This window comes from Carassius auratus, chromosome 16 (genome assembly GCF_003368295.1).
Source record: "Carassius auratus strain Wakin chromosome 16, ASM336829v1, whole genome shotgun sequence".
NCBI lineage: Eukaryota > Metazoa > Chordata > Actinopteri > Cypriniformes > Cyprinidae > Carassius > Carassius auratus.
The window spans coordinates 18,170,509-18,276,852 of record NC_039258.1 but is presented as its reverse complement, the minus strand read 5'-3'; the positions used below and the strand labels follow the sequence as shown (position 1 = coordinate 18,276,852).

General features: G+C 37.1%; 4 protein-coding genes and 1 long non-coding RNA gene across 17 annotated transcripts; 4 read left to right on the top strand and 1 right to left on the bottom strand.

Annotated features, from left to right (window-relative positions):
* Nucleotides 1-986: 986 nt before the first annotated feature.
* On the top strand, nucleotides 987-29,232 carry atp1a3b (ATPase Na+/K+ transporting subunit alpha 3b). Of its 2 annotated transcripts, XM_026284573.1 has the most exons (22): nucleotides 987-1,301; nucleotides 1,394-1,458; nucleotides 16,918-17,031; nucleotides 17,107-17,166; nucleotides 21,030-21,233; nucleotides 21,342-21,455; nucleotides 21,530-21,664; nucleotides 21,756-21,873; nucleotides 21,954-22,222; nucleotides 23,063-23,261; nucleotides 23,366-23,610; nucleotides 23,905-24,097; nucleotides 24,646-24,958; nucleotides 25,275-25,425; nucleotides 25,506-25,674; nucleotides 25,760-25,914; nucleotides 26,026-26,149; nucleotides 26,901-27,046; nucleotides 27,143-27,273; nucleotides 27,358-27,459; nucleotides 27,598-27,689; nucleotides 27,898-29,232. In XM_026284573.1, exons 2-22 carry the CDS (start codon nucleotides 1,453-1,455, stop codon nucleotides 27,924-27,926), a joined length of 3,069 nt encoding a protein of 1,022 aa, XP_026140358.1. In that variant the 5' UTR covers nucleotides 987-1,301; nucleotides 1,394-1,452; the 3' UTR covers nucleotides 27,927-29,232. The 2 variants fall into 2 exon arrangements, with proteins under 2 accessions (XP_026140358.1, XP_026140359.1); XM_026284574.1 differs by lacking the exons at nucleotides 987-1,301; nucleotides 1,394-1,458; nucleotides 16,918-17,031; nucleotides 17,107-17,166 and adding an exon at nucleotides 19,374-19,444.
* Nucleotides 29,233-31,451: 2,219 nt separating this feature from the next.
* On the bottom strand, nucleotides 31,452-34,691 carry LOC113116415 (prenylated Rab acceptor protein 1-like). The gene is made up of 6 exons (XM_026284572.1): nucleotides 34,566-34,691; nucleotides 33,555-33,635; nucleotides 33,123-33,335; nucleotides 32,777-32,874; nucleotides 32,542-32,643; nucleotides 31,452-32,439 (listed from the first exon to the last, which is right to left on the bottom strand). The coding sequence occupies exons 2-6, from the start codon at nucleotides 33,623-33,625 to the stop codon at nucleotides 32,351-32,353; spliced, it is 573 nt and encodes a 190-aa protein (XP_026140357.1). The 5' UTR covers nucleotides 33,626-33,635; nucleotides 34,566-34,691; the 3' UTR covers nucleotides 31,452-32,350.
* A 1,149-nt stretch (nucleotides 34,692-35,840) lies between these two features.
* Nucleotides 35,841-48,794, top strand: LOC113116413 (DNA-binding death effector domain-containing protein 2-like). Of its 2 annotated transcripts, XM_026284569.1 has the most exons (7): nucleotides 35,846-36,026; nucleotides 36,490-36,637; nucleotides 36,850-37,304; nucleotides 37,383-37,502; nucleotides 39,610-39,738; nucleotides 46,326-46,716; nucleotides 47,510-48,794. In XM_026284569.1, exons 3-7 carry the CDS (start codon nucleotides 36,854-36,856, stop codon nucleotides 47,514-47,516), a joined length of 1,098 nt encoding a protein of 365 aa, XP_026140354.1. In that variant the 5' UTR covers nucleotides 35,846-36,026; nucleotides 36,490-36,637; nucleotides 36,850-36,853; the 3' UTR covers nucleotides 47,517-48,794. The 2 variants fall into 2 exon arrangements, with proteins under 2 accessions (XP_026140355.1, XP_026140354.1); XM_026284570.1 differs by lacking the exon at nucleotides 36,490-36,637 and having other exon boundaries at nucleotides 35,841-36,026.
* On the top strand, nucleotides 39,745-44,812 carry LOC113116414 (uncharacterized). 2 transcript variants are annotated; one of them, XR_003294012.1, is made up of 3 exons: nucleotides 39,745-40,206; nucleotides 42,592-42,744; nucleotides 43,506-44,812. It is a non-coding gene; the product is annotated as an uncharacterized LOC113116414 (long non-coding RNA). The 2 variants fall into 2 exon arrangements; XR_003294011.1 differs by lacking the exon at nucleotides 39,745-40,206 and having other exon boundaries at nucleotides 40,750-42,744.
* A 209-nt stretch (nucleotides 48,795-49,003) lies between the features above and the next one.
* On the top strand, nucleotides 49,004-105,675 carry LOC113116410 (POU domain, class 2, transcription factor 2-like). Of its 10 annotated transcripts, none has more exons than XM_026284563.1 (17): nucleotides 49,004-49,859; nucleotides 94,941-95,006; nucleotides 95,652-95,686; nucleotides 95,774-95,833; nucleotides 96,076-96,186; nucleotides 96,314-96,556; nucleotides 96,694-96,799; nucleotides 97,288-97,379; nucleotides 98,057-98,194; nucleotides 98,275-98,416; nucleotides 98,880-99,028; nucleotides 99,601-99,792; nucleotides 100,251-100,299; nucleotides 100,413-100,551; nucleotides 100,743-100,805; nucleotides 104,113-104,186; nucleotides 104,413-105,675. In XM_026284563.1, the coding sequence occupies exons 2-17, from the start codon at nucleotides 94,949-94,951 to the stop codon at nucleotides 104,712-104,714; spliced, it is 1,953 nt and encodes a 650-aa protein (XP_026140348.1). In that variant the 5' UTR covers nucleotides 49,004-49,859; nucleotides 94,941-94,948; the 3' UTR covers nucleotides 104,715-105,675. The 10 variants fall into 10 exon arrangements, with proteins under 10 accessions (XP_026140348.1, XP_026140353.1, XP_026140352.1 ...); XM_026284561.1 differs by lacking the exon at nucleotides 49,004-49,859 and adding an exon at nucleotides 68,256-69,834 and having other exon boundaries at nucleotides 100,431-100,551; XM_026284559.1 differs by lacking the exon at nucleotides 49,004-49,859 and adding an exon at nucleotides 68,257-69,834.
* Nucleotides 105,676-106,344: the final 669 nt, after the last annotated feature.

The window sequence follows — 106,344 nt, the reverse complement described above, 5'->3', positions numbered from 1 at the left end:
ACTGTAAATCAGTATGCAGTATGAAACTATTCTTGCAGTTAACATGTTCATTATACAGTATTCAGTATTCTGGATGTTGCTAATAAATATTAGAAAAACTGCCATTCAGATTTGCAAAGGTGGCTGAAGTTAACTATGGTTTCAGTATAGGAGGGTAAAGAAAAGAGAAGGACAGATGGTCATAGAGAGTAATGTACAGAATGAAGTATGTATGAATATGTTATGTTTAAAATTAAGTTTAGCATAAGATGTTTGCCATTAAAGATGCATTAGTCACTTATTATTTAATGAAACAACGACAAAAAATTATTTCAGAGTGAAATAAAAAATTCTGTCTTCACTACATGCACCACAAGTAATGAAGAGACTAAAACTGGTGCACTAAAATCGATCCGATAACTGCAGAATCACAATAACTTATTATAAAGCATTAGAATATATAGCCTATATATATATATATATATATATATATATATATATATATATATATATATATATATATATATATATATATATATTAGGTCTTAGAGTATTAAAGTATTAAAAGACAGTTTTTAACATACTGAACATAGTGTGCTTAAGGCCTACTGCAGTGTTGGCTAGAAATGCAGCCGTGTGCTCATTCTCTGACAAATTTAACATTTAGGCTTAAATACAGAGAAACAACAATAATCAAACACGTTTACAATACATTAATCATGCAATCACACCGATTATGACTTAGCTTATTCTTAGTCCGTTTTATCAAACAAGAGATTTTCTCAGAGCACACGATGATGCCGTGCGACTGTCACCTTTGGAGTTCTGCAGAACCGCAGGAGGAGCTTCAGCCGCTTCCGATTGATGACTTCTACCTGCTGCCTGCGCGTTTATTGGACAGAAGACACGTCGATATTAAGACGTGCGTGCGTCTATAGGCTGAGAGCGTAAATGTGGGCGTTTCTCGTGAGGTACTCGTTAATGAGGTCGGTCAGATGGAGAAGAGCATCTCTCACATCCACCGGTGCTTCTTTCAGGCGGAGTGGTGCGGCGGCTGGCAGTCTCGCGGAGGGACACCAGACCATTAAAAGGGCAGCAGTGAGGCTTCTTAGTTTTGCCGGCTTTATCGCAAGTACCAAGAGCAGCGCACGAGACCGGCGTCCTGCGAAATGCACTGCCTAGTCGTCGAATTTTATTTGAACATTTAGTTTGTTTAATCTCTACAATATTGTTAGGTTCATTAACTTAATGTTGCAACGAATAGCCTAACTTATTTTATTCCTTGACGTTAAACTATACGCGCTTTAGGTCCCTCAGCCGAGGTAAAGCACTGAAACTAAGTTTTTAAACCAAGTATTATTGTTCGTGTTTCTTAAGATCATTTCTGATGACTGTCATTCTCTCTTCGTGAAAGGCTGTCACTCTTTCCATCACTCTCATATTACCTGAAGAGAACGGACTGACCGCGCAACCATGGGGGTAAGACCGACAACTCTGTTTTACTGCATCAACTTAATAAGCAAATGCTGCAAAATGCAGCGTCAAACATGAAGTGACAGAATGACATTGACTTACATGCAGATGTGGAGACTGCGACAAACTGACGGGACAGGACACTCTGGAAACACACTACGCAAATTATATATGTTACAAATATGAAATCGTTATTAAAGGCTATGAATGGTGAGCAGTCAGTCCAAAGGATCTGCTTTTTCAAACTTTTAGATGCTTCCGTCATTCAGCGGAGACACAGATAATGTTACATCTTAATTGAAAGCTTTTCGGTGTTGTCTTAAAGATATGATATCTCTAGACACCGGTTATTTTGGTCACCTTCAATTGCCAATTTAATCGGGTTATGCTAGTTAAAGACTTTCTAAATGACAGTGCGGAGTAACGTCGTCTGCATTTTAAATGTGTGATGTCTCTTTCAACTTATTAATGTTCAAAAGTTGTTTGTAAGTGTTTTTTATTTATTTATTTAACACGTTTTACGACTCTTTCTGTGGGGTCCCCATCCAGCACCCTCTTTACACCCTTCCTTCTGTGCTTAATGACCGCAGCTCGTATCTCCAGATCTGAACACTTCATCTGGATGTACTGAATGTGAATTTAAATCATCTTTGTATTAATGGACACAACCCGGCGATGCTGAATGTGTTTAAGTGACTGGTGTTCACACACACACACACACACACATACACACCTCAGAGCCGGTCCATCGCTGACGTCCATGCGTCATAATGCGGTTACCGGGAATCTGTACTTCAACCGGCTTATTTCCTGCATCTGTGACATAACCTCGCGCGGGTAATCACTGACAGGACAGATTTAATAGATTGACTCTGAATGATGACCCGAAAAGGTCGTATTTGAATTGCGGATAATGTGGAGTTATTAAAGTACAGTGTCTGTGCTGCGCTATTTGCCTCCTCGTGGTTTTACCAAGTTACGATCGGAGAGACGTTTGAATGGCGGGTTGAGTAAGCAGGTGCATCCCGTGGCAGCAGTGAATGCCGGTGTCGAGCAGCTAATCTTGTTCATAGAGACCGGCTAAAGCTAATTAGACAGAAAAGATCCGTTAGAAACATGAAACACCGCAGCAGCTCGTGAATGTCACGGCGCGCTGCAGTGAATGCGTCGACCCTGATGTCTGCGAGCAGTGCTAAAATGATTATGCGGACACTTTTGTCAAGTCATGGAAAAATCCGAGCGCTTGGTGTGAGTTTACTGTTTAAACGGGACGGATATTAACAGACATACTGGTTATTTCTCACAGTTTCCTTCAGGGCCGCGGGAAGTAATTTTGAACAGGGGGTGCTGTGAATTATTTTATTTTTTTTACAAAAAACCTATGAGCCTATAGGCCTATTTAAAATACATTTTAAAAATATATACATTGAGATTTACTACTTTATTGTCATATACACTTCAGTGCACAGCCAGCCAGGGTCTGAAACACACAGACATCAGTTCTCAGACATGCGCAATGCGCTATTAATCTGAAGCAGAAGCAGAAATAATAGTTTAAATAATAGTTTAATAATCGAAAAAAACGAAATAATTACTTTCATTACAATTTCAGATAGACTATACATACATGCAACTCATTTAGATACAACAAATAATATTACAACAAAATATAATATTAATCAAACTTCACAATAACGCTAAAACAATGCAATCGATTTGGTCAGCTGGCTTGAGTCACTGCACGTTTATGTCACACGCAACTCTATTAACTCCAAAATATTAGCGTTAATCTAATTACAAATTTTCTCCACTAGATGTCACCCTCTTATGTGCCTTGTGCGATGTTACCAACGAATCTATCATTCATTCATTCAGTTTAAAGCAGTGGTTCCATCACGAATTCAAATGCGGCTCACCATATGCTGAACACATTTTTGCAATGTGCGTCAGGTCATGCTCCCGTTCGCGTTTTACAGACTGCATCTTAAAGCCTCTTATACTTTCTGCGTCCTCGAGTCCGCTATGGCTTGATGTAAACATCGCCATCGGAGAGTGTGTACCGAGTCTGAGCAGACAACCGCGCGGACAGGTGTGCGTGGTCAGTTGTCTTCAAAAGCACAATTGCACATGTTTAGGCAGTGTGAAGAAGCCCATTGCCAATCGAACAAATCGGGCTCGGGCTTGGGCTTGTGCGGTAAATGAGCGGTCATGTAATGTGTTTCGATTAGCGCGAGAAAGATGCGAAAATGTATGCTGAGTAGTTGAAACGGAGCTTGCTTCTAACGATTACGTTTTGGTAGCACCAGCAACTAAAGCAAAGTCTGAGGTTTGGAAATTCAATCATTTTCCTCCACATAAACACTTAGGCCTTACCTAATCTTCGTGAGTAAATGTTTTTCAAATAATAACTTAATATTACTTGAGTCTTAAATGCATAATGTAGACAGAGTAGGCTATATAAGCTAATGTTGGCATTATTATTTTATTATGTCAGCTGCTATGGCGAAGCAAATCCGGCAGAGCCTTTATCTTAATTCATTTCGTTATTGCCAAATACCCATCTTAAATTTATAATTTATCTTAATTAATTTTTTTAAGAAAGACTTGTTTTTATTGGTTCGTTGGCCTATTTATATGCTAAATGAGCCTATACCTTAGGGCTATTTATAGAGTGCTGAGATGTTACGATGTTACAGAGGACTTATTTTATTTCTTTGTTCAAACTTCCAAGTGGCCTATTACGTTAGTCATGTATAAATTATGTTAAACTATGTATAAATGACTCATTCCTGACAAAAGGCAAAAGAGCTGTGTGATGCGTAGGGTAGAGTGGGGGAAAACGCCCCCCTTAAGGAAAATGTGACATTATAGTGAAACAAAACATAAATGTGACTAGAATTGCCATCCCGGTTTTGAGTGACTATGGCAGGAATTATTCACCAAATATTAAAATTGCTCAGCCTTCATAATTAATTAGTTTTTGACTGAAAATATGTTTTGTACAAAGGGGGCGTTTTGCCCCAGCGGTGGGGTAAAACGCCCCCCAAGGTGGGGTAAAATGCCCCCTTTCTTACCAACCAGTTTGCTTCATAGATCAACAGCAAAATGAACTAGTTTTTAATCTCTAAAAGTAAATCGCTCTGATGGCATTTTGTAGAGCTTGCTCTGTTTAAGCACCACGGTTACTTTTTATTTTATATGTCCGCATCTATATGGAGAGAAAAAATACATATATGAGGTTGAGATTTCAACACTAGGCCTTTAAGGGGATTGATAATTGATGTATTTGTTCACCACTATCACCAAGACAAACAGAAAACCCTAAATAAATAAATAAATTTGTATATTTATGTAGTGAAATACATTCAATAAATGCATTAAAAGACCCTATGTTTTATCATTGGGTCACCTAACCACCTTCCATCAGTGAGCTAACTGTGCTTATCAAGCTAGCCTTATGCACACTCGAGGTATTTTTTTTTCTTTTGTTCAAATATTTTGATTTTACTACCTAGTTATACTGCATTAAGTGTAAAACAAAGGATTTGATAGAAAGAAATATGTTATCATAGTAATTATGATAGAGAGAAACTATGCCCTCTGGGGGGCGTTTTACCCCTCAGCGTAGGGGGCGTTTTACCCCACAACCTATGACTTTTTCAAAAAATGTTTAATTTTTTTAATATAATTATATTCCTTATAAATAACATATCCTCTAAAACTACATAATTCACTATTCATCTATCATACATCACTGTGATATCCTGCAGAACAATATTCTCTTAAACACCATGTAATCCTCTTCTCTTCAAATACGTCGCTGGTGTGAGCTTCTCCAAGGAGATTTGTTTATCCCCGTAGTCAAACGTAGTGCATAGCAACAGTGAAAATGTATCTTGACTCCCTCTAGTGTTTATTTTGGGAAAAACAGGTGGGGGGCGTTTTACCCCATGGGGGCGTTTTCCCCCACTCTACCCTACATTTGAATAATGTCGGGTTGTAAATGGGTTCGGGCTTTTAAAAAGCTGTCAATCAAAATGTACGTGTCGGGCTCGGGACATATCGGGCTTAACATTTAAGGCCCGATTACAGCTCTAATAGAAAATCGAATCGAAAATCGAAATCGAATCGATTTGAGAGCTTGTGAATCGAAATCGAATCGATCTGGAACATCTGAATCGATACCCAGCCCTACTATTTAAACGTTATAACAGTTCTCAACCATCATTACACAAAGAACACACGAACGAAATAATACTCTCCATCTCCATCCCCACCACCTTAAAAAAATACTATAGTACTTACAATTGCTTGGCTAGTCAAAGCTGATCCCACACTTGTTGCCAAAAAAATAAATGTTACAAGCACGTTCCAAATATTTTAATAGGCCTACATTTTTTTTTATCTCCCTCTCGTCACTAGGGGGTGCTGCAGCACCCCCAGCACCCCCACTTCCCGCGGCCATGGTTTCCTTTAAGTTTGACAGCGGTTTGCCATCGCAGTGATGCTCGAGGCAGTGCAGCAGCATCAGCACCACCAGCTGTTTGATTCCCTAAAGTCCGCTTTCTGCGTCAAACACGAGGCGGGGCCACGCGAGTGGAAATTCCCGGGACCGTCCTGTGATAGGCACGAGATGCAGATACGGAAACAGAAGAATTGAAATAGTTAATCGAGTTCATGTATTCGTGGAGTTCAAACGGGCTCTTAAAGGGATAGTTCATACAAAAATACAAAATTGTCATCATATCTTTATTTCTTTTTTGGACGTGGGACATAAAATATGATCCTATAGGCAAAAAACACGAAAAAATATTGAAAGTGGTTGTCAGTCCCTCATATATATTAATTTAATTGTAAAACCTAAAAAATAATTAACTTATTTATTAAATAAAGAAGGGCCTTGTCCTACTAAACATCCGTTTAATAGCCTAAAATTTGTTCATAGTAACCTAAATAAAAAATCTTACATTTATATGCCTATAATGATTATTAATTCAGTGTACATCAATCTTTAGACCCATGATGCACCAGTATGTACATAGTGTGTGGGTGGGTGGGGGGGGGGGCTGCAGCAGGACGGTGTAGCTGGGAGGAGGGGAAGGAGAGGTAGAGGCACAGATCATGTTACATGTAATTAGCCCGGCTGAGCTTGTGTTTCCAGAGTGAGTGCAGGGCTAGGTTTTCCTGGGTACAGATGGTACAGACAACGAGTGCCCAAAGATGAGGGCACAGAGGTGTCTGTAACCTGCAACTAATCAGTATTTAGACTGTAATGAAGTGCATGATTTAATAAAATGTTATAAAAGTTAGACCAGACTTTTATTGGATGGTTTGCTTGTTATAGGAAAGTTATGTTTGGAAGTATTTAAGTTTACTGGTATTGTATTGATGAATTTGGTTTCAGGATGTAGAAACAGTGAATGATTATAATGGAGGGAATGATGAATAGAATTGTGATACGATAGATCTAACTCAGTATGACATGATGACATCATTATCACATGGCACAGCTGATTGGTTCTCTCCTGTATCTGTAGCCAATTAGCTCATTGCTCAACATTTAAATATTCGGGAGTGTTTGACGTTGCAGTAGCAGCAACTTCAGAAACCCTCCACCTTCCCCAGCTCCACCTGTATTAATCTGCTACGGGGTGAACATTTATGCTATGGGGGTTATACATACATGTTGACTGAGACTGAGCAAGTGTCAGTACTTGCTCTGCCGCAGCAGCAGCAGTGTAGCAGATCTATTCCACCAAAGACCAAATACATTAATGTATATATTATATATTATATATTACTACATACACAATACATTGTCATGTATATTATCATGCAAATCACACCGAAAGTTGTCACGACCTAACTTTTAAAGGGGGGGTGAAATGCTCGTTTTCACTCAATATCCTGTTAATCTTGAGTACCTATAGAGTAGTACTGCATCCTTCATAACTCCAAAAAGTCTTTAGTTTTATTATATTCATAAGAGAAAGATAGTCTGTACCGATTTTTCCCGGAAAAACACGACTGGCTGGAGGCGTGACATGTGGGCGGAGCTAAAGAATCACGAGCGCGAGTAGGCTTTTGCGTTGAGAGCGTTTGGAAACTGTGACATTACCATGAGGAAAAAAACATCCAAAACAAACCATGACTAACAGTCAGATTCAGCCGTATATTTATGATCCAGAATCAGATCCAGAGGCTGAAATTTAACAGGAGCAGCATCAGCAACATCGTCTCTATGTGGTATGTACTGAAACTGTATATATTTGCTTAGCGGTTTTGGAAAATGACTAAGTTCCACTTTATGTCGTCTTCGACAATTCGGTCTCTCGGTCTGATCAGAGAATGTCTCTGCTCTGCTCTACGGGAGCGCGCGCTCTTAAGGCAGAAGTGCCCTTATGACCCATATAAGGAAATTCCGCTCCATCTAACGTCACACAGAGCCATACTCGAATTGTGACAAATTGGAACAAAAATACTCCTTCAAACGTACAACTTAATATTTGAAACTTTGTCCATGTTTAGCATGGGAATCCAACTCTTTAACAGTGTAAAAAACTCAGTATGCATGAAATAGCATTTCACCCTCCCTTTAAGTATAATGATTATTAGTATGTAATCTTATATAAATATGTGTGCATAGTAAATAAATATAAAGAACATAGATTGTGTTCTACATTGAATGAATTATTAATATAATTAATGCATGCCCTCTCTGAACATCGCATCCTGAGTTAACCTCCTGTATAACACCCAGGCGGTGTTTCACCTTCAGCTGAGCACATAATCAATAAATAGAGCCTTTTATAGCTGCCTTAATATGACTTTAGTATCGGATTGATATTAAAAAAGCTTTTTAGCTTAATGAGTCTGTTTTATATGGAAACACTTGCACATCATACGCTTCTTATACCTACTTTTTCTCAGTGGATCAATGTTGTTGGACCACATTTAGGGGTATGAAAAATATGTTGTTGCAAGGGGTTATGTGAATTAATGCACTCTGTTTACACATTTAAGTTGACTTAAAAGTGGCCTGTCTCTCCATAACATGACGCATTTCTCTGTAAGTGGGTTGGATTGAATCTGTTAGGTCTCATTATCACATTATGTCCGGACGTCTGTGAATAGAGCGGATACTCAAGGTCAGATTACCCTCTCCTCCTCTTTCCCCAGTGTTGATGTAGCATAACTGCGCCCTCAGGTCCATCTGTGGGGATGCAAGGAGGGCCTGGTTCACATTCCACGTTGCACATCCACACAACACCATCATTTATTAATGCAATCCTTTGTTTGAGGAGCAGAGAAAGAACAGTCCATTCAGACGAAGGGAATTCTGGGGCTCAGCTAACCATCGGCTCTGCTTTTACTAGAGCTGTAATGAACAATCAGTGTCAGGCATCAGAGAGAAGGTGACAAAGGACTAACTAGGGAGAAAAAAGTGATGAAATGGCAAGAGAAACTGCTTTTGAAGTGTGTACAGTATGTCTGTGTGAGAGAGAATAAAGAGAGGAATTCTTGGACAACCCCTTTGAGACGTGAAGAATCTTTGTGCGCTGCTGTGACTGTAGTTTGGGACAGTGATTTATTGTTCCAATCAAGAGCATGCACACAGATGCCCCACACTCTGGCAAAGCTGCTTGGCTCTGCTGGGCTGAGTGGATAAAGTATAGACAGATGGCAGGAAAGAATAATGGATAGACAAGAACAGGAGGGGATATAGAGGTAATACTTTAACAAGAAGGATTACAGATTTTGTTTAAAGTTAATTTTAGAAATCGCCCAACAAAATGAAATTATATTGCAACTTTTTCTTTTCTTTTCTTCTCTTTTCTTTTCTTCAATTATCTGAATGTGTGTGTTGAGCTGTGCTGGGGTTATGTGAGGATTATGGATAAAGAAATTAAATAATCTCATTTTTGTAATTATTTAATCTCTATATTCTTTATTGATAAAGGAGTTTTCCCATTGATTTAAACCAGTGATTATCAAACTAGGATTGTCAATATATTAAAATATATATTTATAAAATGTAAATAAATAAACAATTTATATAAATTCATAATGTTCTTCAGTATTTAGCATTTTATTATCAAGAAATTTAAATGACTAATAGTCATTTGTGAGAGCACAAGTTTTTTAAAATATTTATTTCTTACAAATATCAAATCTTTTTGTGCTTGACATAACTAGAATAAATTGTCTGTAATTATTAAGATTGTATAAATATATAATAAAAATATATATTTAAAAATTATATATATTACATAATCTATTATTTTATTCTAAATTCTTAATAATATATATTATTATTTGCTTGATTATGAGGCCCTCTAGTGGGTCCGGGCCCCTTGTTAGGAACCTCTGTTATAAACAGTACATTTAAATATTCTGACACAAGTTTGTTTGCACATTAAGAAGACATAAAGCCAGCGAATAAAGCGAGTCAGGCTTTTTTGTGACGTAGACGATTCAGGAGGAGCTAATCCCAAAGTGCTGTAATCAGATTATTTATTCTGTACTTTGAGGCCCAGACCTAGTTTGGTCTACATCTCACAGTGTAACAGATGGTACAGGAAGGTCACTTACACACACACTTATTTAATCACATACTGGATGAAGTGTTCAGTCTTATCTGCTCTTGAACAAGTACTTCATGACTCTTAAGATCACTTTTAAAGGTCTCTCATGCCAGATCAAACAGACATTTTTATGGCTGTATCGACATGTGTAAAAGTCATTAACACACTCGTAGTAATATTTCACACACTGAACAGCTCTCTAAGGGCAGTATTGATGTGTATGCTGCCATAACATTCGTTCTGCCTAGAGATATTCATCAGGACAAATAGCTAGACAGAGAAGACAAGATCTGGCAGGGGTTCCCTCTGGTTTTGAACATTTCTAAAGTTTTTTTTTTTTTAGACTGTACTAAATGTCTGTACTAAAGTGGGTTGCAGTCCTCATGCTAAAGAGCGTGAGGCTGATAAAAGAGAACAGAGTGATCTTGCTGCTGGCAGATGTGCTGCTTCATGCTCTGTGAGAATCAAATTAGGCTGCTCAGTTCATTGGTTCTCAAAGGATAGTGCTACATCTTAACATATAAACCAATATACAAACAGTGTATTTAGTTTGATTGACTGATGATAACGTAAAATGTTCTAATGATGCAGTCATTGTAGCAAGTTGCACTGCATTTAAAAATTTGGGGTTGGTAGGATTTTTACATTTTCCTTATGCTCACAGAGACTGCATTCATTTGAACATAAATACAGTAAGAACTGTAATATTGTTTTATAATTTGTGTCACTTGATCCTTCAGGGAAAAAAATGTAATTGGCTGATTTGCTGCTTAAGAAACATTTCTTATGTCTTATTCTTATGAGTATTACTTATGTCTTATTCTTATGAGTATTAATCTTGAAATGTCTTACTCTTATAATTATTAATGTTGAAAACAGTTTCAGTGGAAACTTTCTTTAATAAACAGTAGAAATAGAAATCTTTTGTAACTTAAAATCTTTATTGTCACATTTGATCAATTAAATGGATATTTTCTGAATAAAAGTATTTTAAAAAAAAAGAGAGAGAGAGAAAGAAAAATAGTAAAGACTCCAAGTCGGACTGAAATTTCCATTCAGTTCTTTGCTAAAATCTTGATGTGGATGTGTGTATTAATGAAGATTAGGGCATTTGTGAAAAAGTATATGCGTGCAGTTTTTATGTAAGAATGTAAAATCTGTCCTCTAACACGGAAAGCTTTTAAGGGCAGGATGACACGCACACCCTGGAGAATCAGTGTGCTTTTTACACTTCTGTGAACACAACATTCATGAAGGCAGCAGTGCCCTGGTTCACTCTTTCCTAAGGGAAGGTTTGCTTTGCTTATTCACAGTTATAATCACAAGGACAAACTCAGTAAGGAACAAGTGGTATTTTACACTTCATTGTCAATAATACTGAAATCAATTCTTGTCTTTGGGAATAGGTCTACCAAAAACAAACAGATAGAATCATACAAATATATAAAACTGATCTTCTGAAAATAAAAACAAAGTTGCCTGGAGAGATTGCAAAATTTGTTTTTGTTTTTGTCCAGTGGTACAAAACCGTATTGACTCCAAGACACCCATTGTCCATAACAATGTTTGTTAAAATAAAAAATTGTGAATTGAATCGAATCCTGAAATCAAAATCGTGAATTGAATCATCAGTTGAGTGAATCGTTACATCCCTAACCAGTAGGCTACCTTATATGTCCTGATTTTCCAAAATGTTGAGAACCTTAATTCTTGAAAGAAAAAAAGTTGAAGTAAAATGTATTAATTAATAAAGTGTTGATTTTCATTGTTTTACATTATTTTAATGTTTGTATTATGTTGAGTTATTTAAGTCATTTTTTAGACAGTGTTTATTAGCTTTAAGGCTAACATCTGCATGTTGTTGTGCTTGCAAGTTTGCAAAATGAACTTGAATATGAAAATGAAAAATGAATAGATAAACACATTTAAAATGTACAGGCCTTCTCCTCTGGAGAAATGGACAAAACATATTGATGACTCATCCTGCACTGCAGATTTTGGTCCAGTCATGTTCTCTCTAAAAATGAAAATGTCCCTCACCATAAATTATAAATAGCACCTACAACCACAGAAAATATGACTGGAAAGAAAAATTAGAATTTTGTGTTTTGTCTCTCCTTCGTTCTCTCTCTCTATGTTAGAAAGTCTATCTCAGTCACTGTCCAAACTTATGTAGGACATAAAAGTCCCTGAGCTCAACCGCCACACACTTTTCCTGTCCTTGTGTCTCTTGCTCTGTAGAACGTGAACATACGTGAACATTCACATGCAGACTGAATGTTCCTTCGGTTTCAAGAGCATCAATAATTTGTCACAAGAGTTCAAGGGACAGACCTCAGTCAGTATCAGAGACTGTGTGTGTGTGTGTGTGTGTGTGTGTGTGTGTGTGTGTGTTCTGGCTAGTCAGTAGAAATGTCAGTATACTGGCATGTAATTCCAGCCCATCGTCTCTGGTTCTCTCACAGAGAAGCAGTATGTTTTTCTCAGTCAGTAATGTTACCACAAGAGCACAGTTATATCTCATCTGGAATAGGATAACAACTGTTACCGCTTAATGACACACAACTAAGGCTTCTACTGTAAACCACACTGTAATTTAATACAAATAAATATATCAGTTGAAGTAACTTGTGCATCTTATAACAACATTCATCTCAGGGGAAAATTTACTGTCAGAGGTTATGTAGGATGCCTGAAGTTTTAAATATTCTTCACAATAATTCAGTAAATTTGAGAGAAAATGTATATTTATATAAATTAAATAGACACACACACACATACATACGTTTTGGTAATTCTTTTCAATGGATCTTCCATTGACACGTGTGGCAAAAAGTTTTGGAGCCTGATCTCTTCTGTTTATCTGACAGTGAGTCTCTCCACATGAGCTTTACTCAAAGTTATTAATCGAATATTTCTCTAAATTCGCCTCAGGTTTGTCTGTGAGAGAAGAGAGCACTCTTCTCCTATTTGTGCTCTGTTCTTATGCCGCAGTGCAGGTATCATTGCAGATGTATCTGCGGCAGGTGCCCCCCCCCCCTCCCCCCCGACACACACACATATCCACCTTCACATCACAAAACATGCACCTATCATAAAAGCATTAAAAAATATAGAAACATATTACATAGCATACATTTTTTTCAGTATTTTGCTTTTGAATGTATTTTCCTCTGACCCTGACTCTAGTTTTGGGTTTCCCTCATCTCATTTCTCTCATCGGTCCCTTTGTTCTTTGTCTGTGTGTTCAGCTGGTTTTTAATTTCATAGAGATGAAAGAGGACCTTGGTGTGTTTGCAGTGTTTCCAGGTGTGTCTCACCAGGTGTTTTTTTTTTTTTGCAAGCTTTCACACTTTTAGCCACTACTATAAAAGCTACTAAGATGTTCTTCAGTAGTGACAAGATGTTTCATTTGTAAGATCAATGTGAGCTGATAAGGGTGATCCTCACTTTCTATTCGTTTAATTATTGAGTGGTGTCACCTACCACACACACACTTGCTCTTGTCACAGGATCTGTGGCATTGTCGTGTGTCCCGTGTGTGGGTGTCCAGTTGGTTTGGGGCAGGTGGTGTGATGCTGAGAGTCATCAGGCATTAAATGCAGCCGCTGACGGCGACAAGCTCTCACACTGAGAGAGCAGCAGGTCAATATCTAATTACCCCACAGGAAGTGGCATATATTCCTCTGTCTTCTAATCTCTCTCTCTTTGGATATCTCACTTAGTCTGTCTAGCTCTTCTCTCAGTCTCCATCTCTGCATGCTCTTCTCTCTTTCCATCTGACCCCTCTTTTGTTTCTCCTCTTTATCCATCCATCTTCTTGTCTCACGTTCTCATTCTCTTTTAATAGGCGTCACCTGGGTGTGGGCGTGAGTCTACGTCTTTCATTCTAAAGCAGGCGTGTCAGCTGACCATAAAAATGGCGTTAAAAACCTCAGTCAAATGTTGTGTTATGTGTTTTTTTGCATCACTGCTTGAATTTGCAAATGTACTCAAAAGACATAGGTCTGTTTTGGACTGCTGATAAAAACCTCCTCTTGCACATAAGATCTGATAGTAAGGATAGTTTCTGCTGGCCCCCCTTCTTTTGTACAGTATTTACCTGCTCATATTTTGGCAAAACAAAAATTAAAAAAAATATATTTTAATTAAAAATAAGTGAAATGTTGGATTAAAAGTAACATTTACAAATAGTTTTATTTGAATAATATTAAATACTGTAATTTTATATATTCTATATAATGTAAAAGTAGCTCAAATGTAAAAATGTTATTTATATAAGTATTAAATGTATTATATAATATTAAATATAACAGTTCTTACAAATAAATATATTGATATATTTGTATTAAATATTTTATTTACACAACCAATGCAATAGTTTTTAAACATAACAGCAAACTTATTGAATATTTTATATATTTATAAAAAAATTTGTTTTATTAAACAATACTACAAATTAGTGCTGTCAAAATTAGCGCGTTAACGCATTCGATTAATTTGAAATATTTAACGCGTTAAAAAAAATAACGCAATTAACGCGGTTGCAGTTTTTTTTATTTCCAGTTGTGGCCTATGTGTGTTCAACGTGCAAAGAAATATGGATAAGACCAAGGAAGGACTTTTAGACGGAAAGTTTCAGTATAAAACTCTGCCGGATTACTTTTCAATCTGCCACAAGAAACAGCAACATCAAAATCATGAACTCAAACGTCATTGTTTAAAAAAAAAAAAAAAAAAACAATGACTGTAACAGTGCGTAAATCAGACCTTTCTGTAACGCTAACGTTAATAAGCTTAAACGAAAATAAGGAAATAATTGTGTAGCGGAGTATTTTTTGTACACAGTGCCGCGAACTGTCAATCACTCCTGTGCGCGTGCATCACTGTCCTCCTCAGCTGCAGCAACTTGCGCTCTCTCTCTTCATCAAGCTTTAAAACAAAAAGGGGACAAAAAGATCATATTGTCTTTGTGCATAGGCTATAGATTAATTAGATAAATGAATATCTAAATTTGTGCCTTGCCGTCTACGGGATTTTTTTAGAACTTAGAAAAAAGATGCTGCAGCCAATGAACAGCCAGCGGGGGCTGCAGGACGACTCAACCTCCGCAGACAGTTTTTAATGTTTATCAGACAATACATACTCAAGATTTTGCTTTAGTATAACTCACAACGAGTTTCACACACCTTCTCCGGCCACGTTGAGTTGTTGACACTTAACAGTGGGAAAGCGACACATGCGCTATTCACTTGTATAACTTAAGGGTGAATGGGTAATGTAGTTTCTGCTCTGGGTGGGATGAATTAGGAAGCTTGCATTGTGAAGGGCGCTCTGAAAATCGGCAGTGCAGGTAAAAGATTAAAACCTCTATTAAAACAGATGTCCAGATGAGCGTACCGGTACGCTACAAGCACGTTCTGGGCGCACGGAGAGGTGGCGGTACGCTCAAGAGCTATATTTGGAAGTGGCTGTACCGGTGCATACCGGCCCACTTAAAGCACTGGCAATGACTATACTTTGGAATTTTTTTGCAGTCCACTTAGAATTCAACATGGAAATCATTTTTGTTTTTCATTGGCATTGATTGTTTTGAAATTCAAATGGTACTTACATGACTGTGCTTTTATTTCTGTAATAAATATGGCTTTCAAGCCAACAGTTAATTTGGAGGATATTGATGGTTTATTGCAGGTATGTTGTTTACATGAGAAAATCTGTGTTACAAGTTAAACAAAAATTCCAATAAACAATAATATTTTGAATTTAAATAGTTTCTTTGTCTTGAGTTTACATTAATTATTTACATTTTACATTTACATATCCAAAAAGTTTCAGTCTTTTAATTGCGATTAATCGCGATTAATCGCGATTAATCGCGATTAATTTAAAAAATTGTGCGATTAATTAATTAATTTTTTTTAATCGATTGACAGCACTACTACATATACATTGTGTACTTTTAATCATACTCATAATAATTACCGAATTGGCCTGGTTCTTTCAATACATTGACCAGCAGGGGGCTCTACTCATGTGAGAGTTGCTGTCACACAGGGTCTTTCCTCAGTCATTTCCTAGAAAAAGGATTCACTATTCACATATGGACTGTGCTACAAGAATAGTTGTTTATTCCCTGGATGGAACCTCAGTATTGATCAGTCGTGAGGTCAGATGATACACGGTTTCCTGCTTTAATGATGACTGCTCCACTAAAATAGCACCACCCCAGTCTCACGGGAGCCATCTTGGCTCTGCTGGATTTATTCTGTGCTGCAGTCTTCCGCTATGATAGGATTACACATCCAGCCAATAGAAAGGGAGGATTTATGCAAGGGGATGTACTGCATTATGTTAATACACTGAAAGGTCAAAACTGTCCATGATAGATTAATTAACTCAAGCTCAGGCTATATATTTCTAATCGGATAAAATCATCAGCCTGTTAGAAGAAAACAGAAGTTGAATATTCTCCAGAGTCTGAACTTTGAGCTCTGTCTTCTTTAAGATAAAGAACAAAGTGTGAAAAATTAGATTTAAGATGGTTTGATGCGCATACACTCTCTGAACTCATATTCAACCTAATCAGAGTGTCTTTGATGATCAAGAGTCTTTGTGATGCCACACTCTCAAGTTCTGTATTCTTTCAGCAAATGAAATGAGGTGAAATGACCTCTTTGAGGTGAGAGGATGGACGGTTGTGTTCGGACACTTCCCATGATCCACCATCTGCCAGACCTTCAGATTTCAAACTGAAATCACAGTGAATGTAGAGGAAATTACTTAAAATGTTGTGATTTTGCATTGCAGGTATACTAAACTCTCAGTTTCTGTGATTGATTGTCTAAAGTGTATTAACGGATTATTCTCGGTGTTTTAGTATGGGCGATCGGATAGCTATCGCGTGGCCACCACGCAAGATAAAGATGATAAAGATTCTCCAAAAAAGAAGGGGACGAAGGATCTTGACGATCTGAAGAAAGAAGTTCCCTTGGTAAGAATCACACTGACAAAGCAGCATGGTAGCTCTTTTTCTTTTGTTAATTTTCCTTATTACCTTCCATTTCAGACTGAACACAAGATGTCTGTTGAGGAAGTATGCCGGAAATTTCAGACAGACATTGTTCAGGTAAACTCACAAATGATTTAGTGTTTGCTAAAATCAGGCTTCCATGTTTGCTAAAAAACACCCTTGTCCAATTACACATTTGATGTGGATAGGTGATTTAAAAAATGTTTACATATAATAGAGCAGAAAATACTCACATTTTAGGAAGCGCTTCTCCTTATTGACCACTAGAGAGCTCAATACTCTGTATAATACATTGGTTTAAACTATACTACTAGAATACATACACTAGCTGTAATGATGACAAAGCTGGTTGTTTTTCAGACTTTTCAATGAACAGAAACTAAGAGTTTCAGTAGGTATAGCAGATTTATGGAATATAAAAAATATTATAAATATTAAGAAGATATTTGACTGTGATGTGTTTCTATAACTATATATTATTTAATTAAAACAACAGTTTTTGACGGGAGAAATAAAAATAAGAAATAAAATGCCAAATGATACATTTTAAGGTTTGTTTGTATCACTAAGATTATTTTAAATAAGTGTTTGTTAATTTATTTAACTATTTATTAATATTTTATATATTTTTACACATTTCAGAAAATGCTTAACTTTAGTTCTACATTGTTTTAAAAAATTTTTGGGTATGGCTGTTGTGCTGATCTACTTATTATTGACCACTAGGGAGCACTATACTCTATGTAATACATTTAATGCATTATTTTTGAGAAACAAACAAATAAAAGTGTATTTTAAATAAATTCAAGTCATCTTTTCACCTCGTTGTATGGTTACTGAGGCCCCCTGGATGAGAACCACTAGCATAATAGACCCTTATTAGTACACAGCATACTTGATATGTTCACACAGTAACTTTGAATTTGCATTTGAAAGTAACTTTTTCTTTGTTTCTTTTTTTTTTATTATGCAAGTAAAGAATGGGACAGTGATTACAAGTGCCAAATACAAAATCACTTGGACAAACGAACATATAAACTGATAGCTAACATTTAAAGATACTTCTGATAACTCCTGTATATGTATTCTTGTAAGTGTTTGTGTTTGTGTTTGTGTTTGTGTGTGTGTGTGTGTGTTTGTGTGTGTGTGTGTGTGTGTGTGTGTGTGTGGGTGTGTGTGTGTGTGCGTGTGCGAGTCATTGTATCTAGGTGTGTGGGAGGAAGCACAAATCATTGAGTATCTAACAGATTTATAACAGATTTAAAAAGTATAACTAAAAAATATATATAATAATTAGGGGTTTACTAGTGGAGACAACAAGTATTGTTAGCAATAATGATGACAAAGATAACTGTAGCAATATTAATAATAATAATAATAATAAGGATTTCACTGAGATTGGAAAAGGGTGGAGGACAGTGAAGGCCACAAGTAATAATAATGGATTATTAGGGTTGCCCCCGATGTCTTAGTGGCTACAACATACCATAGCTTAATCCCATGCCCATCTCATGCCATAGTGGGATTGCCTGGGAAATATGATGTGGGACAACAGGGCCCAAAGTACTCCCCACCATCCCTCAAAATACCAGCCAACCCCGGCCACTACCTGCATACCACACTTGTCTTATTTATTTACGTATATGTTCTGAGGTATAGATGTGTCTATGTCTCAGCTAGTTTGTGATGCATTAAAAGTTGAGACTTGTAGTGCAAGCCAGGCTAGGGACCCGGCCCACCCACACGGCCCACTTGCCCTGTGTATGTGTCTCCCCCTTTTTTTTGTTCAATTAGCATACATAAATGTACACACACACACAGACATACACACACACATCATGCATTTTTATAGGTGTGCATGTATTTTAGATATGTGATGCATTAAAAAAGTGAGGCATTTATGTCAGAACCAGCTAAGGTGAGAGATCCTGGAAGAAAGTGCTCAAAGAGACGGCGGGGAGACACAAGCCCCATGCCCCACACCACCTCCACACACCCACCCATATTTCATTTTATTTATTAGTGCTTACTTCTCTTTGTTGTCCTTCACCCTTCCCCAACTATTAAATATATAAAAAGAAAACAAATGTGTGGATTGGTGATGTACATATAAACCATTTTTGGTGGTATTATTATAATTGTAGAAATAAAGCATATAACAATATAACAGTAAATGTGTATATATTTATATATAAACATACAAAAACATATCCACATATATACTGTATATCTGTATATCTACACATATTATATTTATTCCCCTTGTTCCCCTTCTCTTTTTATGTTTGTATAATTGTTGTTAGGAAAGTGCGTGGGTCCGGTACCAGGTTTCTGATGTATATTAAGATAAGTCAAAAATGGATTCCAGATGCCTGTAAATATGAATATATTTTTCTTGTTTGTGTATGTTATTTTCTCTAATGCAATATATTCTATAAGGTTAGTCCAGTAGTTTAAATGTATAATCTGTTTTTGATTTCCAGTTTAGCAGAATCATTTTTTGGGTGATGTTTAGAGAGATGAGGGGTGGATTTTTGTATTTAATAGGAAGATTATCAATTTCTGTAGTATTACCCAGTAAACAAAGTGATGGAGATACTGTTCTCCCCCAAGAACATACTTCTGGACTAGTGTGTTAAATGATATAAATTGGTTATTTTGAAATAAATGATAGAGGTGTGTTATTCCTTTTTGTTGCCATGCTTGAAAATAGATAGGTTTGTTGTATAGTTGAAAGTCAGGGTTGAACCAGATTAAGGTGAATCTACATGGTGATAGTGATGAATTATTAATTTTATTCACTTTCCACCAAGCTATCAGATTTGTCACAATTGTAGTGTTCTGAAAGTAATTAATTTTCTTGATTGAAGTTGGCAAGAAAGCGAGATCTGCGATTGAGATATTTTTGCATTGATTTTGTTCCAGTTCTATCCATGAGTTACTATAGTTGTTTTTGTGATCCATTTAACTAAATATTGTGACTGAGTTGATAAGAAGTAAAATTGAAAGTTTGGGGCTTCTAGACCACCCTGTAATTTTGTCAGTGGTATTTTTGGTGCTTTGTTTTTCCAGTAGAAGTGGGAAGTTAATGAATCAAGTGATTTAAACCATTCATCTGTGAGTGTTATTGGAAGCATTGAGAACAAATAATTGATTTGTGGTAAATGTTTCATTTGAACTGTAGCAATGCGACCCATAAGTGATAGATCATAGTTAGTTAGATAGTTTGAGATCATCTTCAATGTTTTTTAAAAGGTGAGTGTAACTGAGATGAAACAGTTCTGACAGTTTGGGGGAAATATTGATACCCAGATATGTGATGTTACCTGTGCAAAGTGGGAGAGATAAGTTATGAGCTGTAGGATCCCAAGCATCTTTTGAAAGCGGTAGTATAGTTTTTTTTTTTTTTTTTTTTCAGTTTATTGTGTAGTCTGAAATTTTGGGGAAAATACTGGTGATTTTGAAGGTTTCTTTTTGTTGATTAGTTATGAGGATCCTGTAAGAATAATAGTAAGTAATCTGCATAAAGACAGATCTTATGTTGTGTGTTAATATCTTGTATTCCTTGAATTTTATTGATTCGTCATATTGCTATTGCAAAGAGGTTCTATAAAAATGGCAAATAATGATGGTGAAAGTGTGCATCCTTGTCTGGTCCCCAGTTGAAGTGTGAAGCCTTGTGATTACTGTGGCCCTAGGTGAAGTGTTTAATATTTGTATCCAATGGATCAACGTCTCTCCGAAACCATATCTGCGTAGGGTGTTGAATAACTTTTTTTTTTTTTTTTTTTGCCTCTTCAGCATCTAGTGAAACAATAACAGTTTTGGTTAGAAAGTAACATTTGCTAATGATTAATTCAATTACATTTTTTGCATTTTAGCTACTTGTTTGAACCTGAGTGGCACGACATTGATTTAGTCATTTTAAGCAATCGTCTCTCTTTCTCTCTTCACAAAAGGGTTTAACTAATGCAAAGGCTAGGGAGTTTCTGGCAAGAGATGGGCCAAATGCTCTGACCCCACCTCCCACAACTCCCGAGTGGGTTAAATTCTGTCGTCAGCTGTTCGGAGGTTTCTCCATCCTGCTGTGGATAGGAGCCATTCTCTGTTTCCTGGCCTACGCCATTCAGGCTGCTACCGAAGATGAGCCAGCTGGAGATAACGTGCGTATACATTCACACGCTAGCACTGCATACTGCTTCAGTGAATCCACATTGAATATGAATACAGGAATAGGATATTTGAATGTGTCTTCCTTGTTCTCCTCTCAGTTGTACCTGGGTATCGTGCTGTCTGCTGTGGTCATCATCACGGGCTGCTTCTCCTACTTCCAGGAGGCAAAAAGCTCCAAGATCATGGAGTCATTTAAAAACATGGTCCCCCAGGTACTGGAAACAATCCATGCAAACTTAAAATACACAGAAACAGTGAGTAGAAATGACTGTCTTTCTATTCACAGCAAGCATTAGTAATCCGCGAAGGAGAGAAGATGCAGATCAACGCTGAGGAAGTGGTAGCAGGCGACCTGGTAGAGGTCAAAGGTGGAGACCGAATCCCAGCTGACCTTAGAATCGTCTCTTCTCATGGCTGCAAGGTTTGTGGTTTATAAACTCCAGTCCTTTGTAAGGAATCGTATTTGTTTTGCTACCCATTGGGAAACTGTGTGTCTCTGATATCATCCGAAGGTGGATAACTCCTCCCTCACCGGCGAATCAGAACCTCAGACGAGATCACCTGACTGCACTCATGACAATCCTCTGGAAACCCGTAACATCGCTTTCTTCTCCACTAACTGCGTGGAAGGTTCGGGATTTGCTACAGTGAAGTGATGAACTGTGTAAAAGTCAAGTTCAGAGGTGTGAGGTTTTTTGTTTCTCTATCAGGCACTGCTCGTGGTATTGTGGTCTGTACTGGCGATCGCACCGTGATGGGCCGCATTGCCACGCTGACCTCAGGACTGGAGACGGGGAAAACCCCCATCGCTAAGGAGATCGAGCACTTTATTCACATCATCACAGGCGTGGCTGTCTTCCTAGGAGTGTCTTTCTTCATTCTGTCCATCATTTTGGGATACACCTGGCTGGAGGCCGTCATTTTCCTCATCGGAATCATTGTCGCTAATGTGCCTGAGGGTCTGCTGGCTACTGTCACTGTGAGCACGTGCAGTCATCTAAGCATTTGAGCATTACAGTTCAGTAAGGGTAGAGACTAGGGGTTGGTAGTTCTAGTAGACACTGTTAACGGTAGAAATTTGTCAGCCAGTAGAGACTTTGGTCTATTGTCTCTATCGTGGATACAAACTATAAATTGGATCTGTGCAGCTCTTAAAGTGACAGCAGTCTAATATTCCTGCTGTCTGTCTTTCATGTTAATGAAACAACAAAACTATTTTTAGATTTGGGCTAGTATTAGTTTTTTAAAGCAATAAAAAAATGACCACATCAAGATATAAGATACTTACATTGTGATATAATATATTGGTTATATCGTCCACCCCTTCTATGAATTAAGAATCAAAAACATAAAGTTTGAACAGTGAAGTCCATAATATAATTAACCAGGGTAGTCTGATTCCCAACTGAATGACTGAATTCTTTTCAGTGCATCAGAACCTTGACTTCACACCAGTTTTAGAGCATTTATGTATATTTTTAGTGAAGCATTTAGCACAACCAGTGTAGTCCGATTTCTGGGCAACAGACTCTTTATATTGCATCAAAACATAGAGTGAATATAACAGTTAATGTGTTGCATCTAAAAAGTTTTGCAAGAATAAATGTATTTATTATTTAAAATGATCAATTCATAATCATTTTGCAATTAAAATCTTTTTTATTTGTTATTTTATATTTTTTTTATATTCATTCCTCAAAATCACTCAGATATTGAACAATGGATCCATTAAGGAAAATAACAATTTAGACAAATTAGGACAAATGTTTTATCCCTTAATGTAATTGAATTAATCTCTCTAATGGCTCTTTAATCTCAGGTGTGTCTCACTTTGACGGCAAAGCGTATGGCTCGGAAGAATTGCCTGGTTAAGAATCTCGAGGCTGTAGAGACACTAGGATCCACCTCAACCATCTGCTCGGACAAGACTGGAACTCTGACCCAGAATCGAATGACTGTCGCACATATGTGGTTCGACAACCAGATCCATGAAGCTGACACCACTGAAGATCAGTCTGGTTTGTTCTTTTCTTCATTTTAAGATCCGAATGATGATCTAGTCTTACTCACTTTGTGACACCAGTTTTTTCCCTCCAGAGTCTAAGTTGATCTCTTTCTGTAGGTGCATCATTTGATAAGAGCTCAGCAACATGGGTGGCTCTGGCCCGTGTGGCGGCTCTGTGTAACAGGGCTGTGTTCAAGGCACAACAAGACTCTCTACCCATCCTAAAAAGGGACGTTGCGGGTGATGCTTCTGAGTCCGCCCTGCTCAAGTGTATCGAGCTGTCCTGTGGCTCAGTCAAGATGATGAGAGAGAAGAACAAGAAAGTAGCCGAAATCCCATTCAACTCTACCAACAAATACCAGGTTACTGATTTTCAAAATTGAACAGAAAATAGTGATGTTACAATCGCTGAAAAAAAGCTGAGGTTCAACAAACAAACAATAAGACATTGTGTAGTGCAAATATAGTCGTTATTGTGAAAATAGTGGAACTAAATATTGTTTGGTTCTGATAAAAGACTAAATGTATATCTGAAATCATTTTATTTTAGACAGATATGGATAATAAAGTGTCTGGGGCTCCTCTGCAGCATATAAACAGGCTGTAATCACAAACTTAGTTAAGTGTAATAATGCCTCTTTACATATTTTTCCCAGCTATCCGTCCATGAGACAGAAGACCCCAACGATAACCGCTACCTGTTGGTGATGAAGGGGGCTCCAGAGCGCATCCTAGATCGTTGTTCCACCATAATGCTGCAGGGTAAAGAACAGCCCATGGATGAGGAGATGAAGGAGGCCTTCCAGAATGCCTACCTGGAGCTTGGAGGACTTGGGGAGCGAGTGCTGGGTGCGTATATATGGTATTATTACATGGCATTCTGGAACTCAAATCTGATTGGTCAGTCACAGCATTCAAGGTCAGATATTTGTGTATAATGGTCACTAAACTGCATAATTGACCATAGTTCATTATCTACATGTTAATATAGTTGATGTTCATTTTGGGGAGTTTGAGCACCTGTGTAATAAGCAGAGAAGTGTAACATTGTTACAAAATAAACCCCTTTATGATAAATGAATGGTTATAAAACATAACTGCCTTAAAATGTAGTATATTTAAAAATCGATTATATTAAACTTTTTGCATTAAAAGGTTTGATTTGTTGTTTTTTTCCTTCTGTTTTTTTCCCAAATTGAATAAATTGCATTTAAAAAATATATCATAATAAAAAAACATTTATTTCAATTGTAATAATAATTCAGATTATTTAAACATTTTTACAGTTTTTTTTTTTTCATTCAAAAAAACTTCATGGGCATAAGAAATATCTTTAAAAACATTAAAAACTCAATTATATATTATGCAAAACGTGTAAGCTTGCCTTCTTTCCACAGGATTCTGCCACCTTTTACTGCCTGAGGACCAGTACCCTAAAGGCTTTGCCTTTGACACAGAAGATGTGAATTTCCAGACAGACAACCTTTGCTTTGTGGGACTGATGTCAATGATCGACCCGCCCCGTGCTGCCGTGCCTGACGCTGTGGGAAAGTGCCGTTCTGCTGGAATCAAGGTCATCATGGTGACAGGAGATCACCCCATCACTGCCAAGGCCATCGCCAAAGGTGTGGGCATCATCTCAGAGGGCAACGAGACTGTGGAAGACATTGCTGCCCGCCTCAACATCCCCGTCAGTCAGGTCAATCCCAGGTAATGCAATGACCAGCGCTGTAAATCAACATGGCACTTCAACATGCATTAATGGTGCGCTCAGATTAGCAAAATTTTGTGTGAAAAAAAAGATTAATTCTCTGTCAATATTATAGCATTTAATTTATAGCATAGCTCACACAGAAATCATCTCCAAGCCAAGCAGTTTTCTGTTGGCCAGCATGGCCCACTTGAACCTATTGAAATATCTGAATGGCAAAATATTAGATTTTGCCTTAAAATGTGTCCCGGACGAAGTGATTGCAATTTACTACAAACAAGTATTTATCACTATTTAATGTTTCGTGTGTTTTAGGGATGCCAAGGCTTGTGTGATTCATGGAACAGATCTGAAGGACTATTCTCAAGAGCAAATAGACGAAGTTCTGCGGAACCACACTGAGATTGTGTTCGCCAGGACGTCTCCTCAGCAAAAGCTCATTATTGTAGAGGGTTGCCAGCGACAGGTAAACACACATCCTTTGTAGTTTTAATAACGTCTCGATTATAGCTTTCTACATGTCCTGTTTATGTTTCTGTCGCTTAGGGAGCCATTGTGGCTGTGACAGGTGATGGTGTGAACGACTCTCCGGCCCTGAAGAAGGCTGATATCGGGGTCGCTATGGGCATTGCTGGGTCTGATGTGTCTAAACAGGCTGCTGACATGATTCTTCTGGACGACAACTTTGCCTCCATTGTTACTGGAGTAGAAGAAGGTGAGTAAGACAAGAAGAGTCTAGTGAATTGGAGGGCAGGACCAATGATCAAACAACATATGAAAATCCATTTCTCCCCATGCAGGCCGACTTATCTTTGATAATTTGAAGAAGTCCATTGCGTACACCCTGACCAGCAACATCCCTGAGATCACTCCCTTCCTGTTCTTCATTATCGTCAATATCCCTCTGCCCCTGGGCACCATCACCATCCTCTGCATCGACCTGGGAACTGACATGGTAAGCACAAAAAACAGAAAAGGAAACCAGGAGAAATAATGACCTGCTCTCACACTAATATATACACACACAAACATGAACAAAAATGCAACTTTCTCTCTACCTTCACAGGTTCCTGCTATTTCCCTAGCTTATGAAGCTGCGGAGAGTGACATCATGAAGAGGCAGCCCAGGAACCCTCTGAGAGACAAACTTGTGAACGAGCGTCTCATCAGCATTGCTTACGGACAAATTGGTTAGTCACAAACAACTTTAGAACTGTCAGCTGTGCTACAAGCCACTGATATTTGGGTGGTAATCTGGAAATAAAAAAATCAATTGTGAGCTAAAGGCCTGAACAATTTCTTATCTAATTAAAGGAAAAGTTTTTCAAAAATGAACTTAAAAAATTTAAAAGAGAATACTTAATGTATATTAAAATCTAAATGATTCATGTAAAAAGCAGAATTTTTCAGCAGCCATTACTCTAGGTCTCAGTCTTCTGTGTCACATGATCATTCTAATATACTAAATTGCTGCTCAAAAATATTTGTTATTATGGCAAAAACTGTTTTGCTGGTTAATATTTTTGTGGAAGCCGGTATTTACAATTCTTTAATGAGTAGAACCAACATAGATTGTTTGAAATATAAATATTTAGAAACATTCAAATGTTTTCAATGTCATTTTGATTACTTTAATGCATCCTTGCTGAAGAAAAGTATTCTTTTATTTTAATCACCGATCCATTCAAAACAATAGAATATTTATCATTTAGACATTGGAACATTTAACATAAAGCATTTGAACAAATCAGCTCAACTTCACATTTGCTCAAAAAAAAAAAACAGAAAAAAAAAAAAAAAAAAAACTAGAATATATGACAAACTTGTTTGAAAACAAAGAAACCAGTGTTAAACTGTTATATCTTTTTATAAATTGGAAAAACTAATAGATATTAAAATACAAACAAAATTAAAATTAATCATGTGCTTGTGTGTGTGTAGGTATGATCCAGGCTTTGGGTGGTTTCTTCAGCTACTTTGTGATTTTGGCTGAGAATGGCTTCCTGCCTTCACTGCTGGTGGGTATCAGACTCAACTGGGATGATCGTTCGCAGAACGACCTGGAGGACAGTTACGGACAGCAGTGGGTGAGTGTTTTCACGTGTTGTGGAAGTGTTTAGATCTCATACATGTCTCATGAGAGGTCCAGAGATGTTGTAAGGTGTTGTGTTCATGTTCCCCAGACGTACGAGCAGAGGAAGATCGTCGAGTTCACATGCCACACAGCGTTCTTTGTCAGTATTGTGGTTGTACAGTGGGCTGATGTCATCATTTGCAAGACCAGACGCAACTCAGTATTCCAGCAGGGCATGAAGTGAGTTCAGGACGTGTGTGCGTTTTCATCTATGTGTTTGTGTTCACAAGAACAATTGATGTAATTGTGTTTCTCCTTTCACAGGAATAAGATTCTGATTTTTGGGCTGTTTGAAGAAACCGCTCTTGCTGCGTTCCTCTCATACTGCCCGGGCATGGATGTGGCCCTCAGGATGTACCCGCTCAAGTGAGTTTAACACTGTTAGATCGGGTCTCCACACCAGATAAAAATTAGGATCCAGCCACAAATGTTCACAAACATCTCATAATCTGTTTCATGAAGTATATGGTACTCTCTTCTCATTTGTCTCTCTCGTGTCTCCAGGCCGAGCTGGTGGTTCTGTGCGTTCCCATACAGTTTCTTAATCTTTGTGTATGATGAGGTTCGAAAGTTGCTCATTCGCCGTAACCCCGGTGGTACGTGTTCCTTCATATGGTCTCATAGATGCATGCACAAAATCACACACTTCTTATGAGAATGTCTTACATTAAGATCCCAAATTGGTTTATTAAAGTTCTTTCTTTATATCAGGGATACAATACAACTGTGTGTTCAGTATAGAATTATAAATGATATTTCATCAGTGTGCAAATGATGAATCCTGCTGTTTATCTTTTTTTGCAGGATGGGTGGAAAAGGAGACATACTATTGATCAACAAATCATCTTTACTCACATTCCATCTTCCATTTTGTTCTACTACTTCTCTTCCCAACCGAGACGCACAACCACCCTCTCCCGCCCTCAACGAGACAGCAGCTTTAAGCCAATAACACGTCTCTCTCCCCAAAGACATCCAAACTCTCAAATGTCCACATCATGCCCCCCATTTCCTATAATAATCTTTGCATGTATTTTCACACGACTGTGTACATGAAGTCTACTATATATCTAAAACTGGCAGCTGCATAATCATTAAGTAGATTCGAAAGGAGCTTTTGACACTGAAAAGGGAGTATGTACGCGCACCTATTAAAAAAGGCCGTCCCTCCATCGATTCTTTACATCTAGGCCTTTTCCCTCAGCCTACACTCCAGTCACACACAGAAACACCAATCACACCAAACCTGTTGTTGGACCCCAATGGACACACTAGACTAGGTTAACATATTTCTCTCATGTTTTAATAATTGTGCTTGTTAGATGATTTGAATTTCTTTAATCACTAATGGAGGTGGTTTGGTGGCTTTGTTTATATTATTTTCTACTTGTATTGATTGATTGACATCAGCATCTTCTCTCACTTGTGCGTTCTTTGTTTGTGTGCTTGTTTGTTTATTAACCTCAAATCCTTCAATACACTCTCAGTCTCTGTGTTGTAGGGAAACGTTAACACAATGCCACATCTGAGTAATCAAATAAAGGCATATCTGGGAAGACAGAAACACTGAAGAACAGTATAAAACGATTATATTGTATGTTTAAACTCTCATAACTGAAACACACTTGAAGCAGGTCAGGTTTTGCACAGAAAACTAATATGGTGTTGAACATCAACAGCATCTCTGGAATAAAATCAACTGCCGACATGAACCGAGACACACTAGGTTTTGTTGTCCTCCTTTTATACCAGTTCAATTTGCTATTTTTTGTATCTTTATAGTAACTGTTGAGATAGATTTCAGCTTTTATCTGTCATATCAACAATTGGTTCTCCTAATATCTTAATCGAGACACAAACTTTATCGTCCAATCATTTCTGGACCGACCAATTGAGCCTGGTGTGTGCAGGTTCCAGCGCTGTTTATCAAGAGATGTGATTAAGCAGTATCAGGTCTTGTTGTCTGTGTCTGTGCACGCATGTGTGTGTGTGTTTTGTGAGGTGAGGGACAGTGCGCTATTGGCTGTTCATCTGGCAGACTTGTGAATATTGAGATTAAAGACTGAAGGACAAAACTACTGGCATTAACATGTATCTGAAAGGTCAAATCCAATAAAACATCTAGTACATTTAATATTACCAAGTGATGTGTGACTCTTCATTTCTGCATCTTTATCTTCTTCTTTCCAAATATCTAATAAAATCGTTTTTTTCTTTCTAAGAATTGTAATATGGGATGTTACTGTTAAATCACTCTTTTTTTGAAGATGCTAGTCAGTGTGGATTCAGTACCTTTTATGTCCCCAGTAAAGATAATGATTCAACAACATCAGTTTTAAAGTTGTCTTTGATGTAAACAAACAATTATTACATTCATGCATTTTATCCAAAGTGTCTTACAGTGCACTCAGGCTAACATTTTTTACCTAACATGTGTTCCCTGGGAATCAAACCCACAACCTTTTGCGCCTCTATATATATAATGTTAAAAAATAAATAACAAACGTGTTTAACTTGTCCCTCAAAATATTGTCCACCATGTTATAGTCGACTACTGGCCCTTTAAATGACAAATGGAAAAAGCATCTTTTCAAAAAGCTGACATATTTCTTTGAAGGAAAACAACTGGGGAAGGTGAGCCAGAGCCTCTGTTTTGTTAATTGTCTGTTTTTATTTATTTTATTTTTCCAATCTGATGTGCTTAACTTAAACATGTCCACCCTGTTAAGGGGAATATGAAAAAAGTAAATAGAAATTATTATTTATAAAAGTAAAAAAAAAAAAATCCATTAATTATTTTTTATTAGATTGAACTTCTGTGTTTGCATTTTCTGCTCACACTTAGTGTAATTACTGATTTTAGGTCAAAATGTCAACCCTGTTGAGTTAGAACAGACTGGACACATTGAGTGAACATAGTGAGAGTGCCAGCAATTGATGTTAAAGTTGAAGAAGTTGTGTATTTAACCTTTTATTTTATTTTTACATTTTAAATTTGACATATTCATAAATATTTTAAACTGTTTTTGATTTGTCCCAAACAGGGTGGACATTTTTAGTCCTTTTCAATTTGGTTCCAAATTGCTTGAAATGATATTGTATATACAATATATTTACCAAAAAATATTTTTGAACATAAGTAGAATTGATTTTAAAAATTTTAATTTTATTTTTTTGTGTGTGTTGAGATGTTATATCCTATCATAGTACACAATAGTACACATAGTACACCAACACTGAAGCAGTATTTCAACATCGCTGTTCTCAACTGGTTTTCAAAAGATTTTACAATATTGTAATGTCATTTTATCTTTTACCTTGATTAGATGTATTCACGGTTTTTAATAAAGAGGACGTGCAGTTTATATGGATCAGCACCTGCTGGACTACCAAGTGTCTACCAAGAGACAAATTAATCTGGACCAAATCATATCAGTAATTAAAGTCGCCAAAAAAATTTGAGAAAAGGTTTCTGAACTCTTCATTTTGCCATCTTTAACGTCAAGGTCATTTTAATAGCTCACAAAACAAGCAAACATCAGGTCAACAGTTTCATTTAATCTTTTTTTGTTTTATGATAATTGATAGTATTGACATAAATATGGTATTCCTGTTTGTTATTGTAAATATATATATATATATATTTTTCATATAAAAATCATCCATCCTGCTTTGTGACACATCTTGAAAAGCTTGAATAATATCTGCTTTCTCTTTATTGAGAAATCATATAACATCATTTACTGAGTATAAAATTAAGGTTCATTTAAAATTACTGTATTATTGTACTCGTATATCATTGGGGTCCCCAGCATCCCAAACATGAAAATTGTCACTTTCAACAGAACACACAATACCCACTAAACAATTCCACTATTTTATCTCCTTCCCTAAACAATGGTCTTTTTAGGCCACAGCAGAGAGTGACTGTAATATGCTGACCGCAGCATTCATCATACATTGATGTCACTGCAATCTACTGACTTGCGAAACTGGGCTGCCTCACACACACACACACACATCCCTAATGTCCCTTGGGAGAATGCTATGGGCTCACTGCAGTGCTCCTCTTTCTCGCTCCCCTCCTCCATCCTTACTGCACTGCTGTAATGGAGTATCGATCGGCTGCTCTTGCCGCAGTGTTTAAAGGAGGAGGTAGAGCCCACTCAAGGTCATCACCATGGCAACTTAAAAATGAGATGGACTGTCACTGGCCTGATGTCATGAAAGCAGGTCACATAAATTAAATGTGTGTGATGTGTCAAGACAATGATAAAAAAAAAGAAAAAGGCTGAAAATAGGCAATAAGTCTAGTTATTGTTCTATGAGCAGTCGTTAGATAAACATTAGACTTCAAATACTGCACAGGCTGAGCATTTTATTGCACTTCCCATTCACTGATAAAACAGAAGCAAGTTGTAAAATAAAAGATGATATACAAACATTTCCATAATTTGAGTACATAGAAAAACTTTTAAAAAACTTCCACTGGGAATATTGGCATCAGAAACTGGTTACACTAAAAAAGCAATAATATATTTTCTTTGATCTCGCATGTTGTTATGAAATCATACATTACTAGCTGTCCTAACAAGACATATCTAACAACATAGGAGATAAATATAGCTTAAGACAAATGATTATGTAATGATCGGTACTCTATAAATCACACAGACTGTCAGGACAGTACATTCTTGTTGTCTGAATTTCTTTATTTTGGATGATCTAGCTTAACATTTTGATAAATAACTATTACTTGTATTTGTCCTTTAGTGCGAGGGGATCTGAAAACCTTTGAAAGGATAGTTCATCCTGGGATTTACTCACCCTCATGTCATTTCAAACCTGTATAAACCATGTCCTGTGCAACAAAAATGTTTTTCAAAATATCTTTTTCTGTATTCCACAGAACAACAGTTTTCAGTTTTGGGTCACCTATGCCTTTAAAGACAGTATAAATTGAATAAACTGGATTTTTTGCATTTGGGGCACAGTCTATTTAGTTTGTGCTTTAAGGATGCTGTAGAAATACATATATAACAAATGAATATGACATCCAATAGGTACCAGTAAAGGCAACTGAGGTCTTTCAACAAGCTTGATCTGTTTAGGGCAATGTCAGTTTAACAGTCTGCATTTCTGGCCAATCTGCGAGTAAACTGATATTTTTAAATTAGTGCAACCAATATGTGGCAATATAAAAGATAAGGCAAGACATTGTAGGTTAACATGAGCCAAAAGCTCAAAGGTGAGAGGCTTAAACAGGTTCCATCAGCAGCTCATCGATATCAGACGACTCCAGCTCACGAAATGCGGCATGAGACCCGATAACAGCTAGTGTAGCACCTGAATAAATAATAATAATAATAAAAGAAATTAAGTTTCAGAGGAACCTTTTCTGGAATAATTACAACAATGAGTACAATGAGATGAGGCTGACAAACTCACCTAGTACCCAGAACACAGCAGTTCCTGCACCTGCGATCCAGAACACAGGGAAGGAAACCCCTCCTGCTAAACCTAACTGGTGTCCCTGAGTCAACTCACGGCCTGAGAGACACAGAGGAGTGCGTTTGCTGCTTAGATCACTTACATCACATCAAATATCCAGCATTTTAAGCAAACAAATCCAATGACGCAGTTCATGCAGCCTCACATATAAAACAACATCTAACTCTCTTACCGAAAACCACCAGCTTCTTTTCCAGCGTTTTCAAGTGAATTATATAGAAGGCACCAGCGAACACTGCCAAAGCAATCAAGAGCATTGGGGAACTGATACTGGAGGAGAAAAGGAGAGAGAATATTTTATTCTGTTAAAACGCCTTCCAGATGGTTGCATAAATGTGGACCTTAACAGAAACTTAAACACACACACCCATGCTGTGTACATAAGAACAGAGGCTTATCAAACATTTGTATTTCTATTACAGTGAGCCTTTTACTTAATTGGAAGAAGGGACATATTTTTGAATATCACCTCACTTGTAACATACATTCTAGATGATCATTAGGAAGCAGGTCCTTACATGCAGTAGAGGATGAGTCCCAGACAGATGAAGGTGTAGTTGCTGTGAAAGGTGTTCAGGTTCCTCATCACACGCTGGCACAGCTCTCCAAAATTGCGAGGCTTGGAGAACTTGCGCTGGTCCACAAAACTGGCCCACGGACGGATGGACTTCCTCCTGCGGTCAACCCAATCCTTAACCACATTTCCAGACAGACCTTTGGGCAGCCACAGCCTGACATCCACAAAAGAAAGGAAATTAGAATCAAACGAGTTATAATAACGTTTATACATTTTACTCATTTTAAAACATGTACACTATAATAACACGTCATATATGACAATATTTTTAATGATGTGAAATTCATTATAAATGGCAAACAACAGAAATGAAAGGAAGTTACTGACTGTAGAGTTATATGACTTAAAATGAAAGAATAAACACTTTACTCACCTCCCCATTACTCCAGCATCAGGAAGCGATTCTGCCTCACTGCTGAAGGGGTCACTTGTTTTTGCATCCATTTCAGTGTGTCTAATAACATAAGAATGGAGTTAACAGGAATATATTTAGTACTGTAACTATTAAAACACATAGTTATTTTCCAACTCAGTTCAGTGCCACTACATGTACTATATGCATATTGTACTGTATTGCACTGCTATGAGAATTAGAGGACACTCTGGGTAAGTGGGGATAATTTTATGATGAATTTATCCCCACTTGTCCATTGTTTTGCTTATTCAAAATATTTTCAGCTTATTTGCATTACTGTAGTCATTCCACTGTTACATTATCATAGTACACAGAGGAGAAGAGGGTAAGAGCTATGGGAAACTTTAAAAGTGGAAAATGTTGGTATAAGAAGGTCTCTTGAGAACAGAATGAACAAAGACTTTATTAACTCCCCAGTTAAACCACAGTCTAAACTTTTCTCTTCCATTTTTATAAAACAATGAAAAAAAAAACTAATTAAATAAACATAATAGCTTTCATTTTTCTAGCTAGTTCGTTTGGAAATCTTTCCATCTTCTGTTCCGCAAGTTATAAATGTCTCAAAACAAGTTATAAAACAACATTATGTGCGCTAATGGAAAATCGAAGTCACTTCTTATGGGTCGGAAGGCACAGCATCAACAACTACAAAGAATCCGGAAGAACAAGTTTGTAAAGCTGCTGGTATTACGTCAAGATGTGTCCAAAACATATTAAGTTATAAAATAAGTCCATCTAACAACGCGACTTTTTTGACGGGTTGGTATAAAAACACACGCTAAAGTTTGTTTATCAAATCTATTACGGAAACTATTCGCTCTTTCTTAAAAAACTTTTTTTTTCACAAACAACTATGAAAATCAGCTAAAGTTATAAGTGAGCATTGAGGAGCGACTGTTAATTTAGATACTGCGAAAAAAAACGTCAAATTGAGAGGAAAATAAACCCTAAAGCAAAGCTCTTACTCACAGTACTTTCTGTAGTTGTGTTCAGAGTGTTGATGTGTGCGGCGGAAATGACGTGGTTAGCCAGCCCAGCATGAGCCGTGACGATCTTCTTTCGCCTCCTAGTGACATGGACTAAACCAACAAGACATGTAAACAGATATTAATCAAAAACCCTTGTATTAATTCACACGTATTTTTTATATGACGGATTATATGGTACGATTACGAATTATAATAAATTATTATTTTATCTAAAAGTCATAACGACCATTTGTAGGCCAGCTAGGGGTGAAGACCCAGCACATGATGGGCCTAAAATATAATTGTTGTTGTTGTTTAATTTTAGGTCTGTGGATAGAAGTGGACGTTTTGTTCTAACAACATAAATAATGCACGACCATACATCATTTTACTTATTACTAAAGTGCATGTTTCGTGGACTACAACTAACGTGAGCACAAAGATGCTTTAAAAAATTGTATAACGGTAACGTTAGTTCTTATAAAGTAACTTGTTTTCAGACTACGGTAAATACGTGTATACGTCTACTCTCTTCTGTGTGTTTTATTTCCCTTCTCAATATGGCGACATTTCGCGGACGATATCTCATAAACGTGACGTGACTGCTTTGTCGCCATGGAGCCTCGATCTACAAATCATCTGAGAGTGAATGTACTTTGGAAACCAAGGGGCAAGGAACTCGACCGGAAGTTGAAGTCGGGTGGGGGCTGCCATCTTTTAGCAGAACTTCACTTGCGTTAGCATTCCCATTGACTCCCATTCATTTTGGCGTCACTTTGACAGCGAATAACTTTACATCTGAGGCGTTTAAAGACTCTGTTTGTCCATTATTTATTTCTAAAGATACACGACAATGTATAAAGTGCTCCATTACCTTCTATGTTACATTATGGCCCCGTATAAACAGTTTTTGTAAAAAATAGGCTAACGATTGCGTCATAACCACTCGGCTCTCTGTCGCATTACCGTACAGACAGGTGGAGAAGCTCGCAGGCAATTAACTAAATATGGCGTACTGGCGTTACATTTTAAAATACTATACAAAATAATTCATCAGAATACTTACTCCTGCTCACTCACGACAAAGAACTCCCCGCTTAAGCTCGACGTCTCTGCAAGATTAACGATGGCAGTTTTCACGCACAGCCACTTAGAAGATTTACATCTGGCAGACAGGTTGCTGACGTCGTCAAGCTTCGTTTGAGTCTGCGCGTCAGAAACGGAAGTGCTAAAAAACGCTAAAACTGGGCTTCATTTAGCTCAATTGAGTTCCAATGGGGTCGCTGTGTCCATTTCTTTTACTGTCTATGTTGGAAACACGTCTGTCTATCTGCGATTGTTCGGGGCTCAGTCAACAAAACCGGCTCGCGCTCCAACGGTGTTTTTCCATTTGAGTTCTGTGGGTGTTACGAAGGGGTTAGAACAAGAGTGTAAACACAATCCAGATAAAGAGTTTATACAGGTAAGATACTTGTTTAACCTCGGTTATTGACGTAAAATATGAGTGTTTTATTTATACAGCAAATATCAAAAGAAAGCAAATCAAACCTTGTTGTTTAAAAAAACACAATTCCTTATCCGGGCGTTAATAACAAACATGTTGATAACAAATGGAGTCTTGTGCAGTGTGTAACGTTAGTATGTAACATGGTCCTATTAGGAATTTATTTATTTATTTTTATTCATCGAGAGGTTTTGCTGCAGTGTGATGTCAGGTTAGCTCATAGAAACATCTAGACGCGTATAGAGGCGGAAGTCCGCTGCAGGAATGTTAACTGACGCCGCAAAAATGAACATTTGGACGTAGTCTCAACCTTCAACCACATCTTTCCTTCCCATAACTAAACGGTGTTATACAATTAAACCGAAATCCATGTCATTGACTCTTTTTTTTTTCTTTTATCACCTCGGCTCTGTTCCCTCAGCTGGAACGTGACGTTATATAAAGAGCTCACGTGACCCTGCGCGAGAGGAACGTTTGACGGAACAGCTGACGGAGGGATTCACTGAGGCCAGGTCACCACAGAAACGCTTTTCGGATCAAAATAACTACGCTGTTTCCACTAAGATAGTGTAAATATCTTTCTATGTTGTTTTTGTACCACTTGGAGACACAAAAATGGATTTCAATGTTTAAATAGAAGTTTATTTTAACCCACAATCGATCCTGATAAGTTAGCTCGTAGGCTAACCTACAAAGAATGTACAGTGTACTTCGCATTTTTGACAGCAAAGTTTGTCTGTTTGTTTCACATTTAACATTTACGTTTGTTTTTCTTTACCAGACCCATGGCTTCAGCAAAATGCTCGAGATATTCCTTGTACTGGGAGGAGACTGAGTGCCTGAGCTACTATGAGATGCTGTCCCTCCATGAGATCTTTGAAATCGTGGGCTCCCAACTCACAGAGACTGATGTCGAGGTTTTGTCCTTTCTTCTCGATGAAGCTTATCCTGGAAAACATCCCCTTGATCCAGAGGGATGGACTGATGAGTTGCCTCCAGGTCCTGATGGGCCTTCGCAAGGTAATTCTCCATGTCCTCGCCTTCTGAAAACATGGCGAAGCATACAGCGGCAGAATGAGCCGTGCCTCAGACCCAAGAGTGGTGTCGAACTGCTGTTGGAATTGGAGAGACGAGGATACTTGAGCGAAGCAAACCTCAAACCTTTATTGCAGTTGTTGCGAATTCTGACACGACATGATGTCCTGCCTTTTGTTTCACAAAAGAAGAGAAGAACAGGTGAGTATCAAAAAACAGTGAATAGTAATCAAAACCAATAATTTTTTTTACATACTAATGTGTCACCTGTACTGTTAGTGTCTCCAGAACGAGAGAAGGTAGAATACCAAGCGGTGGATACCAGCCGGGACACACAATTAAGCTCAATCACAGATATACCATCCTTGGGAAACACACTAGATCACCAGTGGAGAGCAGGTGTGAAAAGATTGCGCTTAAATCTCACCACATACATTTATAAATGTATTTTTTCTGATGTTGTTTGTTAAAATTTTTGTATCTATATTTTTCAGCCTTTATTGGAAATATATTAGAATATTGTATAATATCATCACCTTATTTTTCAATGCATAAGCTGTTTTCTGTGAACGTGCAGAACTTCTGGTTCATTGGCAGATATGAGTAAATAGAATCACTGTTGCACTACACTGAATTTATTTTTATGCTAAAAGGTTAGAATAATATGATGATAAAAGCTAGTATCAGACATAAAGGACTGTTTTTGTACATTTAATATAACTAGAATTGGAAGACACCAGAAGCCTTGGAGTTTAAAGTTACCAATGACTGCACCCAGTTTAACATTAAAGGTCCCCAGAAGTGCCTTGAAACCATAGACATAGAAAAAAAAAAAAATGGATTTCACAGCTTCATTCACTTCCATTGAAGCAAATGAAGCTGCCATTGTCTCAATAGGGCGTTGCCATATTATGCTGACTTGGGACCAGTCTGAGCTGTAAAAAATGACTTGGAGCCACGTCCCACCCACACTCCCACAGAGTCAATCGCAAACACATGCCCCTGACCCTTTTTTAAATTGGCCTGAATGGTCCAATTTTTGTCTGCTGATTTTTTCATATAAGAGGCTTTTGTTAAAAAAAAAAAAAAAAGGTTAATACAACTCCAGTCTTTAACTAAAGATGCAGTAAAAGTTCGTTGGCACCTCCGTTCACTCCGAGAAGCTGTCAGTCTCAGCTGTCAAAATATATTAAGTGAAATTGAATTATTTCATTTGTCTCACATCCCATTAGATTACATGGAGAGGGTGGGGTTTATGACCTATACAGGGACCAGACACCTGGGGCGATCTAAATATAATGACTTCAGTTTTTAGGACTAGTTCAGCACACTTGCTTAATACACACAGCATTATTCTATGTGGTGACATAATTTCAACTGAAATGGGGAGACAGGGCGGGGCATATCAAGCAGCCCCACCCCCCTTTTAAAACATCTAATAGTGTTTTGTTTATATCTTCTAGCGCCAGAGCCATTGAGCTCAGTAAATCCGCATTTGACATCCACAGTCTAATAAATTACCTCTTTATGTTAGATACAATATGAAACTCATAGTAAAACACAATAGTGATCATAATCTTGCTGAAGTGTTCAATAAATGCCGCCTAGTGCATATGAATCGCTCTGTGCGATCACATCTCTGGATGGGACCCAAAATCTGGCGCAGACTGTGTTCACTGCCACGGTTCGTGTAAGACAGCACGAAACCAGACTTCAATCGAAAGCATATTACCACTGTCTGAATCGTTCCCTATCACCTACATTGTGCTCTACACGCCATTCACTGTACAGGAAATACTACACTGTGAGGCATCTGTTTATAGTGTAGGGGGCAGGCGCTTCAGATTCTAGAGAGCATTTGATTGGTCAGATTATTTAATGAGAAGCTGAAGTACGATGTGATCCCTTTTGGCAAAAGTGAGGAACTGCAATCTTCTAAATGCGAATTTGTCACTGTTTCGGAGCACACTGGCTTATAGATGACCTTAAGACTAACGTATTGATACTAACACCCAAAAAACCTTTCATTTTGATTTAATGGGGACTTTATATGTGTATAATATAATATATGATATAGTATATTAAGTTTAAAATATTTTCCACCCTCTTTTTTTACCAAAAACAAAAAAACACTTAAAGGATATTTTATCACTTTAGTTTATGCACTCCAGTCTAACAATGCATAGTAGCAGCTGTATATTTTCTATAATTCATAAATCTATGAAAATATTTTATATTACTAATGACACAAAGTTTAAACTCATTAAAATAAAGAAATTGAATTTAAGTTTCCCTTTTTACTGCTTACATTTGTAGTCTTGATTAAACTAGTAGCAAAGACAGCCAAATGGCTCAGTTTGTAGGACATAAAGCATATTAAAATGATACACCTTGTTGCTTAATTGTATATATGTGGAGTCTAAATGAGTAAATGGTGAATATTCAAAACATTGCCAAATATTTTCATCCCAGGTGGTTGTGTATTAATGTATGTTTGCTTTGTTAGGGACTGGCTCTTCCGTGATGACAACCACCCCTGTCCGACGAAAGCGAGGTAGAGGTCACCACTGGGGCAGAAAATCTAGGGGCAAGCCTGAAATTCAGCCTCAGCCAACACCAAACAAAGTGACCTGCGGTAAGATCACTTTTTATCATCATTGTTACACTTCTTCTTTTGTTTAGTCTCTCTTTTTAGCAATTTTTAAATGTATAAATCTTTGCCTTTCCATTTCTCTTATCTTTTTGTTTGATTTTATCTATAAAACGCTCCACAGTGTACCTTAGCGCTCCATTTCTTGACAGTTTATAAATAACCAGTCACCCATTCATTAGTGCTTGAACTTCTAATGCTGTCAGAATGAAAGTGAAACTGTCACAAAAGAGGTCCATGTTAAACGTGTGTCATCATTCATCCCTTTGTGAATTCCCTGCACTCTGCAGTATTATCACTCTGAGTTTCATTCTGACTGGACTCAAAGGCTGCTCACACCAAAGCATCTTTGTGCTTTTGCTAGATGGGAGCTGTCCTGCCATCAGGGCATTGCTAAAATCTCTCCAGAAGAGAGCACATGAGACACACTGAGTGGCAATAATGGCACAGTAGGTAAGGAAATACCAAGATAAAAACTGCTTTCTCAAATTTCGCCAAAACTGTTTGCCTTGAAAGAAGTGGTTTGTGCAGTATTTTTTTTTCTGGAAGGACTTTTTTTTTTTTTTTTGGGGGACATTCAGAACTCAAAATAACAAGAGCCATAAATTATTTTACGCTTCAATTTGCGGTATAGCATAAAAAACCCACCTCATTTTTCTGCAAAATACTCTTGTGGGAGCTGAATGTCTCATAATAATGTTTAAATAATACAGATACACGTCAAATAATTTCTCAGATTTAATCACTATAATAGGTCTTTGTTTTTCTTGTAACAGTGCAGATACATCTATTGTAATCATTTAAGCTACTTGGTCTTGCTCACTGTCTTAACACTTTTCATCATCCATTCACAGTGTGTGTATATATATATATATATATATATACATATATATATTACATACATATATATATATATATATATATATATATATATATATATATATATATATATATATATATATATATATATATATACATACATATATAAATATACATACATATATAAATATAGACAGATATATGTAAATAGACAAAACTGATTTTCACCATCAAATGTGTTTTTATAATGTGTGGATTCTTGAAAATATGTATTCTGCATGAGCCACACATTAAACCTCACTTCTAAAAACATAAATGAAAATCAGGGAACTCTGTGTGCCAAGGTGGATGAAATTCAGAAGATAATTTAATGCTAATATTTTAACAGGATAAACATATTTAAACATGGAGAAGTTGTTGTTGCACTCCTTAAACACGCTCAAGTATCTGCATCCAGCCTTATTCATGTGCCATGTTGTTTTTCAAACGTGTTTGAGTCAGACTCTTGACATGTTCTTTGTTCACTTCAGATGCTTGCCACTAGTCAGTTGTACTCTTCTGTTACAAATAGGGTTGGGAATCGAAAATCTATTTAAATTCCAGAATTCTATACTGAAGGCCAGGAATTGAATATTTGTAGTAGAATAACTATTTCAGTTCTACCTATCAGTTCCTGTGTGCACATCCTTTTTTTAGGTGGTGAAAAGGGACTGTTAAATAGTTTGTTATTCAAAAACACTGATTCATCCAGTAATGAAACAAGTAAATCTTGAGTGAGTCACTGAATCACTCAGTTCAATTCAATTCCATTTCAATTACATGAGATTCCATTGTGGCTCTATTTTGGACACAGACAGCTCATTATTGAGTGCAGTTTTTATGTAGTTGGCTTTTTGTTCATGGTGTTCAGTAGCCATGAAATTTTTTGGAAAAAGAGACAGAATAAATATGTTTGACTTCAGTTTAATCACATTGGAAACGAAACTAGGAATCGATAAGAATCGGAACTGTTATTGATAATTTTCAAACAAAACCCAACCCTATTACAAACGCTTATTGACCTGCCTGTACTAATACTGCATGGCTTTGGTTCCTCATTATGTGCACTGCGGGGCTCTTAACACCTCATTTGAAGCTGCTTATTTCTCTGCATATTCATTTCACCTGCTTAAAGCATTTAGCTTTTGTAAAAGGCTAATCAGGAAATTAGAAAATCCTTAATAGTAGTGCTTAATAGTTAATATATTCCTTCTTACTCAATAACATTGTAAAGCTAAGATTTGTTACAGATTTAAAGTTGTGAGCATTTCTGTTTGCATTTTGCTTTAGACTTGCCTCAATTCCCCTGCTTCCTTCATGGTTCGATTTCTATAGAGGAAAGTACACTCACATTCTTTGTTTTTATCTCGGTCACATTTTTCATCAACTTCTCTATCCCTGTTTCTGTTCCTTTTCATTTTCCTTTGGATAAGCAGTTTTCAGTGTGATTAACTCCTGTGGTGTGTCTGAATGAAATTTTTCTGTGAAGAGATTATTGAATATTGGGCCACTGAGACTGAGCTGCATCAGCCTGTGTTTCCTGGTGTCTCATGCCCAGTAAAACACTCATTATTGTCACTATACTTATTTAAAGCATCGATCCTCTCTCTTCTGTACCTGAGCTTTGATGCAGCCAAGGCTAGTCTACGGTCTGCATTGACCTTTTTTTTGTTTAGTGTGATGAGAACCCTTTGTGCCCTAACTTATTCACCTGTCCCTTAAACATTAGGTTACACTGCACTGTGAGCTTTTTTTTTTTTTAACCTATAAAATGTGCGTACTTCAATCTTGTATCAAGCTTCAATTTGAATGCATTCTATTCACTACGAGATCCTCCCTGTTGTTCAGATTCTGCCATACAACTTCCAACATTACAGTCCTTCTGTGCCATGATTGACCTATGAACTTTCACCTTTGTTTTACACCTGAACTAGCTGTACATGCTGTGTGCTGTGTTGACTCCACATTTGATCTTGGCAGGTTGACTCAAGATTGAGTAGAAAAAGCAGGAGAATGGATAGAGTGAAAGAGAGCGCTCACAACAAAAACAAGTGTGTGCTGTCCGCTCTGTCCGATCACACACAGTCAAGACTTGTGTGTGCTTTAACTCACGCGCCTGGTCCATGTCCTAAGGTAAAGAACCCCCTTCCTAACTCGCATAGGACGAGGGGCGAATCTAATTTCAGTTTTCAGATGTTGCTGTCCACTTCCCAATGACATGTGCTATGAACTTAATTTGGGAACAAATGGGAACAAAATCCTCTCTGGAGGGGTTGTTGGCCTCAGTGTTTCACAGAACTGACTCATTAAATACCATTGTGTATGTCCTATTAATTCGCCTGTAATGCAACATTTCATTACATGACTCAAATTCCGCACAATCCATGTTCAAAAACAAAACATTCTACAGTCGTTGACCAAACTCCGCCCTAAAGCTCAGTTTTGCAATGATTTGCCCTTACAAAATCCTCCTCCGTGAACCTTTGCTGGAGCAGTTCTGAGGAAAATGACCCAACAGTTCTTGTTTAGACCCATCCCAATGTTTTGTATTTGTGTTTAGGCTTTCAGTATTGGAACGTTACCTTAGATACCTTAATTTATTCAATCAAATTCTGCCATTGTTTTAATTTTTGTAGAATAAAAGTAGACACTGGTTGTGAACTTAGTAAAATAGTAGTCCAAGCTCATTCTCGACCAAAGGCAATCTTAAACCTGCAGCCTCCATAGGAATGAAGTAGTAAATGTTGCTTTTACACACAGACAGAAGATTGTGAATATGAACTTTGCCTTGCTTGACCAAAACAATAAGACATAGCAAAACTGTTGCAGCAACATTCATCCAAAACTGCTTGTTTCTCTCTCTCTGTCTTCCTCTCCTTTCTCTATGTCCACAGTTGAAAAACGTACTGACTCAAGTGTCAGGAACAAAAACAAGTTGGCCATCCTCACATACTAAGAGAGGGAGAGAATGAAAGGGGGAAAAAACGATTAAAAGAAAAGCATGACCCTGATATATGGGTACAGTTGGTCAGCTTTTATGTCCTCATTTCTCTCCCTCCATCTTGGTTTGTTGTTCAGCAGGAAAGAGGGATCGAAATAAGTGTGGAAGCTCTTCGCATGGAGCAACACCCCATAAAATGACGCACCACATTTTTATTTGATTTTTAGAAACATACTGTTTGTAAGAAGAAATTTACAACATCTTCAACATATAATATCTGAATTTCTGAATACATGTTCTTTTTCTGAAATGCTCTGGGATGCACAAAATGCACAATAAACATAATGCTTACCTTCACTGTGCCACTTATTATAGGTACCTTCTGTCTACTGAAACTGGAAGCTTCTGGAATGTCCTGTATTAGTTTTGAGGAGCTCTGATAATGTTTGTTTAATTTAACTAAAAAACTGCTCTGTAAATGTGTGCTGTGTTTAAAAGAACGTTAAATAACTCTTGTGTTTCGAGTCTCCTTTACAACCTGCATTACTAGTTATATTTGGGAGACCACCATTATAGCCACAATGTCAGCCTTAATTGAAATGCTTGTTTTGGCTGGTTTCCTTGTCAAGTGTTACGTTAATTCTTCATCAGAAATGGATAATCTTAAAAAAGTGTTTAGTCAAGACCATTGTGTGAAATTTTTTTTCAATTATATGAATCAATCTTTTAGTACAAAAATCCTTATAGGCATGGTGAAAGATGCCATACATTGCCAAATAATTAGCAGCAATGTTCTATACATGCATACAGTTACACTGTCTAGCACATTATTCCTGGTCCACATGTCTCGCATTTGAACAATCTTGTAATTACTGTACCGTTCAAAAATTTAAGGGGATAAAAATGGTCTGATACTTTTTCTATATCAAAAGATTTTAAAATGTAGTTTATTCCTGAGATGCCCTTTTTTTAAGGTGTCCTTTTTTTACCATGTAAATATACATATAAATACGAAGTAATATTAATTAACTACATTGTACTTACTATATGGTTAGGCTTTGGATTAGGGTTTCTTGCATGTAATTAACTTATTATTATAATAGTGAAAACATGTCATATGTAACTAGAACACTTTAAATATTATGTTATCTGTTCCTATTTTTGTGATGGCAAAGCTAATTTGCAACAGCCATGATTCCAGTCTTCAGTGTTAAGTTATTACTTTCTTTAATGTGCCGATTTTGGTGGTCAAGAAACATTTGTTTATTCATGTTGAAACCGATTTTGCTGCTTAATATTTGTAACAGTGTCAAAGTCTGTATTTCTCACTTTTGATCAATTTTAATGAGTAATTTTTTTATTTACTGACCCCAAATCTTTGGACAATAGTGTACCTGTAATTATATTTAATTATATATCATTATATTTACTAGCTAAGTCCTATAATGTATTCCTGATTGATTATAGAATGAAGGGCAAGTGTCCAGTCATGTATTTAACTCCAGTCACTTTAGGAATAAAAGGGGACAAAATTATAATTCCCGAAGTGCTGCGGTTCACAAGCAATCCATAAATACAGTACATTCAACATCTTTTCACTAATGAATAAGTGTCACTCAAACCCTTACGTTAATGGTTAGTTTTTCATATTCACTGTTGCTTTGTAAACGTCCCAACATGCAAAAAGGTGGAGTTTGCATTGGATCGTTGGTTGTAGAAAGGTTGGATTTGTGTTGCAGCAATGTTCTGAAGATTGATGGGTCCACTTCCTCCTCTGACCTCTGAACTAATGACATGAAAGGAAATGACATCACTGCGAAGCTCTGGTTCAGTATGTATACTCCAATCGTATTTTGCCATCTTTGTTCCCTGTGCTGTTGCATGACATCAGTTCTACCTCCACTGTTTGGTAAAGCCAACCTGCATTAATCTGCGTTAATAACGACCCCTACAGAATTTGGATCAACATATCAAACCATAAATATCACCAGATCTGTCGCCTGAAACTCGAATGCAAGCCCATCTCTGGATTTTGCTCGAGGTGCTTTCAATCCACCTGAACTTTCCGAGCGGCCTCAGATCATGTGCTTTAAAACTCTCTCGTCTTCGTGATACAAGTGCAATGTTCAGTTAACATTGTTTCCAAGTCCTGTGTGCCTGCAAATAATTTGAAAGCCACCTCATGATGAATTTGTGCAAAACCTAAATCAGCCTACTGGTTTCACTTGCAGCCTCACTGACTACAAGTGAAAAATCAGGGTCAATCGACTCCAAAAATCTCGACCTCCAACAATTTTGAGGATGTTGACCTCAGTTATCCAGTAGATCTCAGAGCTGATGCCGTACCAGAAAGAGTTTGACTTTTGTGCCTTCTGGTTTAATACCTTTTGTCCATATATAACCTATCAAAATTTAAACAGGGCAGGAACTTATTTTTAGGCAAATGTATATGAATCAGTGCTAATTTTTAGTTATTTTTCAACCAATTTTTGAATGTAAACAAACAAACTGAATGTCAAGTCTCACTATCACTGTAGTTTTTCCCCTACATTTGAACACCCACTGATTTGTGTCATTTCTTATGTTCTTCTCCTTCCCCCTGCTACTGTTTTTCTTCTTTCTCTCCATCCTTGCTGCAAAAAAAACTTTGCACACAATCTTCTCAAATCCATTTCCATCCCCTCATGATTTTCTTTGCCCCTTTGCATGCCACCCTTCATCCTTCATCCCACCCTCCTCTCTTTCTCTGTCTCCAACACTCTTCCGCTCTCAGATGTCCGGCTACGTGTACGTGCAGAGTATTCGGAGCACGAGTCGGCCCTTCGTGGAGGAGTTTCTTCAGACAAGCAGCAGCCGTTGGAGAGGCAGTTTGAACTGTTCAGCCGAGCGAGTGCACTGCTCCGTACCCGGGATCTGGGCTGTATTGTTTGTGATATCAAGTTCTCGGAACTTGCCAACCTGGATGCCTTCTGGGCAGACTATCTGAGCGGGGCGCTGCTCGAGGCACTGAAAGGAGTCTTCATCACAGATTCTTTGAAAAGGGCAGCGGGGCAGGAGGGGGTCCGGCTGCTTGTCAGTGTGGATCAAGATGACTACGAGGAGGGCAGGAAGCTGTTGCTCAGGAGCCAGACACATAATGGGACAAACTGGGGAACACAAAGTTTGTAAGTACTTTTATACATTTGAATTTGTGGGGGGTTTTGTGGTCTGAATGTAGAGTTTTATACAGGCTTTACTCTCTCTCTTGCCTCTATAGAAGCATGTAACCACCAGGGGGCAGTAGAAAACAATTGTCTTGTCCCCTTTTATACAATATGAAAAAGTGTTTTTTATTTTACTGCCTTAAGGTTCCAGTTTATGTACTGATTAAAATTTTTTATATTTGTTTAGCTTTTGTTTTTTATATTTCATTATTTATTAATTTGTATTTTTTACTTCAGCTTATACTAATTTTCACTTGCCAAGGCTATATTTCTGCTGTTTATTTATTTGAGCTTTATGTGAATTAACCAAAAGGATTTCATAGTTTTATTTAACAAAAACAACACTGGGGAGAACCTTATTAACAAAGATTAAAAAATATTTTTAATGCTGTCATTGTACTAAAGCCAAAATATTTATTTTTTAAATATTTTCTAGAAAATCTTAGTGTTTGCTTAGTGTTAACTTTACAATTTTTTTTTTTAATTAATTTTATTTTGAAAGTCATTTTCGCAATAAATATCTTTCCAAATCAGTTATAATGAGAACAGGAACATACATAAAGATGCTCAATATTATATAATATAACAATCACTTTCTGTAAATGTTCAAATATCTTCTTCTATAAGTATCATCTTTAGTTAATGGCAGTTACATTTATTAGTTACATTAGCTTTAACAGCCTAAATAAAATTCCCTGAATCTCAGATGCCAGTTTAAATCTTGATATTAAAGTATATTTTGTTTCCATCACAGGCCCTGAGAAATGTCAGTTTCACGTGGGACCTTCAACTATGATGGATGAAGAAAATGTGTTTTGCCTTTTTATTTCATTGCCCATTGAGTGTTGGTGACCCTGGGAAGGAGAGCCTGTTGGAAGAGTCTAGATTAAACTGGACAGCTGTTTTTTGGACACTGACTGTTTCTGAAGGAGAAAGAATTGAGTGTGCAGAGGTTAGGTTCAAATATAGGGCCGTCTTTCTCTCTTTCTCTCTCTCTGCTGCAGGTCAGTTTAAACATGGACAAATGCACACCCATAGAACACAAAAGATGGAGGTTCTGCATCTGTACCACTCACTCTGACACAGGTGGTATGTGGATAGAAGTTTTTTTCCAAATGTGATGAATGAATTTAAAATAACCTCTTTGATAAAAGATAGGAAAGATGGGAATACACCACAAATATGTAACCCGAAAAAATATATGAATCAGAGAATGGTTAATAAACATTCAAATGTATAGTTATCAAAAAGATTGTCAGGATTTTTATTTTTGTTAAATCTCCTGTTTGATTGGATTGAAGATTGAATGGTAACTTCATTGTTTAAGAGTTTGGGATGCTAACAATGCTTCAGATGACCAAATGTACACTTCCACCATTGGACCATTTAATTTGTTGTGTAATTTAACTGCTCCAGAGTGCTCTGTTGTACTGCTTATAACAGTCGACTTGGATAACTTTGGAAATCCTTCATACTGTACCTGATCGTAACAAATCTATCAAAGTTGCCAAATTTGAAGCTGTATTGAGGATGGGGAAATACCACAAGATGAAACTGAGATTAACTCTGCTTTTTTTTTTACAAGGATTTTTTACAGTGTGCACCGCTGTGAGATCACGTGTCCCAACATCTGTTATTTGTCTCAGAAACAAGGTCATGGATTATCAAGGTAAACTGATGATAGAAAAATGATTGTTAATTATAATTAGAAGACCTGTGATATGACACCAGCCTTGACACAACTGGATTAACCTCTAGTCATGTTTCTGGACTAAAGTGTTCTTATGAAGAAATAATTTTTTGACCCTTTTGTTACATTTGTACTCTTATGACAAAGAAGATAAAAGTTCAGTAGTATTTAGTGGTAACGGAGTTTGGAACAGTCCAGTCATGTCACTCATGTAAGTGATTTTTGAGTGGAACGTCGAACGCTTTTGTGTTTTCATGTTTTTGTTTAAAATTATATCACTTAATATTGTTTTGGACTATGTACATTTATGTAACTGTATAATTCTTAATAAAGTCCTGTCAGAAAATAATCGTCTTTCTGATACTGTGTGCTAAAATACCTTTACTTTCGGGGTTTTTTTTATATTTTTGGGAAATGTTGCAGTCAAATCCTCCAAGTGGATTCCTGGAAGTATTGCTGTTTTTTTTTGTGTGGTTTTTTTTCAGTCAATTCATGATAGTTTAAATAGCATTAATTAGAACTGAGGTGTGTATCTTTTGACTGATATTTTTAAATGAAAATGCATTAAATGCACTGTAAATGTAACTATTCTTTTCATATAGGGTGTAAATGTAACTGTCTGTACCGGTTTGCTTGGAGCACAGTGTTTTGGAGAGAGGCCTCTGAGCCTTCGGTGATTTCACCAGGTATACCATGTTCCTGGAGCAACACTTCAATCAACCAATCACAATAGAGATATAACTTTTCAGGAAATATCTGTTTTAGGCTTAAAATCAGGGCTGATGGTAAAATCAGTGTCACCCTTGTTAATCAGCTATCATTTCCCACTGATTTTAGGAATAAATGATGGGTAGGGTTGAGTTTAGGGGTTGGGATTGGGTAGAGTATACATTTTGGGACAATAATGTTGATCCAGGAACCTGTCTTGGCGACATCACGGTGACCCTGAGCCTTCACCGCGTTTTTTGTGAAATTCGGTCATTTCACCAGTAGATGGCAGCTATATGTTTGATCAATCCCAGTCAAACCTACGCAAAACATAATGAAGTCATCAAATGAATAAAGGGAAATTAAGATTACAAACAAATCTGATGATTTTCTCTCGTTCTCGTCCACACAGAGGCGCCTTTTTTCAGCGGTCAACGCGTAGTCATGGAAACCATTAGAGGTAGCGCGAGACACATGAAGGATTTGCGCACGAGCACACACCCTCCACTCGACCCCCTCACCTTTCGCCCTTAATTTTAAATTCAGGCTCTCACCCGATCAACCACCACCGCCCCCCCTCCCACAAAACCACCCCAAAATATCTGCCCTCTCTCCTCCGTTTGCTGTGTCCGACTCTTTTCGGCGTCCGAGCAGCTCTTGGCGTGACGCATAGCCTACGCCGCGTTCATCATCGATGGAAACGCTGGTAATGTTGTGTAAACAAACTCACAGCTTCATACAGTTATTCTTTTGCGTATGTATCTACAACTTTTCCATACCATGACGTCATCCTTCTACTTTACTCGCTCTTTCTGTTTTTGCCTCCCTAATGTATATTGGTTTGTACTTTATGCCTGTTCTCTGCCGTTATATTCCATCTAACCGTTTCCGTCTGAAGTTGTGCCGTCTCGTTTAAACCCGTCCCGGACAGAGGCGGACAGGGTTATTGCCTGTAACGATTTCTTGCTCGGACCGGGCTTTTCTTTTTATTGATTAGATAGAAATGAATTGATGAGACAGCCTCCTCTCTCTCTTTCTCTCTCTCTCTCTCTCTCCTCTCTCTCTGTCGGTGCTTCTGCGTGTGTTTCTCTGCATGCTGCAACTGGCGCAGGGCATCGCGGGAATATTTGATCTGATTTGAACAGCTTAGATCACCCTGTAAAATATGCGATGCCCTCGTGTTTTACAGTCATGCTCCTGCGAACATCTTGCGATGCTCAGATTTGTCGAGGGATGATAAATACACTGCTTTCTGACACCATGATTGAAGCACGCTTCAGTTAAGGTTTTTGGCCATTAGCCTACTGCTGTTTGTATTAAAAGTGCAGACCAAAAACGAGCTATTAGCGATTATTATGATATAGGGGAGGAATATAAAGGTTTACGAAAGGTCAAAGGCTTTATTTAGCAGTTTTTGACAAACGTTTGAAAATCGAGGTTAAAATGTTACCCTTCGAGCTTTGGCTTTGTTGTGATGGTTTGGTAGGCTATTAATATTTCCTTTATTTCTGCCTAATTGTGCGCGGTTACGCGCGTATAGGCGTGCATCTTCTGTCTTTTTCTCTGGAACTGAGGAAAATCTGGACTCCTTTGGGAAGCTTTGTAATCAATCTGGTCGATATTTGTTTGGCGGCCTATCCTTGATAACGACGTTGTACTAATGCCATCACGCAGCATCAGCATGGCCAAAAATCGATGAGCAGACTGAGTTAATTATGAGAAAATCAATTAAGAGGTGGAGATTTTGGCTTTAAAAGGGCATTCATCGCTAAGGTAAAGGGACAGAATAAAGAAGCCTGTTCACACATTTCTGGGCTCCGTCTTCTCACTCCTCTCGTCTTATTCAAGACGCGCGACCGCTCGGTCACTTTCTCCCTGGCTTATGCTGCTAAACTGGCCTGCATGTTTGCAATTTTGTCAGCCGATCATAAAATACATTTACAGTGCTGTAATGGGGCTATTTCATTACAGCAGGTCTTTTAAGATCATCTGCAGGTGTTGGTGATGGCGAGAAGCGCGCGGAGATCATCACCCTTTTCCTCATAAACAAACTGGGTCCGACGAACAAACAAACGTGTTTCGATGTCATGATTCATAGTGAACAGTTCTTTCTTTTCTTTTCTTTTCTTTTCTTTTCTTTTCTTTTCTTTTCTTTTCTTTTCTTTTCTTTTCTTTTCTTTTCTTTTCTTTCTTTCTTTCATGCTTTTTTGTAGTTATGAGTTTGTAGAGATTGGAGGAAAGGTGGAGACGTTCTCTTATAAGTTGACATAGTGGAGATGAGCCATCAAATATTTGAAGAGCCTGACTCTCTGTATATGTGCTCTCACGTTTAATGGCATACACGGGCACATGTACCTTTCATTGGTTTAAGATTAACTGAGAAATGACACACAGCAACCTCTTCACGGCTGCCGTATCTGAAGATGGACTACGATCTCATTCAATCTTCAGGACTCATCATCGATGCCATATTTGGGAGTTTTAACATGATGCAGTAATTGTGAGAACCATTAGGACCTGGTCATCTTTAGTTTTAAAGTTTTGAAATATGAAATGCATTATTAGGCAATTTATAGAATTTTCTCATGCAAAATGCTCTGAAGACGCATATCTCTTTAAGCTATTAAAACTGCATAAATCAACACTACATTATGATTTTAATAAAGACTTTAACTGAAAACCGAGTTCTCGTGTTATTCAAAATATATCCTGATTTTACCATTAAGGTATAACTAAAGAGTTATGACGTTTGTATATGAGCTGAAACATTTCACAGACGTGATAGCCTAGGCTATTTTCCACACATTTACTCTTTTTAGTCTTTGAATTACGGGAAAATAATAATCCAGTCAAATATGCATATTAAAATGTCTGATCTGAATAGCTTAATGGTCTAATAAACATAACTAGATAAATTCCGTCCCCCGGTTTCCCTTAATTATATACAATCCGGAGATGTATTTCTATAATTATTGTAGTCTTTAGATTCTTAATTGTTTAAATAGCCAGATTTATATTTTGAGTAGCCTATGTAGCCTAAATGTTATTTTAGCATTTTTTTAATTAATGACGACGATTATTGACTAGATTTTTAGTGACAAAAATTGTCACGTGTTCTGTCATGTTAATATAATCAGACATTTATTTAATACACCAGATTTATTTTAAGTCTAAAATAAAGAGTTTAACTGATATGCAAATTACTTAGCATTACATACGACCATAAAACCTTGCAGTTTAGCGTTTATACCCATGTTAATTAATAGGCCTATAAAACGCAAACGAAGTGATATATCGAAGGAATGCTTTGTATGCATCAGTTATTTAAATAAATCAAATTATTTTGGGGTAAAACAAAAGTGTCTTGACTTTTCCAAAGATGCAATAGAAATATTTGCCTGGGCTATACAATTTGAAATAGAAAAAAAATCTTATTGTTAAAAGCTTACAAAATATAGCCTACTCTTTCATTTAATAACAATGCAGCAGTTTTTGTGGAGACAAGAATAAATCTCTCTTCAGCAGAATGGTGGTCCTTTATATCAACACTTCAAATATTAAATCTTGCAAAATAATCTGTTTTTGATACCATGCAAATTAATAATATTATCGACATTATATTCATGTCATAACCAAAGTAGCAATGAGACAAGCACACACATAAATAACAGCGGTTAAAACTGCGGTGAACTCGTTTAGTAGAGACTTTATAACAGTATAAAATATACGAAAAATATTAATATTATCTAGGCTACTTAAATTCCTACATGACATTACCAAGTCCGACGATTTTCTTGATGTTTATGGTATTAGGCTCCAAGTCTTAGCCTGTTTCAACTAAAACTATCAGCTAACAAATCGACAAAAGTTAATACATTGCATATAAACATTTAAAGTTAATAAATTATACCTTTGTAAGATTTTATTTTAAATTAGTACCTAGGGTGATATCAGGTAAAATGGGCCATCAGGTAAAATGGGCCATTTAAGGTTTGGGGGTCCTAGTCCCTCTGGAATTTAAAACCAATGACTACAAAATATTTCAAACTATTGTCATAACTGTGCTTAACAAGTAACAGGTGATTTAATTGGTTTATGGTTGCTATGGTGGGTGGGGTAATAATTCTTATCAAGACTGCACCAGAGAGCTGCATGGTAAGTAGCCTGGCATACCAAATGTAACTAAACTGTTATAAGGATGATAAATCTATAAAAAAACAAACATGCACATAAAAAAAATATGCATAATATCTGCCTTGATGGCATCAATCAGAAAAAATGTTGTTAGTTTGGTATAGGAACATATTTTTTGAAAAAGTGATGTTTTTCTTGGCGGCCCAATTTACCTTAACCCACTCAGGTAAAATGGGCCACATGGTTTCAGCTAAAATGGGCCATCATCTGTGTCACTCACAAACACATATACACATGTGTGTAAATTTATCAAAAGCGACTTACAATTACTATATATATTATATATATATATATATATATATATATATATATATATATATATATATATATATATATATAATGTCAGAGGTAGCACGCCTCTGGAGCAACTAGAGGTTAAGTGTCTTGCTCAGGGACACATTGGTGGATTTGAACCCAGGGCTCTCACACCAAAGGTGTACAAACATAAAATGTGATCCATGTTCTGCCTGGTTTCATGAGAGCTGTGGTGAAGAGAATGGTATCTGTGATGACGATGGTTTAATTTGCAAAGACTGTGTTTGAAAAAAAACTTTCATCACACACACACACACACACACAAATCAGTTATCAGTTATCAATTTTGAATGTGAATTTTTGTAATTTGCACATTTTGTTCTAAATATATTGTTCACACACACACACACACAAACACACACACACACAAAAACACACACGCATACACACCCACACACACACACACACAACTGACATCAGTTCACTGATCTATGTTGTTCCAAAATTGACTTTTTTAATTGCACATTTGAGTATGTGGGTTTGCACCCAAAATGTATTTTTTTTTTTAATGGCACATATGGATATGTTTTTTTAATGCAGTTTAAATGTTATGTGGCTGTATAAGCAGTTGTTTTGAAATTAAAATTGATGATAAATTACTATTTCCCTTTGCAGTTTGAACGGCCCATTTTACCTGAACAGCTGGCCCATTTTACCTTAAACTGCTCATGCAAAAAAAGTTGGCACAACTGATGTTTCAAGAACTGTAGGGCCTAAATAATTATATTTTATTACATAATTTCAACACAAAATTATCAAAAACAGTCATTATTAATCATAAATACACATGGAATAGGCATATATGGTATTGTATTATTGTCCCAAACGATTTACCAAAAAGTGGCCCAATTTAGCTGATATCACCCTATGTGAGATTATTAATATTTTATTTTTTGGTTGTTTACTGTTATGTTACAATACACTGGCCCAAATTCCTTCGTGAGAACAGGAAGATTGTATTTTCGGCCAGGATTTTTTTTTTCTTGTAATTTTAGGAAATGACTGGTCTTCAGACAGACCCTCAGTATCGGTCGATCTGCCAGAAGATCATTTATGTCGTCGAAATCGCGACTGTCGTCTTGTTTATATCACTTATTTAAAATGCATACAGTATGTTCGAGTTATTACGATGATGATGATTATTATTATTATTATAAAAAAGTGGCCCGCAGATATTTAGTGTCTGGTATCAATCTTGTTTTTTTTTCATAAGCAGCTGTCAGCGTAACTCACGACCCGTGGGTCAAAGGCCAAACGACCACCGGTGCAATTAAAACGGACAGAGATGGAGCATTATGGCCCCATCCAATTTTCCTCTTACAAAAGAACAAAACCGCAGGCAGTTTATTTCAGAAATATGATGCTATCAAAAGCATATGACCATACTGATGCTAACACAAAGCCTGTGTCCTCATATTCACAAAATATGTAAGTATTATTCTACTATTATTTAGCATTAAGGATGTGATCTCTGTTGTATATTGTTATACTAATTCCTCAGATATCAATTTACAGAATGCAGAATATAAGTTATGTTTTTTTTTTAAATAAATCATTGTTGTGCTGAATAATTTATTTTTCTTGAAATGAAGGTATTTTAGAGACGTTTCTGTGTGTCATAAAATGTATTTATTTTATTTAGATGATTTAGATCAGATATTATTGGCCTTTCCACATTCACAGCTGTAAAATCCACCTGGCAGAACCTTAATACAAGCAACTAATAAATTATGGCTGTTGCTGTAACCTTTACAATTGTGACTTTTGCTCCTGGTTTGCATGTGTGGCCGGTCTGGTTGCAGCTCTATTCTGTTGCTGCTCATGTGACTGTTGAAAGAATCAAGATGACCACAATAATACACAGAAGAACACGCACGCCATTTATGAATGTGCGCGTGTGTTTAGAACCTGATGAGACGAGGGGGTCAGAGTTCAAATTCAGCCCCAGACGGAAGACCTTGCCCTTATGAATGACCCTGGGGTCATACGAGGATGGGGGAAGGATTCAAAGGGATATAGAAAATGGCAGTAAAGGGGAAAATAGAGAGAGAGAGCAGAAGCTAAAGGCAAAGGGTAAAAAGATAAATACAGAGCTTGTTATGAAACTCACACATTTGTTGTCCAATTTCTCCATTTTCATTTCCAAATGTATTGCCCATTTGCTTCAGTCGCACCTACACAAAAGAAAAGTTAACCTTTGACCCTTATCTTCACCCCAGCTCCACGGTGTTCTTGTATCCCCAGCTGCTATAGATGAACTCTTCTGTATCTCTTATGCATTCACACGCATTTCCTCTGTAACCCAAGATTGAGGTTTAAACACCTGCAGTTGGCCATGTTCACCCTCAGGTAGTGAGGGTTAGTAAAGAATCAGGGCTGATGGCTGCTCTTAAAGCCCCAGCGGGGGCCACTGGGGCTGATGATAGGGGTGTAGTGTGAGTCGGGCTGCAGTTTTATTAGTGACCTGCGCTTGGCAGCAGAGAGCTGGCTGTCCGGCTCATTTAGTTTAGCTACTTATCTTAACGAATGACCAGGGGAGGATACAGGAGTGAGAGAGAAGATGCAAGCAAGCCTGAGGGTGAGGAAGATGACATGAAAAGAGCTCACCAAAGGGTCTGTTTGTGTGCTCAAGCTTATTGCAGTGCTCACAACATGAGCTTTGTTTTTACACGTGCTAATTGAAGCATGCTAATCTGTCCTTGCTCCTCTAAATTTCCCATATTTCAGCATTTTATATTTGTAAAATCTGATTCTGAACACTTTTAAGCTGTCATTTTCTCACCTTTTTCTTTGTGTGAAAGCCCCTGTCCCATAACCCATTTAAGCAATTACTCCCATCTGTCGTCATGGGCCAGATCCAGAGGTATATCTGTGTGTTCTCTCGCTGAAGGAGAACAGCAGGTTTGGCTGACATTCCCTTTATCTGTCCTGTGCTGGTACCCAATCAGTCGGCTTTTACCTCGAGATGGGCTGTTTAGTGGCCATTTTCCTTTTGATGGGGGTATTTAGGGTGAATTTTCTTTACAACTCGAGGTGTTTCGGTTGAAGTGTGGAGGATTTTTTGTTACTTCTTGGTTTCTGGTTTTTAAAATGACTTTTTTTTCTGCATTGGTGTATAGATGCTGACATGCATTTAGGTTTGTTTACAGATAGATCAAACAAAACTCTTTCTCACTTATTTCAGTAAGAAATCTTAATTTCAAGTACAGTATTTTATTTGATTTTGTGATTTGGTATTTGGAAAACAGTTGCTTCATGATCGAGAGTAAAGCAATGAGAATCAAAAGAAGAACATGTTGTAGTGCACTTGCATATTTCAGATTTTGAAACGAACAGATGTAATTATATGAAGGACAAGATTAAAATTACTGAGAAATTTCTAAAAATGAATGTGGATTAAAACGACATCAGATCTTTTCAGATTAGTTTTTTATCAGATTAGTGACCTCACTAATCATGAATTGTCTGTTGTCAATATAGTTTGGGAAAGTGTACTGTAGTGTTTTATATTGATATTTTGTTTTTAAGAGTAAAATAAAATATCCCAAATATGATGTTTACATAAGACATTATTCCTGATTAATATACATCTGGTTGTTTTAATAAGAATAATTACATTAAATTTTCCTTTCAAGCTAAAATGACTTATTTTAGCCATTACAAAAGGTTATTTATATTCACATATATATATTGTTTAGACAAATAACTACACTGGTGTCAAATGTTTGGGGTGAGTAAATTACAAAAGGGAAAGAAATGAATACTTTTATTTAGCAAGGATGCATTAAATCGATCAAAAGTGATTGTAAAGATAAAAAAAAGATCAATTTAAAATAAATGCTGTTCTTTTGAACATTTTGTCTATCAAAGAATCCTGAAAATGAAAATCTATCACAGTTTCTTTTAATTATTATACAACACAACTCTTTTATTTTATTAAAATGATTAACTTTATTTTACTATTATTATTATTATTATTAATAATAATAAGTAAATGTTTTTGAGCAGTAAACCGGTATATTCGAATGATTTCTGAATCATCATGTCACACTGAGGACATGAATAATGGCTGCTAAAAAAAATCAGCTTTGCTAAATTACATTTTAAAATATGTTAAAATACAAACTTCAAAATAATTACACAATATGATAGTTTTTTTTTTTTTTTTTGATCAAATTAATGCAGCCTGGGGATAAGATCATTCTTATGAAAAATCTAGACAGTCTCAAAGATATTAAAAAAATCTTATGGACCTTTAAGCTTTTGGAATAGTAGTGTAAATATGTAAATCTAACACACACAAATCAGAATGGTGAAAAATAAATAAATAAAAATAAATTCAAAAATATATGCTTAACAAAAATAAAGATACATTTGTGTTATGATATATATTAAACATTTCTGCATGCACAGAAATAATGAGGGAGCTGAGAAAACACTGTAGGGAAATAGGAGTGTTTCTCATGTACTGATATCAGTTGTAGTTTATTCTGCAAGACGAGTATGACGAGTAGAAAGCAGGGAGAAGAGATGAAAGTCTGGCTGACTGACAGGAAAAAGTACCTTACGATACCAATACAACCCCAATCTCACTGACAGGGGCTTGGCCTAGACTCTGTTGCCTTCGGATGATCCAGATGTCTTTCATTTATCTCTGCCGTTCAAATAGCACAGGCTAAAAGATACTCTACACACTTCATCGTGTGTTTACATTGTCTGTTTCTTGAGATTTTCCTGCTGATACTAACTGCTGAATGTTACTTCTGAGGTGGCGTATGGGAGAAAATCATATATTTTCTCCTTGCTGATTTTTTTCCTCCAGCACGAGTCCAGATATTCTGGGTCACTCATTTGTTACAAGGAAGAAAATGACCAAGAAAACAAAACGAACATAAGAAAAGTGCAATGTGAGGGATGAAGAAAGGGAGAGAGAGCTCTGAAAACAAGGCTCTCAGCTGAGAGGGATGAAAGGGACTGGATGCAGACGCTTATTTGAGAAAAATGATCTCTGGATGCTTCCCCACAGCCCCAAATGCCTCTTTTTCATTTCTTTCTCTCGTTTCACTGTAGGATCAAGAGCACGTAATCTGGGGGAGATTTCTTTGTCCAGATTCATTTATTCACTGCCTGACCGTCCCAAAATTGCTTAAACATTTGGCCCCAGGGGAATTTGCACTGTTTGTATATTTATATTTTGTATGTTATGCTCATCCCCTAATACCCACAAACCCACATTAAAATAAGCTTTTTCAAGGGTTGGCTGCATTTAGTTTTTATTATGGGTCTTTCTTTGAATGGAGAAAACCTTTTACAATCATCTTTGCAGGCCTTTGCAGTGTTGTTTAGAAAATTGAAAGTACCATTTTATTAACACCAAGCACAGAACATATTCTTCTGAGAATAGAGAGGTAGAGGAACGGACAGAAGTGAGAGCCGGAGTAGAAAATGTTCTATATGTTCTTTCACCATTTATTCTCCATTTTAAGTCATCATCAATTTTATTAATTACGTTTACATGCATCCTAATAATCTGTTTAGAAATGGATTTGGTCTCCATGTAAACACCTCAATCAATTCAACTGAGCTTGATCCGTATTAAAAGGGCTGGTGCAGACCTGAAATAATTCAGTCAACAAGAAAAACATTAATGCAAATAAGTATGTAAGACCTTAAATCTTAAAATACTTCATATTTGCTACAAAGCTGTTCTAAAATAAAGGTCGAACCAACATTTGCACTCATTGTAGCACTGATGATATTATCACATTGACGTTTTTTTGGAATACATGTCATGCAAATAAATGCATATGTGAAAAAAAAACTTTATATGATAAACAGATTTCATTTAGGCTTTTATTCACATAAAAACATTAATCATTGCGCACATAGGTATGGCAAATGGCAAATTGAGTTCTTTCTTGTGTGTGACGGAGATTTTTAAGTTTCTATATGTTTTTTTTTTTTTTTTTTTTTTGCATTTTAGCATTTTAAGCTTTCTTAAGAACCAGTGAGGTTTGTTCTTAGGCATCAAGCAGGTAGGCTTCTGTTGATGTTTGTTGATCAATGTAGATATGTGAATAAAATCCTAAATTAAATCTGTTCATCATATAAAGTCTCTTCAAAAACATTTGGACTAAACTGCTCTATTCATATAGATTAGTTTTACAATTTATTTTGAAGCTGTTAAATAGTGGGACAGAAATCTCTCAGGTTTCATTACAAATATCTTAATTTGTGTTCCGAAGATGAACGAAAGTCTTATGGGTTTGGAACAAAATGAGGGTGAGTAAATGATGAAAGAATAAACATTTTTGGGTGATCTCTTTAATAGTTTTATTCAAAAATCGAACACCGCTATCTATCACAGCGATGATAGGGGGTGACGATTTCTGAAAATAATGAGGTTGGCTATATCATGTTTTTAAGAAGTGTATTGGAGTAAAAAGTATGATATGTTTTGGAATGTAGTGAAGTAAAAATAGAATAAGATAAAGTATACAGATACTTGAAAAATGGGGTCTTTAAATAAACTTAAAGGGGTCATGTGATGCAAAATTCACTTATGTTTGAACATAAACGTATGTGAACACATCCATCCTATTATGATAAAAATCCACCCAGTGCCTTTTTCTAATCCCCAATAATAATTTCTCAGATCAGACTGTTCACACGTGATCAGAACAACATGTGAGTGTTTGAATTTTTGGACTAACTATTCCTTTCATTTTTTACAACCACCCTGGAATGAGAAAATACCCTGGAAATACACAAGAATGAGTCTTCATCTGGTAAATGTTTAAACAATTTTAATAAGCACAAGAATAATCATTTCATTTTGTTGTTGTTTAATTTAATTGTTCATTTTAAGAAACATAATTAGAACTGTACTTAAATGTTGCATTTGTGAAGTGTGATTAATGGCCTGAATACTTCATCCAAACACTCGGAGCTGCGGAGGGATGTGTGGTTGACAACAAGGAAATTCCCCTCAATCCCACAAGTGTTTGTTTGGATGTGCGCACTCATGTTTGCATGTCTTCTCAATCAATAGGTTAATTGCAGCTTTGTCAGTGTGTGTGAGAATCTGATTAGATGTATGTTCAGCAATTGACAAGCTGTGGGATTTTTTATTGATTGCCTTCAACAATGAACAAGACAAGAGAGAGCGAGAGACTGTGGGTGGTGTTGATTGATTGACCCCAAATTAGCCCCTTCTTTCCATCCTCCTCCCTCAGAGTACAGAGTCATTCAGGACAGACCCCATCAAAGCACTGGAAGAACCTAGATTAAGTACAGAGTTTTTGAGAGACATTCTGCAAATAAATCACTTAAATATAATCAGTAAAATGTTATGTTGCAGTGGTCATGTCAAACTATTACGGCAAGCCAGACCATATTGTTTTTGTTATTTAATTGAATAAAAAGTCAGATCTTTCTAATAATTTATTTCCTGCACCCTTCCCCCATGCTCTCTCTGCATAAGCCCTCTCATGACTCCCGTTAAACATTTCTTCACCTCTTAATTGTTTTGACTGAAGCAACTGGCATCCTCATTAGAGCTCATTGATTTTCTGGTTGTTAGTGCATTGATTTTGAAACTTCCCATTGATCCCGGGCTTAAATCTCTCTGCCGTTCACTCTCTCGCTCTCTCATGGACTGTGTATCCACACGCAACAGCACTGAAATGGAAGTGATGAGTCAATAGAGGGATGGACAGATAAATAGATAAACAGAGAATTTATAGAATAATCAACATCTGCCAGCTCGTAGGATCCCAAAGAAGGAACGAGAAATAGTCAGTGAGATGGAAAGGAAGGTGATGGGATATCTATATAAAGAAAAAGAACTTGCTTTTTCTCTTTTATTTTCTGAGTGATTGGACACAGCTGAGGGTTACCACTGATGAAAAGGCTGAGAGACCTTTCCTGACCAAATGTGAGAGTGTGGCCTGCGTCTCCTCTAAAATAGTGTGTATTCATGGGGAATAGAACTGATCTTGTCCATTTGCCGTGATGTGTGCTCAGTCACAGTAGAGTGAGAGAATCCCACCTTTTTTCCCCAGCCTCCTTCTGAAGTGCCGTTATGAGGATTTTCATCTAGTTTGGAATGAGAATAGGGGTAATGTAATTGAATTCTACTTTTTCTTTTCTTTTCCACACAGAAGCAGCACAATGTGTTATTCTTGTTTGCTGGAACTGTCATTCTTCACCTGACAACGCTGTGTCCTTGCTTCTGTTATCGTTGTCTTTATGGTTGCTGATTTCTGTTTCAAATTCCAAATACCATACACACAGTCTCTCTATATGGTCTGTTTGAATTTCCCGTATCATCCTCGTAATCATTTATTCTTCAGCCCCCACAATGCCTTGCTGTCATCTCGAACACAAGTCTCATTCTTTTGTTGCCATTGACTATTGTCTTATTCATGTAGGTTTGTGAATGACTAGTGCTGGATAAATTACTCATTGTACTCCATTACTGATTCCAAATTACATGACAAAGTATAATGTAATAACATTTTAGGTAATATAATCCAACTACTTTTTGATTACTTTTACTTTTGATCTAACTAGTTTATCGCATTGATTTAAATAGTATACTCTTGTATTTTATAAAAAAAATAGTATTTTACTACCTTACATTAAGCACTTGTTTACCAAATTAAATGCATATATTTTTGACTGACATGCATAAATAAAAATCTGTTTCAAGGCTCTTAAAATATCAGGGCTGGGTTTCCAGATAACGATTGATCTTAGCGCTTAATAGCATTTTCTACAAGTAATTTTACGAAGGTTAATTATTGTTTCATATGCGTTTCCCAAAAATGCACTTAACACAGTCGCGCGTAGCTGTGCTTTAAGTGCTACTTAGGAGTCACTCTCCGTTTGTCAAGTGCTGAAATGTCACCTTTTAGAATAGCTCGTAATTGTTGTACATGCTTGTTTATTGAAATTTTAACCTATTGATAGATTCTAGAAAGCTTGAGTATAATATAATATAATATAAGTATATTTGTGGAGACATTATATCCTACATTACTTCTTGTATTAATTTTTTTGTTCAGTAATTTAATCTAGATGTGTATTCATTTTTTTCTGCCCTTATTGATTATTTCATTGATAAATTCAAATCTAACTATAATCACATGAATAAAGCACTTGAATAAAGTTAAAGGTACAATCTGCTGATTGTCCTGCAGGTGACCGCATAAATCTGTCTTCTTACGATGCATTTATGGCTTTACGTTTACTCCAGAGCACTTGGAGAGCTACGATTATTTGTGCTATTAAGTTGCGATGATTTTGGGAAACAGACCATAATATTAAGATCAGTCGTACAATCGTTTTTATGAACTTCTTAGGCTTATGAAGCTTTTGGGAAACACAGACCTGATCATTCATATTATATTGTTGAAATTATATGAAAAATACTTTTCACATTGTAAATATAGCCTATATTTAAAAACATTCCTGATATTACAGTAACACTTTAATATAGGGAGAAATTCTCACTATTAACTGGTTGCTTATTAGCATGCCTATTATTAACATAATGGCTGTTTATTACTACATTTTATTTACGTGACCTTAGAAAATGAAGTTTGTATAGGAGTTTGTTGAGGCAAAAGTCATAGTTAATGATTTGTTAATAGAATTGGACCGTGATTTTTAAAAAAATTTTTTTATTCTTGATGGTTACACAACATTTTAATTTACTTTTAAGTTGAAACTTTTCTTGAAAATGGTAAAAAAATATATATATAGTATAAAACCATTTAAAACCAACTTAAATTTATGATTACATTACTAAGTATTTGGCACATTTAAAAAAAACTGGATTTTAAAAAGATTTCATGGGTTTATTTTTTATTGTGTCTTTTAATTACATGCCACTGACAGTTGTATTTGTTCATTAATGTATTTATTTCTCTTCTTTTGTGTTTGTTCTGTGGCTGGTTCTCCATTGTGGCCAGATTCCCATTTGCTTCTGACCAATGAGTTAGCAGCACCTGCTGTGTCCTAGAGAGAGAAAGAGAGCGAGGGAGGGAGAGGGAGAAAGAGAGAAAGAGGAAATCGATACGAGAAGTGATGAGGAAGGGAGGTGTAGATTAACGTCTGGAGGCCTTGGGTCCGGGGGGGTTCATGGGGGGCTGCCTCAGGACTTAGCCATGAGGCTGGAGCTCTCCTCAGTAAATCTCTCTGTACGCCACAGGAGCTAAAGCACCCCTAAATTATATATCCGCTGAAAAACATAAAAATGATGCAGTCAAAAGTAAAAAGAAATGAGGAAATCAAATTTAGGGCCTCAGTCCTGATCAATGTTCCAACATTTCCTTCCAGTAACTGTTACAAAATGCTCTGTATCTTTTCTTGTATTGCAACAACACTAAGAATCACAAGTCGTCGAAGGAGTATATTGCAGTAACGCGCTCGCACATGAGCACTGCAGCACTGCTGAGGATAATAAATATATCTAATAAATATCATTATTTTTGGACCAATCTCCCACAATAAAAGAGGAGCAGTGAGGGATGGCACCGGGGACCGGCTGGGATATTGGCAATATATCAGCATTGATTATTGAGAGTACTGACAGAGACAGAGAAGGAGAAAAGGGGAGAGGGAGTTCATAAAAACTAATAAAAGAGACAACGAGTGAGGAAGGAACAAGGGCTTTAGATGGATCTGCTTTTCTGCTCTAAAATAAAAGCAAAAAATATGTGTGTGTGGTAGACTGTCCATCTGTTTGTATGTACAAGACCTAGATGAGCATGTTCACTTTTACTAATACTAAAATCGGTGGAAGAAATGTGAAACTATATTAGATAATTATGCAATATTCTATGTTTGTGGCGAAATGTGTCGTATAGAATCTTTTATCTAAGGCAGTGACGGTTTCTGAGCTCTTTGAATGTGTCTGTACGCATGACCAAATGAAAGAAAGAGCGAGATGAAAGAAACGCAATGTGTTGCTGGATGTAGCAGAGAGATATTATTGATCAGACTACCATATTGTTGATGAAAGAGAATCTAATCTGATTTACTCATCTGTCAACGTGGCATCATTGTTTAGCAGCAGCCATCACAAACACATAAAAAACTGCTTATTCTGTGCTTCTTCATTCCTAAATATTCTCACAGCCTGCTCTTTTGCTCCAATATATTAATCACACTTTCCACTCTGCTATATGTCTCTGTCTGAATAATGTGTGTTAGACCCTAAGAGAATTTATTATTTCCTGTGAACATAAGCATGGAATATTTCTGCGGTTGTCAAGACGTGACAGTTTAATCATCAATAACAAACACAGCTGCATTAATCATGCATGCGTTTCATTCCTCGCTCATGTGGAGTCATTTGAAGATCTCCGCACTAAAGCCGTCTCCTCTCTCTGTTAGACAGGCAGTTGCTAACAGCAAACTGGGTTTTAAGGATTCTTGTGATCTCATCTGAATAATTAATATGAGTTGAAGCAATAAGCAGAATGTCATGTTTTGTCTGTTTTCAGCACTGTGTGGAAAAATCACAAGCTGCTATACTCTTGGGGGGAAAAATGCTCTTTATTGGCACCTGTAGTTCTATGAGGAAGCTTTAACATCATTGGAACCTTATTTATAGTGGAAAAAGGTTCTTTAGATATTAAAAATGTTATTCAAACTAAATAAATGTCTATTTAAAGAGCTGTTCACTGAAATTGTCATTTTATTGCATTTCTGGAGAAAACAAAAAAGACTCTTTATATTTTAAGAGGATATGTTATACTAAAGAGTTTTTCTTCGTTAAGTTTTTAATAAAACTGTTTGGATTGGATTGTGTTATGTTAACCCAAATATTCGCCCAAAAAAGAAAATCACCATCTTAAGCCCCTTCACAGTAATTCCAGTAAATTCCGGTAAAATTACCGGAATAGCTTTACCGGTAAATACAAAAATATGGTGTTCACACTGGCAAAAATGTGTTTTTATTGGTAAAGCACCTTTCAGACATCAGTTTCAAAATACTTTTTTGTGTATACTTTTTTATATCTATAATTGTTGTTGATGTTTTCATTTTTATGTTAAATGTTCAAATTTATGCAGCTGCTTTTCTTTTAACTTCCGTAAACAATGCATCATCTGCCTCAGAATGTTACGATTGGCTCAGAATAAAGTCTTGTCAGCGTGTTTTGAACTTGAACATGCTCATACCGCTAAGTTGACAGAACAAATTTACCAGTATTTTTGAAGAGGTCCTGTTCACACATCTCTTAACAGTAATTTAGCAGTAAAGACTATGTGTGAAAGGGAATTTTCACTCTTGTAATGTTTAAAACCTGTTTAAATTGGCTTCATCTGTGGAACACAAAAATATTTTGAAAAATGTTTGTCCAAACGTTTTTAATTTTTGTCCATAAAGTAAAAATGACCCACAACATTAAACCCAATTGACTGTGATTGTATCAAAAGAAGAAAAAGTCATTCATTTTTGGAAAGACATGAAATAAGGGTGAAAGTGGGATAAAAGAACGGTTTTGAGTTTCCCCAAAGTAACTTACAGTGAAGTATTAAGATAACAATTTTTTTTCTTTGTTTGAAAATACATTATTTTTTTAATCCAAAAATCCTTTTTCCTGGATGTTAAAGCTTCTTCATGGAACCTTTAAGAGTGTATTACTTTAGGAAGTCAACACAAACAGGAACAATGGCTCGGTATGTGCGGATGAGGAGAGCACAGCTAGGAAGGTGGTGTTAGCTCTGTATCCTTCCAACACCATCTTATTTCCTCTCCCTCAATTTCGCACTCTCTCTTTCCCTCCAGTCCCTCTCTCCTTCTCTTAGATGCGCACAACCACACTATATTCTACAAGAAATAATTGCTTTTGTCTGAAAGGAGTACTGGAGGGAGGGGCCCGAGCGCCCCGTTACCTCAGCACGTCGAGGGGGTACGCGAGGGACAACCGGTCACTGCTTTTCATCTCTTTCACTTGACCTGCGGATGTCATCTGTCAATAGCGAGATGCAAGAGAAGGACAGGGACAATGAAGCACATCCTTCTACTGAACAAAATAAGGAGAAAACATGTTTTGTTGCAGATGGAAAGACCCCTCCAAATTGAACACAACAAACAACTACAACAAGAGACATAATCATGTTATTTTTATTACCATTATAAAATGACAATTTTTTTTTTTTGCTGCATAGAAGTAGATTTGAAATGATTTGTATTAGCAACATCTGTCTGCATCTCGGTCATTGCCAAGACTTCTGAGCCTGAGCTCACCGAGAGTTTTGCTGCGTAGTGGAATCGATTTACTCCTATCGACTGGAGTGTTTAGTGTATAGATTTTTCTATTTAAAAATCTATATTGACAATAATCTTGTGTGTAAGTGTGCCGCAGCATGGTTGTAATTGACAGGACGTGATGAATTGGCGGTAGGAGAGCGAGCAGCGAGCGCTCGGTGATTAAGGCCCCCGGAGGTTTTGCTGGCATGAGATTTCCGAGCACTGTGTTTCCCAACCCTGTTCTTGGAGGGCCCCCCAACTGTACACATTTTGGATGTCTTCCTCATCTGGCACACCCATTTCAGGCCTTTCAGTATTACACTGATCAGGTGATGGGTATAATCAGGTGTTTGATTTGGGAGACATCCTGTTGGGGTGCTCCAGCAGCAGAATTGGGTAAACTGTGTGTAGCACACAGCCTGTTTCGCTTCTGCTGTTGTTCTGCACATCGTATTGGTAAACAATGTTTATTGACAAATACAAATATAATAGTTTTTTTTTGTATTTTACTGATGAGCTGATGATCAGGTGCTTGAACTGAAGACATCTTGAATATGTTCTGTTTGGGGTCCGAACTGATTTAGGAAACAATGTTTTTCACACCGGCTCTCTTGAGATCAGCCCGTTTTGTTTCTGTTGTTGTTCTTCACATTATGTTGGTATTTAATGTTGGTTATTGACGAATAAAAACACAACAGCCTGTGTGACTTAAGAGATTCTCAGGTGTGTCCAAGAACATTTACACTCTACATTCTATGCATTTCTGCATAATCTGATTGATATTTAACAAAATTTAGTTGATTTTCATTTATGTCAGTAATGAGCAGCTTAAGCGAACATTACATTTTAGAACAACTCGCATGTGGTTTTATTAATCAGTCTGTTGGTACACGTGAACACCTCATTTGGAATAACCAAAAAGTCCAAACAAAAGGATAAAATTTACATACATTTTGGTAATATTAAATACATTGAAGAAACACATTTTAGAATTAGACTAATTTTCTTTTACGTATCAAGGCATAATGATTAAAAAAAAACAAAAAAAAAAACGCATGGTCAGTATTTATAGTGCCCTTGTTTATTAAGCACAGGAATGGTGGTTAATGAGTTAACTAAAATGATAGTTCACATAATTTACTCACTATGATGTTCTTCCAAATATGATTTTCTTTCTTCTCTTGAGCACATATCAAAAATAATACCTTGACTAGGTATTTTTTTGTACAGTTAAAGTCAATAACAAAGGACAAATAAAAGCATAAATAAATGACATGACTATGACAAAAATTTAGAGATGAAATGTGTCAAATGTAATGCAATGTAATGCAAGAGTGTGTTTTAAAATGTTTTTTTTTTTAATAAGCTACAAGCAAATTAAATTTAATCTGAAAATGGTATGCATGTAAACATGGACATTGAGGGAAAGCCTTTTTTTGTATTAAGTATGAAGAAGCTTGTCATGCTCGCTATATTAAAGAGTGTGTTGATGTTTCTACCATTATAATCTACATGAGATCAATAAGTGTTGCTAGAAAGAGATGTTCGTAGTTGACTGTGATTTTACCTTTCAGCGAGGCGAGCACAGGGTGTGTGTGTGTGTGAGAGAGAGAGGAGGGGTGTGAGGTGGGGGTGATGTGAGAGTTGTAACGGCTCCGCTCGCGCTTCAATGTTGCGGACAGCGTGGTGGATTCAGAGCGCGCGAGAGTAGGGGAGGAGAGCGTGCACGAATGAGCTATTGGGGTTCCCAAATAACGGGAACAGACAGACAGACCAAAACACGCAGGCGGATGGACGGAAATATAGGCAAGTGATCTTAAAAACCAGCGACGTAACGAGCTCTTTTCCCCTTGATGTTTTCGTGCTTTATTTATTTGTTTGCCTTGTTTAGTCATGTATCGATTGATTGCGTTTTAATTACTGGCGTGTGACAAGGTGCGTGGGAGGAGGGGCGAATCCGGCGTACACGTTGAGTTGCCTTATTTTTCTATAGATTTTTAATTTCAGTGAGCAAAAATGAGCAGAGGGTTTTAACCACGTTTAGTGACTAAATGAATGTGTAGCCTGTAGCTGCTAGAACAAGGAAGAGAGCTATAGAAGAGCTAGACCAAATAGATTCACCAATAAAATGCACCACATATCCAAGTAATAACAGAATCCGCTGTCTTTTATACGTTATACAGTCAGTGTGAAATCTTTTTTCTTTATTAGGACAAATGCAGAACCTTCATTTTATTCCACAAGCAGATAGCCAAAGTTAAAGCGACTGAGACCAGGCCAGCTGAACATACAGTGGTCCGTGTCGACGAGGACAGACACACTTCAGTTTACAGCGAGAGATATGCATTCATAGACGCTCGCAAACATAGTAAATATATGCCTTTGAGTGACAGAAACATATATGTTCGGCAAGCAGATCGAACAGTTATACCAAATACTGTAGCTGAATACCAAAACGAATAGACAAACGTGAAAGTAATAGTAAAATAACCCACGTTTGTCTTGTTTTAATCCGTCTATCCGCCTGTGTGTGCGCGCGCTGGGAAAATACAGTCGGGCTGCGCGCGTCTTCGTATCTATGCATGTAGATCAAAAGTAAACTACAAGCTCAAAAGAAAAGGGTTTTTATTAAAACATGTAACTGGAAAACCCACGCATAAACGCAATTTTATGAATAACAAGGTATTGTGTCAAAAACGCTTGGAACCAAAGTGAGATAAAGCATCTTGCCACAACTGCTAAAATTGCAAAGAAAAATCAACAGCAAAAAGAACATCTGATAAGAACCAGACAAGAAGACGGATCATGTTTGTTCCTCTGCCGGTGCCGTTTGTCTTGCCGAGAACTGCCTCTGATCTCCACGCCTGGCGCCTCAAGTCCCCGCTGGCTCTGCGCTCTCACTCCGGTAAGGCTTTCTTCCAGAGCAACCACCTTTTCTTTCTTCTAACACCGAATCCAGTGACCGCACTCAGTGGCCTAATCCCCGTATCCCTCGTGTGAATGAAACATCCTCATCCTCATGTTTTGTGCCGCGCGCGCTTGCCGCCCTTTCCAACCTTTCAGTTTAGTCCAGCCGACGCGAGTCAAGTTTGTCTACAGCAAAACTAACACTGCGCCATCGCGCCTTAAAATGCAGCTCAGGTCCGGTTTGTTTTGTCAAGGTGTTTCCTAAATATATTCCCGTCTCGTTGGGCTTAGTTTCTTCAGGGCTCCGCATCCGTCCGCCTCCTCCTCTCGCCTCTGCCTCTGCCTCCGTCTCCCCCGAACTAAACTCGCGGTGAGCTGGGAATATTCATGCCAACTTATCGATCTCCGCAGGATCGATTCCGGGGCCGGCGGATCGAGGGGAGAGAGGAGAGAATCAGAGCAGCTACAGAGAACACAGAAACGAGCATTTGTGCTATTTAAACATCTTATGTTTGGCTCACAGATAGCTATAGATGTATAGTGTGATGGTCAGGTAGATAGTTGCACGTGTGATCGGCTATAAGCGCTTTGAATTCATTATCACATTCATTTATGTGTAGAATGTGATTTGCACCTCGTCTTTTGTAGTAAGAGACGCCGAAAGGCAAACGACGACTGTTTTCACTATTTTTTCATTGCGGGAACTTGCCGGTTGTTCGGTGGCTACATAAAGATGAAAACACAAGGAAGCGGGGATGGAGAAGGAGGGCGGGGGGTGGAGTAGGAGGGATGGGTGTAGTCTGAACTGAGGAGGCATAACTGCATAAGCAAGCTGCTCTTATGTTTACTGGCTATGTAACGTGTGGGAATACAATGAAATTATTCAGTAATTTAATATAGAGACTGTTTTCTGTATAACTGATGCATTGATTATTTTGTATTATGTTATATAAAGCTTATATGAGTTATATGTTGGAAAATGTACATTCCATTTGGTGTAAACTGTTATGCTTTAAGTATACAGTAATCATCATTTTGATAATTGTTTTATACTGTAGACATTCATGCCCTAATGAGCACATTAACTGAGGGATTGCGTCAAATATTTGGAAAAAAAATACAGTTCTCCTTATAAATTTAACTTAATAAAAGATAAAAATACATACATACATACATACATATATATATATATACATATATATATATATATATATATATATATATATATATATATATATATATATATATATATATATATATTGTTTTTTTTTTTTTTTTTTTTTTTTTTTTTTTTTTTTTTTTGACAAGTTATTTGCATACAGGACTTTTTTCCTATTATGGTAGAAAATCCAAGATGGTGCTTAAAAAGGTCTTCAGACATTACTTTTGTTCATTTTTATGCTTTCAGAAAGTGTTTTAAAGTGACAAAGGAAAGTGTTGCTTTTATTCAGAAATTATTATTATTATTATTATTTGCAACCTCATTTTACCTAGTGGGATTGCGTTGTTCTCTAGCTGTGTGGTTTTACCAATTCAGAATTTTCATAATTCAGAGTCTTACAGGTTTTCTTGGGCTTTGGGACTATAGCATGATGTAGGATGGTAAAGGGGAAGGATAATGAGCCTCTTCCCCTCAGAGATTAACAGGGCCAAGGGAGAGGAGGAGGAGTATCATGCCCCTTTCCCTGAAAAATAGCGAGTGTCAAAAGAAGATAAAAAAAAAGAAGGCAGAAAAAAAAAAGCTGTGGACCACTAAAGGAAAGTAGGTGCAGATGACAGTGAAAAATAGGAACGAGTATGGAAAACCGAGTTTGAGCCGGAGAGGTGATCTTGAGCTCTAGGCACAGTTTATATGGACGCAGTTGTCTAGCTCATGAATGAGAAGCAAGGCTGTAAACTTTGATGTTTAGATCTACATAACACCTAATTTCACATAAGTGGGTGAATGACATGTTGAAAACTATCTGATTAATAATTTCACAAAACTTAAATCATTTTGACTAAACGTTTGTTATGTAAATTTTTCTTTACAGTCAACTAAACCTCAGCAAAATCTGAAAGCAGCAATCCTTCATTTTTATGCTGTCGAATACCATTACGGCCAGCAGAAATATGCATATCTCATCGAAGCTTCTTGATCACCATGAGAGAGAGCAGAACCTATTAACTATGATCCAGTTACTAAAATATGCAGCTATTACACCCTTTTCCCATTAGATAACGGATATAGACATGGATAGATGCAGAGATAGAGATAATCAAGACCTATTCTTGTAAGTGGTCTCGGGAATTATTGCCATTAATGGCTCCATTAAAGTTTTATGTGCGTTACAGTAACAGGCAGATCCTGGAGGATGAGAGAATATTGACTGAGAGAGAGAAAAAAAGTGAACATTAAGCAACATTCAGCTTTGCATGACTTATGAACCAAGGAAAATCTTTCTTATCTGTTCTTACTGATTTCAACACAGTCAAAGAAGAACTATTAAACATTTGATTGATTAAGATAAAATGACTTTAAAAGTACTAAAAGATAATTGTCTCATTGTCACAATGACAGCTGACAGTGTCAGAAATGGAATCCATATATTTTTGTAGCTAGTTATTTATTTATTTTTGGTAGCTTTGTGTGAGCGAATGTGAGAGTAAGTGTTTTTATAGATCTGGGCAAGTCCTGGTGTTAAGATGATTGGCAATGACAAAATGTCAGCTTGGGTTAGTTAGTAGCATAATGGGAAATCAGTAGATATAAGGAAGATGTCAATACAGAATTTTCTACTGCATTCCTCTCTCTCTCTCTCTCTCTCTCTTTCTCTCTCTTACACACATACACACACACACACACACACACACAATTTTCCACCCTCTCTTGCTCTGAGTGATATGCAATGTCATCATGATGTTCGTTTAGTGACAGTACTCCCACAGGTCTCTTAGTTGTACTGTTAGTTTCAGCCGAGCAGAAATGTGTTTGCATCCGTGTGGGTTGACCTTCTGTGGTGTATTAACACTGACAGCACCCTTCTCCTCATTAGCACTACTGGAAGACGCGGCTTTTCACTCTGTAAGACATTCCCTAGAGTTCTTTTCTCCCAGTGACCATTACAAGCACACACACACATTGAGTCTTTATACAACCAGAAAGACATTACACTTGAGTCTGCTCTGCAAACTGATGATGAAGATTTTAGACTGAATTTTCTGTCACATACAAAGTTTAAAGATACTCACAAGTGCTTGCAAGTTGATATTCCTCAAATGAATAAATTTTTTACACATTTTTTATACCAACTGTGTGCTTAATACGCCATATGTATACCTTAACTGTGTTCTTTTATCTGTTTATACACATAAACAGTTCAAAAATTCAATTATAATTTAATAATTAAAAAAATATATATTTAAAAAAATATATTTTTACTTAAGCTCCATGTGTTGACAATGGCGTGCCATGCATGGGACACTGCAAAAGACATGAAACTTCTAGCTTGATGTTTTCATAAAAAGCATTTTAGGTGAACGGCCCTTTACACCAGGTCTCCATTATTTGATCCACCCATTTCAGGTTTTCGAGTCTCTATTAATGAGCTGAGGCGAAAAATCAGGTGTGTTTTTAATTAAAAAGAACTTCTCCTTCAGGAAATGCAAATCTTTTCGTTATTATACTGTCTTTCTACCTGTTTTTTTTTTTTTTTTTTTTCATACAAAAACACTCTGGAGGTGTTGGTGGCTACATGATGGCACAAAAGTAGGCGAAGTGTTCAGACAGGCCCTTAATCAACACATCTGTGAGAGACGGCACCTGGTCAATACACCCCCTACCAGTACAGCAGCACTCACACAGATTCAGCGCTGCTGTGTTAATTTACTGTGATTATCTGGCTGCACATGTGTATTTGTGTGTGTATGTGCACATGTGAGGAGAGAAAGAGCGAGAGATTATTCACATAGAGAGATATATTCACCTCAGACACACAGAACTGTTGTGTGTGTGTAGATGGATCGAGGATCGGGACTAGAATGAAAGATGAGCGTAAATAGACATGAACGAATGTGTTGATATTTGACATGGCAGGTGCATAGTGGCTTTACTGACAAATGGATGTAATGAGAGAAATTTAGATGAGTGTGTGTGTTAAGCAGATGGATTGAAACAGAATTATGCCACTTTCTTTAAATCCGGTTCCTGCTTTGACTCTATAAGGTGAAAAACAGACATGAACTAGTGTAATTTGTCCTTTCAGCAGCTGCTGTGTGTGTGTGTGTGTGTGTGTGTTGATAATAGAAAATGTGTAATAAAAGCTTGCTCTTTGATTATGTCCTTCACTCCTCATGAACAAGCTCGAGACCTAAATCTGTTCTCTTCCTCCATTTCATTTAAGATTTATAGTGTTCAAGGTCTCCCGTTCACATGTAGGGCTTAGTGAATGTTTTTAAGGGCTTTCCCCCCTTTCTTTTCATGCTTGAAATGTGTTCTGGTGACATGTTTTGATTAATAATGCCAATTAGTTTATTAGTTATTAACAAATCGTTTTTGGGAATTAATTCATATTTGTATGATAATGATGTTTCTCATCTTATTTATATGATCTTATAAATACAATTTGATTTAGATTAAATTAGTGGTCTACTGTTGCAGTGTAAACTTATGCGTATATAGTATAAAGTATTTCAGACTGGATGCTTTTAAGTAAATGATAGTCAAAAAACATCAGTAACATGTTTACCTTGTATCATTCCAAACCTGTATGGCTTTCCTTCTTCTGTGGAAGACAAACAAGATATTTGGAAGAATGTTGGTAACCAAAACATTATGGACTTGACTCATTGACAAGAAAACAAAACCCCCACTAAAACCTTTAAAGTAGATAAATGCAGTTTTACCCCAAACATGGCACTTAGAACCACACAGTATTTTTAACTGACAACACAAGCCGAAACCACCAGCCACCTACCCGTACAAATCTTGTAATTGGCCACATGCTGCCTTGAGTGACAAGTATGATCATCAATCAAATTAAGATGGAGAGAGGGGAGGGATGGAGCCCGACTCCCCAGACAGACTGCTGTTAACAGGGTTTCCTTCAATCTGGGTTTATCGATCAATACGTGGCTTGCCAATTTGTACTCTGCACCTGAGTACATAAAATGCCTATTGCATCAGATTACTCGAAGTTTATATCCATTATGCAGCATGTTCTCATCACTTCTATAAGAGCACATTGTTTCCATTCACTTGCAATAGCATTAAAACAGAGCAGCAGAATACTGAGACATTTTGCCTTTAATTTGACAGCCTTACTCATACATGCTTTGAAGGCATAATTGTATTCCCCGAAAGCAATTTGTACTGAGAGTTTATTACCATCAGTGCATATAAGCTTGTTTGGTGTCCGGGATTTGATGATGCAGATGGGCATTAAACCAGGAATTCTGGAGGGATCACGGCTGTGGAACGTATCTGAGGTGACGTACAATGAGGGAGCTTAGGCAACATGGCAGAAGTGATTATGGTCCAAAAATACATTGAACTGCAGATTTTATGAGGAATTGTTTTATTACTCATTTACAGCTCTCTGAAAGATAAAATTCTGATGTTGCTCATGGTTTTGGATTTGTAATACTCGCCATTGGCGGTGGCAACACTGTATATCAGACCGAGCAACTGAAACCGTCACTACATTCACGTCACCGCAACTTTTCTCCTTTCATAAAAATGCAGTTGGCACCATCTTGTATTCTAGTTATCGATTGTAGTAAAAATGGTCTTAGCAAACTTAAACTGTAATTGATAGTTGCTCACCTTCATTTTGTTCCAAAATTGTTTTACTTACTTTCTAATGTGAAACATTTTGAGAACTGTGCATTTTTTTCATACAGTGGAAGTCAATGGCAACCAAAATGGTTTGAGGTTACAAATTATTTTACAATGTTACACTTGTTACAGTGTAATTGTACATTTCAGTACTGAGTAATATTATGGACAACATGTACTATAAGGATAGTGTTAGGGTTAGGATTTGTTTTAGAGTTCTTGCATTATGCATAGTTTTGCATAGCATTATTGTTATTACTATAGTAAATACATTTATCATGTAAAACAAGGACTCGAAAAAGTGTTTGGTTACAAAAGATCTTCTTTTGTGCTACTCATAAGAAAGCAAGAAATATCAGAATTTTCAATTTTGTTTGAACTAAGGGTTAGTAAATATTAATAATACTGTAATAAAGTTTAATTGTTCAACTCGTCGCGGAGCTGATTGTTTTGTACTTGGTAGTGGATCATTTCTATAATTTCCTTAGTGGAAGATACAAGGTACTGTGTAGGTAATATTGTGATATAGTTTCAAATCAACTGAGTATTTCATATTTACTTATTTGACTTTTTTTTATTTATTTTATTGCTGAATAGTGTCCTTGTCTCTGGTCTGTAGCCTACATTATCCCTTACTTACATGTCTATTCCAGACAATAACATGATTTTTAAATGGTATCCCTCATAAATGCTGTCTGACCTTTTTGTCTGTTCTCTCCGTATTGTTGTCATATTACAGTGCGGGATGTTTAATGGAGTTTCTTTATAAAGGCTTATCTTCTACCCCTGTCCTTCTCTCCGTATCTCTTGCTCTCTCTCCTCCAGTCCTGGTGTGGCATGATGGAGGGATTTTTAAGGAGATTTTTTTTCCCGTGTTCATTGGACGTTGATGAGCTCCTCTGTCTGTCGCTGCTGGCCTGTCATAGCCTCAACACTGCTTATAGCAAAATCAATCGGTCTCAGTCACAGAGGGCGAAAGAGAGGAGAGCGTTAGTTGGCGCTCCGTACGCACACACACGTTCACATACCCAAAGTTTATAGCCAACAAACACACACTTGGTTCAACTTCTGCCCTCCCTCACATCTTAAAGATGGGATGAAGGGATGGAGGGAAAACGCATGAGAGGAAAGGATGACAGAGGAAGAGAGGGAGCTCGAGCGAGGGACAGATAGTAGCATTAAAATTCATGGCTTTTTTACTCTCTGTGCTGAAAAATCAATAGTGTTTACTATGAATGAGAGGAGTGCAGGACAGCAGAGCTGGGGGCAGAAAGACGGGGGGTGAGAGAGAATGGGGAGCTGGGGGGGGGGCTGACTTCATTACTGGAGGCAGAAGCACGAGAGGTCAAGGTTAAAGACTCAACCTAGCGGGTAGAAGGTGGGGGTAGACTACCATTTACTCACAATGCTGCAATAGTAATGTGAAGTCAGATACAACAGCCCTATCAGTGTAAATGAGAAGATGTCGGTTTGGGATCCTTGCTTTCTCTATCTCATGTGCCCACTGCATTCGCTCGTGCTCGCGTGGATAAGCATCTGTAAATTCACATTTGGATGGTCCTGGAACAAGTTGGATGTTTTGTACCCAGCTGTGTTGCAGCTGATAGCAGCATCTGCCACTTTTGTAAGTTTTAACGAACCTTAACAGCTCATACGAAGCGAAACACTCCGAAACAAGTTAAGGGGAAAAGTCACATACCCTTTCTTAAAGAGCCTGGGAAAAAGTTGATTCTTCTTCAGACTCTAGTTTTTAATATATTTAGATAGTTAGACTGAATTAAATCTCTGGTGTGGGTTTTTATTTGGGGTTCAATACATGATTAACAGCATTTGTGGCGTAATATTGATTACACAGATATTTCTGTTTAAAAAAAGCTAAAATATCTGGCATACAGTGAGGCACTTTCAATGGACATTAATGGGGCCAATCTGGGGCACTATAGAGCCTCTAAACAAAATGATAACATGATTTTTGTCACGCGGTTGTGGTTTTAGTAAAAGCGCACAAAGTAGGAATAAAGGAGTTTTTAATAAACACACCTAGACCATTCAAATAACATTAATCCAACACAAAAGAAAGATGGAAACTGAGGGCTTATAAAGGGCAGGCAACTAAGGAGTAAATGAGATGAATAATAATGACACCAAATAATGACAGACAGGAACTAAACAGAAACCAATACGTGACAATTTTAATGTGGAAAACCACTTGCCTATATTTTCTGTGGTCTAATTTTGTAACTTCATTACTATGATAGCATATATATATATATATAACATACACACACACAAACACACACACATATATATATACATAAGCTTAATATTTAAAAAACTACCTATCCAATCTAGGTGTCTCAATGTTCAAATTGAACTTTATTTATGATCAACATTATGCCACAAATTCTTTCCATTGAGTTTAAAGGGTTAGTTCATCCAAAAATCATAATTATGTCATTAATAACTCAGCCTCATGTTGTTCCAAACCCGTGAAACCTCCGTTCATCTTCGGAACACAGTTTAAGATATTTTAGATTTAGTCCGAGAGCTCTCTGTGCCTCCATTGAAGCTGTGTGTACGGTATACTGTCCATGTCCAGAAAGGTAAGAAAAACATCATCAAAGTAGTCCATGTGACATCAGAGGGTCAGTAAGAATATTTTGAAGCATCAAAAATTTTACATTTTGGTACAAAAATAGCAAAAACTATGCCTTTATTCAGCATTATCTTCCCTTCTGTGTCTGCTGTGAGAGAGAGTTCAAAACACAACAGTATAGTGATATCCGGTTTGCGAACGAATCATTCATTGTAACCGGATCTTTTTGAACCAGTTCACCAAATCGAACTGAATCGTTTGAAACGAGAACAAGTCAATCTTTTGTTCGTTATCTGGCTCGGTGTTCATCTTCAGTTCTCTCTTCACAGCAGTTCAGTCAGTGTACTGTTTCAGTACATTACTCCGGGATATTGGTTTGTTTAAACTCAGAGGGAGTGTCAGCCACATTAAAAAAGTTAACAGCTTAAGTCATTTGAGGATTAATGCGTATTGGAGACGCAAACCATTTTTCACGATTCAGGTCGATTTGGTGAACTGGTTCAATAAGATCTGGTTACATCAAGTGATTCATTCGCGAATCGCATATCTCTACACTGCAATGTTTTGAACAGTCTCACAACAGACCCGGAAGAGAAGACAATGCTGAATAAAGTCGTAGGTTTTGCTATTTTTGGACCAAAATATATTTTCGATGCTACAACAAATTCAAAATGACCCTCTGATGTCACAAGGACTACTTTAATGATGTTTTTCTTACCTTTCTGGACATGGACAGTATACCGTTCACACAGTTTCAATGGAGGGACTGAGAGCTCTTGGACTAAATCTAAAACATCTTAAACTGTGTTTCCGAAGATGAACGGAGGTCTCACGGGTTTGGAACGACATGAGGGTAATTCATAAATGACATAATTTTGTTTTTTTGGGTGAACTAACCCTTTAATAGTATAATTCATTAAAATTCTATCACCCTCGTGTCATTTAAAACCTTGGGCCAGTTGCATAAACTTAAAGTTGCATAAAGCCTCTATGTTAAGACAGTGACATAAGAACTAGTCTGACCAACTAGCAGTTAGCCAAGGGGTAATCAGTCATTGTTTTGGATTTATGTAACTGAATTAAAAAAATATGTCCAGTATTAAAAAAAAATACTTTTTAGTCTTAACCTTTTATGCAACCGGCCCCTGTATGACTTTCTTTCTGTGAAACAAAATATCAAATAATATTTTATGGTCCACAGAAGAAACAGTGTCATACAGATTTGTAACGACATGAGGGTGTGTGTTTTATATACTTTTTTTTTTTTTTTTTTGAGGTGAACAATCCTTTAAACATGCACTGAACCCAGTAATACTTTAAGTAGAAGTGAAGGCAGTGGGTTATTTTCTGGATTGGAGGTGAGATGGCTACTGGAGTCTGCTAGATCTATTGGCCTGCAAATCTCCACCCCTTCATTATTCTCCTTTGGTGGAGAGTGTGTGTTTTCATGGTGATGTATACAGTATTCAAGCAGCCTGATATTCAAGGAGGCTCATGAATGATGTAACAGGAGATGCTTGTCTCAGGCCCGTGTGGATGTGGCTGCAGGAATATATGAAATATAAATGGAAATGTGAACTTTTACATCAACATAAATTTACATTAAAGCCATATGATTGGAGTACAATCATAATAAATCAATGAATGATCAATGAATAATAAATCAATGAATAGTTTCCTCTATAAAGCCTGGCAAATGAAATATTTTTTTCTGAGATATTAATCAGCGTTCACATTAGTTAGACAGTAGTTTTACAGATACTGAGATAAAAGACATTTGAAGCCCCGCGGCTTATTTCTTTCATTCTTTTGTATTAGTAAGTGAGAAGATGGATGTGTAGAAAAGGTGAAGAGGCACACAGGCTGCTCTGCAGGCCTTGACTTATGCCACCTCTTAAATAATGTAATAAAATCTTGCATCCAGAATCTTATAATGTCTTGCTAGAAAACACTATCTAATAAGCTGTATTTAATATGACTTATGTAATGTTTCTAATAATCTTCATGTAATACTATATTATCTGCTTTTATGTCTCATCCTCTCTTCCTCTCACTCTCTTTTGGTGCTTTCTTTTTCCCTTTTTCTCGGCAGCACAGGATGCTTTCTTATTCTCTTTTATTCCTTCTGCTCTTTTTCACCTTCTCTCTCTTTCTCTCTCTCCCTCCCTCTCTCTTTCTTAGTCGTCTGTTCCCTTAGCGACCGTTTCCAAGGCACCCACTCCCAAGGGCTGGGGGAGGGGACCTGTGATGTCATGCATGCATAACTATACACCTGATTTCTGTTGGTTTTAATCTTTGTGCAGGACTCTCTTTCAAAGCTTTAGTATTTCAGACCCTCTTGGCTCTTTATACACTTCTGTTGTTGTATTTATTGCCTCTAGTTACATTCTGTACACAGACTGCAACATGATTATTTACCAGTGTGTTTGTGTGTGCTAGATACATGTAAATAAGGATTTACTCTGGTACATTATAATGCACAGAGATTCTGTGTCCTTGCCGAATCTGTTGAGATCTGATTCATATTAAACAGGTCATTTATCAGTGCAGACAATACAGTGTGTGTGTGTGTGTGTGTGTGTGTGTGTGTGTGTGTGCTCCTTTGCTTAACCTTGCCTCATCTTAGGCTGTAAGGTTTGTCCCCATGATGCAATCTGGCCTGACGTCTAAGTAACATTTGCAATTATTTAGTGAAAAATATTTTTTTTCTTAAATTTATTACCAAAAGTAATTTTGAATACACTAAATGTAAACATCTATTTCTGGCATCATAATACTTGTGTCCACCATCCAATCTTCCACTTTTATTGTCTGTTTCTAACCCAACAATGCCATTTTAATCAGGAATATGTGTTTCACAGAGAAAGTAACTTACTTTTTGCATTCAACAGAAATATGTTTCAAGTGTTTCAAAGTGACTTAATCTTGTTTTGCATAAATCACGCTTTGCATTCGCTTTGGTCATTCAAGCATTTCATTTACCTCAGGCAAGTCATCAATGTCCACAGTTTGTTTGCTAGAGAAGTGAAGTCTAGAGAAGGGTTTTTTCGTGAAATGTTAGACTATATACTCATTATATTTTATTTTCCCTTTTAATGATGTCTTAATTATTTAATGTATGTTTTAATAAATCTGTTATGAATAGTTAATGTGAAAATGTATATATTTCAACAACAATAAAAACGTAATGTAAATGTATGATTTAGAAGCAAACCGTGACATCAAAACTGAGGTATGTACCGAACCGTCATGTTTCTGTACCGTTACACCCCTATATGCATGCACGCATACACACACACACATACACACATATATATATATGCTATTTAGATTGCAAAACAAAAACAGTATATGCATAGACATAAAATAATAATAATTAGTTAGATTTGTTGATTATTGCACTGCCTTTGTGCATTATTTCTGTATTATTCATTTTTAAACATCTGTTTTTCTAATGCATTTACAAAATATGTTCATGTTCATTTTGTTCTATAAGGCCTTACCCGAATGCACTCTTTGTTGAAAACTTTGGTTTTAAAACCCCAGCTAAAGTGCACTAATACATGCTTTTTAGACAGTGTCGCATTACTAAGCAACAAATGAGTCAGAGGATGTAATGAATGTTGTGTTGTTACTGGTGTTAGCTGATGAGGGTCACGGTTACTAAGCAACGGCCAGCTCAGCCTGTAGATATGCATTCGGCTCCTAATGGGAGCGGAAAAGGGGAGTGTGTGTGTGTGTTGGGGGTCAAGATTGTCTGAAAGGGGATTAATATTTTGAGAAGGGGCAAGCAGTCGCTCTGTCTACACTGCTTGTGTCTACACAGTCGCTTATTGTTAGTCCTCTTTGAAGCTTTTGTCATGGTGTTTCACACATTTCCGAGGGCGAGAGGTGGTCTCGGCTACAAAGTACCCAACATGTATTCAAACTCAACTCACATGTTCAGTGTGTAAAAATAAAACTGATTGCACTACTAATTTTTTAGGGACCACCGGTGGCAGTGCTTGCCCACTTAGGCCAATAATCATCTTAGTTAATTTTTTATACAGTTGGGGAAGTCATGGCCTAATGGTTAGAGAGTCGGATGCGTAACACAAAGGTGGTGGGTTTGAATCTCATAACGACAGGGATTGTAGGTGGGCGGAGTCTCCACCTTCAATACCACGACTGAAGTGCCCCTGAGCAAAGGCACCACATTTTTAAACAATTCAAATAGGTTTGATTTATTTTATTTTATGCACTCCCTAGTAAAAAAGTAATACATTTAAAATACATTTATTTCATATTAAGTATACTGTAGTTCAAATCTATTGACATAATACTGATTTATCGCTCGAGACATACTGATATAAAAATTATAGTTCAACTTTATTAGAGTACTACTTGTGCCCAATGCACAATTCTTAATATTAAGCCTAATGTTACTATTGATGAGGTTTATATGATCTCTGAATAATATCGGTCTTTAAATACAAGATATTGAATGTGTACCTAAAGTATATTTGCAATAGTTCCAGTTTAGCACAATCATCAAGTACAAAATTAGTTGTTGAAATTTAGCAGACCTTAAGTATACCACTTTAGTATACTAAAAGAACAACTGCAGAGTATTTTTTATTAAGTACATAAATATGCAAATGTATTTTTAGTATACTTAGAATTAAATCAATTTGAAAAAATTTTTTTTAGTATATTTAATTTTTCACTATGACTGTGATTGCATTACCTATCTTACTCTTCTTCTCGTTTTCACTCTTGATTTCGTCCCTATCTCGTTCCCACCCTTTTGACCCTCTTTCCCCAAACAATTCCCTCTCTCTCTCCTTCTCTCTCTCTATTGATCGACACATAGTGAGCTCTGTTCTTCACTCTGCTGCCTCCCTTTAATCAATACAGATAATTGTCTGCTCTCTCTCTTTGCCAAATACTCACTCTCTCTTACTCTCTCTCTATCAATGAACCCCCTAACCACCCTAAGTCTGGGATTCCCCCTGTCTTAATGACCAAAGGTAACCTGTTCTCTCTGTCTCTCTCTCTTTCCATCGATTGGCGTGGGAGCGATTGACTCACATGTGTAAACATGGTGTACGATTGTGCTGCGTTGAAGTCTCTTCAACTATTCCCATGTGGTTATTATAGAGACAGACTTTTCAGTGTTTGTCAGGTTAAAATCAAGTAATCCAATTCAAATTGGGAAGTCACTGACTAAAAGAAGAGATATTGGTAGATATAAAAAGTTTTTTTGAGTAGCCACTCTGATCCTGCAGATACAAATAAACATATGAATATTATATGAATCAGGACATGTTGCAGGCTAGATTTGAATCAGATTTTCCCACATGAGCACCAAGGCTCAATTTAATTTTATTGCAAATATAAAAATCTAAAACTTTAGAATTGTATGTATATATATATATATATATATATATATATATATATATATATATATATATATATATATATATATATATATATATATATAGTATATTCTAAATTACTCCATAAGGGAGTGATGTGCAGATGTGGAGATGTGGAGATGGGTCCAAGTTTGATCTCTGTCGGTCAAGCTTTTTCAGCTGGATAATAGAAAATTTATATTTTTTGTATACTGTGTGATTTTAGAGGGGGAAAGCATTTTCTTCATGATGACAGTGTGGTTTTGTTTGGTTGAGGTGTTGGAGAGAGGGCAAGGACGGGTGAATGGTAAGGTGAGATTCTTACATTGCCAAAGTCTGATTTAAAAATGAGGAATTCTGTGAAGAGGGAGATTACAGGTGATACAGGCCTCATTCCAGAGTGTGACATCCCAGTGGGATCTGAACACATAGACACAGTGGAAAGGAATAGCCTTGGTGTTACACACAATTCACAGGATCAGTATTCATTCTCTGTTGTGAGTCTGTGTTTTTACTCTGTATGTGAATGTGTGAAGAACTATGCAGTGCTGGACCCTACACATCTCCAATGATTTCAACCAACACATTTTCATGTGCTATTAAAAATATAGAAGATACGGAATAATAGTGGATTGAAAGAATAAGAGGAATGTAGCACTTCATATATATTCGTAGGCTATTGAAATATTGATATATTTTCTTTGCTTTGTGTCTCTGTTGGCTCTTTCTTTATCAGATTATGTCTCCTCTCGCTTTCTCTCCTTCTTTCTCAGTCAAGCCTCAAGGATAGAAACCTTGAATTTGAATTTCAGAGGCAAAGAAAGAGAAAGAGGGGGGTAGGGTGGGGTGGTGCTCTTAGGGAGCGGTCGTTGAGAAAGTGCCTCTAATGGGCGTCTGTGCACTCCCCCCTGCCTAGGGCCCCGATCGATACCGACTCAGAGCAATAAAGCTTTCCCCTGTCATCTCCACAGAATACAAAGCAGTATGGGGAGAGAGAGAGAAAGAGAGAGAGAGAGATAGGTGAAAAGCTGTTCCGCTAGCCAGACCGATTTCCTATACCCCCCCCCCAACCCATCTACCCCCATCTAACAGCAGTAGAGCCTCTACCCCCTCTCATTCCTTCTCTCCATCTCACAGTCCACCTCTCCTTTCCCCAAATGTAGCACGGGTCCCCTGTGCTGGCTCTGAGTAGGTTTTGATATCTCCTTGCAGTCGGGAGAAGAGAAATAAATAATGGCAGAAGAAACTCTTATTTTAGTTATTATCACAAACACAGAGACAAGGACGGATAGAGAGAGATGGCCAAGTGGGGCATAAAAAAGGAAAGGAAATTAAACAATAAAAGAGGTAAAAAAAGAAGAAAGGTATCTGAAAATGGATGGACATACAAAGGGAGAGAGAAAGAGTGAGAGATGTTGTTTAGGAAGTGAAATGGGATGAGATGAGAACGAAGACGGGGAATGAAGTGATACAAAAAGGAGGGGGCAGAAAGCGAAGGAGAAGGGGATTATGGGAGAGAGAAAGATGGATGTTGTGATAAAGGTGGAGGGGGAGTGGGAATATTGATGAGTAGGAATGACAGACAAAATGAAGGGAAAAAACTGCGCGGGGAAAGGTGAAAGGCAGGTTAAAGGTCGAATTATTCCTGAAATTGTAAATCAGTCACTTTTAATCATAACTGCAATACGGTAACTATTGGAAAAGATAGAAAGAGTTTCTGTGTGAGGACGGGGGAGATCAAATAAGGATGTGCAAAATGAAATATTAAAAATCAACTAGTGTATGAGCTGCCTGTTTGACCGGTTTGGTTTAGCTTCACCTTTTCTATCAAATATAAGATGGGTTCTTGAGTTTGAAAACAAATAGCACTACAGAATGTCTTATGAAACCTGACATGTATTAAAGCTAAAAAATCGAATCAAATATATAAGAAAAAACCTAGGTAAACTAGTCAGCCTCTCTAGTTGACCATCATGACCCGTCCTTCATGTCAAACCAAACGGTTCCTCATGAAAGTGACAGTGTCGGTGTGAACATGTCCGTGTTTGTCCTCCATCAGCGAGCGCTTGTGCTTTTTCTGTGACAGCTCTAGAGTCGCTCCGTCATTACGCTGCTGTCAACCTAATAACATCTCTTCCTCATCTCTCAAAAACAACACTTTCTGTGTGTATGTGTGTCTCATCTCTTTTGTTGTACCCTCACCCCTCCATCCTCCCCAATTCAATCCCTTATTTCTTCTTTTATTGGAAAAAGATGGGATGAATCCTTCATCTTCTCTCTTGTAATGCTCTTCTGTTATTATTCTGCAGCAGGGCTGGGAGAGAGAGCTAAAAATATTATAGACGTAATTTTCAGGCTTTTGACGTTATTTTGATATATATCTCGATTTTTATGTAATTGTTCTGAAATTGTGTGTTTTTATTAATCTGAGGAATAGTAGTTTTCACCGAGAAGTCACTGTAACCAATTGCATTCAGAATATTTCATGTTTTAAGTTAAAAAGTTAAAATAATGAATGTTTTCCTCATGGTTTTTTACTAAATAATGTTTTCTATATAAAATTATTGGTAACACTTTATTTTAAGGTGTCTTCGTTAAATGTACTTACTATTATAATAATAATAAATGACGACAAGTCAAGTCACCTTTATTTATATAGCATTTTCAACAATACATATTGTGTCAAAGCAGCTTTACAGTATCAAATTAGAAAATCGTGTCAAAATAGTGTGCTAAATGACAATAGTAAACACTCAATTTTCAATTATTATGCATAATTAAATGCACATAACCCTAAGCCAAAATCTTATTCTAAACCTAACCCTAAAGTAATTACATGTGGTTAATTAATATTACTCAGTACTTAAGGACAACTTAAAATAAAGTGTAACACAATTATAAATATTATCTATTTTATTTTATTAGATTATATATTTTTTTAAATATCATGAATACAAAAATTATATTGAATTAATTCATATTTAATAAATTAATAAAGATAAAAAAATTAATTATAAATCAATTATAAATATAAAATTTGTAGTGAATGTAATGCATAACAAAAATTACACAAATTAATCTGTTTTGAATAAAGCATCACAGGTTTATTGAAACCAACGATAAAGTCAAACCAGTATACCAAAAATAAAAATAAATCAGTTCAGACGGTCCTTTATAGCGACCAAGAGCATTAAATTGGTGGTACTTTTTCAGCTTACACACATTTCTTTCTACTTTCTAGTCTTATCTTCCAAGTTTTTTTCATTTATTTTCTCATCTCTCTTCATCTCCCCGTCCTTTTCTTTCCCTGTGAGATTTTACTATCAATTCTCCCACTGTGCACTTCTTTTTCAAGTGGCCTGACTCTCTCCTGCATCCAAATTCTTTCCCGTTCTGCCGTATGAATTCCTCTCAGCTCCCCTTATTTCCCCCTCTACCTTTCTGCACAGTAATAATGCTACTGATAGAAAGAGGCCCAAGTGTGTGTGTGCATGTGTGTGTGTGTGTGCGATTATTGTCGTGTCGGGAGTCAGAGGAATCGATCGATGCAGAAATATGAGGGTCTGTGTCAAAAAAAAATAACAACCACCTATTCCCCAGACACACACGCTTTCTCACACACAGCTGCGTTCACACACACCTCTACAAGCCGAAATATTAAACATGCACATGTTCGTTCAGGAGAAACGATACACAGCCCTCACATTACAGGAAAAACGCTCCATTTCAGATAGGAAACTTATCAGCACAAGAGCTGCTCTCCGTTTACCATTTCACTGTCTGTCACAGGGGTAAAAACATACACATAAGCACAGACAAACACACACACACACACACACACACACACACAAGAGACCTTTCACTGCTGTTGCCTGGCAACGTAGGCCAGTGACCAATCACAGTGCAGAGCAGTGTCCAGTGATGTCACAGCTCTGCTGACCAGCAGGGAAGAAAGAGAAAGAAATGTCTGGAAACAATTTAAAAAGAGGATTTTCATCGTTACGTTACGGGACGTGCTGATAGTTGAACAGCTGGAGGAGCGAGTGGGAAGCGGAGAGAATGGACAGTTGTGTTTCTGGAGGTGAAGAGGTGGACGCCTCAGTCTGGAATGAAGAACGGAAAGTAACTTTATCAGCATTAAAGACTAAGACACAGTTGTGTTGGGCCAAACACGATTGCATCTGCAGCGTGAAGAGCGTTGGCTGTGAGAAATAGTTAGTATCTAATCACTCACACCCATACACACGCATACGGCTCCGAGCTGTGACAGCAGCAAGATTGATGGCTCTCTTGAGGCCTGTAGCTCACGCTCTTAAACGGACAGCTGATCAGATAAACATGGAGAGAAGGAGAGAGAGGAACGAACGGATCAAGAAACACACTCGATTTTAAAGATGAAAGAGGCATGTGTGCTGGTGGATCCCGAGATGTTCCTGCTTGTTCCACGAATGCAGGAGGCTGCAGGTCATCACTCAAGCTAAAAACATTGTTTGCAATTATTGCCAGGAAGCCCTGGAAATGGACATCATGAGACGAGGGGCCGGCCAAATGGTCTGAGACCCCCGTGACATATGCAGGCGTGTCTGTGCTGTGTGACCTTTGGGGTCATGAACTTTAACCCCAGCAGCCGCACTGCATACAGACAGGCTGTCGATGACCGTGAACCTGACGATCTGCTGTTTTTGTGTGATACAATACATATACAGGTGCTCAAACTCTCCAGTATAACAAACGTCTGATTGTTATGTTATAGTGAGAACATAATCTTACAATAAATCAATGAACAAACAGGGTCTTGCATGGACTTGAGTGACTATTTTAGGAGTTTAGAAAGGTGCAAACAGATTAGGAACTAAAGCGTCTGATCTGAGTGTAGGACTATACATGAAGAAAATACGAGGAAGTAGATAGAACTGTAACTAAATTAAGCTCTAAGATGTCTTTTGTTTGCTTGTGTCTGTTGTACAGATTAATGCAGACTACAAACCAGACGTTATTTTGACATTTATATTATGGTAATATGAGCAGTGTAGTAGCAGTGTAAATGGAGCTCTCAGAGATTAATCAGAAACTCTTCCTAACGTTGATTAGAAGTGGAGCGATGGCGCCTCCTCGTGTTAAACATACAGTACTGCAGTCTCTTAAATCACCCATACATCCTGAACTTCAACTTCACCTTGACTGTGAATCATTGTAGCGGGCTGAGCCTGTGTCTAACATTTTCCGAAGGAGCTAACCCTTTTTTGTATGTTTAATACGCCAACATTCAGTATTATTCAGTATTTTCTACATTTGTAAATCTCGTTCTTACTGCTGTAATTCTCAAATTTCCTGCAGTCTGCACTTGAATCTCTCTTTTCCGACCACCTTTGAGACTTTGTCTGAGAGCAAACTAACAGTGATGAATCGTAAGCCATCCGCTACAAAATAATAATAATAATAATAAATAATAATCTAAAAATTTCAGATGGAATGTTTTTACATCACCCCATCAACATTATCTTCACTCAACACCCTAAAACTATTATCATAAATCTATAATATACTGTGTGCATATGTATGCTAAAAATCTTCCATTTATAGGTATTTTTATTAACCGTAATTTTTTTTTTTGTTATTGTTCAGATTATTGTGATTAAATTGTCTTGAATCCCTTAATATTTATGAAGATGCAATTACAGGTGGACAATTAAACATATAGCATTATTCAAATGTTACTGTTTCTAAAGGTTGATGATATATAGGGCAACATTTTGAGCAATTTAGCTGGGCAACCTTTTTTTAAACAGTGTTGCTTGTGCACTTTCCCATTGAGAATGAGTAACAGATTTCTGTCTGGATCGGTTGAGGGCCCTGTGTGTAACCTTGGCAACATCGCCCAAAAGTTGCCCTTTGTATCATCAGTCTAAAGCCCTTCTCACACCAAGAACAATAACCATAAAGATAACAATATTTTATTATTATTACTATTTATTTATTTATTTTATTGTGTGTGTGTGTGTGTGTGTGTGTGTGTGTGATTTAAATTAAAGCAAACAGTGAAAAGTAGTCAATAAGGATCTTCAGCACAAAAGCATCCCAGGATGCAGCTCTGTTCTGTTGATTTATAGCATTTAAGATCTTTAAAATATTTCAAAATGTGTAAAATAATTCAAATAATATTGCATGAAACATATTAACATCAATTTGGTCTCTCTGCGGTGTTCTCTGTCGTGGAACATGCAGTTTGGACAGTTTCCCTGTTTCCTGCTTCAGACACGTTACAGTTTTACATCACAACACATACGACTTGTTTTGCTTTCTCTGCTTTGTTTTGGGCTCCTACAGGGTGATTCATGCCCCAGTGTGGACGTGTGAGGTTGGAAAAAAAGTCGTGTGAGCAAGCGTCCTCATTCTGTATTTTCTGATGGAGGCTTGTGTTGATGTACAGTAGAGATACGGCGTGAGATGGGTGTGCGAGAGAGGACTCGTGAGCGACTCTTTCCAGCAACCCCAGCACTTTCCAGCGGCACAACTCTCCCCCTCTTTTCACCTCTATCACACCATCTGCTTATTCTTTCATCTCTCGCTCCTCTCTGCTGCCTTCCCACTCTCAACCTCTTTCATCCTCTGTCTCTTCATCTGACCCCACTCTTCAGCCCACCGATCGACAGGGCTTCACTTCCTCCTCCGTGCGCGCACCGTTCCTGCTCGTCTTCCTCGGCATTTCCTCTTCCAAACACGCAGAAATTTGCTCAGTCAAATGACCTGTGACATACGGAATATGTGTAAAATGCAGTCAACGTTGCGTTCTTGTAAATGTGCCTTGTCTACCCCGACCCGCTCTTTACTTGCTCTCTCGGCATCAGGAAGTGGGCAAGAGGGGGCGGACGAGTGGGTGAGTATAGCGTAGAGAGGAGGTGACGGAGGGAGGAGAGAAGGAGGAGTGGAGAGTTCACCCCCCACTTGTTATCAGTTTGTTCCTCCTTCTTGGCCACACACTGACAGTCAAAGAGACGTGGAGAGAGTGAGACAGAGAAAGAGTGTATTCATGTGTGTGAGAGGAAGAGGACCTCACTGAACGACTGTACACATATTCATCAACATGACAAAGACCGGTCCTGTTGCATCCATGGACTACTCCCATATGTGGTTGCCAGGTATGTGTCTGGAGCATCTGGGGTGGTTGCCAGGTTGGTCTCTCTTTTTTTTTGTGTTTTATTGGTGGATTTCTTTAGAAATGTAGGCATGTTTGAAGTCACTGGACCAAGAAGGTTAGTGTAGAGAAACTGAAAGAAAGAGCTATGCAAAGTTACAGAAAGGCTGAAATTCCAAAATATGCGTCATGAATTTCGGAGTGTTTATTTTCTATAGAGCGATTTGTTTATGATGCTTCGCAGGAGAATTCAGATTTCCGTAATTGCTTTTTTTTTTTTTTATTTAATAAAAAACTGAAATAATATAAATAATTATTAAATATTCTAAATATTTTATTTGTTTAAATACATTTTAGAGCCGTTATGAATGCTTTTTTAAAATAAGAGCCCAGATTCATGCTGTTCACGTAGTCAGGCGATGATTGCATGTTGCAGTTTTTTCACATTTACATTTATTCAAGCATCTTACAAGTGGAATATGACAAGCGAAACATCTTATGATTCATCTTTTCAGGTGCCACCAAAGCTTTGGGTTAAAATCTGGGCCAATGTAGGACATGTTCTCAGAGTTTAAGATCACTGTCCTGCTGAAGTTCAGCTCAGCAGACAGAGAGATAGTTTCTTGCAGTATTTCCTTGTGTTTTGCAGCATCTGTTTTTCCATGCACTTTGATAAGACGCCCATCAGTCTCTGCTGATGAAAAACAAATCCACAGCATAACGCTTCAAACACCTTCTTCACCATAAGGAAGTTGGTGTTTGAAGTGTGGCCAGTATTAAATTTGCACAACATGTATACATTTTCACACGTTTTGACCACAATTCTTTTTACACATCTTAGGAATATAATGTTTTTTTTTTTTTGGCAGACCAAGTTTGTTATTATTATTCATGACTGTTTTGGAGTAGTGACTTAATTCTTGCATTCTCAGCTACTGACCTCTGTGGCTTTTCTCACTAGACTCTTGCCTCCACAGTGAGCTCGTGAAGCTTGGGGGGCATTTTTTATAGCCAATATCATTATCTCATTGTAGAATTTGTAATTAAGTCAATCTGCTTTTCTTTTTCTTTTTTACTAAGCATTGTAAATGAACTGGTGGTTTTTGGATTTCTGTTGTGAAATCCTCAAAATGATGAACATTTATCTGCATTCATTTCAAAGGCATAATCATTAATTACAGCATTTTAAAAATAGATGACCAAAAGCTGTTTGCTTCCTCCTAAATTCAGAGAGCTCAGCTTATCTGACTTTTAAGTGGTTAACAACAATGTCAATTTGTGGTGTTATGTGCATAAAGTCTTTAAGTTATTACACTAGCATTACGTATCTCTCTCTCTCTCTCTCTCTTTTTTTTTTTTTTTTTCTTTTTTGCTGTTTCGTGAAGTTATTTTTAGTATTCAGGAGGTAATGAAATTATATTTATTGACTGGAAGTGTATAAGGGAACCTCTGGGAAACCCAGTGTTAAGTTCTTCATGGGCTTTCCCCCTTCCTCAGCTCCAAACTGCAACTTTGACTTAAAACGCAGCTGTCTGCAGCTCAACAGATGGATCACAGAACAGGAACTCTTGCTTTTAATAATGAAAATTAGTACATGGTGGAGTATAATGTTCTTTGTTAGTACAGTTTGTGTTTGAGAAGGAGTAAGAATTTATCCTTGAGGAGTGACGTTCCTAACACATTTAATATTCCCTAAGACAACTTGCATTATCATAACTGATTATCTGTCCTCTCAAACATTGTAAAATGGGAGGTCAGTAATCGGCAGTCAGAAGGAGCAAGTCTACTGGAACCCAGACACCCTTAGATGATGAGTATGTGTTTAAATACAAACCTATTTATTTATGCAGTGATAAAGATGGTGATCTGAGATTGCCCGAGTCTTGCTTTCTTATAAGAGATCTCTACATCTTTACACGTGACATTGTGACGTAAAAACGACTGTTGACTGAAAATGAGTCGCACACGCAGGGATCCTGTAGCTCAACTAACACTTAATAGTAGTAGAACGTCCTAGAAAAATGCAGTAGTAGAAGAAACATATATGCTAAACGCAAGCCACTTTTAAAAGTGGTTACATGGAACGGTCAAATTGAAAATTAAAAAATAAGAATTAGGGATTATGTGATTGACATAGAAAGGAGTAGATTTATTAAATTTTTTATTAATATTGCATTACTATAATTTAGGTCGGAAACTGTTTCCAGTATGTGCAGGCGGTGTAAGCATATTTATTTCAGAATTAAAAAAAGAATGGAGATCTTTGTAATACAGAAGTTGTGAAATGGAGAAGTTCGAAATATATAAGAAACAGAACTGTGTCAGCTACTGTATAAAGACTGTATATTATATAGCAGCACCTACATTGATGTGTGTGTGTGTGTCTGTGTGTGTGTTTGTGTGTGAATGTGCGTATTAATAGCTGGCCCGACAGTAAGGGTTTTAGTTTAACACTTTTTGTTTGGCCCAGCCTGAGGGGAAACAGAGAGGGAAGTGAGACATTGACACCAAAACCATCATGCCCTTTTTTATTTCAACTTCATATGAATGATGAACTGCATATTCACTTCATATAAAACCTTCTAATTTCCATAATGCGAAACTGTGGTGGATGTATTTCAAACCAGTTATCATAGACTGCAAGGTGTCATAATTAATCCATTATTTAATACACTTTCAAAACACTTTGCCTCTCTGAAGACCTCTAGTCAGCTTATTTTATTCAGATTAATTATGACACCATACTCAAAATAGTCAGAACCCGTGTGTGACACAATCTGAAAATATTCTCAAACTTTCAGCCTGAGGTATCATAGCACCGTTTTACCAGCAGGCCATTCTGTGGAAACCCTTCTAGATACAGCGCATTGGCTGACGGGCCTCGAGAGGGGCTTTCCTTCCCTTTTACTTCCTTTCACCAATCACTGGCGCTGGACCCTGGATTTGATCGTCTGAGGAAGTCGGCAATTCTTCAGCTTTTTGGTGGCTTTTTCACAAGTGACTCAATTTATATGAATGAAGTTTGTTTCCTGTGTAACTTTCTCTGGGATTATTACAGTCACGTTTTAAATTGTACTGCCCCCTGGAGGAGTTTTTAATTATCAGTATCTGGTAAGGCTACAATGTTTCATGTACTTGGCAAGAAATAAATATCAATGAAAATATTTGTGAAAGAGTGAGAAATTAAGGATGAGGCATGAGTGTTGAGGGGGAGAGAGATAAAGAGGATCATATGAGATAGTGGTATATGCAGGTGGGTGATATTATTAGTCAGTCGTTGGCTTTATTTGCATTTTTTCACAAAAGGGAAGTGAGTGTGTTTCTCTGTATGTGTGTGTTTATACATGTCTGTTTGAGAGCTTTTTTGGCTACAGATTTTATAACGCTGATGCTTATAACTCCTTTGTATTGTAAAAAGTGCCATACAGATAAACTGAACTGGCTTGAATTTGTCAGAAACACACACACACATTCAGCTGTGTTCCAACTTTTATGTAAAATATATCTATGATTTACATAATTCAGTTTAGTCCAGAACTTTTTTAACCTTATTTCTAAAAAAAAAAAATGGAATTATGATTCTTTAAAGATAGCAGATATTTCAAACACACATTTACTTTGCACGCTCTGCTTCTCACCGCTGAGGGACTGGGACAGTCCCATGGGCTCGGTTACAGTTAAATTTGAAGTGATACGTCTGTGGTGATGTTACCATTATTAGTTGTTTGTTGGATTGAGCACGTCTCCAGTTGTGTGAGAAAGGAGGAATCTAGACCTCTACATTTTTTTAATCAAGATGTGTGCCCTTGTTATTCAAAATATAACATATTTGTGTTTGTTACTCTTCCATTCATCATCATCAAAACTATTTAATAATAATTATAATATAATTAATAATTATTTATATATATATATATATATATATATATATATATATATATATATATATATATATATATATATATATATATATATATATATATATATATATATATATATATTCTTACTGTTGAACTGTGGTATAGGATTTAGCTGTTAAATCATTGTGCAGGGCTGCTAGTTGTATGCAAACTGTAATTCATTTGAACAAAATATGTTAACAGAAATGCATCATGTAGCAAAAGCTAATGACTGAACTCATATCCCTCTCTCTTTTTCACAGATATCAGAATGTCAAAGCCAATAGAGGTTGAGAATCCAGCGGCAGACTCTCCGATGGAGGGCACAGGTATAAAACTACATTATATTCGTATTTTTCACATGTCTGCAAAAAGCCTCAACAAAAAAATATTTTCTGCTCAGATATTTACTTTACATAATAACATTTGAATCACATTTGTATGTGTTAACAACTATCAAAAATTATGAAAAAATAAATAAAGAATAAAGAATAAACAAAATTGAACATTAATTGCATCCAAAATAAATGTTTTTATGTACATAAGACTGTGTATATTTATTATGTATATATAAATACACACACATGCATGTATATATTTTTACAAAAGTATGTATATATATATATATATATATATATATATATATATATATAAATTATATGAATATAAATATATACATGTAAATATATGTAAATATGTTCAAAGTATATGCTGTATGTGTGTGTCTTTATATATACATAATAAATATACACAGTACACACACATATATTGTGTACACAAAAACTTTTATTTTGGATGCGATTAATCGTTGTCCAGCACTAAGTAAATTTTAGAAATTAAAATGTATATAAATAAATAGCATGTCTTTTGCTATATTGAAGCTACTTTATATTTTAAAAAACTATCTAAATTAAAGCCTAACTTAAATTTTCTAAATTAACGGAAATGTTGTCTTCTCTCATTGTGTTTGTCAGACTCAGAAAGAAATGGCTCGGATTCAAATAATCAGGTAAGTGACAGCCAGGTACCGGTGTTATACAGTATTTCATCTGAAAACAGCATGATCAAAAAAATCAAGCCCGTTTCCCTCCAACAGGTTCAGCCAATGAAAATCAGCCCTTTCTCTCTTTCCCCCACACTGAGCAGCAGCAGCAAGGTATGCATGCGACAGTGTTCTTCCTCACTGGCAAGTGATTGTGATACAGATCTACACATATTATTGTTGTTAGTTTCGAAGACCGTTTAAAAGTTAGTCTTTTACAGTTTTTAGATATTATAGCTTTTTTCCACCTCACGAGCTGCCAGTATTTTAATAATCTCATTTCAATACCCCCACTCACTGTCCCTTTCAGTAACAAATGAATTCATCATCGATGCTTCTCTGTCACTATGTCTCAGACTAAGGTGGAGGATTGTGGTGAGATGTCTCCCGCTGCTGTACAAACTCCACCTGCCCAGACGCCCCTTCCCCACACACAGCTGATGCTAACGGGTGGTCAGCTCGCAGGGGTGAGACACATATCAATCTTTATATGTCTGTGTGGGTTCCTACATGAGCTTGCTTGCTGTAGATGTGCTTTCTTTTCTAACTCTTCTTTTGGCCGCACTCCTTCTCTGCCGCTCTTTCTCTCTCTAGTTGACTGCACTTTTGCCAGCACAGCAACAGCTGCTCTTACAGCAGGCGCAGCTCCTCGCTGCAGCTGTGCAGCAGTCGCATGTGGCCCACGCGGCCAGTCAACAGCAAGCCCAGCAGCAGGCAGCTCAACCGCAGTCACAGGGCCATTCACAGAGCACACAGGAACAAAACGCCACCCCTGTCCCGCCGCCTCCTCCTCCTCACCAGCTTCCGCTTTCTCAGCCAATCCAGCTCACTGCGCAGGTACAGCCAGTCAGCGCTGGGCAGCACACCTGAAAAGTCTTGATATTGTTCCAGAATCAGTGTTTTTCCTCTTTCAGTCCTTCGTCAGAGTGAAACCGTCACATCCTTTCAGCATCTGTTTCTTTTCTCTCTTTCAGGACATTCAGCAGTTGTTGCAGCTGCAGCAGCTGGTCCTGGTTCCAGGACACACTCTGCCTTCACCCGCACAGTTTCTTTTACCACAAACACAGCAAGGGCAGCAAGGTAGCTAATTTATTATAAGTATTCTCACGCCGTGCCCTAAATAAGTTTCCAACATCAGATCACTAGTTTGCCAATCGCAGTCAATCAGAATGAAAAATAATGTTTAATATGAATTAAACAATTAAACATAGAGATCTGTTGTATGTCAGTTAAGAACATTTCTAATTTACGCCTATAAGAATTTATGGTAACTCTTTATTTTAAGGTGACCTTGTTACACATTACATGTACTTAGTATTATAATAACATAATTATATGCAAGTAACCCTAAGCCAAAACCTAATCCTGGCCCTATAATAAGTACGTGTAGTTAATTAATATAACTCAGTAATTAAATGTATAATTACATTGTAATAGGGACACCTTAAAATAAAGTATAACAGAATGTATTGCTTATTATCACTTTATTACATTGTAATTTTTCATGATGTATCGATTCGCTAAAAATGGTCTGATTTAATTGTAATGAATGTAATCGTATGTTTCAGGGCTGCTATCAACACCAAATCTAATTCCACTACCTCAGCAAAACCAAGGAAGCCTGCTGGCCGCTCCACACAGACTTAGTCTTCAAGCACAGGTACATCATCTGATCAAAGGCTGACTTATAAAAGATACTTAAACACTATCCAGGGGAACTAGGAAAGATGTTTCTTTGTTAAATGTAGAAAACTCTAAAGAAAAAAAACATACAACATAAGTGATTAATTAAATGTATGACATTTTCAGTTCCCTTTTTGAAAAAGGGAAACAGTATTGTTTATGAACTTACTTTTGTGTGTATGACAGCTGTAGTAAGACTGGGCTGAATAAGATGTTTTACCAGTAAAGATTAGTAGATTGTTACAACAGATTTTTGTTTTAAAAGCATAAAGTAATAATACATTAATAATAAAAGTTAAGCATAAGTAATAATAAATATTAATATGAACAGTTTTCAATATTGATTATAAAAAGAAATATTTCAAGAGCACCAAATCAACATATTAGAATGATTTCTGAATGACCATATAATTATAATAATTATATTTGACAATATATTAAGATAGAAAACAGTTTTAAACTGTAATAGTATTTCACAATATTACTGCTTTTGTTGTATTTGAATCATATAAATGCAACCACAATGAGCATATAATTTCTTTAAAAAAAAAAAAAAAAAACGTTTGAACAGTAGTGTGTGTACATTCTGTGGTATCATATTTTCATCTGACACTCACGCTGGAGTCTTGTATGTGTGTGTCTGGTTTGTGGCAGAGGGAGAAGGTTGCAGAGAGCAGCGTGAACACAGTGACTCCGGTGAGCACTCATCCTGAGGAGCCCAGTGATCTGGAGGAACTGGAGCAATTCGCCCGAACATTCAAACAGAGGAGGATCAAACTGGGATTCACACAGGTACACACACACACACACACACACTCAGAAGATTTGTATTTGCCTGTATAGTAACGTTTGGTCTCTGTTTCTCTCTACAGGGTGATGTGGGATTGGCCATGGGGAAGCTCTATGGGAATGATTTCAGTCAGACCACCATCTCTCGATTTGAGGCGCTCAATCTCAGCTTCAAGAACATGTGCAAACTTAAACCTCTGTTGGAGAAGTGGCTGAACGACGCAGGTAACGGTCACAAACAGCTGCATTAGATATAACTGCTGTCAATCAAACCTAGAGCTTAAAGGGACAGTCCACTCAACTCTGAAAATTGTATCTTCACAAAAGACATTTAAAAGAATGTTGGCAACCAAACGGTTTCAACTCCTATTGACTTGAGTTGTATTTTTTGTTCATACAATGGAACCCAACATTCTTCAACATTCATGTTCCACAGAAGAAAGAATGTCATTCAGATTTGGAATTATATGAGGATGAATAAATGACCATTTTTGGGTGAACTATCCCTTTAACTTCCAATCAATCAATCTCAAACATGTTCATGTTCATACATTAAAACTACAATTTATGTGGCATTTAGGCCACATCATTATGAAAAAAATAAAATATAAAAACTGTGATATGGCAGTAAATAAAACATTTTGTGGTTGATATAATAAGCATAAGATGTTTTTAATGGTTTACTTAGAAACAATGTCGATGGACAGCACCTTGCCAAGTCCCAGTGCTCTTTCCTCTCCTTCGCTGGGCTTCGAGGGCTTGCCTGGCCGCCGTAGGAAGAAACGCACCAGCATTGAGACCAACGTCCGCGTCGCTCTGGAACGCAGCTTCATCACGGTCAGAACACATCATCACAAGTCCACTGCACAACATACATTACCGGTTAAAAGTCTGGGGTTAGATTTTATTTGTTTCCTAAAGAAGTCTGTTATGCACACCAAAGATGCATTGGCTTATTATAAATGCAGTATAAACAGTAGCCTAATATTATTAAATGTTATTACAATATAAAACAACAAAGTTTCATTTGAATATTTTCTAAAATGTAAATTATTCATGTGATAGTAAAGATGAGCTTTGATTGGCTATTACTCCAGTGATCAGTATCACATGATTCTTCAGAAATCAATATGTTGATTTGGTGCTCAAGAAACATTTCTTATCACTGTTTAAATAGTTGTGCTGCTTACATTTTTTTTCAGGATTCTTTGATTGATAGAAAGTAAAATAAATAACAGTATTTATTTAAAATACAAATCTTTTGTTACTGTCACTGTATAATGTCACTGTAGAACTGTGGGCAAGTTCTGACCCCAAACTTTGAAGTGGTAGGAGATAACTAATCGCTTCTGATATGAATGTCCTTAAATAATCCTATCCTAAACCACAGTTCTGTTTTCTGCATTCAGAACCAGAAGCCTACCTCAGAGGAGATCCTGTTCATCGCCGAAAAGCTCAACATGGAGAAGGAGGTGATCCGCGTCTGGTTCTGCAACCGCCGACAGAAAGAGAAACGTATTAACCCCTCCAGTGCCACCCCTCCCTTGCCCAGCCAACCCCAGCCCACCTCGCACAAACCCCCCTGCTACAGCCCGCACATGGTATGACCCGGCTTGCTCCCTTGGCCCATACTCCCGTTTCCAACCACCCTGTGCCACAACACTTCTAGTTTCTCCTGCATGTGCAGATGATAATAATCATTCCCATAATGATACATATATCATTCACTCCTGAATGTGGTTTCACCCACCCTGCATTGCTTTGCATTTTAATGTGTATTAATTCATATCTTCATAGCCAATTTTTACAACTAGTCCTTGTCAAAATAATGTAGGAGGATACAGCCTCTGTTTCTATTCTTTAGGAGAAATATTGCATTGTTTATTATTTTAACGTTCAAACTCAGTCTTTGGGTCTATCATTTTGTAGCTGAGTAACTTAAATTCACAAACAGAGCACAAGCCTTCCACCAGCCTCTCTCCTTTTTCGCCCTCCATTACTCTCTGTCCGTCATGTTTCCCTTTTGACCTGTGACATCATATCCACGTCTTCCTTACAGATGCCCAGTCAGGGACCATCACAGACAGTGAGCCGTCTCGGTACACCAGGTAGGGCACAGAAGTGGACATCATCTGCTGATCAGAGATACATATAATGATATATATATATATATATATATATATAAGATGGGTGACTATTTCATATTATTTCCCTCTGTCATTGACCACTATGTCATCAGTTTGCCCTTTGACCCAAAATGGACCCTCCTTAAGCTCTGCACCATCTCCTGTGACCCCGCCTCCCCGCAATGATGCCAGTCCCGCCCCTCCGACTCACAGTACACTAAGTGTGAACACAGGGTGAGTTGATTTCTCTCTCTCTCTCTCTCTCTCTCTCTCTCTCAAAACCACACACACACACACACACACACACATCCACTCAGCACATACTCATCACCTTTTACTCCCTGTGGCTCAGCAAATGTAGGTAACTGCAGTGTTTGTGTGTGTGCACAAATTTATTTTTGTGTGTGTGGTTTTGTCATCCACAGTTCATGGCATAAAAAGAATGGTGACGTTTCTAACTACATCAATGACTTTGCTGCATATTTGAGGTGAATACAACCAGCAGAGTCTGTGTTCTTACACACACATACACACACACAAATCTAAAATACACACACACACACTTTCACATAAACATATTTGTAATTGTCAAGTATAGGAAAATGAGGATTTAGGGCATAAGGTGAATTATGGAAAATTGACCTTGATATTGAGACAATTGTGTATGACGATGTAATATGTATGTGCATATACATAATGTAAATGCACAGTTGTATTATTATCAATTATCAATCAGTATTGTAGAACTTATAATAATTAATTTAATTTAATTTATAAAATATTATTTGCAAATATTTGTTTTGATACTACAAAAAATATATATTACAAATTTTTGAATTAGAATTTTAGTTAGTTTTTATTTATTTACATTTCTTATTTTTTAAGTGCTTTTTTTTGTCTTTTTTAAGATTTCATATTTGTTCAAAAGATTTGGTCAATTCACATTACATCTTAGCATAAGGATTGTTTCGAACTGATGCGCCACTGAGGTCTGCTGGTGTGTGGCCTGCATTGTATTACATGAAAAAATGCATTTACTCTGCAAAGACCTGTTTTCTTGCACTGTTTTCTAACTCTTAACTAGGGGTGTAAATCAGATGGTTCATCACGATACGATACGATATCGATCCTCATACCCAGCGATATGATATTTGCCTATACTTAAAACAATTATACGATACAATTTGATATGATATGAATACAGGAGAATATAGATCGATATATCAATATTATTATACTGTCTTATATACTTATCTTAAACAACATCTACATTTTTTTTAACTCACAAATGCAACCAAAAGATATAACATGAACATTTATCTAAAATTTTCACATCCTGTTTCTCAAATGGGACATTTGCAACAAAAAATAAGCCTACACCTTTTTTTTTTAAGAATAAAGAAATATAAATAATTGAAAAAACAAAAACAAAAAAGTGACAAACAAGATCAGTAATCATAAGGTATGACAACAGTGCATATAATATGCAATGTGTAAATCCTCATTAGGAAACAACACAAATGAGGTACTCTTGTAGGAAAAAAATACATTAATGTATAAATAAATAAAGCTTTTAAAACTATTTGAGACTTATTTAGGCTAATACTATGGGCTCAGTTCTAAAAAAAAACCTTCTACAGTTAACCAAATTAGAAGCAATAGCAGAAAATGAACACAATATAACAAAGACTTAAATTAAATAAACAGTGCTTTTCAGGCAGATCTAAAAGACATGTTCAACTACAGAAATTTTATAATAAAATAACACTGCATAGTCTTCACTGTATATATTAAATATCGATTAATCCTTATAAAAGTTGTTCAGTCAAAATCTGTTTCTTTGACAGAAGTTTTCTGTTAGTCTGCTTCCACTTTAACGCCTGTTTCACACATACTCCATCTGCAGTGCGTATGCAGTCTGTGTGCGTAACAAGTCTTATTTTGCTTTCACATAGGATGCATTTGCAGTCTGATACTGATCCTTACCACAAACACAACATTTATCCATTATTTTGATTTCAAATTGCTTACTCACTGCAGATGGAGGACATGTGAAACAGGCGTAAGAAGGAAAGCAGGGATCCAGTGTAGCCAACTGATACACGTCTTCTTTCTCAACTGTTTATGTTAAGACATAGGTCTATCTGACTGCGTTTACTAACATATTCGCCAAGGCGCACATGTAATTTGGTCTGTATTTGTTCGTCCATGCACAAAAAAAGCGGAAGAAAGCTCAGTTAGGCCTTAGCGCGCTGTCGATTTGGCTGTATGTATGTGTACACTTTGGATGTGTGCGGGTCACTGCGCGCTGAAAACTTCTCACAAGCGCTCGGCGATTCCGTCAACTATACTCAACCCCAAAATGAACATTTTGTCATTAATCACTTACCCCCATATCGTACCAAACCCATAAAGGATTTGTTCATCTTCAGAACACAATTTAAGATATTTTTGGATGAAAACTGGGGGGCTTGTGACTGTCCCATTGAGTACCAAGTAAATTACACTGTAAAGGTCCAGAAAATATTAAAATACATTGTCAGAATAGTCCATCTAATATATAGTCCATCAGAATACCATATACCCCCCCCCCCCCATACCTCCTGCATCTCAATACCATTTCGGAAAGATAATGACCTGTATATGGAACCATGTAAATGGAACCAAAACCCCTAAAGGGAACAAATACAAGATGGGAGGAAAATATATATTTCTCTCGCAGTTATATCACTGGGTAATTATACTGTAGTCTTATATAAATTGCAGGCATCGGGGAGCCGCTATTATGCCTGGCACTGAAACTGCTTTTGAGTGCACAATCGCTTTTTAATTTCACTTTCACTTTCAAGATTTGCATTCGCACATACTCTGTTTATATGGAGCCACAGTACTTGCCACACAGTTTACAAGATAAGATGTTTTGTCTGTGGTGCACAGAGTTTACAAATCATTTGCCATCATCCTCAGTCATCTCTGAGGATGATGGCAAATGATTTGTAAATTCTGTGGTAACTGAAATTGTATGTACTGTATTGTATTGTAACAGGCAACCATTAATCATTTGCCTTTCTGAATATGGATTCATGTTTTGGCCACACCCCTCAATCATTGAAAAATAACTCCATTTACTATGTACAGATAGGTGCAACAGTAACTGTAACAAACATATTTACAAACATAATAATTCAGGTGCATGTGTGATAATTGCGTTAAAATGCTCTGCGAGTTAGAAAACATCTTTTGCAAGGAAATTCAAAAGGCACGGTGGTGAAAAACACTGTTTCTTCGACAGGTGAAAACTTAATGCTACAGCAGCACTTCTTCTTTGTTTTCGTCTTGTCTGATCACTCAAGCGATCTAACCACAACCTCGCCCCTCCCCACCTCCCAACCATTACAATTTCCATAGGCAATTATTTTAATGATATTCTAACGGGCTGCTTTGTGACATTACAAAACTCTGGAAAACAACGCTGTAGTCCAAACAAGCCGTTCGCTCTAGTACTTGAAAAGAGATTTTTTTTAAACAAAATGTCTCTCTTTGGAGTGGACTTTGAGTTTTGTAACTTTGTAAAACTTTTTTATGCCAAAACAAACACTAAACACTGACTAAAAGTGAAAAAGCATAATAAGACCTCTTCAATCGATGTATCGATCCATATCGATGGATTGTTACGGCGCTACTTTAAACTATGCTTCTAAATGTTTTCTCTTTTTCCCTTCCTCTTCCCTGTATTTCTGTTTCCCATTTCTGTCTGTGTGTTCTGTGGGTTGGTTATTTGTTTGTGTGACTCAGGAATATGGTGAGGGGAGTTAACACAGGAATGAACCAAGCTCTTCTTGGCTGCAACCCACTTGCTACTATCCAAGGTTTGTGTAAAAGGGAGGGTGAGAGAGACACCAATGACTTTGCCACCTCATATCAGTCATGTGTTACTGTGTCCTCTCTGTTTGAATGTTTGTTTAAGTCCTTCCACTCCTTTTCACCCTTTTCTCACATCTGCTCATCAGTTCACATGGTACTAGTGCATCCTGTTTAATGCGTAACATGTCAGTTTCGGTGATGTTTGTGAGTAATACTGTGTTTCTCTCACAGCTCTAGCAGCCAGTGGTGGCCAGCTGCCCATTTCCAGTCTTGAGGGAAGCAGCAAGGTGTTAATTGGTGGTTCTGGAGGCCAAGGAGCAGGTCTCCCCTCTTCCCTCTTTCTCAACCACTCCTCTTTGTTGCCCATGGCATCAGGCACCGGCATGGGATTGGGCAGTTCAGCTCTTGCCAAAACCTCATTTCCTGTCACAGGCGGCATGAGTCCCTCCCCTTGCTCCAGCCCCATCTCTTCCTGCTCTTCCGGCGATTTGCTACATAGCCCACACTCGATTGGAGGGGCTAAAATCGAGTGACGTTGCCCAAGGCCAATCACAGGAGGAGGAGAAGGAGGAGATGAAACCTTACCTGTCAACCAAAGCATCTCTTGATCCCCTCGTTCCCTTTCGTTTCCTCTTATTCACACTCTCTCTCTTCCGCTCTCCCACTCTACTGATGCCAAAAATATACAGAGTAGAAGAGGGGAGAGATGGAGAGACGGAGTGGAAGCAGGAAGGAAGAGGAGAGGAGGGAAAACGAAACCAAAAATACACCATGCGGCTTAGCTGGATGCAGCCAAATATATAAATAAAAGGAGAACAATAAACTATGTAGTGCAGTAAGAAGAGGACAAAAAGAGATCCTTGAGCACCAAAAACAAAAAAGAGAACAAACTTTACTGTGTGTTAAAGAACTCTTTGAAGCAAACATGTGGAGTACTGAATACCAAAAAGTATAATGGAACTTTGAGAGACTCACTATGACAAAAAAAAAAAAAAATCCAAGCATACCAAAATCTCAAATACCAAAAAACAAACACCAAAAATACGGATGGAAAAGCTTTATCCAAAGGACCTGTAAATAGCCAACCGTCCAGGACCAGACCCAGTGACAACAGTCCAGCCATCTCCGAGCTCATCATCTTATCTGCCATGCAATCACATTATTTCTTTCATGTTTATTATGATTTAATTTTAAATATGAACGAGCCGGACTCCCAACCTTGTTGTGTTTCTCTGGTTCTTCATCATTCTTGTCTGTTTTTTTCTCAAAAGTAGCAGATTTTTCCATCTGTCTTTATTGAATGTTTCAGTACATATGATCATCATAATCTTCATTCCATGCCTTTTCAAGTATATAGAAAGGATTGGGTGTTTGGTCTTTGATGTTCATTATATTAGCACTGCATAGCTTGATGCACTTGTTTGTCTGATGACATGAATGTCAAATAGTGTAATAAAAGTGAGACCAAGCTCCCCTATAGCTTTCACGCCTCTAGTTAAGTGTAAATATTCTCATTTCTCTTTTAATTATTAATTGCTCGTACCTTCCTCATTCCATTTCATGCCTTCCTCACTCACTTATTCTCCCTTTTGAATACCAAAGCGATCCATTCATACATGATCAGTTCATCATTTACATGATGCAGAAAGAGATCCGGGGCCCAAACCTTCAGGAGGCCGCTCTGGTAAGACAGCATGGCAACATGGGGAATGGTGAAGGGGCTCCCATCCTCTCTGCTTCTTTTTCAAGCCAAACAAAAATGGAGCAAAACTTCACAGCCAGTCAAACTTCCCATAAAGGAAAACCAAAAACGAACCAAGCCAAAAATCAGATGGAGGTGTAAAGTGAGTCGCTGTACAGAAAAAGAGTATCCCTTCATGCATCTCTGGACCGAGGTCACCCAGAACCATGTAGCAAGGGATCCGCCTCTGCCTCCTGTCATTCAAACTCTTCCTGGTCCTGGGTGGCGGGATCTTTGGTGACCTCACTGGACTCATCTGAAGAAGATGTTTCGGGTTCATTTGAGGGTTGGGAGGGTTGTTACTTTTGGTCTTTCGTTCCGTCTGTCTGTTTTGTGGGACTTTCCTTGGCTGTGTGTGTAGATTTGTGTGCTTTCTTTTGGGGAAAAGGTATTCACGTATTTGCGGAAATCTCATTTTTTTA

Coding starts and splice junctions, on each gene's coding strand:
- atp1a3b (XM_026284573.1), top strand. Junction 22,223..23,062: donor GTCTGCTGGCTACTGTCACT/GTGAGCACGTGC, acceptor CTTTAATCTCAG/GTGTGTCTCACTTTGACGGC. Junction 27,460..27,597: donor CTCAGGATGTACCCGCTCAA/GTGAGTTTAACA, acceptor TCGTGTCTCCAG/GCCGAGCTGGTGGTTCTGTG.
- LOC113116413 (XM_026284570.1), top strand. CDS start 36,854: ATGGCTTCAGCAAAATGCTCGAGATATTCCTTGTACTGGGAGGAGACT. Junction 37,305..37,382: donor ACAAAAGAAGAGAAGAACAG/GTGAGTATCAAA, acceptor CTGTACTGTTAG/TGTCTCCAGAACGAGAGAAG. Junction 39,739..46,325: donor ACCAAACAAAGTGACCTGCG/GTAAGATCACTT, acceptor TTCCGCTCTCAG/ATGTCCGGCTACGTGTACGT.
- LOC113116410 (XM_026284559.1), top strand. CDS start 69,735: ATGTTTGTTCCTCTGCCGGTGCCGTTTGTCTTGCCGAGAACTGCCTCT. Junction 98,195..98,274: donor TCAAACTGGGATTCACACAG/GTACACACACAC, acceptor TTCTCTCTACAG/GGTGATGTGGGATTGGCCAT. Junction 98,417..98,879: donor GAAGTGGCTGAACGACGCAG/GTAACGGTCACA, acceptor TGGTTTACTTAG/AAACAATGTCGATGGACAGC.
- LOC113116415 (XM_026284572.1), bottom strand. CDS start 33,625: ATGGATGCAAAAACAAGTGACCCCTTCAGCAGTGAGGCAGAATCGCTT. Junction 33,336..33,554: donor GATGCTGGAGTAATGGGGAG/GTGAGTAAAGTG, acceptor TGTGGATGTCAG/GCTGTGGCTGCCCAAAGGTC. Junction 32,440..32,541: donor TGCTGTGTTCTGGGTACTAG/GTGAGTTTGTCA, acceptor TTATTTATTCAG/GTGCTACACTAGCTGTTATC.